General features: G+C 33.5%; 14 protein-coding genes, 1 long non-coding RNA gene and 1 pseudogene across 20 annotated transcripts; 9 read left to right on the forward strand and 7 right to left on the reverse strand.

Annotated features, from left to right (window-relative positions):
• Positions 1 to 3,855: 3,855 nt before the first annotated feature.
• LOC7457787 (rhodanese-like domain-containing protein 11, chloroplastic) lies at positions 3,856 to 8,040 on the reverse strand. 4 transcript variants are annotated; one of them, XM_024586281.2, is made up of 11 exons: positions 7,802 to 8,037; positions 7,585 to 7,680; positions 7,251 to 7,358; positions 6,747 to 6,843; positions 6,478 to 6,517; positions 6,300 to 6,374; positions 5,398 to 5,485; positions 5,203 to 5,270; positions 4,327 to 4,399; positions 4,140 to 4,236; positions 3,856 to 4,101 (listed from the first exon to the last, which is right to left on the reverse strand). In XM_024586281.2, exons 1-10 carry the CDS (start codon positions 7,961 to 7,963, stop codon positions 4,153 to 4,155), a joined length of 891 nt encoding a protein of 296 aa, XP_024442049.1. In that variant the 5' UTR covers positions 7,964 to 8,037; the 3' UTR covers positions 3,856 to 4,101; positions 4,140 to 4,152. The 4 variants fall into 4 exon arrangements, with proteins under 4 accessions (XP_024442049.1, XP_052303360.1, XP_024442050.1 ...); XM_052447400.1 differs by lacking the exon at positions 5,398 to 5,485 and having other exon boundaries at positions 7,802 to 8,040; XM_024586282.2 differs by having other exon boundaries at positions 3,856 to 4,236; positions 7,585 to 7,675; positions 7,802 to 7,951.
• A 3,577-nt stretch (positions 8,041 to 11,617) lies between these two features.
• Positions 11,618 to 16,573, forward strand: LOC7453812 (E3 ubiquitin-protein ligase RGLG2). The gene is given in 14 exon segments (XM_024586850.2): positions 11,618 to 11,772; positions 12,663 to 12,848; positions 12,851 to 12,912; positions 13,337 to 13,421; positions 13,507 to 13,647; positions 13,734 to 13,799; positions 13,802 to 13,846; positions 13,934 to 14,031; positions 14,886 to 14,965; positions 15,043 to 15,148; positions 15,243 to 15,370; positions 15,462 to 15,702; positions 15,878 to 15,934; positions 16,047 to 16,573. Coding segments are annotated over 13 exon segments (1,353 nt in total). The 5' UTR covers positions 11,618 to 11,772; positions 12,663 to 12,685; the 3' UTR covers positions 16,128 to 16,573.
• Positions 16,574 to 22,335: 5,762 nt separating this feature from the next.
• On the forward strand, positions 22,336 to 26,661 carry LOC7457789 (probable galactinol--sucrose galactosyltransferase 2). The gene is made up of 14 exons (XM_002321612.4): positions 22,336 to 22,755; positions 22,949 to 23,214; positions 23,348 to 23,438; positions 23,534 to 23,582; positions 23,660 to 23,751; positions 23,856 to 23,963; positions 24,052 to 24,171; positions 24,282 to 24,692; positions 24,792 to 24,933; positions 25,293 to 25,360; positions 25,481 to 25,615; positions 25,713 to 25,939; positions 26,037 to 26,125; positions 26,218 to 26,661. Exons 1-14 carry the CDS (start codon positions 22,577 to 22,579, stop codon positions 26,497 to 26,499), a joined length of 2,259 nt encoding a protein of 752 aa, XP_002321648.1. The 5' UTR covers positions 22,336 to 22,576; the 3' UTR covers positions 26,500 to 26,661.
• Positions 26,662 to 27,980: 1,319 nt separating this feature from the next.
• LOC7457790 (28 kDa ribonucleoprotein, chloroplastic) lies at positions 27,981 to 31,210 on the forward strand. Its single transcript, XM_024587033.2, has 4 exons — positions 27,981 to 28,900; positions 28,992 to 29,093; positions 30,332 to 30,613; positions 30,914 to 31,210. Exons 1-4 carry the CDS (start codon positions 28,367 to 28,369, stop codon positions 30,977 to 30,979), a joined length of 984 nt encoding a protein of 327 aa, XP_024442801.1. The 5' UTR covers positions 27,981 to 28,366; the 3' UTR covers positions 30,980 to 31,210.
• A 934-nt stretch (positions 31,211 to 32,144) lies between these two features.
• LOC7480579 (protein-L-isoaspartate O-methyltransferase 1) lies at positions 32,145 to 35,989 on the reverse strand. 2 transcript variants are annotated; one of them, XM_024587031.2, is made up of 5 exons: positions 35,698 to 35,987; positions 34,533 to 34,682; positions 33,950 to 34,220; positions 33,120 to 33,284; positions 32,241 to 32,739 (listed from the first exon to the last, which is right to left on the reverse strand). In XM_024587031.2, exons 1-5 carry the CDS (start codon positions 35,956 to 35,958, stop codon positions 32,489 to 32,491), a joined length of 1,098 nt encoding a protein of 365 aa, XP_024442799.1. In that variant the 5' UTR covers positions 35,959 to 35,987; the 3' UTR covers positions 32,241 to 32,488. The 2 variants fall into 2 exon arrangements, with proteins under 2 accessions (XP_024442800.1, XP_024442799.1); XM_024587032.2 differs by lacking the exon at positions 34,533 to 34,682 and having other exon boundaries at positions 32,145 to 32,739; positions 35,698 to 35,989.
• Positions 35,990 to 39,582: 3,593 nt separating this feature from the next.
• LOC7453813 (leucine-rich repeat receptor-like serine/threonine/tyrosine-protein kinase SOBIR1) lies at positions 39,583 to 41,800 on the forward strand. The gene has a single exon (XM_002321614.4). It carries the CDS (start codon positions 39,688 to 39,690, stop codon positions 41,578 to 41,580), a length of 1,893 nt encoding a protein of 630 aa, XP_002321650.1. The 5' UTR covers positions 39,583 to 39,687; the 3' UTR covers positions 41,581 to 41,800.
• A 2,450-nt stretch (positions 41,801 to 44,250) lies between these two features.
• Positions 44,251 to 46,057, reverse strand: LOC7463072 (alkane hydroxylase MAH1). Its single transcript, XM_002322175.4, has one exon. The coding sequence runs from the start codon at positions 45,979 to 45,981 to the stop codon at positions 44,455 to 44,457; it is 1,527 nt and encodes a 508-aa protein (XP_002322211.1). The 5' UTR covers positions 45,982 to 46,057; the 3' UTR covers positions 44,251 to 44,454.
• A 5,028-nt stretch (positions 46,058 to 51,085) lies between these two features.
• Positions 51,086 to 53,437, reverse strand: LOC7453814 (alkane hydroxylase MAH1-like; annotated as a pseudogene).
• A 9,812-nt stretch (positions 53,438 to 63,249) lies between these two features.
• On the forward strand, positions 63,250 to 67,087 carry LOC7453815 (uncharacterized). 2 transcript variants are annotated; one of them, XM_024585968.2, is made up of 6 exons: positions 63,614 to 63,753; positions 64,397 to 64,639; positions 65,099 to 65,135; positions 65,227 to 65,463; positions 65,570 to 65,617; positions 66,403 to 67,087. In XM_024585968.2, the coding sequence occupies exons 2-6, from the start codon at positions 64,536 to 64,538 to the stop codon at positions 66,886 to 66,888; spliced, it is 912 nt and encodes a 303-aa protein (XP_024441736.1). In that variant the 5' UTR covers positions 63,614 to 63,753; positions 64,397 to 64,535; the 3' UTR covers positions 66,889 to 67,087. The 2 variants fall into 2 exon arrangements, with proteins under 2 accessions (XP_002321651.1, XP_024441736.1); XM_002321615.4 differs by lacking the exon at positions 64,397 to 64,639 and having other exon boundaries at positions 63,250 to 63,753.
• Positions 67,088 to 67,622: 535 nt separating this feature from the next.
• LOC7463073 (autophagy-related protein 16) lies at positions 67,623 to 71,227 on the forward strand. Its single transcript, XM_024585927.2, has 5 exons — positions 67,623 to 67,814; positions 67,990 to 68,116; positions 68,319 to 68,500; positions 68,608 to 68,803; positions 70,003 to 71,227. Coding segments are annotated over exons 1-5 (1,530 nt in total). The 5' UTR covers positions 67,623 to 67,812; the 3' UTR covers positions 71,026 to 71,227.
• Positions 71,228 to 72,157: 930 nt separating this feature from the next.
• Positions 72,158 to 74,930, forward strand: LOC7463074 (uncharacterized). The gene is made up of 2 exons (XM_002321617.4): positions 72,158 to 72,362; positions 74,623 to 74,930. The coding sequence occupies exons 1-2, from the start codon at positions 72,258 to 72,260 to the stop codon at positions 74,707 to 74,709; spliced, it is 192 nt and encodes a 63-aa protein (XP_002321653.1). The 5' UTR covers positions 72,158 to 72,257; the 3' UTR covers positions 74,710 to 74,930.
• Positions 74,931 to 76,287: 1,357 nt separating this feature from the next.
• Positions 76,288 to 78,837, forward strand: LOC7463075 (vignain). The gene is made up of 4 exons (XM_002321618.4): positions 76,288 to 77,549; positions 77,777 to 78,012; positions 78,118 to 78,258; positions 78,414 to 78,837. Exons 1-4 carry the CDS (start codon positions 77,102 to 77,104, stop codon positions 78,675 to 78,677), a joined length of 1,089 nt encoding a protein of 362 aa, XP_002321654.1. The 5' UTR covers positions 76,288 to 77,101; the 3' UTR covers positions 78,678 to 78,837.
• Positions 78,617 to 80,697, reverse strand: LOC127904361 (uncharacterized). Its single transcript, XR_008057451.1, has 2 exons — positions 80,554 to 80,697; positions 78,617 to 79,108 (listed from the first exon to the last, which is right to left on the reverse strand). It is a non-coding gene; the product is annotated as an uncharacterized LOC127904361 (long non-coding RNA).
• On the forward strand, positions 79,977 to 81,980 carry LOC7463076 (vignain). The gene is made up of 4 exons (XM_002321619.3): positions 79,977 to 80,725; positions 80,946 to 81,181; positions 81,276 to 81,416; positions 81,555 to 81,980. Exons 1-4 carry the CDS (start codon positions 80,284 to 80,286, stop codon positions 81,816 to 81,818), a joined length of 1,083 nt encoding a protein of 360 aa, XP_002321655.1. The 5' UTR covers positions 79,977 to 80,283; the 3' UTR covers positions 81,819 to 81,980.
• A 17-nt stretch (positions 81,981 to 81,997) lies between these two features.
• Positions 81,998 to 82,959, reverse strand: LOC18105852 (peptide methionine sulfoxide reductase). The gene is made up of 2 exons (XM_024586519.1): positions 82,578 to 82,959; positions 81,998 to 82,511 (listed from the first exon to the last, which is right to left on the reverse strand). Exons 1-2 carry the CDS (start codon positions 82,893 to 82,895, stop codon positions 82,257 to 82,259), a joined length of 573 nt encoding a protein of 190 aa, XP_024442287.1. The 5' UTR covers positions 82,896 to 82,959; the 3' UTR covers positions 81,998 to 82,256.
• A 5,231-nt stretch (positions 82,960 to 88,190) lies between these two features.
• On the reverse strand, positions 88,191 to 91,684 carry LOC7453816 (BTB/POZ and TAZ domain-containing protein 1). The gene is made up of 5 exons (XM_002322178.4): positions 91,484 to 91,684; positions 91,111 to 91,244; positions 90,407 to 90,710; positions 89,985 to 90,301; positions 88,191 to 88,696 (listed from the first exon to the last, which is right to left on the reverse strand). The coding sequence occupies exons 1-5, from the start codon at positions 91,634 to 91,636 to the stop codon at positions 88,522 to 88,524; spliced, it is 1,083 nt and encodes a 360-aa protein (XP_002322214.2). The 5' UTR covers positions 91,637 to 91,684; the 3' UTR covers positions 88,191 to 88,521.
• Between the last annotated feature and the right edge of the window lie 13,597 nt (positions 91,685 to 105,281).

The raw sequence follows: 105,281 nt of genomic DNA on the forward strand, positions 1-105,281 counted from the left end.
GTGAGTGACCTATTACATTTCTATATTCATACCATCCCGATATCATGTTGGTATCAGAGTTTAGAATTTACAATTATGGTTGTTAATGGATGTCACATGCAAAACTTCGAAAGGGACATCCATATTCTTGAAATGGATGAAATAAAAAGGTAAATCCAACAACTCTAGAAGCGTCTTAAATGATATGAGAATTGAGATGATGACGACGACGACGATGATGATGAGAATAACACTGGAATTGGTTCCTTTAGCAATAATAATGAGGATGCTAATCCTTTCGATCGCAGACCACACCATGATGCTAGTGACAATTCTTCTTCACAACATCAAAGAAGAAGGAATAAAAAAACCTTATCAAGATTTTGATATGAGAGTTGATATTCCTGAATTCAAATGGAAAATGTAACCTGAGGATTTCATTGATTGACTTCAAATTGTTAAAAGGATTTCTTATTTCAAAAAGTATCCTGATGATAGAAAAGTGAAGCTAGTGGCTCTTAAACTCAAAAAATATGCTTTCTTATGGTAGGAGAATCTTAAAAAACAAAGGGCTTGTGAGGGTAGAAGAAGATTAAGTCTTAGGAGAGGATGAAAAGAGAGCTTAAAAAAAGATTCTTACCTAAACATTATTGACAAGAGACTTTTCTCAAGTTTTATAATCTGAAGCAATTTGGACTGATAGTTAAAGAGTATACGATGAAATTTGAATTGTTCATGTTTAAATTCAATATTGTTGAGCCTGAAAAGCAAACAATAACCTAATACTTGGGTGGGTTAAGAGAATAAATTTTTAATGTGGTTAAGTAGTAGCCTTATTGGACATTCAATGATGTTAGAAAACTTTATTTGAATGTGAAAAAACAACAGAAAGAGGTTAAAAAGACTAGCTGAAAATCGGTATCTATGAAGAGTTCTTTCAATCGAGAGAGTAATTCATTCTCAAAGAGTACTACAACAATAAAGTCTTTTTTTAAGGCTCCAAATAAGGGAAGTATTAGGGTTGGTCCTAAAGCAAATGGTTCCTCAAGTTATAATTCAAAGAAGTATTTTAAGTGTAGAAAACTTGTCGAATAAATCAAATTAAGAAGATGAAGTGAGTTATGTTGATCAAGGTGAGTTACTTATCATTCAACAAAGTTTGAGTGTTGTTCATGATGAGACTAAAGAATGGGTTTGTTGCAACATTTTTTACATATGTTATAATGCAAATGGGAGAGTTTGTGATGTGATCATTGATAGTGGTGTTTGTGATAATGTTGTATTTAATGATATGGTAAACAAATTACAGCTCAAGATGAAAGCACACCTTTAACCCTACAAATTAAGGTGGGTGGAAAAGAAGCATGAACGGAAGATAATGAATAGATGTTTTGTTTCATTTTCTATTGGGAAAAGGTATTCTGATCAGGTCTGGTGTGATGTATACTAATGAATGCATGTAGTTTTTTACTTATTCATCCATTGAAATATGATAGGAATGTTCAGCATAATGGCTTTAAGAATACCTTTTCTTTTATGAAAGATGGTGTAAAGATTATTTTAGGTTCTTCAAAACATAGAATTACTTCCAAACCTTCTAAATAGACGAAAACATTTTGGTTACTTGTTCTTAGCAAAGAGAGAAAACCTATTGTTTTTTATAGTAAGAAGCTCAATTATTTATAGAGAAAATATTCAGTATATGACAAGGAGTTTTATGTCATTGTTTGCATTTTAGACCATTAGTGTCAATACTTGCACCCAAAACTATTTATGTTATTTCCTTATCATAAGGCTTTGAAGTTTATTAATAGCTAGAGGAAACTTAGTCGAAGACATACCCCATAGGTTGAATTTCTACAAACTTTCATTCTTTTTTAAGCATAAATCTGGAGTTCATAATATTCTTGCTAATGCTTTGAGTCGAGGACATTTGTTATTGATTAATATACAAGTGGAAATGACATATTTTAAAGTGTTGAAAGATCTTTACAAGCATGATGGTGATTTTGGCAAGATATGGGTTGAATACGAAAGTGGTGTTTCCAAGCATTTTGTTGTGCTGAAGGGTTATCTTTTCAAAGAAAACCATTTATATACTCCTCAAGGTTCTTTAAGAGAAGCCATTATGCTTGAAGCTCATAACGATGTATTTGGTAGACACTTTAGGAGAGACAAAACATTTAATGTTATCGAGGACAATTTCTTTTGACCAAAAATGAAGAGAGATGCTACAAGGTTCATACAACGTTGTAGGACATGTCATATGCTAAATCACATGGTCATAATTCAGGTTTACACACTCCACTTCTGGTAGCTAAAGCTTTTTAGAAATATGTCAGCATGGATTTTGTGTTAGGCTTACCTAGAAGTTCAAGGAACAAAGATTCAATTATAATGGTGGTTGATTGTTTATCTAAAATAATGCATTTTGTTTCATGTAGCAAAACACTTGATGCTACTAATATTATTAATTTATACTTTAATGAGATTGTTAGACTTCATGGCATCCCGAAAACAATAACATCATATCGAAATTTCAAGTTCATGAGTCATTTTTTATGTACATTTTAGAGGAAACTTGGAACTCTTCTTCAATTTAACACTACTTGTCATCCACAAATTGATGGGGAAATTGAAGTCATCAATCAATGTTCGAGAAGTATTTTGAGAAGCTCGGTGAAGAAGAATATTTGAGATTGAAATCTTGTATTGCCACAAGATGAATTGGCTTATAACCATTCTACTAGTCAAAGTGCTGGTTGTAGTTCTTTTCAAGTTGTGTATGGTCAGAATCCGTTTAGTCCATTAGACTTAATTTATCTTCCAACAATTTAAAATTTCAGTGGTGATGTCGAAGAAAGAGCCAAACAACTTAAAAAGTTTCATGAACAAGTTTGTGATAAGATTGAAAGGCAAAATCAAAAGTATCAAGCTCAATTAATAAGCATCGTAAGTATTTAGAGTTCAAAGAAGGTGAATTGGTTTGGGTGCATCTCAACAAGGGAAGGTTTCCACAAGGTAAGTTTGTTAAGATTAAACCTAAAGCTAATGATCCATTTAAGGTTCTGAAGTGGATTGGTGAAAACACCTACAAGATTGACCTACCCGCACATCAAGACATTCTAGACAAATTTAACGTGACTAACTTAGCTCCTTATTATGGTGATGATAACACATATGACCTGAAGATGAGTCTTTTTCAACTAAGAAAACATGACACAGGAGTATCCCCTAATAATTCTATTGATGTTGAGTTACTTGAGTTTCGATTGACAATGTAAATGAGTGAAGTTCTTTATATTGTTTACAATCAGTCTATAGGCCAACTTTGAGCCAAGTTTTCATTTCTTCATTAGATGGGAAAATAAGCTTATACCAAATGGTTTTCAAGTTCAAAATATTATCTTTCTAGATTGTCCAACCATGCATCTTTAAATTAATAAATTAATGAATTTGTTCGTTTGATTTTATACCATAGAGTAATGAGCAAAAACTATTATTTATATTAGCGACCGGTTATATTTACATATTTATACATCCCGGTATCACTTAGTCCATGGTGTTGGAAACTAAACACCATAATCAACTGATAAGTTGTGTAACCTTTGAGCTTCAATTAATCACAAAATTGGAAGGATATAATGCTTGTCTCAGTAAATTAGATACATTTCCTCAGGCCACAAAATACTAAATTAAAAAAAAAAAAGATTAAGGGTAAATAGGATTAATACCAAACAAATGACAATGGTGCCACTAGTAAATGCCTGATCTGCTTAGCCTGAGAACTGGATTGACTCTTAACATTTCAAAAAAGAAAGTAAACGACATCCATGACATTGAAAAATAAGCTATGAGAAGAAACTATCAGCTCCATAAATAAGGACTTGAGCAATTCTCTTAGATAATTGAATATAGCGAGACATAATTCAGAGCACATACATCATAGCATATGGAATAAAGCCATGCCTAGATACAACATGATTGAACATTACAGACATGAGATGGAGGTATGTACTTGGCATTCTACACTACTCTTGGCTTCAAAATTGGTATCCCATGCAATCTCAGTCTATGTTGTCACTGGAAATGCAAAAACATGCTGGTGAATCAATCATGTGCCTTCAAGCTCAACTCAATGTGATCTATCAATCATGTGCCTTCAAGCTCAACTCAATGTGATCTTAGATCCTGAATATAGCGACCTACTTGCTGAGCACCAATAAACAAGGCATCCGCAACGAGAAAGATTCCAACCTGTGCCAGAAACAAAGACACTAATTTTCTAATCTAACAACTGGACTTTGCAGATGATTTTAAAGGAGATAAAAATATATATATGATTACCAGACGAGCAGAGAACAATAAGCGATAACCCCAACCTTCTTTGGCAGCAGCAGCCCTTTGCTGATCTGTCCAGCTGAAAGTCATGCGGCAATTAGCAACAAATTCAAAGTATGGAAAGGTCAGATATTATATAACAGTTTCAAATATTATAGGGCCAAAGACATTCATTTGTCAACCTACAGTGCATAATAGGAAATTGTTAACATGAAAAAAAAATCATCAAGAGAGTACCAGAGGTATGATAATATATATATATATATATATATATATATATATATATATATCGCCCTGCATTGAAGCCTCTCTACAAGCAGATATACCCAAAATTACAAGGACACAGTTTAGTCACAGACCATATCTATAACTCATAAATTTCTAAAATTGATTGTGATGCCGATCCACGGGAGACCAGCATTACCATTACATATCGTCCATAATAGCATTGATTTTCCCACCTCATCTCTCTTTTCCTAAAGTATGAATTTTTAAGGTCAGTGAATGCATTATTTAGTCAACATAAGTTAACTGGCATAAAAAATTATAGATGGAGCGTGGGCCAGGAACAGGCACAATGTAAAGCAAGATCCACATACACAAATACACGACTGAATAACACGACCAGCATTACCATTACTTACAACCAGAGTAATCAATGCCAATTTAACTTGCAAGCATTTACAGGAATTCGACCATGCATAATCATGGAAAGGCATAGATATATCTGCTACATATTTGGGCATGAAACCATCATAGACAAAACTTATGTATTGCAGGATAGACATTTTATTCATGTACTGTGTCAGTGATCCATATCTGAGACTGTCAGGTACATTTACAAGGAGAAAAATACTAGAAGGTGGTAAAGATGAGACATACCCCAGGAATTCAGAAACCCCGCCAATTCCAGCAAACTTAAGGGGCTGAGGACCTTCACCGATAAAATCCTACATCAGAATCGTTAAACTTGTTCAATTTCTTTACTTGATTAGCATAAAGTGAAAAAAATAAAATGAGAAGGTGATGCATAAGAATGAAAGGGAGTGTTCAACTTCACATTGGAAATGCATATACCTCTTCTTCAGCAGCCTCAAGACCCCCTTGGACCCAAAAAAGGTTTCTATACCCAGCATTGTTTAGCAGGTCACAAGCAGCTAGAGATCTGCCAGGAAATTATGGTTGAAATGATGCCAGCAAATATATTTCAAATATAATGACAATTACATTGATTTTCCCACCTCATATCTCTTTTCCTTAAGTATGGCATTTTTAAGGTCAGTGAACGCATTATTTAGCCAACTTAAGTTAACCGGCATCAACAAAGAATAGATGGAGCCTGGGCCAAGAATAGGCACAAGGTAAATCAAGATCCACATAAACAAATACACATGACTGAATAACAATAACTTGGCTCTACTTTTACCCCCTGCCCCTTTTTTTCCCTTTTTCATGTTATGTTGACTGACTACACTAAATAAGATTCAAACTGTTCAGCAATTCTCTAAAGCCATCAAGTTTCCACATATATTAGTGTCCGTGTCATGGTCTTCTTACATTGCGTTAGAAAAGAAAGGAATTCTCATCTCCATCATCCAATCAATTGTTTAATGTTGCTTGGGCATCCGAAGAATATCAAATCTCACAATTACCTAAATCAAAAGTTCATTCTTTCAGATGAAATTATTGCAGAACATGCTATCAAGTTCAAGTCCATGACATAAAATCACATTGAAAGATGCGATTGCTATAATATATCCTAGTTTCATCAAATAAAACAGTAGCATGTCTGACTCATGGTGAGAAATCACATGTTGCTGCCCATATATTTCACACAACCTTGCTTGACATGTAACTAAAACAAAATGATTCTTCTGGAATGATAAAAATTATTGCAAACACAAAATGAATTCACTCCTACAAATGCATGTTGATGGATTGATATCTGCAGTTGTGATTGTATTAAACTAAGAGTTCACCTCAATCCTCTCTGGCATGCAACAATAAGGTCTGCATCTTTTGGGAACTTCTCCTCAACCTTTGATAGGAACTGCCTGGTTAAAGAAGAAACAAATGAATATGGAACTGATTTTTTAAGCAGACAAAAAAGTAAAACCAAGTACTTTGGGGAGGAAAATGGCAATATTCAACACATACTTGTCATAAGACAATGTAGGCATACCACTCCACCAACCTCCTACAAAAACACAAACCACTTGAGATGATTCTACTATGCCCAAGTAACATTATTATTATTGTTATTATCTGTGATGCCCAAATAACAATCATATAATATCATCACATTCCTGGTCAGGGGCCCGGTAGATGTGTTGACACATGATGTAAAGCATATGGTCAGCTCATGAGTTTAACAAATATATAATCTACGAAAACTGAAATATATGAGAGAAGGAATTGTGAAATACCCATCACAAAATTTGTGACCTTTCTTGTAACAGTTCCAGCATCAAAATTATCATCAGCTTCAAAGATTGGAATCCAAGTTGAGGCTTTGACCCATGCCTTCAAACAGGCGAAAAGTCATTAACTCAATTATGAAAGAGATGATACCATCCATATAGTTATTGAGCATGATAAAAGTTTCCAACAAATGGAAATGGGATGAGGAAAGAAAAAGGATTCAATTACCAGTTTGTCAAAGAACAAGCAAAACATGAGTTAATTATGGGAGAATATGAGCAGTCATTGAAAACGTAAGACCTCTACATGGCAAAATTACAATATAATGCTTTCAATGATAAAAACAGATAGAGCATGGCTATTGCGAAATTTACCGTTACAAATACTAGCTATTCATCAAATAAAAGTTGGCATAATCTATGTTAATTTGGGTTAAGAACTAGTTAGTAAAGCAAATAGAAATCCCAATTGGATTAAAAAAGCAAGCATCAAGAGAAAAGCTATCCTACCTTTTTCCGTTCCACAGAGGGACGAACATCAAGTAGAGGTTTGTTAGACAGTTGAATTGCATACCCAGCTTCCCTTGGTGTAAGAATCTTTACTTTTCCTTCCCTAATCTACACATAACGAAACAGTCACATTTATCGAACTTAAAAGCATAAAGCACATCACTTGAATTTAGAAGGTCCATCTAAAAATCGAAGCAATAAAATCACTTTTTTTTTCTAAATACTTGAGACAATGATACAAGAATTGAATCCAAGATTCGTGCTTTTCCTTGTCGAAACCAGTAACATTATACTAAGACAACATAAACAACAAACTATGATGCTTAAATAATACCAGAGCATCCCATCTTTTCTTAGCAGCAGCCATGTCTCTCATTTGCTTCAATTCAAAGTCTTCATCACCAGCTTGCATTTGTATCACACTCCTTCGCTAATCAGAGCAAAAAATAAGGGACAATTAATGTACAAACCCATATAAAAATAACAAGAAAAGAAGCAGAACAAAAGGAGTCCATAAACCAGAAATCAAGAAAGATTGAAACTTGACATACTGAACGTTGAGCTCTATAAGTTGGACTGAGTTTCAAAGAGGGTGGTTGCATTGAAGAATTGAAGTGATGCACTTTTGATAACAATCTTGTGCTTTGTTCTTTTGGCAAGTTAAAATGTGAGATTTTGTGAGCATTGAGAGAGGGAAGTTCAAGAGAATCCATTGTTAAGAGCTTTCTGTGAGAGATTCGAGTTTTTAGAGATTTTTTAAAAAAAAATTAGTTTATCCAGTTTGCTTATTCTGGATAGCTATATGCTTGGGACAAACTTGACTGGATTAGTCTTATCCATCACCTGAATTGGGTTTTGTGTATTCTACATTATAGGCTTAAACTGCACAAAGCCCACTAAACTATTGGACATTTTGATGGACATCCAATGACTAATATTTTCTTTATTTTGATGCTTGTTTTTATTTTACACCCTCTCAGTTAAATTTCACTTTAAACAACCCTGATGGATATAGTTCAACTGATCAGGTTCTAGATTTGTTCTTTAATAATCACCAGTTCGAGTCTCACAAACCTCAGGACCACTGGAGACTTACATAATCATTAACTTCAAGGCATGTGAGATTAGTCGAAATACGTGCAAGCTGACCCGGATACTTAAGTTAATAAAAAAAATCTCTTCAAACTCATGAGTTGTTCCCTAAAAACCTGCCATTTTATTTAATTGAAATCCTAAAATCCTTAATTTGATTGAGTTGGACTTATTTTGTTTTCCACATTAAAAGTATTTTTTAATAGTTTTGGTTAGTTACTTTTTCTAAGTTGTTGTAATTTGTTTTTACATTTTACTCTCCAAATTTCATAATATTTACATGTAGGGGGGGTTATGTTAGGTTTCTGTGGTAGTTTTAATTTTTTAGACAATATAACATTGATTAAAGTTTGTGCAAAGATTATCTCAAGATCAATTCTCTTTCCTAGGTTTTAATAAACTCTTCAAAGTTAGTTTGTTGCAAACCATTAGTCGTTATATTATCCTACCACTAACAGTAATTTATACAAGATACTAAATCAAAAATCTCATAAACTATTTTAGAAGGGAATGATTGTTATGCATGAGTCCTAACTCTTTTCTTTTTATTTCTATTATGTTTTTTCAATTAAGAAAAATATAAGGTATGTCATTTTATTTATAGGAAAAACCTGATAATTCTATTAATGGTAAATATCACTTTGTCTCCCTGAAAAATATCACATATTCTCATGTTTACTATGTCAAATCATATATGTCATTAACATCATAGGTATTGATTCTTTAAATAAGGTTTTAAACTCTTTTTAAATTTTATTTCACCTTGCGCAAATATTTTTTAATAATACTATTTTAGAACATATAAAATAGTTTTTTAATTCACTTAGGATGATGAGTCATCTATTGATCACTAAAAATACATTTTTATATAGTTTATGTTATTGCCTTTAGTTAAGGTAACATGTGGTCAAAATCAAAACATGATATTCTCTATATAAAATAATTTTGTAATCTCAAATATAAAATTACTTAAATAACTACTACGTAAATCTTTCTATAGACATTGGTAATATCTCTATATGAAATTCACATGCGGGTTAGTTCAGTGTGCTTGTTATTTAACAAGCATGTACATATTAATTTTAGGTATCTCTTATACATCAACTTATGAGATTAGTTGTTTCATTTCATAAAGGAAAAAAAAATATAATATGTACTAGTCTCAACATTTTTAATAAATGTGTAGTTTTAATATAGTGTTAAACAAGAATAATATTTTGATGCAATAGAATTTCACATGATTATAACCACTTTATAATTTCTTTTTACAGATTATTGTTGTCTTAAGAACTTTATCTTTATTTTATACTCATTAATCAAACTTAATGAATATTAAAGATAGAGAATTTATTATAAATAATAATAAAAATATATATTTTACATGAATAATATTAGTTAAACATGTAACCATCTTATTGTCTACAAGACATATCCACTAACAGGATAATGATGCTTACAAACATTAAAATGATGAAAAAAAGAAAAGAAAAGAAAAGAGGATATCATACCATGAATAACATAGGGAGTTTCTAATGCTCATTAATATTTTAGTTTTTTAAAACATGATTTTCAAATTCAAAGAATTATATTTTTTTTCTTTTACAATTGTAATTTAAATTGAACATGGTCAACATTTTCAATAATAGTAATATAAAAATATATTATAATTATAAAATATTTTTCAAATGAGAAAGGTTGTACATTTTAAAAAAAAATATTGTGATTTTATTTAAGAACTTAATGATAAAGTATATTTCAAATATGAAATTAATTGTTAATGATCTTTCTGAGGTTTATTTTTTTTTGTGATTTTTCTCAAGTCTTTTGTTCACTTTTTGAAGTCAATAAAAGCCTTGATGATGAAAGCCAAGTGTATGGTTATCAACAGGACATGTTCCTTGTCGGAACAGATACTGCATCAATAACTTTTTATATATTATTAACATGGATGTCCGAGTCAATGTATATCGGTCATTCTTATTTGAACAATGACAGAGCGGATCAGAAATCCAGAGGGTGTTCATCAATTTTTTTTTTATATATATATTTTAAATAAAGATGTATTATCATATAACTTTATTCTTGTTAATTACTATAATTAGTATGTGTTACTATGTTAATGCTCATTAATATTTTAGTTTTTTAAAATGAGATTTTTAAATATGAAGAATTGCATTTTTTTTTTTTACTTTTACAATTGTAATTTAATTTGAATACAGTCTACATTTACAATAATGGTAATATAAAATAAAGAGATTATAACTATAAACAATATTACAAATGAGAAAAACTGTACATATACAAAAATTAATTATGAAAGTTTTTTCCGAAGAAAATCAAAAGAGAAGGAAAAAAATATGGATTTAATGATAATTTTTAAATACATGAAGGTTATCATAGAAATTAATTATTGGTAGATGATCTTTCAAATGTGAGCTTATTGGTAAAATAGAACTAACATCGATGCCGACAAAAAAATGATAATTTTTTTCTATTTATTAATATCATTAAGGAGAGGTAATTATTTTCGGTTCGGTTCGGTTTTTATATAAAAAAAAATAATCAAACAGATTTTTTTTAAAAAAAACCGAAACCGGTTTCAAACCGACCGCTTTCAGTTCGGTTCGGTTTTTTAGAACAAAAACCGGTTCAAACCAGTTTGGCTTGGTTTTTTTCCAGTTTTTTTGGGTTTTGGTTCGGTTTGAAGCTTGTAAAACCGAAACCGAACTGAACCGGTCGGTTTTTTTTTAAAATTCTAATCGGTTTAATCGATTTTTTTTCACGGTTCGGTTTTTTCTGTTATTTTTTTTATTTTTTCGGTTTTAATCAGTTTTTCAAGTTTTTTTGTTCACCCCTATTATCAGGGGAACAAAATATTTTTAGATATTAATTTTAATTGTTTATAGTTTCTATGCAATAAACAACATATAAAAAAAGTGCTCACATGAGATGAATGAATATCCTTGAGTGAATTTGTTTCTTAGTTTCTGTTTCAGTTTTTAGTTAATATTAAAATTCTTTTATAATTTATTAGTAAATAAATTTTATAATTTATTTTATTAAATAGAACCATCAATTTTCTAATTCTTAATTAATCTTTTTTACAGTGTCAAAAAATTTAACTTAAAATTTTATCCACAAGCGTAACACCAAGATTGGAATAGGAATACGAAGGGAAAATGAAAGTAGGAGTTGGAGCGTCCCCATACCACGATAACAAGGAACAGTTTGTACACGGAAAGGAAAACTTCCAAGAACCAGCTCTCAATGCGATGCAGTAAACAACAAAACATCACTTTACTTTCTTTCTTCAGTTCAACTTAACCCTACAACCATCTCCACTTTGCTATCTATCTTTGTGGACTTCTCCGCCCCACTGATATCACTCTCACCCTTGTGGAAATGCGGAGGAACCTCAACTCTTGTTAAGGTATCTTTTTTATTTAATTCTTCTAGTATAAAGAATCTTGTTTTCTTTTCTTGAACCATTCTAAAACAAAAATGGTTGATCTGGAATTTGGAAAAAACGAGTTTTTCTTGAATACTGAATGTAGTAGATTGTGACTGTAAATTTGTATGATCACTGGTGTGAATTCTGAAGGAGTACTAGAAAGTATGTTGATGTTTCCGGTTTCAAATTTGCAACCGTGTTTCATGGTTATTGACCAATGAGAAAAAGTCTAGATAGTAGATATATGTGGAAAAAGTAGCGCTTTCAATAATGAAAAACAGGTTGTATAATTGTCTTTTTGAAGAGTTTGGATGGCACTCTTGAGCCATAGAATGTCTTGAGTCTTGACTAAATGGTTTTACATTAGGCAACAACTTGCGGTTTCCTTTCAGGTCCCACATCAGTACCAGATAAGAAAACTTTGAAATGGAAAGAAATTGACCTGTGTTTTTGGCATGTCCTGATTTTTTATCGTTTTCAATTTCATGAACTAAGAATACTTGCTTTCCTTGAACTTTCTTGCCCTATGGCTATTATCAACATTTTCTTCCTCACACAGTATTTTGTTTTTAAACAATGTAGTTGAGGGGGTCGAGGCTGAAAAGGAATCTTTCCCTTTAATTAGGAGTTTATATCAGCTTTACTACGCTATCTTTTGCCAAGTTGTTTCATAGATTTGTGGTAGTATTTATCATTGAGACTTTAAAGAGTGCCACTTTCACTTAAATATTAGAGAAGTATTTTTATCAACCATAAAGAAAGGTTTACCAAAAACAATTCTTAGAAAGACTTAGTTCCCATGATGATGGTTATTTTCCATTTCATCTATTTGGGAGAGTGAATTGTTTTTGAATTCGTTGGAATCGCAGAGAATTGATAGTTTGTAGCATTAATGGGAGGGATACTCTCCACACGTACAAGATCACGCTATCCTTCTAGTTCACATTCATGGAGTCATAACAGCTATCCCCAGTCACCATATGCTCAACCAAGTCAAGAACATACGGCATACCAGCACTATGCACCTCCACCTCAGAGCTATGGTGATCGAGCACCAATTCTAGGAGATTGGAGAGAAAGTATTCAAGGATAGATGATAATTATAATAGCCTGGAGCAGGTGAGTTATGCTTTTTAATTTCTGTATATCAGCATAACCACAGTAAAGTTGTGGAGGAACTAATAAAATGTAGCTGATCTTTGATGCAAAGTGTGGAGATGCTATCTTTGAGAATGTGTTATAGATTTTTATAATAGCCTGGAGCAGGTGAGATATGCCTTTTAATTTCTCTGTATATCAGCATAACCACAGTACAATTGTGGAGGAACTAATTAAATGTAGCTGATCTTTGTTGCAAAGTGTGGGGGATGCTATCTTTGAGAATGTGTTAGATTTGCTTCGCATGGAATAAAATTTTTATACCAGCTTGAATTTTGATGTTTTTAATTTTTGACCATTAAGGGTGGTGAAACTCTAATGAACCAAATATTGATGAAGACAATGTGGTGATGATTGTGCTAAAATAAAATCAACGTATTCACAGGTTACTGATGCCCTGGCACGTGCTGGCTTGGAGTCTTCAAATCTTATTGTCGGTATTGATTTCACAAAAAGCAATGAGTGGACAGGTTTGACCTTAATAGTGCATATTCAAGCTTTTTTTTCTTTTCCTTTTTCCAAGTTGCTTTAATTTGTTAACCTTTTAAATATCAGGTGCAAGGTCATTCAACAGGAGAAGCCTGCATCACATTGGAGATGAGCAAAATCCCTATGAGCAAGCAATATCTATCATTGGAAAAACATTATCTTCCTTTGATGAGGATAACTTAATTCCCTGTTTTGGATTTGGAGATGGTATTTCTCGGAACAAGTGTTGCATTGACTGCTAAAATATTTAATCCTCATGATAACTTATAAATGTAATTCTATAAAACTATCAGCATCAACGCATGATCAAGAATTTTCAGTTTTTTTTCCGGATGAGAGGTTTTGTAATGGATTTGCAGAAGTTTGACACAATATAGAGAATTGGCCCCCCAGCTACGACTTGCAGGTTGCAAATCGAATCCCTTTCTTTAGCTTCTTTCTTGGTTGCTTTCCTGCTTACTGACTTTTTCTCATATTTTTTGTTTTGTGATAGGACCAACATCTTTTGCCCCTATCATTGAAATGGCTATTACAATAGTTGAGCAAAGTGGCGGCCAGTACCATGTTTTACTTATAATAGCTGAGGGGCAGGTACTTTGGGCTGTGTTTGATATTTCATAGAATGTAATGAGTTACCAGCAAAAAGTTGCAACTGATGAATTTTTCACCATTCTAGCCCAATTGGATATATGACATTTTTTAAACCTTCTGTGGCATTTGAAATAATTAGAATGATACTATTTTGTACCAGCATAATTATAACTTTGATGCTGGCCTTGAACTTCCGTTAAACAACTTAGTTTCAGGTGAGAAAGCTGCATTTGAATTTTTTAACGTTCTTGTAACTGAGCAATCTTGCTGCTGAATAAATATACTGAAATAAGTTATGCTCAGGGGAATGTGATCAACAGAAGTATGGTAGGAGTTTCTTTTTGTTATTATTTTTATTTTTGTCTGTTGAATATTTTGCAGTGGGGATGATTTGAAATGGTACTCTAACTGTGAAGTCTCAGCTTTAAGTCCTTGATCACCGGACCAATGTTTCATTGGCATTGATAGAGTTTCTTTTTTATTTGATTTCTGGTTATTTTGTTTGGTGATTTTAGCTGTTTAGCACATCAGGCAGCACCTCAGGGTACATAGCTGGGCTTACGTAACTTTCTAATGAACTAAGCAACTCAGCTGAGTTCCTGAGTAATCAAAGTGGCTAGTATTTTAAAAAAATAAAAATAAATAATAATCAGAAAGCAAGTGAGGTCACTTATTATTACTAGCTTTGGAGCTTGTACAACAAAAAACTAAAATTTTCAATAGCACTGCTTAAAATTTCTTCCATGCTCAATACCTAGCACATGCAGCAACAAAATATGCTGTCCTAACTTCACACATGCTCGCTTTTATCTCATTTATCTAAGATTTATTATATGAACTATGGGTTGCCACAGGTGACAAGAAGTGTTGACACTGAGCGTGGCCAACTAAGCCCGCAGGAAAAGGGAACTGTTGAAGCAATTGTGAAAGCTAGGTAAGATGTTTAGCCTTGTTACATAAGTAGCCTTTTTCTTCCCCGAAAATCCTTTTGATGTCTTTGTTAGTTTGCAGTGAGTACCCCCTGTCCATTATATTAGTTGGGGTTGGAGATGGACCATGGGACATGATGAAGGAATTTGATGATAACATCCCTGCCCGGGCATTTGACAATTTCCAGGCAAGAATTTTTTATCTTCACTTTTATTTTCAAGTTCTGTAGTTCCTCACTTGTTCTTGGTCAGTGCTAAACTGGGAAATGCTACCTTTTGTAGTTTGTGAATTTTACAAAAATAATGTCAAAGAACATGGACCGATCCAGAAAAGAAGCAGAGTTTTCTCTTTCTGCTTTGATGGAAATACCTTCTCAGTATAAAGCAACACTAGAGCTTAATATTTTGGGGTAACTTTTGACTTCTCTACACTACACAGAGGTTTTTACTGCCCTGGAAGTGCTGAATGCAAATTGTTTTTTTATTTCCTTTCTTTATCAGTGCTACTAGAGGGAAGGGCATCGATAGGGTTCCTCTTCCCCCTCCCCAGTATGGTGCTGGTGCAGATTCATTCAGGAAGGGCATCGATAGGGTTCCTCTTCCCTCTCCCCGGTATGGTGCTGGTGCAGATTCATTCAGAAACCCAGAACCTGCTCAATCAAGCAGCACCCGTCCAAGTGCGCCTTCTTCTGAAAGACATGATGGCACAGCATTTCCTGGAAGTTCTGCTTCTGATAATCATGTACTTCACGTATTCATACCTATATGCTATTGAGTTAATATTTAAAGACTCCTTTTGTTTCACATTGTGCTTCTTCATAATAGTCTTACTAGTGCATTTACTCTTATAGAACACGGTTACGATGTTAGATCCAAAGTGAAAGAAATGAATTTAAACTTCTTATTTTCATTAACAGCTTTGTCCCATTTGCCTCACCGACCCTAAGGATATGGCCTTTAGTTGTGGACATCAGGTAAATATAACTCTCTCTCTCTCCACACACACACACACACATCCACACGCAATTCTCCATCTCTAGCATATAAATGGGAATGCATCTTATGTTAAGCTTTATTTAATTGCAGACATGCTGTGACTGTGGTCAAGATCTCCAGTTATGCCCCATCTGTCGAAGCACCATCCACACCAGAATAAAGCTCTATTAAATGGCATCTGCTTGCATTAAAGAAAAACAACCGAGTGAGTGCTTGTCCCAAAATATTGTATTTCTCTATTGTCAGCACTGTAACTCCATGTTATGCTATGTCTATGGATTACTACTTGGTGTGGATGTGCATAACAGATCAGATGGAAGGTTGTTCACAGGATCTTTAGCCTTGTAAATAAAGCAGTTCTGGCTGTTCATTGCCTTTAACTATATATAGTTTGATCAGCTATGGGAAGCCGGGTTCCATAGCTGGCAGCCTTGATTATGTAGTATTATTGTTTGAATTTAAGTTTACCCTGATTAAGGTGGCGGGGACACCGGACCCGGAAATATAGTTCACACCCGTGCTTGATTGTAGATGGAGTATAGCCGAACCTATTATTATTAGGCTTAATTTATATTGTTTTATTACATATTTTATTTAGCAGACCATAAACTTATTTATTGGTTTTTGTTAGTTTCTTTGTTTTGACTATTTATATGCTATTTTCTGCCATATGGAAAAATTATTAATTATGAAATAGGGCTATGGAATGCTATCACTATAATATTGTTGAAATCGTTCTTACCTTACTTGGATATGCTATCTCCCACAAACATTTGGTCTTATATCTTCAAAACTGATTTTTTTTTTTCTCATCAACCAAATGCTTACACTAATTCTTCAACAACAATCTTATCTTTTGAAACTTCTCAAATGATAACCTCACAATGCATTTCAATTTTATTTTTTTTGTTTCTTATGCTTTCCATTTCTACATAAATGTAACAAACATAAACCTTATTTTCACCTTGTCCTGTCTATCTTCCGTGGTTATAGTCTGGATCAACTAGAACTGTTGCATGAATATTTCAACTCGTCATGCCGTTCATCATTGTAAGTTCCATGAGACTTCATTAGTTTCCTCTCCATCATTACAACCTTTGCCTTCCTATCCTCTTGTCGTTGATTTTCCATGGATTAGAATTCTCATGTTTACCCTATTACCTCATCTCATGGTGTCGTCCTTTACCTCACCTCGTTCTACTCTCTCTGTCGATTAGAGAACTCCTTGCACTACTCCATCATCGGTCCCTTGTCTCCCCCTCCATCTAGTTCCTATTCTTCAACTCCAACACAGTCTCGTACTGTCTCTCATCATTTATCCATCTCTAGGACTCTGCCTGCTTATTTTGGTCTAAACATTTTCACAGACACTAGCTCATCCATTTCATCTTCTCCTTCAAATCACCCACCTCCTATCCATACTTACCCTATGACCTTTTGTTCATGCCAGCTCAAACATTATCATGTCCTACATCTTTCCCTAGTCAAGGTTGTTTTACCCTCTTTATCCGAAACTATTTGTTTCACTGAGGCCAAATGACATCCCAGGTGGGAAATCAGTGATGATAAAGGGGAAATTGATGTGTTGATTTGCAAACTCACCTCGTCTTTGGTTTGGTTTTTTTTTTTTTTTTTATCTCTCTATGAATGTTACAAGGCTTGGTTGGTAGCCAAGGGTATTATCAACAAAAGAGTATTGAATTTGACGACACATGAATTCCTAATCATGCAATGCAAGGAGATATACCTTTTCTATTCTGGATTTTTTTATACATTATTACTTCAACATCCACGAAACGCATTCTTTTACTTTTATTTTTTAAGTATTGCTTTTATTCGATCAGGGTTGAGTTGATTTGAAAAAATTCTTGAAAAATGTAAGATTGGAGGAGCCGTGGGATTAATCTAATAATAATTAATTGCGTTAAAGGACTTGATCAGAGCAATTAAGTTCTGATGCAATCATAACTCGAAGAAAATGACTTACATTTGCTATTTTTATTGTCGGTAACAACACTATCTTAACTTTTCTTCTTGATAAATTAATCTACATCTACCGACACTTATGTAGATCTCTCCGAAAAATCTCTTCCTTACTAATTAAAAAAATTAATTAGCATGTCCCAGTCTCACCAGCATATTTCAGCTTCTTGATGCCTTGAATACACTCAACGACTTTCTGTCTCCTGTCACTTTCATTTTAAAGATAACAAGACTATCTAGCTACCGATCTGTCCCTTTAGATAATGGGAAGTAGAACACCACACTCTGATTTCCTTCAAAAACTCTTCTGGGTTCTCTTCAAGTATCATTAATCACATCTCTCTTTGACATGTCATCAGTCAGAAAATATTCTTATTATTACAGACTTGGACACGAAGGTTGGCTCGATGAGGAAGCTGAGGAAGAGAGAGCTTTGAGGAGGGTAAGGAACTTTCCTAGGCTTAAAAAGTTCACCATTACGAAGCGTCTGAGGCTCCGAGTTCCGGGCTTGAGAAGGTTCTTGAGGAAAAGAGCTAGGTTATTCTCTAGGGTTAAAGTTTCCTGGCTCAAGGCATGGAAGAGGCTGAAGAATGGCCAGGCTCATATTAACGACCTTTTTGGTGGAAATTTTCTAGTTATGCAGGTCAACCGTGCACCTTTCAAATGTGGTGAGAGACGTTTTGTATCTCACGGCCTTCATGGCCTGCCTCCAAGATATCCTCCTGGAAAAATTGCATAAAGAGTCTTCTATGCAATCAAATTTGCTTGTGTATAATGTGTAGTTTTTTTTAGCACTCGTATAATGTGTTTGAATAAACTATAGTTTGTCGGTTTATATTTTATTTTATTCGTGAATGGAGGTATTTTATTATATTTAGAATAAACAATTATTGTCAACGTATCTTATTGACATTAATCAATAGATATTTCGAGTTCAAATCTATTCTTTGTAATAAAAAAATCCAAGAAATTATTCATCGACTCAAATTAAAAAACATGTTGAATTCGATGAAAAAAAGGTGCAAGTTAACTTTCAAAAAACGAGTATTTTTTATGATTTTTCAATTCAAACACATCGTATGCAGCAGGTAGGTGTTATTTTCTCATGATTTTTCTTTTAAATCAACAAATTAATTACAACCGATGTCATCATGTGAAGAACATCATTCAGATAAATAGGTTGATGCATGTTTGCAACATATTATGTATCTGCAAAGAAGCTGTTATTTTCTTATGACTGCAGAAGTTGTGATTGCAAACCCAAAGCCACTGAGAAAAAAAAAATGATGTTGAACCAATGCCATAATTTTTTCCCAATTGTAGCTGCCTTTACCTTGAACTGCGAAAATTAGGTACATCTCTTAGCATGCTTAAATTTAAATGAAAGAGTTTACTGCAAAGAAGATTCAATACCCTCTGCCCATGAGATCAATATCATTCAGTACTCGCACTTTCAAGAAATATTGTTTGTTCAACAGTGATAAAGAATATAACACAGAAGAATGTTATGTTTTAAGGAAATGAATTGATAGAATGATAGTTAAAGAACATCTCCACTAATTCTTGAAAAGGGACTCCCATCATGAGTAAAGCAAGGAAGAGCCTGGTCGTAATGAGATGGTTCTTTTAAAATCATAAGAATAGTTAAGACGAACACTTATCATCTATAAGATATAAAAAGAAATAATGTCTCACTTTTAGATCCTTTAATATTGTATCATACTAAATAAGAATGTAAGTTTCTAATTTATGAATATCTTATTCAAAATAATTATGTTTTCATATTCTCCGGCTAATGCCTAAGGACTCAAGGGATGAGTATGTAATCTCCCTGGAGAAATAGCCCCACCACTCCTCAAGGGATATGTATGTGATCTCTCTAAGACAATAGCCCCACAATCTCCAAGGAAAGGTTCTAAAGCCTTTCTAGTGCAATAACATCATGAGAAATTATAAGAGGCAAATTGATACTTGGGATTAGATGAAATCCCTTATAAGGAGATTTGTGCCTAGCCATTATTATAGAGAATTGCATCAAAGGTTGCAGAGTTTGAGTCAAGGTTGATGAGTACTTCAAGGAGATGAAACTTGCTATGATTCGAGCTAATGTTGAGGAGGATATGGAGGCTACTATGACTAGATTCATTAATGGCCTTAATTATGATATAACTCATATTGTGGAGTCGCATAATTATATGGAGTTGGAGGAGATGATGCATATGGCCGTGAAGGTAGATAAACAGCTTAAACAGGAGGGTACCATTCTTATGCATGATGGAGTAACAAATAGGTATTCGTTTGAAATGAATGGAAGACCTATAACTCTTTTATCTTTGACACCTAAGAAAATATAAGCAACTGAAATTGAAGAATGAGAAGATTGTTAAAAAGGAGAGCTTGTATGTCAAAGAGACCTTATTTGCTAATAAAGTTCTTCTTGGTTTTGATGATTATGTTATTCTTCAGTTTTGTACTAATTTTTTTAACCTTATAAGATGTTTTCCATGATAGATTCGAGGTCAAATATTTTTAAAGAAGGGGTGATGATACGAACCAAGTTAGGTTTTACCTTAAAATGTCTGTTGACTAGTTTTGTGAGATCAGACATATGTCTTAAACCGTATATCAGAACGAGCTAAAATATCACAGAAAAATACTAGACACATGTAACTATACTTTGGTAAACTTTCAAGTCAAATGGAGTTTGGGAATATATTATTTCATAAGATCGAAGTTACTAGACAAATCTTGTCAAATCTGTTAGATTAGATCTTTGTACGCTATATGTGCCATATCTAGAGCCACAGATGGAATTTTGTTGCAATTCAAGTTGTTCTAGAGACTAAACATCTCAAGCTTTCTAACCACATACGGTAGACCCAGTAATTCATCCATACGAGAAAGAACGACGTGTTTGAAGTCAGGACTAAAAATCTACAAAAAAAATATATGTGAAATTGAAGATTCGAGCTATATTGAGGAATTTTGACATAAAGACTTTATTGTTATTATCCTATTTTATTATTATTTTTATTTATTTTTGAATAATCATTTTTAATTTGGGTTTGTTTTGGCTCATTAAATATTGTTTAGGGTTTATTTCATTATCGAACTGATGTTAGTTGATTACTAGTTTAGGCCTATTAACTTACAACCCAAAAAGGGCCTATTATGATAAATTAGAGGAGACTATATTATGTTTTTTTAGCTGTAAATTCTAACAGCAAGTTGGAGAATAAACATGAGTTTGTTTTTTATTTGTTTGTAGCAAAACAACCTTTTTTTGTAAGGACAAATATCATACACAGATTTATCGAATATTAACTAGCTTTATAGTGTCATTCACATACTTAGAGTTCTTAAATATAAGATTATCTCTAGATCCAAGTTTTTTTTTTCCAATACATTTAGCTTTTACGTATGGAATTACATTTAAGTCAAAGTTCTATCAAACCTAATTTTCAACATTTCAAGTTATTATCTATTTATTTAAGAATGGCTTAATCACGTGATTAAAAGATACACATCACATCTAAAATATTTGCAATTCCACTGCATTTTAATTAATTAGGAACGACCTACCCCAGATTTTCCTTCCATACTTTATATAAATTCAATTTTGTTTTTTCTTCTATAAATTTTTCTCATACCATCTTATACAAAAGTGAAATAACTAATGACTTGAAGTCATTCACAAAAATATGTAATGTTGTCATCAGAATAGCCCAGCTGGTCTGGCCACCCGTTTCCATCATCAAGAACCAACCTTTTTCAATATTGAAAGACCGAGTCAAAATCAAACTATGACTATAAATCTATAATCCATCTCATTGGCACGTCAGCTGGACTTTCCAGTCTTAACCTATCTTGTTCTTTAGCTTTGACCTCCGCGCATTCCGATCTGCCCTAGTTTTAATAAACTTCAATTAATTAACTCTATGCCACAATTCAGGCATAAGAAAGTATATTATTTCTTCTCTCTTATTTTTATTAAATTATGCGTCGAAAAAAAATTACCAATACCAGTCAAATACAAGACAGTAAATGCAAGACCATTTTGCTGACGAGGATAAAGAGGTTCCAGAAACAATGACTCAGTGCACCGAAAGTTCCATTCTCTGATCTGATCTACAATCTTGTCGACTAACATTTTGTATTTTTGTTCGGAACATTAATCATAAGAAAAGTCGAGAACTTTGAGGATCAGTTATTTTAATGGTAGATAAAGATAATGACATCTTCATGACTTATCTTCTTCTTTCTTTTTCCTCTTTTGTTACCTGAGATTAATGACTCCACGTTTCAGCGGTATTTGAGATTGTGGATTGGCTATATATATATATATATATATATATATATAAATAAAAGTAAAAGCAGGATGTTTCCCCTACAGAAAAAAGAAAAGAAAAAACACAGCAGCCGGAAAAAGACAAGTATAAATAGCTGCCTTGTTTGGTGAACTTAGCAACACTTTGTATTTTTTCCATCATAATCTGTTCGCATTCTTTCATTCCCCACTTTGTCCTAAACAAACTTTGTTAGTCTTCAAAATTGGTCTTATAACTTCCCTCGGGCAAAAGCTTGTACCTGTTTTTTTTAAGAGACATAAAACTAATTGCAGTTTTGTTTCGACTAAAATGACAATCAAAGCCACGCCTATCATCAAAGATGGCTGCCTCATGGTGAGAGGCAAGGTGGTTCTGAGCAGAGTTCCACAAAACATTCTTGTTTCTCCGGCAAGCAATGGCTCTGCTTTCTTTGGTGCTACATCTCCATCTCCTAGTTCTCGCCATGTGTTTAGCCTTGGAGTTCTTGAGTAAGTTTCTGTACCCATTGAAATTTTTGCTTTAATGATATTGGTTTCGTTTTACTTTATCTGCCTTCACATTCTATTTGAAAAAGAAAATGCAAACTTGAGAATTTTACATCAAGAACTAATAAGCCCTCACCTTAATTTTGTTTGCGCCGTGTCACTAGTCGTTTCATTGTGATGTATTTGGTCATTACAGGAAGTACAGGTTCTTGTGCCTTTTTAGAGTCAAAATCTGGTGGATGATACCTCGTGTAGGGAAATCCGGTAGTGAAATTCCCATGGAAACTCAAATGCTTTTGTTGGAAGCAACAGAGGAATCTGCCCTGAATGACGAGGTGAATTCTTCTGAAACATCGACAGATAACACTTTCTACATTCTTTTCTTGCCTGTCTTGGATGGACTATTTCGATCTAGTTTGCAAGGAACTTCGGAAAATGAGCTCCACTTCTGCGTTGAAAGCGGTTAGTTTGAGATATTTTGCCTTCACTGATTTCTATATAATTCAATTAAAGGCTTTATTTTAGTATCAATTCATTTTCATATGTTTTGTGTTTGCTTGTGATATCTTTTCGGTTCTTTGATATGATTTCTTAGGAGATGCTAATGTCCAAACCTCACAAGCACTTGAAGCAGTATTTGTGAACTCAGGGGAGAACCCTTTTGAGCTTATTAAGAATTCTGTCAAGTATGTTTCACATCAACATAAATTTATGATCTTTTACTTAATGAATTTCTTCTTAATGTCATTCCTTTTGTATGTACCATTGATGAATCATACAGGATACTGGAGCAACACAAGGGGACCTTTTGCCACATTGAGAACAAGAAGGTATAATGTTTAGTATTTGTTTAAAATGTAGACGGATGACAGTAAAATCTCATTTCAAATTACTGGTTTTGTGGCAGATTCCTGCACATTTAGACTGGTTTGGCTGGTGTACTTGGGATGCTTTTTACACTCAAGTAAATCCACAAGGAATCAAAGAGGGTCTTCAAAGGTACAATAAGAAAGTAGATAACCCTCTGTATGTGGGAAGAAACCTATTTATTTATCTGATGGAATTTTATTAATGCTGTTTATTTGCACTATGTTTTCTAACAGTTTCTTAGAAGGTGGGTGTTCACCGAAGTTTCTTATTATTGATGATGGATGGCAAGACACAGTGAATGAATTTCGCAAGGAAGGTGAACCTCTTATCGAAGGGACACAGTAAGTTTAATCTTCAATCTGACGAGTATTCCTCTTGTTTTAACCTGAAATGGTAAATAAGCATTTTCACTTCTTCCTATCTACACAGGTTTGCTACTAGATTGGTAGATATAAAAGAAAATGGAAAATTCAGAAGTTCAGGTCCAGATGAAGGCTGCACCGATTTGCATGAATTTATTGATACCATCAAAGAGAAATATGGATTAAAGTAACCATTCTAATCTGGATGTTGAATTTCAATTTTGATTTCCCATAGAGATTCTTCTATTGCTATTGTAATTGTATAGTTAACCATAGAGAAAATCTTGATAAATGCAGATTTGTTTATATGTGGCACGCTTTAGCTGGTTATTGGGGAGGGGTTCTTCCATCATCTGATTCAATGAAAAAGTACAACCCGAAACTTGTATATCCAATTCAGTCACCTGGTAATGTGGGGAACATGAGAGACATTGCAATGGACAGCTTGGAGAAATATGGAGTTGGAGTCATTGATCCCAGTAAGATATTTGATTTCTACAATGATCTTCATAGCTATCTGGCAAGCAATGGTGTAGATGGAGTCAAGGTGGACGTCCAGAATCTGATTGAAACTTTAGGTTCTGGATGTGGAGGTCGAGTGACGTTGACTAGACAGTATCAGGAAGCACTTGAGAGATCTATTTCAAGAAACTTTAAAGAAAATAATCTAATTTGTTGCATGAGTCACAACTCTGACTCAATTTACAGGTTTTCATCTTTCCTGCCTTTTCAATCTTAAAATATGCAACGCCAAGTTATATGCAGAACTGTCTTGTAATTCTGATTAGAGTGAATATTTGTTGACAGTTCGAAGAGAAGTGCAATTGCAAGAGCATCAGAGGATTTCATGCCAAGAGAGCCAACATTTCAGACCTTGCACATTGCGTCTGTAGCTTTCAACAGCTTTCTTCTTGGGGAGATTGTTGTTCCAGACTGGGACATGTTCCATGTAAGATATCTTGCATATTCCGAAAATGATATCTAATAAACATATAGTTGAATATTCTGTATCATGCATGGAACCTGGTATAATTATCAAAATTTCCATGAGTTGCATTAATGAAAAGCTTTGTATTACAGAAACTGTCTGCAGTTGAAACCCAGTGAACAGAATTTTTTAAAAAAATTACAAATAGACATCATTTTTGTATCCAGATATTAAAAAAAATTAAGCATAGGTATTCAAACAATTAATTACAAATAGAAGTGGAAACTTTGTTTTCTTTTCTTTTCTTTTCTTTTTTATGAGAAATAGTACTGAAGCTTAACATTACAGAAACAAAAGTAATATTCATTCTTGGTTTTCAGAGCAAACATGATACCGCTGATTTCCATGGTGCTGCAAGAGCATTGGGTGGATGTGCAGTATATGTAAGGTGAGGCAAAATGATTAAGACCCTTCTCTCTTTTGATTTTTGAATCTCTTCAGGAAAAATCTATGCAATTCTTACATACCTTTCATTGCAAAAATATTTTATTATTTCATATGAATACAGTGACAAGCCAGGCATTCATGACTTCAAAATCCTTAAGAAGCTCGTGTTGCCTGACGGGTCTATCCTGAGAGCTAGACATGCTGGCCGTCCCACAAGAGATTGCTTATTTGAAGATCCTGTCATGGATGCGAAAAGGTGAACATGCTATCCCAGATTACAATCCCAAGTGTGTCAATAATAAACATCTACCTGGCCTTTTACTAATCAGTTTGTGCTTTCAACTCTTTTGTAGTTTGTTGAAGATATGGAACTTGAACAAGTTAACTGGGGTCATCGGTGTTTTTAATTGCCAAGGAGCAGGAAGTTGGCCAATGAAACAAGAAGCTGAAGAAATACCTACTGTGCCTTCCGGGCCTTCATCCCTTTCAGGTCATGTGAGTCCTATTGATGTTGAATTTCTCGACGATATTGCCGGTGAAGATTGGAATGGAGATTGTGCAATCTATGCTTTCAATTCAGGTTAGTTTTCCAATCCGTCATTTTCTTTATCTTATCAGATACTCTGCATCGAAAACCAACTTATCTAGAATTTCTGGTAAATTATTTCCTGTTGCAGGATCTCTTTCCATGCTGCCAAAGAAAGGGATTCTTGAGGTGTCCCTGACCACTCTAAAATACGAGATATATACCATCTCTCCAATTAAGGTCAGTAAATTAACCTCCTTGGCCCTTGCTTTACCATTATGTTATCTTCCTGTAAAGTCTACTCAGAACCAGGCTGATTTATTATGTAACAGGTTTTTGGTCAGAATCTTCAGTTTTCTCCGATAGGATTGCTTGACATGTACAACTCAGGAGGAGCAGTGGAAGCTGTGAACTGCATTATCGATGTTTCATCTTACACAATCAAAGTCAATGGCCGAGGCGGTGGCCGATTTGGAGCCTACTCCAACACTAAACCAACCTTTTGCAGGGTGGACATGAAAGAAGAAGAGTTCACTTACAACGACAAAAATGGATTATTGATAGTCAAACTTGAATGCACAGGCAATTTAAGAGAGATTGAATTCATATATTAGGGTGTTTGTCTTTCCATAGAAATATGCATTCTACAAAAGTTCAAGAGTTCCATTCCAGGATTTGGCTTTAATTGATTCTGTAGACACGATTTTTTAAGCCTTAAATTAAGCAATCACAATTGTATAAATATTTGATTTAATAAAATATATGATTGTGTACCATTTTTTAAAAAAATATTTTTATAAAAAAAAAAAAAAATCATATGATTTTTTTCTTGAATTTGATATACAATGACTTGATTTTTTAGTGAAATCAAGTCAATATTTATGTTTTGTTGGAACAATGTTTATTGCAGAGAATGATTTGATGCTTTAAAAAGTATATTTGATTTGTTTTCAAAGTGTTATTGAAGAACTCTTATCGTAAATAAAATAGGTTTAAGAGTTTTTGTTATATATTATAAAAAGAGCTTGTCTTGAAGAAAATTTTATAACTCCAATAATATTTTTTTTTTACTAAAATGAGAGCTTTTATTTAGAGAGATTTGTAAGGTTTTTCAAGTTCGTTTTCAACATCACATGATATTATTTTATTGGTTAATTTTTATTTATAAAATCTTATATTTATAATAAGATAACCTAAATATCTTATCATATGTGTCAATTTTTCATTGGTAAAAAAACATATAAATAAAGTCTTATTTTTTTTCTTGGGAACCATGCACTCCTCTTGATGTAACTTCTTTCCTTTGCTTGTCAACCGAGAGAGCAAAAAGAATAAATGTGTGACTATAACAAACATGCTCGCTACTTGTAAAAATTCATTTTCAATCTCTAATGCATTTCAGTATACTTTCAAGGATTCAAAATGAACAGAAGATGTTTCGAAATACTATGAGCTGATTCTCAAGAAGATACATATTCAAGATGTTATTTTTTTATGTATTTTTATATATGATTGACAGATAAATGTTATCTGTTTTTTTAAAACTATAGGGATTTTTTATTGACTTTTAGGTCACACATTTATATTTTTATATATTTTGATATTTTTATATATTTTAATGATAATAATAATATGAAAAATAGACTAATAATATGTTTGGTAGGGAATAAGTGTTAAACAAGTTCTATAAAAAAATAATATTAATAAATATGAGAGATTTCATGAAGAAATCAATCAAGAAATCCAAAAAAAAAGGAGTAAAGTGAAGACTTAGAATTTAAGTATTTATTGTAATGTTTTATATAAATATCTACATCTTATCTTGATAGCACAATTAAAATAAACTCACACGCTTCACTATGCATACAATTTAAAGGATTTTTTAGAGTTTTTTTTTTAGTTTTCATGGTTATATTCATTTTGATATGGAATAACTCTTGGTTTTATGAATGTTTTAGAAAATTTAATTTTTTGAAATTTTTAAAGAATTATTAAGAATTTCATATGTAATATTTCATTAAAAATATTCCACTAATATGTAAGAATTATTAAGATCACAATTCATTCTTCTCATTCTGTAGTTAGCATTTTTTTCATTATGAAAATAATATAAAATTATTATTTTCAAATGTTATTGAAAAATTCACGTGACTTAGTTTTTATTCTACTTGATAAACCATACACAAAAGAGATCATGAAAAAGTAGATAAAAAATGGTAGCAACACGACTAGGATTAGAGGTCTTCTCCAACTTAAATGACAAGTCGTCTCTTACGAAAGACACCCTTCATATTCCATAAAAGAATCTTCGAGAAGCCCACTACCAAATCTAAAAGGCCCACGATTGCAGTCCATGAAAATAAATAAATAAATAAAAACTTCTCTAGCTTTAAAAACCATCCTCTCTCTGCAGTCTGCCTCTTATCCTCTACCTTCTAAACCCCTTAACTCTCCTCTCCTCTCCTCTCGTCTCTCGAAAACATGTCTGCCACAGCTGCTTCCACCTTGAAGCCTTTGCTAATGGCAGAAACATGCATATGTTCATTCCCTTCAATTTTCACTTCAAAACCCCCACTAAAACCTCTCCCTATCTCACATAGACCCATCAAGCTCCAACTCTCATACTCTCACTCTTTATCAACGTTATCTGTAAAACCCAAAACCCATTTATCTTTAACAATCCCTTTTGTGGCCCAGACCTCAGATTGGGCTCAACAAGAAGAAGAAAACAACACCACTATCACTTTAACTGAGTCAGAACAAGAAGACTCCATTTTGGAAAATGAAGAAAGTAATGATTTTGAAGGTAGAGTATCCGATTGGGAGGCTGAAGGAGAGGATGCAGCTGCTTCCGAAACCGAAGCTGTTAGAGGTGAAGGAGAGAGAGGTGACGAGGAGGGGTTTGTGGAGCCACCGGAGGAAGCTAAGATTTATGTAGGGAATTTGCCTTATGATGTTACTAGTGAGAAGTTGGCTATGCTATTTGATCAAGCTGGAACTGTTGAGATTTCTGAGGTAAATAAATGTCCTTGCTTTTTTGTTTTGAATATTTGCATTTTAGTGTGTTTCGAGGTTCTTATGGAGGTTTTGTTTTGAGGGGTTGTAGGTTATTTACAACACGGAAACTGATACAAGTCGTGGCTTTGGGTTTGTGACGATGAGTACCGTTGAAGAGTCTGACAAGGCTATAGAAATGTTCAATCGTTATGTAAGTTTCTTCCTTTATTATTATTATTATTATTATTATTATTATGTTTTTTTTGTTGAACTTTTGGTTATGTGTGATTTGGAACGATATAAGACTAGATGTTAACTTTTAATAGATGCTACAAATGATTGAAAGGGAATAGGTAGAGGGGGAGATGTCATATGATGTTTCTATGCCTTTAAGGTTAGAAGAAAGATGCTGGCTTTGTGGAATTTTCCTTGCTCTAATTAATTGAACTTCCTGTTTGGTTCAGATGGCTGAGTATTTTGTATGATATGAGAAGAAAATTATCATTTATGGTTGAGTAACATTACTTTGTTTTTGTTTTGAAGATAACATTCATGTGGGATTCAACTGTAAATGATAATTAGAGTGGCGCATTAGGTCATTTAAATATACAATCAGATAAAATGTGGTGAAACCCCAAAGAAGTGTTGCTAGGGTGAGCGCCTTTTATTTGAATTTAAGGGTGGGGCACATTGCTAATAATGGCCAATTGGTGTAGAGGTAGGACATGATAAATCCTTATTGGAGATTACATGACTCAAGAAAAATGTTGTCAACCATGATTATTTATTTATTTTATTTTGTATTTTTTTTAGGTGACCGTTATCAGCTGGAGCTTATTGTTTTCATAAAGCTATGTTATCATCTTTCTCTTGCATGTGATTTTTACCAACAAGATGCTGTTTAAACTATGTAATTTTACTGGAAAGGATGAAACTTGCTTATCTAGTAAAGCAAGCATGTTATTTATTGAGAAAATATCCTGATCTTGGGATTGGTTGCAGATAATAAAAATTACAATTGTCAATAGTCGAACAACACCAAATCTTTGCATGGAAATTAATGACCATTTCATTTATTTTTCCTGGATGCTGGAAGTTTTTCATATTTTCCATGCTGTACTGGTTTTAATACATGTACCAAGTGCTCTGTTTTGTTTCAGTGCTTTGACTTGATGAGTTAATATTGGCATGCTGGCTAAAATTCAAATGCTAATTTTTACAAGTAGATTAATGCATTGTTCATACAACATTTCTTCAACTTGGCATAGTGGATTATGATTTAACATTCTACTCCATTAGAGTTAATTCTTAAGATTAAGTGATTAATGTTAGTGATAGATGTTCTCCTTGTTAATCAAGTCGTAACAATTAGAAAATCATCAAATCTTGCGATGACTTTGTTTTTTCCAATTAACCAAGCTGTTTTCTGTTTGATATTGTACTGAACAGAACTTAGATGGAAGGCTCTTGACTGTAAACAAGGCTGCTCCTAGAGGATCAAGGCCAGAACGCCCTCCTCGTGTGTCTGAACCCAGCTATAGAATCTATGTGGGCAACCTACCATGGGGAGTGGATAGTGGTCGTCTTGAGGAAGTCTTTAGCGAGCATGGTAAAGTTGTGAGTGCTCAGGTTGTTTCTGACTGGGAGACTGGCCGTTCACGTGGTTTTGGCTTTGTAACTATGTCCTCAGAGAGCGAGTTGAATGATGCCATAGCCGCACTTGATGGACAGGTATGACTTGAGTGCTTACTTTTGAAATTCATAACTTTTGTATGTGGAAAGGCAACTACTCGCACTATAAGTATGGTCAATTCATTAGGAAAAAAGAAAGAAAAAAAGAGGGCTGATAACTTGAGTTCTTCAGAATCCAGATTATCTTCTCAACACTGGCATCAATCTATCAGTAGTAATCTATTCTATAAGGACCAGCAGCATGCCCTTCAAATTTCTGTTTGATGATATGCATGCTTCTGGTTTTGCAGGAACTGTTCAAATTTCTGTTTGATGATATGCATGCTTCTGGTTTTGCAGGAACTGGACGGGAGAGCAATTAGAGTAAATGTTGCTGCGGAAAGACCAAGGCGCAGCTCCTTTTGAACTGATATGAATTGAATAGATATCCTGCCGCCGGTTTTCTTTTTCCTTTATTCTTTTTTTTATCCTTCTGTTTTTTCTCTTATCAGTTTTGTGGTATCAAGTTTTTTGGCCAGTTGAATGGAAGCTCACTAGGAGTTTTGTACACAAATTGTCTTCACAGTTCCATAAAAATTGTTTCTCGAATTCGAGTACATTGTGCTCTACGAGATAATATTAAATTTGTTGGCACAACATCAAGTCTCAGACAATCCAATAATGGAACTTTCAGGATGCTGAAATTTGTCAGGCCGGTGGCTGGTGTCTGGCCGTGCGCACTCAGCTGGCTGGGGACATGGTTTTTATCTGTTTCTGGCCCTCCTGGATGGAAAAACACCAATGTTCATAGATCCTGGTGAGACGACCGGCTGGTGAAATCTCAAAGCAGCAACAGTGCTGTCTTCTACATGCCTGCTTTTCTCTCTGTCCACGCCCCATCTCCTTTGAATTATGCACAGGACTTGAACCCCATATCAGTGATCTACTGTTTCCAATTGAAATATGGATACTGCTTCTGCTCGTGACACAACTCGTGCACCCGGAAAACGAAAAGGCAAACGAATTAAACTTTTTTCTTAGGGTGCTAAGCCAGTGCTCAGCGTACAGTCATGTCCAGGCCTCTGAAAAATTACGACAATTAAGTTTAATGTAGTTGTAGCCTTATTTTTAGATCCATAAAAAGATAATTTCACTACTGACATTATTAGCAAGTTTACAGTCCCTGTTGGCCGGATAAAAAAAATAATAAAGGCAATAAAAAATATTCAAGTTTTAAGAATTATTTAAGATTTTTATTAAACTTGGTCTAATTAGTTAATTTTCAAACCTTTTGAGTTTAGATTTAAAATTAAATTATATAGAAGTTTTTAGTTGATGATTAAGGATAAAATTAAAAAAAAAAAAAACACCAAACAGCAATAAAAAACAACCAGCAAAACATATATTTTAGATAGGTATTTTAGACATTTATTTAAGTGCATGTCTGAATTTTATTATGCATGTTTAATATACGGTTGTTGGTTGAACAAATTTCCCGGTTTAGAACTGGTGTCTTGTGATGCACAGTAATTTTTTTTTTTTAATGGTAATTGTAATGTAGTAATTCCACCATCCACCAACATGCACAAGCTAGAGTTCAAGCTTTTTCTTGCAGCAGATACGCAACTTCTAATGACCGACGACCGGTCAAAATATATGTACAAATAGTTCTTCCTTAACTCCGCTGTAAAGTGAAAATGACACTTTTAAGGAATTGTTGATTAACATGGATTTCAATCAGCTGAAGGTCAGAACAAGCAAAGATATAAACAAGAGATGGAATATATATATTATTTACAACTCGAAAGCACGAGCTTAAGAGGGTTTTGTGAACACCATACTTGGCAGAATCTCATACATCTGCACAACTTCGAAAGTGATGGCATCGGCATTTCTCCGACAACCTCGCACCTCTAGTTAAAAGGCATTCCAGCCCTAATAACCCCGCAATTGGGCATCTCGACTTGTTAAAGGGACATATCGAACAGAAGTTTCACTCCGAACACTGATGGAACCATCCTCCTTCTTGTCAACCACCTTCAAATCCTGAAATATGTTACCAACTGGAATCACCATCCTGCCACCAGGCTTCAACTGATCGAGAAGTGGCTGTGGGATTTCTGGTGCTGCTGCCCCAACATGTATGGCATCATATGGAGCAAACTCTGGCCAGCCTTGTCTTCCATCTACAGATAAAAATAACCATTGAAGCTCAGTTACTAACATTGTTAAAGCTGATTTCTGTTGAAAATTCATCAGCAGAAGATTCAACTTCTTTCAGCAAACACATTAAGTTAGCCAAAGAAAAAACTTGTCATGGAAATCCTTTTTTTATGACCTTTACTTACAGGAGATATGACATTCATAAAAATCAAACAAGAGGACTTCCATATGAAAGCCTACTACGATTTGTCCTTTTTCGAATAATCTTCACCCTAATAAGTAACATATATGGAAATCTCAAGTTATTATACTGTTATGGCAAGTAGATTAGCACCTACACTCTTCCCTTGGGATACAAAAGAACATTCAAGAAAAAATTATTATTTGCAAGGTTGAAACATACCACCAACATGAATTGAGAGGGAACCTTCTTTCAACAATGGGGCAGCTGCGCTTTTCTCAATATTCTTTAAGGAAGAATTAGCCAGCTCTGGAATATGTTCCACACCAACAGCACGACCTTGTGGTCCAACCATCAAAGCAAGGCATGCTGTCAAATACCCAGTCCCTTCAAAAGTAAACAAAGTGAGAAACTCAGGATTTAATTGCATGCAGAGAGAAATGTTCTAGAACTAAAATGCATGAGTTTCGTTATTCTTAAATGAAGTCTACCCACTACAACCAAGCTAAGCAAGCCTTACCTCCCAACCCCTACCATTGTAGAACGAGTTTACCATCAATGATGCCTACACTCACCCAGAAGCTTTGCACAACTAATGACAATCATCAAGACCATTGGCTTCTATTGACTGTGGTCAACAGCCATTGAAACAATTCAGAAAAAAATTGAGCAAATTGAAACAAATTTCTAAAGTTGCTTTGCTTGTTATGGTTCTTAAAACTTTACAAATTGCAGTCCACTTCCTAGTTGAATCAGGATTTGTAAATCATAGTTCCCTTGCGGTTTCAAAACCCTAGTTAGATCCAACCAGGAATATCTGGTCACTGAATAAGATCTCAAACTTGTTCAGCATCACGACCTGCAGCATTGTCCAATGTTTTTATATGCTTAAAGCCTAGTTATTTCACACCTAAAACTATCATGTTTGTTTGTTAACACTAAGTCTTCAAGAGACCTCTACAAGTAGCCCTTAGAATGAAATTGCTACAAGTAATTTATAATGCAGATTTGAAAGGATTAATGGAGATAGGAAGGATGAAAGGGAAAAGCACCTGAGCCAACATCTAGTGCATGCATTCCAGGCTTCAAATTCTCCTCCAACAACTGCAGGCAAGTTGCATGCATATGAGGTGCAGAAATGGTGGCATTGTAACCTATCGCCATGGGACTGTCAACATAAGCTGGAGTACCATCTGGCACAAACAAAGCCCTGTCGATAGTTTCCATTACTTCAGAAACCTTTTTAGAACTGATGACCCCATAATGCTGCAAATGCTCCACCATTGCTTTATTTTTATTGATGCTACTTCCAGAACAGAATCGCTGAAAATTGACAAACAGAATGTTTAAAACAATATTCAAACAAAAAGATGATAACAAAACACGTCTAGCAGGATGCATAAAGAACATAATGACAAGTTATGTGCAATGGGAAAAAACAAATAAAAGCTCAGTTGTTCCTATATAGAGAAAAGGAACACCATATTCTTGAAAAAAAATTGCTGATATCAGTAGCACAACCAGAGAGCATGGAAATAAACACCACAATTTACGATGAAGTCATATGAATGCATTGAAATCAGGTAGATAACAAGGAACTGATATCTCCAAAGGAAATATTTTCTCAAGGGTGACCTCCACATTAGAAATGGCTATGGGCTGACTTTGTAGGTCCAGAGCCCCTGGGCTTGGGAAAAATTGTGTAGCACTACTATGGAAGTAATTGGTCCCACTAATGAAGGCGAGAAGAACATAGCATGTCCACCCAACTTGAAACAGATTTCCCTGAAATCACACGCATCAAACATCCCAAAAAGGATTGCATTATTGAGGGCGCATCTCAACAAGTACTTTCACAGCACAATATTATGAATGCAACCAACCTTTGTAATGATTACTAGCAAGACGCTCATCTAGAATCTGAAGTCACCATACTTTTGCACATAAGCAAATCCATCAATTCCTACTTTCTATAACTTTTGAGGACTATTTTTTGGAGATACTTCAAGGAAAAACTCAAACCCCTTGGATTCTATGGTGAAGTACCTAAAAGTATATTTGTTGATCACTCAAGCAGCTAAAGCTGAAATCAACCTGCGTGGGGGTATATTTTTGTTGGGGGCAATCAAACTTAAAATAGTCATCCTGAACTTACACACTTAACCACTGCATTGCATTTCCACTTGCATTATAAACAAAGTGATCTAGAACAGCTTAGCTTATTATTCACCTGTCAGCGAATGAATTTTACTTCGCACTACAAACTTTGACTGCAAAAACCATCCCGCAGCCAATAACCCAGAAATAGAACTTCAGATCATATGAACTCTATTATAAGCAGCATTCATCACAGGATAAATCAAATGTGAACATAGCAATCAATCAATTCAGTGAAAGGGTTATCCTAAAATCACAGAAAAGAATAAATTTTATGGGAAAAAACCCGCATTAACAAATTCTCAGATTGTAGAGATCAACAAAAAATAGACCACGTAGTTATCTTTTATATATAGATATTCTCAAACCAAGAAAAAAAATCATAAATTTCTCCTTAAACAAAAACACTCATTATTTCACTTTCAAATAACCCACTAATTAACAGTCCAAAAAACAAACACGTTCCGAAAATATCAAACAAAATTCGACAACATAGCTAAAAAAAATAAAAAAAGCTCACGACTTTGCTTTAATCCAACCACAAAAAACACTCATTTCCTTACTTTAGCAGATAACCAATTATTTATGAGCAGTAAGAATACAAAAAGAGAAAAGAGAGAAACCAAAATGGTGTCGGTGTTACCTCCATCCTGAAGAAAAGAGAGTTACCCGCGAGGAGACAATTAAGGTTTGTTGGGAAAAATTTAAAAAAGAAAAGAGAGGTAAGTTGAGATGGAATATTGTTGCAGCTGCTGCGAAGATAAAGATAGCGAAGGAGAGCGGTGTCGTTGTTGTTGTGGGCTAAGAGACGCTTAAGAGGAGGCGAGTAGTTGCGGTAACCATACGCTATGACTCCCGCTGGCAGGGATAGAGAAATAGGCATGAGCAAAAGCAGCCCAGGCATTTTTTTTTTTCCCCTTTTTTCCAATAGTTAAAAAAAGTACACTTGTCAGCTAATTAGCAGGGATGACACGATGGTTGCTTTTGTGACGATAGGAAAGGAAATATGTGGGTTTGTTGCTGGGGTGGTTTTGGGCTTGTTTGAGTGTTTATGGGCTTCATAGGCCTTGTTGGGTCATTGGTGATTACTTTTAGTATTTTTTTTTTTATGATAATGTATTTTCGAATCAGCATATTTTTTTTTTATTATTATTTTAGCATATTTTTTACTTTAACTAAGGTAATTCCTAGTATATGATATTATTAATTTCACTCCATATTTATTACAAGTGGTACCTGAAGCCAGCATTGTCGGCAATAACTCTGAACAAAATAAAGCCAAATTAATGATAAATAAGTAAATGTGTTTTTTTTTTCGGGTTAGTTTTCGAATTATATATTTTATTAAATATGACTTTATTTTTTTATTTTTTTGCACTTTATTATATTAATTGCATGATTTCTTGCATAAATATTCAAGTTTTGAACCTAGAAAATATTTAAAAAGGGAAATTTAAAGGCATTTTTATAACTATTGTCGTTTAATATATAGAAATCTGATTGATGCAGGCTTCTAACATCCTTTTCATTATAAATTGCAAGTATGCATGACCACATAGCAAACCTCCTTATATTCTACAAGCAACAATATTGAATATTCATTGGTGAAATGTGAAGAGAATAGTGGGTGAGGGGCTCTTGTACTTTCACCATATTATATAATACATGTATATATAGAAAAAAATAATTAATCTCAGGAGATAGGTTTGAAAGTGGTTGGCATTTCTCGTTGGTTTTTTTTTCAATTTTAATCTTAATATTAGCATAGAATTTATTTTTTAAAATACATTATAAAGGAGAATTATATTTGCCCCGTGTTTTACCGTGGACCAAATATTTTTTTATATAAAATAAATTATATGTAAATTTTTACGACATATTTTTTTATATAAAAAAATTTAAAACAGGACTCAGGGCATGGACTCAATTGAGTTCAATAAATTTTTTATATATATAATTGTTTTTTTTTATAAAATCAAAAGTTAATAAAATATCAAAGTGATTAGAAAAAAATCAAACAAAAAAATTATGTTGATGCAATTAATAAGTAATGAAATAAAAAAAATACAATTGTCATAGGTAAAAAAAAATTATTCAATCCATAGTTAGGTGAGTCGAATTAACGTGTTAATATTTTTTTTATATTTATTATCATAAATTATTCTTAATTTATTTAATTATATATATATATACTTTTAAATTTCTAATTAAGAATTTTTTAGTAAAAATACATTTAAATAATTATTATTTTTTCATAAAAAATAAATAAATTATTTAACCCAAAAGCAAGAGCGGGTCACATTACCGGTGGATGGTGAAGGGATTTTATTTTATTAATTATACATGAAAGAAATAAACTTATCCATCTAGCAAGGGATGTTGAGAGCCTTAAACGGACGGACGAACTTGAGAAGGAAGGGGCCGTGGGGCCCATGTGGTCTGTGGCTCAAGGCTGCTTAAAGACTTTTCCCACTCTGTGTTTGATTTGACCGGCCGGGAAAGCAAGACCTGTTGACTTGAAGACTTCTGTGAAGCTTCCCCTTTGATTATTGTGGCCCTTAAACGTGTAGAAGAAGCTCACCGTAAAAGAAGAGGGAATGATGGGTGTTTTCTTAAGCATTTAGAAAATTATTAATTTGAGTTTTTTATTATTCTAAAATAACCCTAAAAATATTAAAAAACATTAATTTTTTAAAAAATTAATTATTAATTTTTTAAAAATACAGCGATCGCGTCAACAAACATGCTATAAATCAATTCTTTTTAACATTAAATTAATTGAGAAATTTTTTGAAACGACACGACACGTCCCATAGACAACGACACTATAAATCAAGTTGTTGTGAAATTAAATTAATTGAGAAACAACTTGTCAATGCATGTGGGATAGTAATCTTATCTCTACTGGTGCCCACAGAATTCTAATTATAATAATGTGAGTGCAAATATTATTAGGTTGATGGTAGTATAATTATAACCTGAAATAATAGACTACGTGATTAATGAAATTTATTCCCTTCTTTTATTTTTTAAATCCAAACATTAAAGCGATCAATCCAGAAAATGTTTATATTTTGAATTTATCAAAATTATATGAATAAAGATACTTAAATTTTGTTTATTGACGTGGAATAATTATCCTAGGATTTTATAAATCAAATTAACAAATAAAAACTGTCCAGAAAGATGTTTGAAGAGGCAATCTAACTTGAAACAACAATAACAAAATATTTAATCGTTTAATTAAAATTAAAATTAAAATTTTCCATGAAGATTCCTGAGACTATTTCTTATGAAAGTCATTATGTCGTTCATTTGGATCTCCTAAAATTATGCCTAAAGGTTAGTTATTAAAACTCCTATATAAATAGTTAAGGTGTTTTTTTGTTTATTATGCAAATTATTATTCAGATTTAATAAATATATCAAATAATTGTTTTTAGATTTCTCAATAGTTTATTTTGTAATTTTAGGGCTTGAAAACCTATTTTTATCTTCATGTTGCATAATTTATCTTTGCAGTTGAAAATATTTTTTTTTTATTTTCGCCATAATCTTAAAAGTTATTTGATAATATAAAATATTTATGGAGTTGACCTTGGATTGTTATTAAATTTTTAGTTTGAGAAAGTATTTTTTTATTCGATCCGAACTTATCTTTTTATCTTCAGATTTTACTCTAATCCAACTTGAAACCTGATCGGATCTAAATTTTTTTATTTATCCATGTTGGTTCGGGTTGATATTTATAAAATTCAACTGAAATTATCATTTCTAACTCACTTATACATACAAGCTAAATATTACTATTTATCAAATTTTGTAGGCAAGATTTTTAAATTTATTATTTAATGATTGTAAAAAAAAATAAAGGCATTCCTTAACCATTATATTAAATTTTGAAAATTGTTAAAAACAATATTAACAATATAAGGCTATATTATTTCCAAGGTAATAATTTTGTTTTATTATTATATTGGTTATGTATCAAATTTCCAATGAATAAGTTTGTCTCAAGCATTTACTTGTACGTGGTCTCTCAAATATTTTGAATTAGTTATTTATTCAACAATATATCTAATCAAACACTTTCATAATCTAACCTTTTCAATATAAATATTTTATAAATTCATTTTTTATATATAGCAACTGCAAAAGCCATCAGAAGTCCGAATAAGCTTTAAGCATCGAATGAGAAAAAATTAATATTATTATTAGGTGGCCTTTGTTAGGAGAAAAAAAAAATTTGGAAAGGCAGATGTATTTGAAAGTGTAATTGTAGTTATTTTTTAAAATATTTTTTTATTTAAATTATTTTGTAGCATAAAATTCTTGGCAATAACTTCAAAAACATTTATCTTGATGTTCAAGTTTGAAATTCCATATATTTAATTACTAGGATGTTCTGGTCAATATATTATGGAAAAATGTTTAGTAAAATTCCAGTGAGAACAAGGCACGAAAATCAAATGCCATGGCCCTACTGTCCCAGTTTTTCCACACGGCATGTGCTTATAAAATAAGACATCTACATATTTGTCTCCGGACTAAATATGGAGATTCCAAACAATACTGCCACATCGTGAAATCTCCCAACCCACCACCATTTCCCAGCCTGAAAGCACCACCAGAAATGGCCGTTCCTCACCAGAAACACCACCTCTTCTTCATTCTCTTTCTCCTATCTCTCCTCCTTCCCACTTATGCAAGATTAAACCTTGACCATTCAGACCTCAAAGCCTTCTCAATCATCCAGAAAGACTTGGGTATCAACGGTCAACGCAGCTCCTCCTCTACACCATGCAACACCCCTGGGGTGTTTTGTGAGAGGAGGCTCTCTCCCAACGGCACCTATGTGCTCAAAATCACAAGACTCGTCTTTAAGTCTCAACGGCTCACCGGGTTCTTGTCCCCGGCAATTGGACGGCTGTCCGAGCTCAAAGAGCTCTCATTAACCAACAACCAACTGGTTGACCACCTCCCTGTTCAAATAGTCAACTGCAAGAAACTAGATATTCTTGAGCTTGGAAACAACAAGTTTTCAGGTGAAGTTCCCTCTGAATTATCATCAATTGTTAGTCTTCGAGTTCTTGATCTCTCTAGGAATTTATTTTCTGGGAATTTGAGTTTCTTAAAGCATTTCCCCAACCTGGAAAATCTCTCTCTTGCAAATAATCTCTTCACTGGAAAAGTTCCAAAGTCTATCCGTTCGTTTCGCAATCTCCAGTCCTTCGACTTCTCAGGGAACAGTTTTCTTGAAGGACCTGTGCCAGTGATAAGAAAAGGTGAATCCTCAAGGCCCCAATACCCAAAACGTTATATTTTGGCGGAGAACACGTCAAGTACAAAATCAAGGAATACTTCTTCTGGAAACAAAACTTACAACCTAGCTCCAGCTCCTGGACCATCAGCAGCAGCGCCACACAAGCACAAGAACGGCAAAAGGAAGCTTGCCGGTTGGCTCTTTGGATTTCTTGCCGGGTCAGTAGCTGGGTGTTTATCTGGGCTTGTGTTTTCATTATTGTTTAAGATAGTATTGGCAGCAGTAAAAGGCGGAGGGAGAGATGGAGGGCCTGCAATATTTAGTCCATTGATCAAGAGAGCAGAGGATTTAGCTTTCTTGGAAAAAGATGATGGGCTTGCAAACTTGGAAGTCATTGGGAAAGGTGGATGTGGAGAAGTTTACAAAGCTGAGCTGCCAGGAAGTAATGGCAAAATGATTGCCATAAAAAAGATTATTCAGCCTCCAAAAGATGCTGCCGAGTTGACTGAAGAAGATAGTAAGCTTCTACACAAGAAAATGAGACAAATCCAGTCAGAGATCAATACCGTCGGCCACATTCGGCATCGAAACCTTCTTCCTCTTCTAGCTCATGTGTCTCGTCCTGATTGTCATTATCTTGTCTATGAATTAATGAAAAACGGAAGTCTACAAGATGCGTTGAACCACGTTACTGAAGGGAGAAGAGAATTGGACTGGTTAGCTCGCCACAGAATTGCAGTAGGAGTAGCATCGGGACTTGAGTACCTTCACTTGAGCCATAGTCCACGGATCATTCATAGAGATCTCAAGCCTGCAAATGTACTTCTCGACGACAGCATGGAAGCTAGAATTGCCGATTTTGGACTTGCAAAAGCAATGCCAGATGCCCAAACACATATCACAACTTCTAATGTTGCAGGAACAGTGGGGTACATAGCACCAGAGTACCACCAAACGCTCAAATTTACAGACAAGTGTGACATATACAGTTTTGGAGTGGTGCTTGGGGTATTGGTGATGGGAAAGCTTCCATCTGATGAGTTTTTTCAAAACACACGTGAAATGAGTTTGGTTAAGTGGATGAGAAATATAATGACTTCGGAGAATCCAAGACAAGCTATTGATCCAAAGCTGATGGGCAATGGGCTAGAGGAGCAAATGCTGCTGGTTCTGAAAATTGCTTGCTTCTGCACTATTGATGACCCAAAACAGAGGCCAAATAGTAAGGATGTTAGGTGCATGTTGTCACAAATCAAACACTAGTTGAGCATGGAAGGCAAGGATGTGTAAGAAATCAAGAATAATGCTGTTTAATTATATGTTTCGAACTTGTGTTAAGAATTATCAACAAGTTTATATCCAAGGAAGCCTGTAAAATGTTTTTCCATCTTATAGTTTGTCTACATACACAAATTAAGTGTGTTCAATCTGAATTGCATATAACATAAATGAAAGGCTCTTGCTAGTTCATGCTTATATCAAAGTCTGGCACAAATCCTCTGACTTATCCCAAACAAGACGCTGCCATGGTCAATTCTCTTTAGTATACATAGAAAACGCGTTCACCATACATAGATACCCTTGACGATCAGGGGAGTTTGCTGTGATAAGAAGAGAAACAGGGGAAGGATATGATTTATACACACAAAGCAGAGCTCTAAGGAAAGAAGCGGTAAGCCCTTGATATGAAATTATGAAACGTGAGAGAAAGAAAAAATCTATAAATCTCGATTACAAATTCCGTATAGCATGTAATGCGTCTGCGTAGATTCTGAAGATAGCAAGGACAAGACTGGAACCTGAATCTTTCTCTACTCTCTCTGCTTAGCAGGGAAGAATGATACAAGATTAAGCGTTTTTATAGTGTATGGTTCCATGCTTGATAACTCATTTCATCATTTGAGCCAAAACAGAAGTGATATCTATGCAAATCTATCACAAATATACAGTCAAATTTTCATACAAGGAATTAATCTTGAAGAGCTTCAGGAGTATTCTTAGTTTCAGTGCTAAAAATCGTCCATAGAATAAATAGCAAATAGCTTCACAAAGAACTGACTTGCAAATAAACTGTTCCACTTCCTGCTCTAAAGCACTAAAAGATTTTGTGTAACAAACATTTGGAAGAAGGGCAACCGATCTAGCATAAAATATTGTGCATAAATAAATCCTAAGATGGCCACAGAAACTGCAATCAAGATTTTCTTGCAATAAGCACTTTGAAAAGGAAGGATTTTAGCAGATAGATTTTAAGAATGCAAGTTCCATGACAGCTCCTTCCTCTTCTTCATTGATGGGAGAGTTTCCTCTAAAGCAGCCAATCAGATCCAAAATTTATTTCTACATTTCGCTTGTCATAAAGAAAACAACAGCAAGGAAACATACAAATTAACACTTCCATGACAGCATAATAATTGTCCCCCAACATGTCAAGATAAATGATGCAAGAAATCTTTTTTCAAGACAAAGCAAATGCAAGAAATTGGCCTAGGGGTTCACTCTTTTTCTATGTTCTTCAGCTTGTCAAACATGAAGCACATGGAAAGCTGTTAAATTCCTCGCTCGGAATCCTACATGGTTTTAGTTGCCAGACTTAACAGTTGTAAAATAACATTCTGCAAGCAATTTCTGGCTGGGAAAAATACTCAGAACTGCAATGGCCATAAGTTTTTCTAGACACCAGAAGGATCACTATCAAACGAAGAAACACCAAGGCCTGCAGCTCTTTATCCACCCTAAAGGCCGTAGAAATTGATACAAAGGCACTCCAGAATTGGCCAATTTAAAAACACAATGGAAGATGATGCGATCTAGATTGTGCTTCCACAATGTTCAACGGAGGTGCACATCGAAATACAATTTCTTGTATTTTAAATTGAATGCAGCAAGTAGCACCGTGTATTTGCCTTATTTTTATTATTCCAAATTAAACTCAATTATATTGGCATTTACTCTTAAAAGAAAGTCTAGCATGTGAGAAACAATCATGACTCATATTCAATATAACTTAATTTTGCCGCAGCAAGCTCGGCAAAAAAAAAAAAAAAAAACATGTGCACCAAATTATTGTAAACTCCATTGACATATAAAATCTCATGGAATAAGATAGAAATATTGATATAGACAGAAGCACAAGTAAAGAAAGACAACAAGCAAAAAAAAATAGTTTTTGGCAAATAAGATTTGCAAACAAAGAACCCTAACTTGTAGTTTTTTTTTGAATTATAATCATGATATCATCTTTTTTATAAGAGGTTTATAATTTCTTAAATAGATCGGAAACTAATATTTACAGGATAGAAAAATTAAAATCCTAGAAAAAAAAGAAAATAAAAACATAAAATCTGATATCAATAGAAAATTTAGAAGAGTTAAGGAAAAATAAAATTGGCTCAAATAACATCATCATGGTCTAATTTAGGTATTATGGTGCTCAACTATTTACAATGAGTCGAGCCTCGTATAGAATCGAATTTATAGAATTATTTGATAAAATTTAAATCCAATCCAACAATCAAATTAAAAATTATGATATTTTTGTGTTAAGATATTGATATAGCACGATCAGATCTTTTACTTTATTTAGTAAATGAGTTTGTTAAACTTTTTGTATGATCCATTAATAACAAATTTCAATTCAAAACCTTTAGACTCATCTTCTAACATCAAATGATCTTTGAGTTGATGATTTTATCTAACAATAAAAAATAAGCTACTATTTAAAAATACAAATCTACAACGCAAACAAACAACAATAAAACACATAAATTTTAAATATCATCCTCTTTTATTTGAATTGTTGTAATTTATCTTTATTTTGAACCTTTCATAAATTATATAAATAAGTTTTATTTCCATGATGCATTTACAAAGAAATCCATATGTTCTTGGTTAAAAAAAAACCTCCAAAATAATTTTTTTAAAAAAAAAACATTAAGAATTTGAAAGGGCGTTTATAATATTAACACCTTCTTTTATTATTTTCGGAATTAGTTTGAACTTTTACCCTTTCGACAGGGTGGAAGATCAAACTAGTTATTTTCACAAAGTGAAGGATAAGAAAATTACAATAAACAGGGGCAGTGCTGTCCGGGACATAGATGGCCGTGGCCTGGGTTTGGTATCCTTCCAACTCTTCTAGGAAAGACATCTCTTCAATGCTCTAACCATCAAGCCATGTTTCATATGAAGGACTATAGAATTAGCTGGTAAAATAGGATGATCTTCAACCACTTGCAAGCTATAATTCCATATCACGGCGGCGCCAACAGCTTTCATTTCCACCATGGCCAAGTCCTTGCCTATACAAGTTCTCGGCCCTGCATTAAATGCTATGAACTTGTAAGGCGAAATATGTATGATTTCTCCATTGTTTGAAATCCACCTCTCTGGCTTGAATTCCAGGCAATCTGCACCCCATATCTCTTCCATCCTTCCCATTGAGTAAGGACAATAAATAACCCTTGTATTTTTGCCGATTCGATGCCCGCTTGGAAGAGTGTCCGAGTCAATCGAAACTGTGTGCTCGAAAGGTACGGGTGGATAGAGTCGGAGGGACTCGCATATAGCTGCTTGGAGATAATTTAGCTTAGATAGCTCTCCAAAACTGAAATACCTCCCCTTCTCATCTCCTTTTGCATTTAAATTTGTTTTCATCTCTTCTAAAATACTCTTTTCTACCAGTGGGTGAGTTGCCACAAGCCAAAGAAACCAAGTAAGACTGGAACTTACGGCCTCGCTTCCAGCAGATAAGAGGTTAAACGCCATGTCTCTTGCATATTTGTCCGATTTTTTGAAGGCACTCATTTCCCTTTCTTCTTGATCATTATCTTCAACTAACATGAATGTTAAGAGGTCGAAATCCTCTCTGTCCATTTGGATTTTGCTTCTGTTTAATAAATCTTTTTTTCTTGAAATGCACTGGTACAGTAAACGATCGAAGATCTCCGAACCCTTTTTCATCTTCCTCTCTTCCCCAAATTGAAGCCAGTTTTGTAGCTTCCAAAACCTTTGTGGCTTAAGATGTCGTTGAAGTATAACCTCCTCCATATCATAATAAGCTTGCTTGTATGGAACTTGACGGAATTCAATTGAAAGAGAATTCGGATCAAATCCCAACAACAATAGGCAGCTATAGTCAAACATGAATCGCTTCAACACATCTTGCATGTCTACTTCTTTTCTTTGTTCTGAGAAATGCTCAAGAATTACAAATATTCCATGCAAGACTTTTCGTTGAATGTTTCTCTCTGCAGCTTCCTCAAACTTGCTATTTTTTATAAAAGAGTGAATTGTTCTCCTTTGGGTTTTCCACCGATCTCCATCAGCACAAAAAATTCCATTACCAAAACTTTCAGCAAAAATCTCCTTAAACTCAAGGCCCTTGTGATAATTGAAGGCCTTTTTTCTTAAAATGTGGTGAACATTCGCCGGATTACTGGTCACCAGAAAGTCAAGACCACCAAACCAAGGCCCTTTGAAAACAAATGTGCCGCCACACTGTCGAAGCACATAGGTTACAAACTCGTGGACTCGAGATGAATTGCGAAACAGCCCCGGCAACATTCCAACCACGGGCCAATTGATAATCACAGAGCTTCTATTCCTCCACCACCGAAAGGAAAGCCAAAGAAAGATGATGCATAGAAAAGCCAGTAGTAGCATTTTTAATTCTTTTTTCGATTTTTTGTGTTGTCTTGCAAGTCCTGCAATCTCTTTTATTACATCGATAAATTGCAGAGATCAAAACAAATCTAAATGCAGAAGGAGTGATGCTCGGAAATGCCATTAATTGGGTCAGTACTGACATGTCAACGTCTTCGAGACCATCTCTGTAATTACAACCATACGTGATTGCAATCGTTCAATCATTGCAATGTCTATGGTGCTTCATATTACATTCATATTACACGAGTGTAGTTTATTAGCAAGGATAATTTTAGCTGCATTATCACAATTTTTAATATTTATTATTAAATTACACACTTTATTTTGTATATGATTACACATATGAAAAATATTCTCTTTTTACTAATTAAAATTATTTTTCTTAACTTGAACCTAAATTATACGCCTTATAATCAAGACCCCACCTTTAATTGAATATGCAATCTCCTCACAAGTATAATCCTCTAATAGTACTTCACAAATAAGCAATTCACGCATAGAACTAACAAGAACATATAAAGACTTATACTTTCACGAATATAACATTTTGTCATCAACTCTTCTACCTGTTTTTAAAGCTCCTCTTTTTTCTTGGGATTACTTCAATAGACTAGTTGGTTAGGATTTGATGTGTCAGGTTTAAGATCAATTTGATGTTCGATTCCTTTTATAGGTGACAATTTACTAGCAATCCATGAGGAAACACATCATCAAACTCCCTCAACAAATAAACACAAAAACTAGGAATATAAAGGTCAAGTTTGTTAGTATTAAAATAAACTTTCTTATAAACAAGTATGATTATTGGATAGTTTAAATAATAGGCAGATTTAATTTCACGCCCTCTAACATAAAAAATAGGTTATTTCTTTAGTTTTTCCATACAATTCACACTTTGATCTTTTACTTTCTTCGCTCATCTAGTCTTACCTCCTCTCTCAGCTAAATTTGGGTTTGTTTTAGAAGTGGCTAAATGTTTTAGGTTCTTGGCCAAATGGTTTTGGGTAGTGGGAGTAGTGTTTTGTGTTGTGGATAAATCTGATGGTCTTCTCTCACCTTGTTCCTCATTTTGATTTTCTTTACCCATTTAATCTTGTTCTTTTTTAACTTTATTTAATCATCATACACTTATTTGGGTGTAAGAGATACAAGAGTAATGGTTTTATCATCATAGTATACCTATTTCTAGCCCCATCATATGTTATTTTCCTATTGAATTGGCATGGTCTTCCTAACAAGATATAACTTGCATGTATTCGAATCACATCACACAGAACCTCATCAATATACTTCCCAATAAAAAACAAAATCAAGATCATAATCATTTAACCATTACAATCTATAAGGTCTATAATGCTTATTAGTAAACAAGTTCAGTTTACTAACAATGGTAATACTAGCTATATTAGCATAACTTCAACTATCTATAATCAAACTACACACCTTGTTTTGTACATGACAACATGTATGAAAGATGTTTTTCCTTTGTAGATCAATATCATCTCCTTTGACCTGAACCAGAAGTGTATGCCTTATAACCAAAGCCTCACCTTCAACCAGGTATGCAATCTCCTAATCAATATAATCCTTTAATGCTGGCATGTATTTATAATCATATATGTCGCTTTTAGACCCCACATCTTCATTGTCTCTAATAACTATTATTCTCTTGTTTGGACACTCTGAAGAGTAATGCCTAAGCCTTTAATACCTAAAACATTTAACATCATGAGTACGTTTATGTTGAGTATCATATTTACTTTTGCAACCTGTAATGGCATCAACCTTGGCTTTGAGTAGTTAGACTTTGGTGCTAGTGAAGGGTTTTGGTTGGGCACCCTCTTCTCTCTTGAAATTCAACTTTCATGATGATGAAGAACCCGAATTATAAGTTGGTCATACATTCCCCTTCCTTTTGAGTTGCCTCTCCACTTTCATAGCTATATTGATCGTGTTCTCTAGCTTCATATAGTGTTATAGCTCAATAATATTAGCTATTTTTTTATTCACTAAAGAAAGAGGAGAGATAAAAAAAAATGACACTTAAAGCACACTGAAGCTCTGATAAAGATACCACCAGTACCATTAAAAAGATCTCGACAAGATAAATCCAACATCACTAAAGAAGATTACAAATAGTGAATATAGTGGGTCATACGAGTCGTTCAAAAGCTTGAGACTCACTTGCCTTTGGGCTACTCATGTAGCCCACTCCGATCATCGTTGATGACTTTTCTTGGTATTGTTGGATTTGTCTCGTCAAGATCTTTCCAATGGTACTAGTTATGTCATCATCAAAGTCTTGGTATGCCTCTAAAATCTTTTTTTCTTTCTTTCTTTCTATTTTCTTCTATCTCATGTTTCCTCTTTATTTGTTGAATCTTGTATCCAATAATTTTATAATTTAAAAGAGTCGCAAATGACCCTTGCAACTCGTGAATAACAAATATTATCTGTGACTTTTTAAATTGTGTTGTTTCCTAAATATTTTTTGCATTGTATTATTTTATCCAAAAAAAAATTATCATGTTAGAATACTAAAAAAAAACTCCATTTCTGACATGCCAAAGCCTTGGATACCACATTATCTGTTTAATTAGGTTTACACTTTTTTTAGTTTAATTTTATTGAAATTTAATTTTTAACATAATTTTTTAATATAAAATATTAATATAATTTAAATAAATTACAAATAAAAAATAATTTTAAATAATTCTTGATTAACATGCCATGACCGCTAAGTTTATTTTAATTTTCGTATTAGTGCCTTCTAATATTTCCAATAATCGCTCATTCTCTTGTAAAATATCATATTGCACATATATCACAAAAACCTTTCATTTTAAATTGATTTATAAGTAAAATAAATGTTGAAAATAATAATTTTTAGAATGAAGGTAATAAATTAAATTATAGGAATTTGTTGAGATTTGATAAAGAGTATTTGAATTTTTAGATTACTGACTGATCAAATCATTTAATTATATTTTATTTAGTTAAAATTAAAAAAATACGAAACGCTCAGAAATGCCTAGCTAATGCTACCAATTTTCTACCCACTGCTATCAGATTAATGCTTCAAAAAGTCCTTTAATTCCTGTTTTCACGTTTAAAACATCATTTTATCATCTTTCGTATCAAGGTAAACTCCTGCAATATAATTAATTATTTCTTTAATCTCTGTTACAATCTTGTGCTAGTTAATAAATTAAAAATAACGATGTCAAGTATTACCGTTAACTGCATAAGATGAAGGAATGTCTAAGAAGTTAAAAGTTTAAAATATAAAAATTATTTTGGGAATATAAAATAAAAGAAAAATTCATATGATCCAGACCAGCCCTCCTTCACCAGAAGAGGAGACAAGATTATCCTGGAAGAGGTTACGGACCATAGGGGGCAAGTAAGGCTACCTAGGGCTCCTCAAGATGAGGAGAAAAACACAGTTTCTTATAAACAAACAAGTCTCTTTTGCCAACTCTAAGACAACCACGAGACTCTATGGTATTGATTGACTGAGCCAAGCTCACTTACGGTGAGTCTCGCACTCACCACACCCATAACTGTTTAGGCTCATAGCTGAATTTATAGATATTAAATCTGATAGCTCATTAGATTCATGTTTGTTTAGACTTAGCACGTTGATGAATCCAAAGATATTAAATTTTAATTACAGCTCATCATACTCATATCTGCTTGGAGTCAGTATATAATTAAACCAAATGGTGTTGGGTCTGATAACTTGTCAGACCCGTGTCCACCTAGGCTCAGCATATAGTTGAACCTAAAGGCATTGGAGATTTTTTTCAACTTTTTTTTTTTTGATATTTTTAATTTGACAATTATATATTTTAGTCTAATATTTTATTTTATTTACATTTCAGTACTTAAGTTTGAGAGAGTAAAGAATGTCATTGAAAATAGAGAAGAAAAAATGGTTGCTTAGACATATTTCATGAACAAAAAAATCAAATTTGGTATCAATTTGTTTCTTTAGATGATAGGAGTGTCATTAGAGTTTTTTTTTAGCTTCCATGTTGCCTCAAAAGGTAAATCAGAGTTGATAAAAAAAAAATTATTTAATTTTATGTTTTTTTGAACGAATGTTGGGGTGTTTGAGTTGTGAAATTAGTCTAATAAGACTCTAAGAATATTTATTAAATGTTTTTAAAATAAAATAGGTTAAAAATACATTCTTGGATCCAAAAGAACACAACTCGATTTTTCAGTAACGTCTCCTATGGGCAGAATTTGATCAATCAAATGGCGCGTCATATGCCATAATCAAGTAGACAACACGTCTTTTGACTTTTTTAAAATAAAATAAAATGACACACGATATGTCGTCCGACCTTACTCAAACAGAAAAAATGGTGAAGGACAGGCACACAAGCCTTCTTTCTACTGGGCAGGTGCACAAGCCTCATCTTATTAGCCCAGATACCTAGCCCTTTTATATATATATATATATATATTATTGAACAATATAAAAAAATGCTTGATATTATATTTAAATTATTATTCATTTTTTTTATGGTTCTTAAATAATATTATCGATTTTTGTGGTAAAGTTAACAATTTTTTTTTATATTTACATGGGTGTCCGGGCCAGTTTGCGTGCATCACGACTAATCTCACGGCCCACTGAACATCCTGCAAACCCAGTGAGCATGTAAAGCACCGCAGGGGTGACAGACGTGCACAGTGAGGTTTGAACCCAGGTGCAGAGGAAGGGAACAAGCCCCTACCACCACTAGGCCAAGACCTCAAGTGCAAGTTAACAATTTTTGCTTCAATCATCATGTACTTTATATACAAAAATATGAAATAATAAACTTCTCATGATAATAAAATTCTTGCTCTTTAAAGTTTTTTGATAGATTTCATTTGATCACATATAAAATTGAGGCTCTCATTCTCGATTTATTTATCCAATGGAAAGCATATAACTTTGTTTTTTTATTTCGTCAATGATATCTTGTTTACAGTGATTAATTGAAGAAAGTTCAAACAATCATTGATAGGCTGGCTACTGAATTTAAAATACAAGATTTTAATTAGCATTTACTTGCTTATACATACACAGAGAGGGAGAGAGGGAGAGAGGGAGAGATATGAACCCAATAGCCTGCTCTTCTAAGATTGACGTCTTTTAAGAACTCTAACCTTCAAGCCGTGTTTCATATGAAGCACCATGGACGTAGTTGGATAAATAGGGTGATCTTCAACCACTTGAAATCTATAATTCCAAAACACTGCAGAGGCAATAGCTTTCATTTGCACCAAGGTCAAGTCCTTACCTAAACAAGTCCTCGGTCCTGCATTGAAACTATGAACTTGTAAGGGGAAACAGGTTTGATTTGTCCTTGGTCTGAAATCCACCTTTCCGGCTTGAATTCTAGGCAATCTTCACCCCATATTTCTTTCATCCTTCCCATTGAGTAAAGAGAATATATGATCCTTGTATTTCTACCAATATGATGCCCACTTGGAAGAATCTCTGATTCGATTGAATCTTTGTGTTCGAAAGGAACGGGTGGATACAGCCTAAGGGCCTCACATATAGCTGCATGAAGATAAACTAGTTTACTTAGCTCTTTAAAATTGAAAAACCTCCACTTCTCTTCTCCTTCTACACTTAAATTTGCTTTTATTTCTTCTAAAATCTTCATTTCTACTAATGGGTGTGTCGACACAAGCCACAAAAACCAAACGAGGCCGGAAGCTACAGTATCACTCCCTGCTGCCAAAAGGTAAAAAGCCATGTCTCTCACAAATTTATCTGATTTTCTGAAGACACCCTTTTCTCCTCCTTTATCATCATCTTCGACCAAAATATATGTTAATAAGTCGAAGTGATCTTCTCCTTCTATTTGGATTTTGCTTTCGCTTAATAACTCTCGCTTTCTTGAAATGCGTTGGCACAAGAAATGATCAATGATCTCCCAAGCCTTTTTCATCTTCCTCTCTTGTCCAATTTGAAGCCATTTTTGTAGCTTCCAAAAGCCATGTGGCCATAGGCGGAGGTATGGCAAAGGCTGGGGTGGGCTTTAGCCTAGGTCAAGATTTTATCAATATTTTTTGACTAGTTTTATGTAAAAACAATTCGTAATTTTCAATTAAATTATCAAAAAAAATATGAAAATTTGCGTGGAGCCTTTTAATATGATGCTTTAGCTTGGGTTAAAATTTCATAATTTTTGGAGAAATTTAGAAATTTGATGAAAAATCATAATTTGACCAGTTTTACGTTATTGGACGTAATTTTCAATCCGACCATCAGATCGAGCTGAAATTTTATGAGGGATCTTAAAATATGTTGAATAAAATCTGGTTAAAATTTTAGAATGAATGAAGCTTGGTAGTGCTAACAAAAAAAAAAGAACCGTCAAATAAAAGTAAAATGACTCATTAAGAGTAAAATGATTATTTGCCATTAAAAAATAAAACAAATCAGCTCCTCCTTTCTTTTATATGTTGCCGACTGGGCAGAAGCAGAATAAAAAAAAAAAGGCGAGAGAGAAATAGAAAAAAGTAAGGGAAAAACATAAAAAAAATCTAAGGAAAAAAATAAAAAAAGTGAAAAAATAACCTCGTAAAATTACAAAGTTCAACTTATAAAACACTAATCTAGGGAAGAATTAAGTGAAGGAAGGAGGAAATGAAAAAGGGGAAAAATTTAATTACTTTGTTTTTCAATTGACATGAGATTGTTATTTTATCCTGATTGAAGAGTTGTTATAATATCAATTCAGATTCAATTATAAATTAATTATATTCCATGAAACATTAAATGATATGGCTTAAGATGCCGATGAAACGCAACCTCCTCTATAACATCATAAGCCTTCTCGTATGGAACTTGAGGGAAATCGATTGAAAGACAATTTGGATCAAATCCCAATACCAAGGCGCGGGCGTTGTCGAAAGTTAATCGATGCAACACGTCTTGTAAATCCACTTCAACTCCAAGGACTGAGACATGATCAAGAACCATGAATAGTCCTTGCAAGATTTTTTGTTGAATGATTTTCTCGAGAGCGAGCTCAAATTTTCTATGCTTAAGCGAAGTGTGAATTATTCTTCTTTGGGTTTTCCACCAATCTCCGTCAGAATTGAAAATCCCATCACCCAACGGTTCAAAAATCTGCTTGAACTCGAGGTTTCTGTGGTAGTTGGTGAAGTTTTTGCTCAAAATGTGCTGAACATTCATGGAATTACTGGTGATCATGAAGTCGAAGCCAGCAAACCAAGGTCCTTTGAAAACGAATGTGCCATCATTTTTTTGAAGAAGATCAGTCGCAAACTCGTGGGCTCGAGATGCATTGAGTAAAAGCCCTGGAAACATTCCAATAATAGGCCAGTTGATAAGCACAGAGTTTCTATTCCTCCACCAAAAGAGAAGGCAAAGAAAAAGGATAGTTGAAAATGCTAATAGCATGTATGTAGAAGAAGATAATATTGTTCATAATATATTAAGTTATCCAGCCAAAACTTAATTTAACTAAAAAATATATAAGATAATATTGTTCAATTTTTGGTTTTCCTTTTAAAAAAATTAAGCAATGTTTTTTAGTATAAAAAATTAGGTAGACCATAAAGAAATGTTTAATAGTATCATTAAAATCAGCTTAGTAGATCAACCCTCAAACTCCTGATCTAATTATTTATCTAATCTAAGTTTTAAATTAAATAATATAAGAATTGTCATTATATGCATAAATAATTTAGTGGGTTAAAAAAAAACCCAGATATTTTTTTTTTCAATATTAAAAAGGCAACATATAGAATCACCCTTGATCAACCCGAGTTAAACATTAAATTCGTGATCTAGATTATTGATATGATCACAATGTGGTAACTCAGTTAGTCGGTTGTTTCTTTATTTTCCATTCTCTTCTTCTTTTCTCGGTTGGCTTTCTTTTTAGACGACATATGGTGTTCATAGAGCTTTGATGACCAATTTTTTTTTCTCTCTCTTCTCCCCAAATTTTGTACCTGGAATTTTGTTCTTTCCTTCGAGGGTGAAAAGAGCTTTAATTTTTAAAAAATTTCAATTGTAATCTTTTTAGTTTTGTTCTTTTGACAAACAAAAAATTTGAACAATTTTTCACAAAATTAAATATCAATTCAATCACAGAATATTTTTTGACCGCATAAAAAACTCGCATAAGCTTCTTGAAATAAACTATCAAAGCTAATCTTGAATAAAATCAATTTTAAATAACAAAATTAAAAATAAAGTTATGAATGAAAAAAAAAATTGTACCATACCAATCCAAAATTGAGTGGGGAAAGACAACAATTAAACAATCAATAATTAGTGTTTGTTAATTAATATAACCAAACAAACCCAATTAATTCCAGCCATCTCCATATAAATTTCCTGACGCTTTTAGTGATTTGTTAATTAATATAAACAACAAAACCTAATTAATTCCCGCCATATCCATATAAAAGCCAAGCTTGGAGGATATTCATGACTACACTTAACGTAGTTAATTCTAGCCAAACCTAATTAATTTATTTTTTTTATTTACACAATAATATGCACTGAAATTGTTAAAAAAATACATGAGCTAATAAATTAAAATGATTCTATAAATGGTTCGTTGGCACTTGTAACTCAATTAAAACTCTTATTATAAGTAATTAGAGAGCTTTATTTAATATGAAATAATAATTTATATGTTAATACTTTGGCATGTTTTTCTTAGTTTAAATTTACTAGAGCCAATAGTTTAATTGATTATACACACACACACACACGTTACACCAAGTAAATCAGCCGCAACGTCTAGGAAGAAACAAGCCAATAAAGAATTTAGCCTTGCCGTACAATAACTTGATAATTAAGGGAAATTGTTTCTTGGCAAGAACATGAAGGCGTTGACTTTATTTCAAATTTCTTTTTAAGAAATTTAGGAACAATTGCTCTAAATGTTAAACATATGCGATCCAACTTGAACCGAATACATGTAATATCTCTCGTCCAATTGGAATCGATTGTTCAAATTAATAAGTGGTTTGATACCTTTTGATTTGTACTGAAGGGAAAAAAAATTGGTCTGCTTATAAGTATACAATTTTTTATGCCATTAAAAGAAACAAAATTGTGTGTTTTTTTTATTATTATTAACGTGGGTGTTTGGGTCAGCTTACATGCACCTCGACTAATTCCACGGATTCTAAAGTTAACGATCATGTAAACCACCAGTGGCCCTGAGGTTTGTGAGATTCGAACGGGTGATCTCTAGGGAGCAAATCTAAGATCTGACTAGTGAGCTACACCCCTTAAGGTTTATAGAGATATTTTTAACAATACTAGTAGTGTCCTCGTTATTGGAATACATTTCATAATCAGTAATCTAAACATTACAAGTTTATAATTTTTTATGTGATTGAGAGAAACAAAAATGTGTGCTCAATTTTGTTCATAGTTGGTGTCTTTTATTTTTATTAGATCTTTTCAACAATACTAGTGATGTAAATATTTTTATTAGATCATCAAAATTATTGGAGTACATTTCATGATCACTAATCTAAACATTACAAGTCTATATTTTTTTATGCCACTAAGAGAACAAAAATGCGTGCTCTTATTGTTGGTGAATTTTTTTTCTATCAAGATCTTTTTGACAATACTAATATTATTGTTATCAAAGTTTTAATATGCCTCCAGTTTTTTTTTTTCTTTGTCTCTCTTCTCCTTTTTCTTTCTTTACTTGATAATTTAAAAAGTACCTAAAAAAAACCTGCAATTCATGAGTCATGGATAATATTATCCGCAACAGTTTCTTTCAAAATATTTTATCTAATGTGTTATTATTTTATTTTTTTACTATATTAGAATTAAAAAAAAAACTCCAACTATTCTATCACTAATGGCAACCCAATTTCAAGCACGAGTGACCTACTGGGCCTATGATATCTTTTCAGATAATGGGCTAATTCCTTAAAACTCAAGAACTTCAGAGCATGTGAAAAAGAAAAAGAAAAAAAAAGAGTAGTCTCTCAAGAACTTCGCAGCATGTAGAGCATGCTAGAGGTCCTCTCCTCTCCTTTCCCAAATGAAATGAATCATTTTCAGAATATTTTCAATGGTATTAGAATACGTGACAGCATCTAATTGGTTAGCAATTTATCAACTGATATATTTAGTCTAAAATGCTTCAGCTCATGTAATATAGAGATTAATTTATATCTTCTCTTTTTTTCAATTCTTTCAATTTTTCATGATTTCAATTTTTCTATTATATTTTCTCCCTCTTGGCTATGGCTTTTTGGATCTCTACGTTTTGCTCTCTTTCTCAATATTGAAGGTAATTACAAAATGACCCATCGATTGAGCTTATGGTGCGCTGTATTCGAGCATTATTAAAGTCTATATTCTTTGTACGTGTTTTATTTATCTGGGTTGCAACCATGTTCGGGCTTTATTAATAAAATCTCTACTCTTTGATATTTTGTGGGTTTGGATATTGGATATTGGATGTGGATATTTTTGGATCCGAACCACTAAATCATATGGCCTGGACCATCCAAAGAGGACCATTTAATAAAAAGCAAAACATGAAAAATTATGAAGTTTATTTTCAAAATAAACTTAATATTTAAAATTGAAAAAAAATTAATTTTTTTATAAAAAAAATCCTAGAGAAAACCCTGGTCAACCTGGCCTAACTTGTCAAACTTGCAACATTTATCATGAGATTAGGATAGCCTCGTAGAAAGAAAATGAAGCAGTCTAATTTTCAATAGATTCAATGTTGACAAATGAAATTAAAAAATAAAATCAATATAAAAAAACCTAAAAAATAACATTGTTAACCCAGATTAACTATTCAAACCTGTGACTTGGGTCATGAGATCGGGTTACCTCATTGAAAAAAATCACAAAAGCTAATTCTCAATCAATCTAATGTTGAGGCATTAAATTGAAAATAAAATTCGATTTTTAAAAAGCACCCAAAACAAAACAAAAAATCAAACTCAAAAGAAAAAGGACCAATACTGAAATAAACACAAAATGAGAGGACAACTTTGAATTTTGGATAGAGAAGAGTGAATTCCAAAGAGATGAGAGAGAAAAGAGGGAGGAGAAGAAAGAAAAAATAGACCTTCATGCATAACCAATTGCCACACACGTTGCATCGCCGACAAGGTCTCACCGAGATGTATCCAATGCCATCAATAATGGGGGAGTTCCGACACTAGAGGAAGTTGCACACGCCGCTAGAGCGTGACATCTTCCTCCATGTCATCATATGTTTCTTACCTTTTTTTTCAACATATTTTCAAAACAATTTCCAAAAAATATAATTTTGACATGATTTTTGGTGATTTGTTTTGCTATTTTGTGATTTTTTTTTCTACTTTTTTCTCCCATCATGTCATGTGAGTGTTGATGAATTTTCAAAATCAAGAATTTTCCAAAACAAAATCAACAAAAAATGTTTATCGAGCATAATGTAATTGAAGAATGGGAGGACCAGTATGAACATTACAAACCCTTTTCTAAAACAACTTACAGGATAGGATAAGATAAGATGGAAAAGGGATTGCAATGGGGATATTGGGAGCATAAATAAGAGATTGAATAGTGAGTGTAAGGGGGGAGGTAAAACAAATCATAAAAATAAAAAAGAATGAGAGGGGGAGAGGGAGAGGTAAAGCAAATCATCAAAAAGAAAAAGGGAGGGGGAGGGAGGGATAAAAACATGCAATTAAAAAACACAAAAAAAAAGAGATAGAGGAAAAACAAAATGAGAAAAAAATAGGTCAAATGAACCTTCATATTCAACCTCTCTTTCTAAAATAAGAAAAAAACCTAAACTCACCACTCCCATGTTGCCAACCCAACAAAAAGGAAAGAATAACAAATCAATAATTAAATGGCATAGGGTAAAATGTTTTAAAAAAAATTAAAAAAACTCAAGTCAACCCAGGTTAACTCAACTAATTTGCGATCTAAGATATAAAGCAGAGATAACCCAACAAAAAAGAAAGAATAACAAATCAACAAGCTCGAGGCCCAACAATTCAATATTAAATGAAAAAAATGAAAAAATAATAATTTTTTAAAAAGACCCTAAAAAAGATCGAACTTAAACTGGATTCATCATCGAAACTAGTAGACCGGATTATGAGACTGGGATTACCCTGTAAAAGACAGAAAAATTTCAAACCATAAAAAAATTAAAATTTTAAATAATTAAAATTAAAAAAATGAGGACTAAACAATGCACAAAAATAATTGAAAGAAACTAATAAGGGACTACATTGAAAAACAAAAAAAATGAAGAAAATGATAAAAAATAAAGAGAAATATAAAAAAAAAGACTAAAATTGGAAACCAAATAAAATTAAATAAAACTCCCAAAGATAAAATAAATAAAAAAAAGTAATAATGAAAAGGATAAAAAAAAACAATTAAAAGAATGAAGACCAGATTGGATAAAAAAAATCTAACGAGATTAAATGATTAGGAACGAAATTAAAAACAAAACAAACTTAAAGAAACATCAAATCTAAAAAAATAAAAATCAAAAGAATGAGGACCAAATAAAAAATAAATACAAATTGGAGGACACGATTGAATTTTTCAAACTCTACACGCATACCGAGGCTTGGGAGAGAGAAAAGAATGGGAGGAGAAAAAGGATCAATTATTGTCAAACTGCCGCTCAGATGACAAAACACGCCACCCTTAAAGATGCGCTGCCACCTTCCACATCGGGTGAGCAGGTGATCGACCTTTTTTGGCCACCAGACGTGCCCTCACGCACCACTAGAATGGCGCAGAGGGTGATGACGCGCCTATACGTGTATGGCACGCGTAGACCTACTTTATTGATTTATTAATATTATAATAAAAAAAATTATTGAAAAAGCTCTAAGGGCATACGAATATTACAAAAAAAAAACATGATGCAAATACAAAAATATCCACCCAAGACAACCTTTAATTTTTCGAGGTCAGAGGGCAAACATGATATTTTACTATACATAAAATGTGCAAAGACAACCCCTCCCTTCAAATGACAATATTTTTTAGGCCTGAAAGGCGCAAACGTTATTTAATTGTGCAAATAAACCTGTAAAGACACAAAAGCCCCTAGAATAGAGGCTAATTTTTTGAGCTCCTAAGGGCAATATAGTATTTTTATTGTATATAAAATACACAAAACATCAACTTTACCCCCAATCAATTCTCAAATGATATTTAGATCCCATGAAAAATACGATTTTGCACCCAGTGCAAAGACAATTGTTAAAAGCAATAAAGAGCAAAATTATAATTACATTATTTGAATCCACAATAAATCTACTCACATGCTACAATAATTTATTCGGCCTTTTAGGTTTTTTTTTGTTAATAATATAATATAATATAAATTTTGTAGTCCATCTTTGTCATATTAGTTTGATGCTTCTTTTTAGGTTAGTTTGAAGTTTTAGTTATTTTTTTTTCTATAATTTTTTATATTAAAGTCATAATCCGTAATCCGTGTGCACAAAAACAATAAAATTCAATATTTAGAGGTATAACTTAACTGGTTAAGCTCTAAATTTGCTCTTCAGATGTCACTAGTTCGAGTCCCACAAACTTCAGGGCAACTGAAGGCTTACATGATCATTAACTTCAAGGCCCGTGAAATTAGTCGAAGTGCATGAAAACTGGTTCGGACACCTACGTTAATACAAACAAAATTCTTTGGATCTGTTGGAAGTTTGACACCTCTGGAGGGTTTTATTTTTCCAATTGAAGGAGCTTTCAGGATTCATTATCAAAGAAAAAGAAGAATGAAAATCCCTTCAAGATCATCGAGGGATTTTCCTCGTAGCCAATAACAGTTATCATCTTGCCTAGGAAGACTTGCTAATTAATTAGAAAAGGAATTAATGGGCATAAAGCCAAAAGACTCCAAGCCCAATGGTTGGCCGCCGATAATGGCATTAGGATTTAGACAAGCAGACATGTGGGTATTCTCTCTTTCTCGAGGATATTGTCTCGAGCATCGCCAACATGCTCCTTGCATTCTTGTGGTGGGGGTCTTTGATCTTTGGAATAGTTAGGGCCAAGGAGGCCCGCGGTGGTCTGCTCTAGATTCTGCAGATTTCCCACCCGTCTCCTTCCCTGGGATTCTACATTCTGCACTTTCCTAGAAAAGGCAACGCAATAATATTGTACGCCTCTTTTTAGCTTTATACTGTGTAGGACTATGCCCTTAGTTTTGGGGCCATACGGGTCCATCCCGATGCACGCCGGCCTCCCATGTTTCCCCACCTCCATTCCCAGATATGAACACAAACGTAAATCTTAAATCTTAATTGTTAATAAATCTGTTCTTATTCCTCTAATTGTTTTGTTATAGGCCTCGCTTGATGATGCGCTGGGGAGGATTACTCAGTTTGAATGGAAAATCTTGAGGAAAGGATCGTTAATTGAAGATTAGGCCTCTGTTCAAGATATGAATTTATACAATTAGATTATAAATTTTGGGAGGATTAATGGAGCCATTGTCCCTAAATAATAATAATAATAATAATAATAATAATAGAGGCATGAAAGATTGTAAAGCATTTCTCGCGCTGCCAAAACACATCGAAGTGATTGAAAAGGATCCTATGTCGTCTTTAATACCACACTTTTTTTTCTTAATTCAAATGTTTTTTTTTTTGTAATTTTTTATTTCAGAATATTTTAAAATGTGATAAATATTGTTTTTTAAAATAATTTTTGTTCAGAAATATATTAAAATAATATTTTTTTAAGTTTTTAAAAATTTATTTTTGATATTAATATATCAAAACGATTTAAAAAATTAAAAAAAAATTAATTTGAAATAAATTTAAACCCAAGCTAGATTGATATTGTTGCTGATTAAACATATTGTCTTAGTCATGGGTGACTAATAAATTGATTCACCACCACATAACCATACTTTATGGTTCTTTCTTGCTACTTCAATTATTTTGTGATGGCAGCACTGCAGCATTGTTGTTGACATTTGCTTTTCTCCTCGTCTTAATTATTATTAATAAGTGTATACACACCCACACACGTGTGTTAATTGATTTGGTTGTATATAATTAATTGAAATTAGACCATGGAGTGTTTAATAAATACTAGATAGTCAATGGACTTTTTTTATTTATTATTTTTTTATATTAACATGGGTGTCTGGGTTAGCTTGCGCGTATCTCGACTAATTCCACTGACCCTGAAGTTAACGACCATATAAGCCTCCAGTGACCATCATATTAACAACCACAGAGTTTGAACTTGAGATCACATGAAGAGTAAACATTTTAATCTCAAGTTTTTACTGCTGGATCACCTATTAGATGGTTATATTTTTTTTATATTGAGTGACAATGCATTAGTTGTATTTACAATATTGTTGGAAATGCATGGACGGGAGTGTTGTTCATAAAGAAGTTGGAAGGTAAAAGAGAATTGTTTTTTAAAATATTTTTTATTTAGAAATATATTAAAATAATATTTTTTAAATATTAATATATTAAAATAATTTTTTAAAAAAATTGAGCAAAATTAAATTTAATGTTTTTCAAAAATAATTTTAACCACGAGTACAAACGGTAACTTATTATGGTGTTCAAACAAGATATCAACGACGTGACGGTCCCGATGTGTTGTATTTGGATAACTGCTTCAGTGGATCTAAACGTTGACGAATTTTATTTCCAGTTGGGGATGTAGGACACGTGTAACAAAATGGGACAACCTGGATGCCCTGGTGCAAGTTGCGCAGTTATTTTTTTTTAAAAAAACCTCTCATTGCAATGATGTCCCTGTATTTTGATTTATTGCTATTCTGTCTTCAATACATAGCCAATGTTTACTTTCTTTCCTCTTCTCTTTTATACACAGCTTGTAGAGTGACTTTTAAAACCTGTTTTTTTTTTATTTATTTAATTCTGTAACGATGAGAACTTATATTTCAAAAGAATTCAACGATATTTATTTTATCTAAAAAATAAATATTTGTAAGAACTTTAATAATCTATATTTTAAGAGAAAAGTGTATTTCTTTTATCAAAATTTTTTTGTTATTAATATTTTTTTTGATGGAATAATGATTTTTTTATTAATAAAAACTTGTAGAAAATAAAATAAATATTTTTCAGAACTCAAATGATTTATATTAAATAAGAAAAAATGCATTTCTTTATCCAAAACTTCTTTTTTTCTTATTTGTTAATTTCTTTTTATTTTTGAAGTGAACATAATTTTTCTTATGAAAATACAAATTTTCAGATTAAAACTTATCATTATTTATAAAAATAATAATAAAGCACATAATAAAAAAATCATATTTCAATTCTTTTCAAGGGATTGTATAAAAAAAATAATTAATTGGAGGAAATAATATAAAAATTGATAAAATATAAAAAATAACAATGATAAAATATATTTTCAAGTTTATTTTTCTAAGGAGTAATAAGATAATTTTATAGAATCAGTTGCCAATTAACACAGAAAAACCCAATCAAATATAAAAAAAAATAAGAAAAAAATAGATTATCACATATCTTGTCTCATAAACCCACGATAACATTACTAATAAAGGCTAATTTGAAAAGGAAAAAGTCAAGGGACCGAACTAGAGAAGTTGAAAAATATAGGGATCAAAGTATAAAGAAAACAATAAATAAATAATATTTTGTGAGAGAATGAAATAAATAGTGAAAATCATTGTTCCAAAAAACCATACTATTTTATTTTTTAAATAATAATATAATATAATGTATAATTGGTAAGGTTGTTTTTGTAACTAATTAAAAATTCACAATAAAATTATTGAAAAGAATGATTTGTTTAGCATTGTGGTTGGATTGTTATTTTATTAATTTTTGAATTTTTTTGTTTTAAATTAATTATTTTTGGGTGTTTTTAAATTATTTTGATATATTGATGTTAAAAATAAATTTTAAAAATATTATTTTAATAATTTTTAATAAATCACTTTAAAGAACTGTAATTCAAAAACATTTTTTTTAAAATTAAACGAAAACAAAAAGCCCATGACAGTGGTTCCTAATTTAACCGCTACATGGATTCAAAGTGTCCTGATTCCAAATTGTAGGCAAAAATAAAATAAAATAAAATAAAATAAAAAGTGACACTTGTGCAATAGAGAGCGAAAGACTTGTTAAAATAATATCAGGACAACAGTTTCGCACGTGAGTATGGATGGTATCATAGATATTTGCATGAGCCAAACTGTAATCATATCATGCCCTCTAAGCACATTTCTCCATTGAAGAACACTCTCATATCACTTCACAAACCAACAAAAGAAAATAAAAGAAAAGGAAAGGAGTGTTCTTCTTCTTCCTCTTCTACTACTTCTGCTGTTGCTGCTGCTAAGGTTGTTATTACTGCGAAAGAAAATAAAAGAAAAAACAAGTGTTTTGTCTTTTTTTTTTTTTTTTTGAGATGGGAGGGGTGACTTCATCAATGGCAGCAAAATTAGCATTTTTCCCACCAAACCCACCATCATACAAGCTAATTACAGATGATGCCACTGGTCTCTTACTTCTTGAACACTTTTCTCACCGTGAAAATGTTGATGTTTTGCGTCTCCCAACTCGGCGAGGGACTGAGATTGTTGCTGTTTACGTTAGATATCCAATGGCAACTTCTACTTTGCTTTACTCTCATGGAAATGCAGCTGATATTGGTCAGATGTATGAGCTCTTCATCGAATTGAGTATTCACTTGCGTGTTAATCTCATGGGGTAATTTCTTTTTCACTGTTTTCTCATTTACCCTTTTGTTCAAGTTTAAAGATTTTGTTCATTTGTGTGGTTTTTTTATGGTTTATGAGAGTTTGCATGTGGAGATAGTGTGTGTTTTTGGTGAAAATCAGGTGAATTAGTGAGACCCAGTTGGGATTTCTGAGTGAGTTTTAGTTTGCTTTGTGTAGAAGGAAGGGATTTTTTTGGGGTTATTGGGAAAAGGTTACAAGCAGGTGAAAGGTGTTGTTTTTTTGGTGGGGCTATGAGGTATTTTTCATAAAGCTTGATTGTTTATTTGGTTAAAGTGGGTGGAAGAATTTGAGATCAAGTAATTGATTTGTGTCTGATTCACAGATTAGCTAAACAGAGTTGTTTTATGCAGATCCCTTCCTCTGATATCATGATTGTGTGATGTTATTCTTAGATTGGTTAAGATTCTTGGATTTAGCCAGGAATTATGATAGTTTCAGTGAAAGAATGGAATCTCCTATGAGTTTTGATCTAGGCAATTAGCATAGTGGATCAATTAGGCGATTTAGGGCTAATAGTTGTTAAGGGAGAAAATTGAGACTAGCTTTGCTGCTTTTAACTTTCTGATGTTCTGTGTATACTACTCATGTTTTCATCTTCTTTGTCTTGCAAGGTCTTAACACTAGTCTACTGTTTTCTATTTTCTGCAATTTTATCAAGAAAGTCCAAGTCTTTGTATGGGGTGACTTAAATGAATAAAAAATTTGGCAAGCAAAAATGGGGGCCTGAAAATTGAAGAAGAACAAGCATTTATGCATGAGGGTTGTTTCAGAAATCCAGAAGCATGCTTTTGCAAGCTAGTTTTCTGTCTAGATTTTGACAGAACTCTATGTGGCTGCTTATTTGAAAAAAAATGGTACGGATCTACCTTACTGGCATAAATCTAGACTTGCTAGTGCCAATTTGGATCTTAGGTTGATTGGATCCATCAAATAGAGTTCTTTACTGCATCAAGTTGTTGTTATGCAACTTAATATAGGTGGCCAAGCATGCATCAAACTTGGGAAAACTCTGGTGTGAAATGGAAAAAAAAATTTCACGCCAGAGAACATTTTATAGAGGAGTTGGTTTGGGTATGTTGTCACAGCAATCATATAGACACTGACACCGCCTCATACTGGGAGGCGTCCTGTGCCTTGCTTAAATATTAAGTGGTCAAAGGCAGCATTTTTTTCTTATAGGTGGTTGCCTTTTACAGAGTTCATAGAGGACCGGTCCAATTCTGTGTTTGTTTAAGTTTTTTATGTAGTTTATCCAGCACTCAAGCATCAGATATAGAAAGGGAATTTAAGCATCTTTTTTTCAATTTGTCTAGGTATGACTACTCTGGCTATGGACAATCATCAGGAAAGGTATGCTGTATAGAATCTTCATTAATTTTATGTTCGACTAAAATTATTTTGGCAACCGATCCTCTGAAGGTCGTTCAATTACTTTCTGCAGCCCAGTGAACACAATACATATGCAGATATTGAAGCTGCTTATAAGTGTCTCGAGGAGAGCTATGGTGCCAAGCAGGAAAATATCATCCTTTATGGCCAATCTGTGGGAAGTGGCCCAACCGTGGATCTTGCTGCACGTTTACCTCGACTAAGAGCTGTTGTACTGCATAGTCCTATACTATCAGGGTTAAGAGTGATGTATCCTGTGAAACGCTCATACTGGTTTGACATCTACAAGGTTAATATTTTGTTTCTTGGTCTTCTTAAATATCATGTCATATGTTTTAAAGAGTATTCATGCATCTACTATGCCTCTGAACATGGCTTCGCTTAAATTTGTCCAGAACATAGACAAAATTCCTCTGGTGAAGTGTCCCACGCTGGTAATCCATGTAAGTATCATAGTTCTATATCTAGTGTTTTTAAATTACGAAAACTCATTTCCAGTATTTTCTCCATTCATGAAACTTCCTGAATAGTGTTTGGTCAACCAATGTAATATCATGCAATTATAATTCTCCATGCAAATAAACTGTTGGGGATAGTAAAAACCTCTGTGCAAGTCCTGCAGTAAGTCTTGTATATTATATGAATGCGCAGTATTTGAATAATACAGAACATGAAAATACATTTGAGAAACTAGTGGCAAATGAAATGTTCTTGCGAAAGAGAAGGTTGGTTGAAATGCAGTCAGACGTGGTACTTTCTAGCAATCAGAACAAAACTGTATGAATTCATTGAAATTTAAAGCACCAAGAGGACGGGCTTTTGTTGGATCTAGATACAATGAGTTGTGAAATTGAATGTGTGGTTACATTGAAGTTTAATTATAGGGAGCTTAGGCTAATGCATCTGTGAAAGTACATTTGGTAAATAAAACATCTGAAAATCGAGGACAGCTAATATCAAGTATTGGAAGATCAAACAAATAGCGCCGCCCCCACCTTCATGTCTCCCTAGTTCCTTGGTTAGATTACATCCTGTGTTCCTTGTCGTTTTCACTAACTGATGATAGAGGGGTGATTAAAGGCGACGCATGCTCCTTCTCAGCCAACTCCGTACATCATTGCAAACTCGAAGAATGCAATGAACTTTATTTTCAACATATTATAATTATCTCAGCCACACGGCCATTTCTTGTTGGACCCTTTGAAGAAATCTCAAGTATTTCTTGCAGGGAACTGCTGATGAAGTAGTTGACTGTTCTCATGGCAAGCAACTTTGGGAGCTGTGCCAAGAGAAATATGAACCTCTGTGGCTCAAAGGGGGTAATCACTGTAATTTGGAGATGTATCCGGAGTATCTGAGGCATCTGAGGAAGTTTATATCAACAGTTGAGAAATCAGCATACCGAAGAAATGCCGGGAGGAGAAGTGTAGATGGGTTTGAACAGGCCAGACGAAGTAGTGATTGTTTAGAGGGTCCAAGGAAGAGCACAGATAGGAGGGAGAAACCAAGAAAGAGCACAGATAGGCCAGAAAGACTGAGATTTCACGAATTCAAGTTCACGCACACGGACAAGGCAGAAAAGTTAAAGGTCTCGTTTGAGCACAAGGAGAGGTCACGGAGAAGCGTGGAATACTGCGATAAATCGAGAAAAAGCATGGATTTACAGCTAGAAAAAGCACGGAAGAGTGTGGACTGGGTGGATAGAATTCGATAACAATACCAAAATCATCTGTAAAAGTTGTTGTTTAAATGTGTTGTAGGAGGGGAGGAGATAAGAAAGTAGAAAGGAAAGAGGATAAAGATGGGGAAATTATTTGTGTTTTTCTTTTTCTTTTAACTTCATGGATTTCAGTGTGTGCCTTCTTGTTACGGTTGCATAATGACTGTCATGTAATTGTAGAGTTTCTTTGTTATATCAAGTCTGGTTTTTATTTAGAAATATATTAAAATAATATATATATTTTTAATTTTTTAAAATTTATTTTTAATACTGTATAAAAATAAAAGAAATTAATATAAAATAATCATTTCTTTTAAAAACATCAATTCTTTGCAAAAACAAACGTTCAGGAATTATTTTTTGTATGGTATAGCGTCTTGATGCAGGGAGTGGTCGGTCATGACGTGAATAATTGTCTCTGATCTTTAATCTTTTATTACGGCTTGCTGTATGCTCGGGTCGATTAAGTTTTATTTAATTTAGATTTAAAATTAAATTATATATAAATTAATTTAACATAATATAGTTGACTTGAGTTGATTATTTTATAAGCAACTGCTCTATTAATAAAAAAAAATTAAAATAAAATTGAGAAAATTTAGTTATGACTTATGAGTCTTTTTCTTAAATTAGGAGGTTATAAGCTTCAAACCAATAATTAAAAATATTTATTAAATTATTTTAAGTATATCCTTAAAACATTTGAAAAAAATGAACTTAATCTTTCCTTCCCTTTGGTTTCTTCATCTTCGAAGTTTTATATTTCCAGAAATACCCTTTCGAATTTTCAATCTCTCTTTGCTTGAAAGTTGAAGCAAGAGGCAGCGGTGCTCCTGCTCTCCCTCCTCTCATCGCAAACTCCATAATCCAAAAGAAATTGATTCCACGAAACACCAATTGATCAATTTATCGATCGATATGTAAGTAAATCAAAACAGATTCCTTTATTAATATTCTCTTCTTTGATTTTTATTTTTTTAAAAGAGAAGCAACTCCTACGTTTCCGGATCCTCCTACTTTTTTTAAAAAAAAATAAGAGAAGCAAAAACTCGACTGTTTCGCTTAATTTTGGTTTCCAATATTTTTGTTTTCAAGGTCGCAAGAAGAGATTGGTCTAGAAGCAATAAAGCAGGCGTTGAAAGCTTTGAAGAAGCGGCATTTACTGGAAGAAGGAGCTCATGCTCCTGCCTTTATTGCTCTTTCCAGGCCCATTATTTCTCAGGTCTTCTTTCTTCTTCCTTTTTTCTTTTTGTTAATTTCTTACTTGCTATTCACCGCGAATCATGCTTTCTTTTGGGGAGTAATTTTCTTTCTGGGCTTTATGATTGTATTTTTCTTTAATGAAACTAATAATAATGATGATGAGATTGCAGTTAATTAGTATTAGTGCCGTGTTCAAGTTGGTTTTTTGTATATAATTGAAGGGATCAGAGTGGAAAGAGAAAGCAGAAAATCTAGAAGTAGAACTTCAGCAATGTTACAAAGCTCAATCTCTTTTATCTAACCAACTTGTGGTGGAGGTGGCCGAATCGAGAGCAGCGAAGACTTCACTGCAAGAGAAGGAAGCAGCTATCACTGATTTGCAAAATGAGGCTACTCAAATTAGGTTGTCTTCTTTATCCTGTTACTTATGTTTTTTATCCTGTTAGGAAGATAGATGATTTTAATGTTTTTGGCATTGTGGGGTTATTTAGACTCGTGTTTTTTCGTCAGGGATGAGTGTGGTCAGTTGAGGGAGGATTTTGAGGAAAAGATTAAAGCATTAGAATTGGTTATGAGTGAGAACCAGGCACTTAGAACACAATTGGAAGAGATGACTCTTAAAGCTAAGAATGCTGAGGCTGAAAATAAGATGTTGATTGATCGATGGATGCTACAAAAGATGCAGGATGCCGAACGCCTTAATGAGGTACTTTGTAGTGTTTGATAGGTCCCTGTCAAAGCTGTTGTAATTATATGCAAATAGGATTCTACTTAGGGTGAGAATAAACCACAACAATTTGTTATTGAATCAACTTGTTCCTTTACTGCATATTACTAGAGTTTAAATACATAAGGAAATAACAGACTCTTCCTAAATTTAATAGCACAACTACATGAAATCAAGACTCTACAACTGATTCCAACTAAATAGCTGGCACTTATTCTAATAACAAAACACTAGCTAACCGACTTGACTAATAACATACTCGACTCATTCCTCTGCTTGCCTCCTCTTGTGTGATTATTTGCATGTGTAGCTTAACAGAACATGGCTTATTCATCACGTCAATTAAATGCTCAATAGCTCTACAAGAACTTAGGATTCTTGATAGGCACACTTTGAGATCTTCTTGGCTGCTTATCAGTGTTGCTATAGTTTGATAATGCACAGTGTATGTATTGGATGGGTATCAACTGTTGGGTGAGATTTTGCTAGGCAATCAGTGTTTTGCTGTTTTAGAAGAACATTAGTGGCTTCTGAAATATATGTTTACCTCCTTTTTATATATGAATTTTTGTGGGTTTTTTGTATTTTACAAAAAAATCAATCTGAAGAAGAAATTCTTCTTGATGTTTTTAGAATTGACCAACACTTCTTGAAGTAGTTTCCTCTGGAAGATCCTTTTTGGCAGACATTTGGGAGTATATATATTGTTTTATTTCCATGTCATTTCCTTCATAAAGCCCATGGATGGTTAAGAAATTCTAGAAAATATATGTTTTGTTTGTGATTGGATCTGGTATTGAGTTTGCAGAAGGTTGTTGGCTCCTTTTTTGTGTATGAAATTCCAGATGTTGTATAAAAGTTTTCTTACAGAAGTCTCCCCATTTCTCTGGACTTCTTGTGTATTTTCATGATAGAGAAAGTTGAATATGCAACGTGACACTTGAGAGGTTGTACTCTTTTGTAAGTTGAGTGATTCAGAGTGAACATGCATTGCAAAAGATGCTGAAACCAATCTGCAGAACCAACCTTCATCTAATCTGTTGTGAAATTGTGGAGTTTGCATACAGTGTCTTTAAGTTCTTGCTTTTGCTTCTGAAGAGATGCATGTGGGAATTATTTCCTTCCTGCTTTATTGCTGGTATAAATGCAGTTAACTAAAGATGTCCTTATTAACTTAGGCTAATGCACTTTATGAAGAAATGATTGATCGGCTCAAGGCAAGTGGTTTAGAGAGCCTTGCTAGGCAACAAGTGGATGGAGTTGTCCGGCGAAATGAAGATGGTGCTGAGTACTTTGTTGAATCAACGATCCCTTCTACATGCAAGCACAAGATCACTGCTCATGAGGGTGGCTGTGCTTCTATATTGTTTGAGTACAATTCTGGAAAATTGATTAGTGGGGGACAAGACCGGTCAATCAAGATGTGGGATACAAATACAGGATCATTAAGTCACACTCTTTATGGTTGTCTTGGCTCTGTTCTTGATCTTTCCATTACTCATGACAATAGATCCATCATTGCAGCTAGCAGCTCAAACAACTTGTATGTATGGGATGTTACCACAGGACGAGTACGTCACACTCTCACAGGTCACACTGATAAAGTGTGTGCTGTTGATGTCAGCAAAATTTCAACTCGTCATGTTGTCAGTGCTGCTTATGATCGTACCATAAAAGTGTGGGATCTGCAAAAAGGTTTCTGCACCAACACGATCATTTTCCACAGCAACTGCAATTCTCTTTGCTTCAGCATGGATGGACAGACTATTTGTTCAGGCCATGTTGATGGGAATCTTCGTTTGTGGGATATTCAGACAGGAAAGCTACTTAGTGAAGTAGCTGCACATTCGCTTGCTGTTACATCAATATCTGTGTCTCGAAATGGAAGTGTTGTACTGACAAGTGGGAGAGACAACTTGCATAACTTATTTGATATGCGATCCTTGGAAGTTTGTGGCACTCTAAGAGCAACTGGAAACAGGGTGGCTTCTAATTGGAGTCGCTCCTGTATCAGTCCTGATGACAACTATGTTGCTGCTGGTTCAGCTGATGGATCTGTACATATTTGGTCAATATCTCAAGGTGATATAGTAAGCACCCTGAAGGAACACACAGCTCCAGTTCTTTGTTGTTCATGGAGTGGTCTTGGCAAACCACTAGCCTCTTCTGACAAGAATGGAATTATCTACACCTGGACATGATGGTTTGCGTCTTCACTTGTAAATATGATAGGTTGTCTACACGGAGAATTTCTTCAAACTAGCGTGTAACACTGTAAGCCATTTATGTTGAATAATTTCCACAAAGGAACCCAAAGTTAGCAATATGGCAAAAAATTCTTCTTCTGTACAGACATAGTTGATTAGTTTATTCTTACTGAATGATTCGGTTGGTTGAATTCAATTGCTGAAAGAGCACGACATGTTTTTTTTTAATAACGTTCTTGATTTACTGGTTTTGTGCTTCGTACTGGTTAATGTACTTGTCCTTAGTGTTTCAAGTTTCTAAGATTACAGTACAAGGACATTTATGTTGAATAATTTCCACAAAGAAACCTGTTGGAAATTGATTTGTGCAGAGTTGGAAAGTAAGAGGATGTTCAGGTGGTGACATGCATTAGGTTATTTCCTCTTCTGAATAATGTCTACAGGACAAAGATGCGTTTGCGTTTAGGATCATAAAATTTTATTCATTTTATGTGAAATTTAAGATTGTTTTTTAATGTATGTCAGACACATCCGATAATCTTCATTTTGTATTTGGGTTTTTTTTTTAAAAAATAAGGATGATTTTCATTTTATAAAGCATAATTGAAAAATATATTTTATTTATTCTTGTGATTTTTTCTTAAGTTGGGATCTAGGGTTATTGTCCAAGTCTTTGAACATTGTTTAGGGATTTTGTTTTCATAAAAAAAAAAAAACTTGAAATTTAAGTTAACCCTCTAATTCACTCACTAACTCATCTTGAATCACAATCCAGGTCTTGAATCATGTCAGCTTTAAATCAGGTTTTATAACTATAATCTAAAATCTCTCTCTTTTGTAAAAGAAAAATAAAAAACTAATGAAAATTTGATTTTTCATTTTTGAAGGTCCAAATAAAAATTCTTGTTTTCAAAATTGTTCATTGAGAAAAAAGAATCATACCAAGCAGCACCTTAAAGGCTAGAAGTTCAATTTTATTATTTTCTGTAAAGAGAAAAAAGAAGAAGTTAGATTTGTTTGGAAAAAAAAAAAAAAAAAAGAGAAGGTATTGTGAGATTGGGCCAGAGTTAGAGTATTAGTTAATCACGTGGGCCTTAATCTTGTACAGGGCCATCATTAAGATATAGGCCATTGAATCCAAGCCGCGTCTACCCATCCATCATTAGATCTGATTCCCAAATTTGAGACACTTTGGAGGAAGCGAAGAGAAGCTAAGCTAAGCGAAGATGGTGAAAGTAGCCGGCTTTTTCGCCATGTCAGTGGGAGCCTTTATATTTTGGCAAACTATGGACAAAATCCATGTCTGGAATGCTCTTCGCCAGGATGAGAAGGTTCGTCTCTCATCTCTTCTTCCTTTCTTGTTTTTTCAAGTTTGAATTGAATATTGTTTCTGATCACTTCCTTCGTTCCTTTTCTTTTTCAAAAACAAAAACTAAGTGTGAATTGGAGCTTCCCAATTCATTTCTTAATATGGGTCTTCACCAATTTGTCTAATGATGGTATAAATTTGTGTCTTTGTTCTTGGATAATCTTTATTTCTTACTATGAAAATAGTTTACTTGGTTAAAATGTGGTTGTAATTTGATGTGGGTTTTTTTTTTTTTTTTTGGTAATTTGATGGTACAGTTGAATATGCCCTTAGAAATTGATTGATTTATTTAATGAAATGGGAGAGTGAGAAAGATAATTGAAATCCTTACTAGCTAGCTTAATAGAAAGCATATTATTAAGTTTGGGTTCCTAGAAGAAATCTTGACCTGCTAGGTTAAGTATTAAGTAGAAATTTATTGATTATGAAATATACTAAAGATATGGTCTTGCGTAATTCTTTTTTGGCATTTCTGCAACTCCTTTCTAATAGATTGTGATGTTATTGCTTGCACATCTCGTTATTGAGATTAGTGACTAATAATGAAAAATGTGTTATGGGCATTCTGTAAGTTTTGGTGCTGCATTCCCCGCAAGACAGCCGCTTGGTTTAATTAGTTTTCTTTTACCAGCTACTTTTGTACCATTGATCTGATTAATCTCCATAAGAAAAACATATTCTATGAAAAAGTGGCTCTATCAATCACTGAGCATCTGTTAATTTGTTGTGGTGATAGGGTAACTCTAAATTTTGGGAAATGATTATGGACTTGGTTGCTGTCCCAAATTGCACCGTCTTTCTCCCCTTTATTGTTTTGCAGAGCAGGATGGTGCTACTTTAGTTATAGAGGTTTTAAAAGATGAAAAGCATGTTATGGTTTGATAGATAAGGTACCTGGAAATGTTTCGATTGTAGGTGAAGTTTCTCCTTTTGATCCTTCGTGTCTTTCTATTGCAAAGGTTCTACTGTAATTTTCATGGGCAAAGACTAGCTTTTCGTTCACTTTTTAAGCTGCAATTATACATTCTTGTGTACCACATCCTGTTGCATGAATTTTGATGGATATGTATTCCCACTATGTTTGCTTGGGAGGAAACAGGATGGGTAGGGAGGGAGGGAAACGATTAAAAGGATGAAGTACCCATTCAATAAGATTGAGTGGATATACATCCAAGAAATGGGAGAAGTTCTATGCTCTCCTCCTAGGTTCACATTTTTCCAATCCTTCTAAACTGGAGGGATAGTATGAGGAAGGCATGAGCTTCTGTGTTTTTATCTGTATTTTTTTTTTCTTGTTTCATTGCTCCTCTCAATAACTAAACAACTAGAGGGAAGGATTGCTCTACATCCTTGTGTTTTACTCCTTTGGTGCTCTTTGTTCTTATCCTTCCACCGAAGAAAGCATAGCTGGCTTTGGATTAGGTGGATTACTGGACATCATTGTCGATTCAAGTTTTTTTCCTTACTGTTTAGCCAGCTTTGAAATCATTTAAATGAGATTTTATTTGTGCCATCTGGTTCTTAAATAGGAAATATCTTAAAATAAACGGAAACCGGTAAGGTGATCTTGCTTGGGCCTTGGACAATGTAGATTGTAATAAATCTGGCCATGAACGATTTGGAGGATGAGTTAGTCTCATGGAGGATGTTCCAGAGTTTGATATGCTTCTTAATGATAAGTTAAAAGTTTCTGATTGTTATACATTAGCATGAATGCTAATTATAGTATGTCATTATGGAGGGGCAAGTTTCTGGATGCAAAGCTTGAAACTTTTTCTTGTATCAGTATCGCTGCTTTTAGTAGACATGGGAATTCATTACAACAATGGGTATAGTTAACTATTCTTGTTGTAGACATTACAGACAACTCATGTCCTGTAGCTGATTTTGTCAAGGCAAAAGGTGGCACATGGATGTGCCAAAGCTGTTTATTGAGTTGATTTATTTGCTTGGAGAAGGAATTACAAGTTTGAGCATTGCAGATAGCATTGCAGACACGGAGACCAAATTTTAATTGGAAGTATTTATGAAAAGTATGCAGAGCAATATACATAGTCAGAAAAATAAACTGTGTTGCTGTTTAAAAACATTTTTTATTCATCTTCTTCATCATACTATTGGAGGTGTCTTTTATACCCACTGTTTTATCAATTCTTACTTGAATTTTCAGTTTTTGTGTATAAATACTTGCCATTAATTGGGTTTGTCTATCATCATTTCAGCAAGAAAGATTTGAAAAGGAGATGGAGATCAAGAGGGTTAGAGAAGAGTTATTGCGACAAGCTAAAGATAAGGATGCTCTCGCATGAGTTACTTGTATGGTCAAATTTCAATTTCCCTCGTTTCCCCAAAGTACCATAATTGGTTGGTACTTCGTTTTACAAATGTTGTCACTGAAAATAAATGAATTGGCAAATTAGTTTGCTCATGCCATCTTTTCTTATCTCTTGTTGCTTATTCTTCTTTTTTGATGGACGACATATGGAAATTTTTTAATTGTTTGTTGAAGTAATAGCTGCTATTATTGAAAGAGTTGCCTGCCTTAATTAATCATACCATAAGAGATCATAATTAATAAGGCCGTTTCAGTACTCTTTGGCACTAAAGAGAAAAGATGATTATAGCCTTTGCATTAGCTCGACTGCTTCATGTGATTTCAGCGTCATCATGTCTTTAATTCTTTTGAACCTGCAACTGCAATTACTGTAAAGCACAGATTGCCCGTGCTATATGGACTTAATTGGGAGTTGGGGATATAAGAGCTGAGGTTTCGTAGATATGGTATGCTAAAAACAGCATGACCAATTGTCTTAGATGATTCTGCAAAAGTCAATAGTTGCAGTGAACCGTTGTTAATTATCTTCCTGTAAAGCATTTATATGGCTGATAATTGAAGTCCCACGATAAATTAAAGGAGTTATCATGCTGGTCTGTTGGTGGTCCTGTATTCTGTCATTCTCTTCCTTTACCCGTTTGCAGTCACAAAACCATATTGTTCTTCCTGGAAACAGACCTCCCTTGCCCACCTTGTAGATTGAAGAAGCCCAATGCTGTTATCTAATGAAGTTAATAAGATGACCACAAGCATTTGCATGCTCTCTTTTTTTCCTTCAACTCCAGGCCAAGTTACCAGTATGTTTGTGAACTGGTATTTCTCTCCGGCCAACTTCTAGAGATTGTTCGTTGTTAACTAATTTCTTCTTCCAGTTTGCTTTACCAATGCTTCTATACTTGCTCGGGGTGTACCGGATCAATCAATCAAACAATAATGCTACAAGAAAGGTTTCTTGCTATGGTTCTACTTGTATTACCTGGCCTCATCCCGGCATGCCATGTTAATAGATGGCAGAGAAACTGCCGTGCTTGGATATATTGTTGATAGATGACGAAGGAACAGCCTCGCCTTGGTATTTTGGATTTCCTTACTTATTTACATGTCCTCAAGAATTGAGCCGTACTTTAGGATCATTAATCATTTGAAATGGGGTTCATGCCTGCCATAATTTCTTATAAGATGAACAAGGCACGCAACCCCTTTAGTTCAAGCAGAAAATCATGTCCGTCTTGTAGCTCATAAGTGATAGTATATCAAAATCTTTTGTCATTTCAAGAAGGGATGACTAGCTTTCGAAAAATGCTGAAAATCGAACGACAGCTAAGCTTCATGGATGTTTTCGTGACCGCGGAAGTGATAATGTAACCGTGGAAGGGATAAGTACCCAACACCCTACGCTAGTGTAGTCCTACAAGCAATGCCTTGACAAAAAATCCAGTCATTTTCAGTTTAAAGAAATTGGATTTTTCCATTGATTCATTGTCTTACTACTACATCAGCAAACTACCTGAGGATAATTGACCCTTCAATAAATAATCCCACAAAAAAAAACGCAAAAGGTAGATGCTGAATGGTCACGTTGGTGGTAATTAAAGAACATTTCATCCACTTTTAACCTCAATTTGTGGGAAAGTTTGGCAGTTGCCGGTGGGCACACATGTGCAAAAAACGTGGCTCAGTGCCATAATCTGGAGAGAGTTCTTCGTCCTCATGTTTCGTTGGGTCTGAAAATAGATTTTTCTTGCAGAATTCACTCAATCCCTTTACAGTTTTTTCTACCAAACCATTTCAAAGACTTTATGATCAGTGGATTCAGTTAAAGCCGAAGCAGTTGCAAGCAACTTTATTTCCGAACTTGCAAAACTATCGTGGCTCAAAAGCTTCTATGGACGCAACCATTTTAGTAAATCAGTGGTCACCGCCCCTTTTCTCTTCCCCTCTCTTTCTTATATCATAACATGGTGCGATAGCGTGTTCTGCATGTAAGGATCATCCTGTAAAATGCCCTAAGCCCACAAGTTTTTTATGTTATTAACTGCTCAGGAACTACTTGTATCCTTCCTTCTGATATATACATGTGAACCAAACTCACTTATATTTGGACTTTCTTGTTTAGTTGAAATCACTCCATTTGTACACACACAGTTTGTCTTCCATATTTCTCAAACACTATCTCCATATCCTCCTCCATTATTATACATAAATAGTTGATGCCCATAAGGAACTTGTAACCTCATTAATTAATGATCCTTTGTTCTATTCTACAACTTGATCTACATATCTTCCACTGTTGTTTCATTTCTCTATATAAAGCAACCAATAGTAGTTCCTTGTTCCCCATCTTGTGTTGAGTTCTAGCTTAGCAAATGGAAATGAAGAAATTCTTATTTGTTGCTCTTTCTTTAGCCTTGGTTTTAGGAATCACTGAAAGTTTGGATTTTCATGAAAAAGATTTGGAATCTGAGGAAAGTTTGTGGGATTTGTATGAGAGATGGAGGAGCCATCATACCGTTTCAACAAGTCTTGATGAGAAACACAAACGTTTCAATGTGTTCAAGGAAAATGTTATGCATGTTCACAAAACTAACAAGATGGGTAAGCCCTATAAGTTGAAATTGAACAAGTTTGCAGACATGACTAACCATGAATTCAGGTCTGTATATGCTGGATCAAAGGTTAAACATCATAGGATGTTTCGTGGGACAACACGAGGAAATGGGAGCTTCATGTATGGGAAGGTAGAAAAGGTCCCCACATCTGTTGACTGGAGGAAGAAGGGCGCTGTGACTGCTGTTAAGGACCAAGGTCAATGTGGTAAGGCTCACTTTTCATTTCTTACAATGGGTTTACCTTATTTTTTAAATTCTATAATTCGTTCATTCATCACAAAGCACATGCATGACATTTGATCAAGAAGAAAGAAAGGCTACATCCCATTTGAGCATAGAACTATCAAAAAACAGCACTGCAAATTTTCATCCTTCCTTGCTTGCTTGGATTGCTTGCAATTTATTTCTTATATCCTTTTCAATGTGGTACAGGAAGTTGCTGGGCGTTTTCAACCATAGTTGCAGTTGAGGGTATTAATTATATTAAGACAAATGAGCTAGTATCTTTGTCTGAGCAAGAGTTGGTGGATTGTGACACTACAGAAAATCAAGGATGTAATGGAGGGCTAATGGAATATGCTTTTGAGTTCATTAAGAAAAAGAGAGGCATAACAACAGAGTCTACTTACCCTTATAAAGCTGAAGATGGACATTGTGATGCTGCAAAGGTTTCATTTCTTATTATATTTACATTAAACTAAATTTGATTTATTAACTAATCAATGCTAAATTACGATCAGCATAACATAAAAGTAAAACTCCTTTTTTTACAGGAAAACAACCCGGCAGTGTCTATTGATGGGTATGAGAAAGTTCCTGAAAATGATGAGGATGCATTACTGAAAGCTGCTGCAAACCAACCAGTATCTGTAGCCATAGATGCTGGGGGTTCAGATTTCCAGTTCTACTCCGAGGTAAATTTCAGAAAGTTACTGAAATACTTTGTGAATTTAGCCTCAATCCGAGAATTCCCACATTGCAAAGATGATGAATAGAATGTTCATTTGAGTAGTCTGTCAAACGACTAGCATTTGAAACAAAATATTTAAAAGCTTAATGGGAAATGCAGGGTGTCTTTATTGGAGAGTGCGGAACCGAGCTGGATCATGGAGTGGCAGTTGTGGGCTATGGAACAACTCTTGATGGAACTAAGTACTGGATTGTTAGAAATTCCTGGGGACCTGAATGGGGAGAGAAAGGTTACATCAGGATGCAGCGAGGCATCTCTGACAAGGAAGGACTCTGTGGTATTGCAATGGAGGCTTCATATCCTATCAAAAACTCCTCAACTAATCCTTCAGGAACCAAATCTTCCCCCAAGGATGAACTCTAAACTACATAAGCAATATCATTGGTTTCAGAATTGCTATCCATTTCAGTTGTTTTTCCTGCTGTATCAGATTTGCCTCTTAAAAATAACGTATCCCTAATTTGATCATGATGTAATTTCTTAAAATATTATACTATATATTGAAGAATAAATTTTTGAAAAACTTCACAGTTGCAGAACTTAAGAAACTTGAAACAAAACAAGGAAAGCAAGTCAACCATGTCCTAAACCATCCAAGGCAATGTCAGGGCTATTTGCCTTGTCTTTACAGAACCCAACAAAGCTGTCAACCATTGCATTTGCTTTCTCCCAAATAACAGCTGCCCGCTTTACCAGGCAAAGAATCATGATTTATGATTTCTCTATCGGCAAGTTGCTTCAGGACACGTTGACCGGCCATCATTATTTATCAGCATTGCATAAGGACACGGAATCTGAGATGAAAAATTGAAATTTCAGACTAATTCTTTTCACCTAAAAAGTTGAAATTTCACATTTATGCTAAAAAAGGGCATCATTTCAGTTTACGAGAATGATTTAATTAATTGACAGATAACTACAGTGTTCTGAATCGGCTTATGGATGATGTTAGTTGGGTAACTGTAGGAGGATGTTTATACCATGTACTCTCTATGGCGGAGAAAAAGAGAAATCTGACTTCTGATGCACATAGAAATGACTGGAGCCTAAAGTTACCACTTTCAAATTTCAATCTAACAATGTTCATTCAAAAGAGTTTAGCAGGCTTAGTTTCATGATTGTATGTTTCCCTGGCGAGTCAACGAATGAATTCACTCTAAAACAAACAGAAATGCGAGTTAAAGCCTTTAGAGGAAGAGTAGTGCTCCATGATTGAATTTCTTAATTCCTAATCATATGTTCTCCAGACAGTAAACAAAGGACAGGAATTTTCTGTAATTTCTAATTGGAGATCCAGCATCCCTTTATCCAATCTGCTGCAACTACTCACATGTACAGGAATTGGGCCGAGCTAAGTTCACTCACAATTCATTTACCAGATGGCTGAGACAATGAAATGGCATCCTTGTTCTTCAAGTTTTGAAAATTTCTTCGTGCTTTCAAATGTTAATTTGACTTGATAACTTGTTAGATAAGAAATGAAAGCTGAAAGATTCCTAGGCAAGATACAAGAGGACAAGTCGGTTCTTAAAATGAAGAAATTAAGAGTTACAAGCAACCAGTACTCCTATCAGCTACCGCTTCCCTCATTTAAAGAAAACTTCACTCAATTTCATATCTTTTCAACACTTCAACTTCTCTAAAGAACCCTGATAAAGAAATGGAGAGGGAATGACGTAGCTAGAGATGACACTATCAATATGATGACAAAAACCTGATAAAATTCCTTCAATATCAATGGAAAGAACTGAAACTATATATGGTGATTCTTGTACATTGAGCGATTATTATATACAGATAATTGATGCCCTTAAGGAACTTGTAACTTCTTCATTTTTATTTTTTGTATTCTGGTTTGTTCTACTCATCTTCCACCCTTCCTCTCCTTTCGTTTCTCTATATAAAGCAATCACTAGTTCCTAATTATTTCCCATCTTGTGTTGAGTTCTAGTCTAGCAAATCAACGAAAATGAAGAAACTCTTATTTGTTGCTCTTTATTTAGCTTTGGTTTTAGGATTCACCGAGAGTTTTGATTTCCATGAAAAGGATTTAGAATCCGAGGAAAGTTTGTGGGATTTGTATGAGAAGTGGAGGAGCCACCACACTGTTTCTACGAGTCTTGATGAGAAACGCAAGCGTTTCAATGTGTTCAGGGCTAATGTCTTGCATGTTCATAATACTAACAAGATGGATAAGCCTTATAAGTTGAAGTTGAATAAGTTTGCAGACATGACAAACCATGAATTCAGGACCGCTTATGCTAGCTCTAAAGTTAAGCATCATACTATGTTTCGGGGAGCACCGCTGGGAAATGGAAGCTTCATGTATGGGAACATAGACAAAGTACCAGCCTCTATTGATTGGAGGAAGAAAGGCGCCGTCACTCCTGTTAAGGACCAGGGCAAATGCGGTAAGGCTTATTTTTCATTTCTCACATGAATATAGATTCACCTTAGTATTTCCCTTCTGTAGCTCGTTCAGGCATGCAACAAACATGTACAAGGGAATATACTCGTGCTTTGATTAAGCAAAAATAAAGGTTACCTCCCTTCTGAACATAGCACTGTCAGAAAAGGGGGGTAGAACAATTAATCGCTGTTTAATTGTAAAATGTTTTCAATGTGGTACAGGAAGTTGCTGGGCATTTTCGACAATTGTAGCTGTTGAAGGTATTAACTTTATTAAGACAAATAAGTTGATATCTTTGTCTGAGCAGGAGTTGGTGGACTGTAACACTGGGGAAAACCATGGATGTAATGGAGGGCTAATGGATTATGCTTTTGAGTTCATTACGAAACAGAAAGGCATAACAACAGAAGCTAATTATCCTTACCGTGCTCAAGATGGACACTGTGATGCTAACAAGGTGTTTTTTCACATTCAACTAATATGGTTGATGGAAGTAGTAAATGCTCGAGCATGATCAGCACAAAGTATTACTCTTTTTATGTTTTTTGCAGGCAAACCAGCCAGCAGTGTCTATTGATGGACATGAGGATGTGCTTCATAATAATGAGAATGCATTACTAAAAGCTGTTGCAAACCAACCCGTATCTGTAGCCATAGACGCTGGAGGTTCAGATTTCCAGTTCTACTCAGAGGTAAATTAACTTCGGAAAAGTTCCTGAAAACTTATCAATTTAAAGAAGGAATTGCCACCAGACAAGACAATGAGAAATTCAAAATGCCTAGGCATTTGTGATTAAACATTTACAAATTGAATATCAATATCAACGCAGGGTGTATTTACTGGAGAGTGTGGAAAAGAGCTGGATCATGGAGTTGCAATTGTAGGCTATGGAACAACAGTTGATGGCACCAAGTACTGGATTGTGAGGAATTCCTGGGGACCTGAATGGGGAGAGAGAGGCTACATCAGGATGCAGCGTGGCATCTCTGACAGAAGGGGACTCTGTGGTATCGCAATGGAGGCTTCTTATCCCATCAAGAAATCCTCAACTAATCCTATAGGACCCGCAGATTCTCCCAAGGACGAACTCTAAACTACACATATACCATTGACTTCAGTTTGCTGTCATTTCATGTTGCTTTTACTGTATCAAAGTTTGAAACTTTCAGGTCTCTTGAACAAATACAAACTTTTGTTAACGATGTACCTGCTTCAAATCCATTTACTGGTCAGGGATTAATAAATATTTCCAAAATACCTTGTCTGCATAAATGAAACAAAAAAAAAAGGAAGTTCATTCATTGATACTAGGATGTCTTTAGAATACAATACACAATAAGCTTATTGATACTTGGTGCAAGTGGACAGGACAACCTAGTAAAGTGAAACCAAACTATCAAGACCAGTTTAAAATGTGGAATCCAATTTGAAACAAAAGGAATTTTTCACATTTAAATTAGCCCCAGTAGTGTAATTCCTATATTATTCATCCAAAAAGGATGTTTTATTTTTTTAAAAAAAAGAAAAAGTTTTAACCATAGCATCTAATAGGGTCATTGCAACCTTTTTCAGCAGACTGTTTAACACCTTGACCTCCACCTTTCTCCAGATACTGCTGATGGTACTCTTCAGCTCTGAAAAATCTCTTTGCTGGCAGAATTTCTGTCACAACCTTGCTATCCTTCAATTCCAACTGCTTAGCTTCCTTTGATTCCTGGGCTAACTTAGCTTGGGCCTCATTGTAGTAGTAAATCCCTGATCTATACTGTGTACCAACATCACCACCCTGTAAAATCAAACCAAAACATCAATCCATCGGAAATTTGCCAGCAAAGTCAAGCAAGACGAATACCTGGCGATTGAGGGTGGTAGGATCATGTCGAGACCAGAAAAGAGAGAGGAGGTTGGTATATGGGCAAACTTCCGGGTCAAATTGGACACGAACAACTTCAACGTGGTTGGTGGTGTTGGTGCATACCAGCTTGTAAGTTGGGTCAGGGACGTGACCCTGAGAGTAGCCCACTTCAGTTTTGACCACACCAGGCAGTCTCTGAAAGGCAAGCTCAACCCCCCAGAAACATCCAGCTCCGAATTGAGCGAACTCGTGATTCGGGTTGTCTGGCTGGTCTAGATCCGGATCCAGAGCAGGATTGGTGGTGCTGGTTGCCATTTTCTGTCGTGGACTGTATTAGGCGCTTGAAAATACGAGTGTAAATAAATATTGTGGAGGATGATTATGCAAGCTGGTAGGGAGCCCTTGATTACGTTGGCAATATGGGATTGGGTACTGGGGCATCAATCACCATTCGCCAGCTCATTTGGAGTGCATTTGTTTTTATATTCAAAAAATGATTTTAAAAATCTTTGAATTTATTTTATTGTTTTAAAATAAATTTTTTATTTTTTTATATGCTGAAGTTAAAAATAAATTTTAAAAAATAAAAAAATATTTTTAATAAATTTTTAAATAAAAATACTTTAAAAACCAACCGCGGTAAGAATCTCAAATATTTTTTAAATATCATGACAATTATTATCCTTTTGATGGGTATCCTGATATTAATTCCAACCAATTACTCCTTTAATTAATTAGGTGCCCTCCTTTGAATACTTTTGGAATCTAAAATCATTCTACAGGCGTCGGTATTTGATTTTTTAGAGTTTGGTATACGATTTTTAGACGTTTTGCTATAATATAATTGGTGCAAATGTAATTTATATGAATGTGATTTTTTATATTTGATATATGAATTCTTAAATAATTTCTTTTATATAAATAATTATGTCTATAAACACCTGCATATTATATTAATTATAAGTTTATAACCACCAAGTAAAATAATTTATTTATACTTATGTGTGTTATATACCGGCTCAGATGTTTTTTTATTTGTTTTTTTCATTTCTTATGAGATTTTCCATTCATTTTGAAGAGAGAAAAACACGTATTATTTGGAGGTTTTTTTTGTTAAACTTTGTTCAATTCATTTTTTTTCATGCTTTGTTTCAATTTCTTTTTAAACCTGAGCTGGTCTAAGTCTGGGTTCCCTGACTCATAAGCTAACCTGTCAGGTCAATCATAACTTTAGCCGTAAACCTATTAACCCAAGTTATGGAACGCAATTCCAAATAAAGTCTTAGCTTACCATAAAATTAAAATGTTAATATCCCATGTTGAATCTTGAAACTCGATTATTATTTTTATCATAATTCAAAACCACAAGGGTATCTTGATTTATTATTGAAACAAATTATGTGGGAAAGTAAAGATTTATTCTATTTTATTTTCATTTCATCTCGATCAAGATTGAAGATGTTAAAAAGCAAGAGTCTTGAATTCAATGATCCCTTGCTGCAGGATAGAATGGTTGCTCTCTTCTTTAATAGAAATATATAAGACTATACGAACTTGACAATACCATATCATATTATGACATGTCATGTCATGGAAGTCATTTATATTTAACTAAAAAAAAAAATGCATGTTGCCAGAATTATTATCCATGTCTGGTCCATTTCTCAGTAGCTTGAGCTGTAAGAACAAACGTAAAGTCAGACCAGCAACGCATCATCACCTTATCACCCCTGTGGAGGAGGGCACGCAAATGAAGGTGACATCTCCTTCTAAGGGTAGCCAGGCCCGTTTATACTTCCAAAAAACTTCTTCTTCTTCTTTTGCTACTTGCTAGATGAAGGAGTTTGATCCCTCAAAAGTTTTACAGGATCGTCGTAAAAGTTCTCCAAGGGAAGTCAGTTTCGTTGTGTCTAAATATGAGATTTTAGGAGAGAAAATCTTACCATTTTATATCCTAGCAATCACTCTCTAACTGTGGCTGAATTTTGGTGGCAAATTTTGTCAAATCCATTAAATGCTTGCTGAAACAGTGGAGTTATGGGGATACTGTCAAGTTGAGTTCTGCGGGGAAGAATATGGAAGCAGGGGATGCTGTCATGTTAATTGAAGAAGAAAAGGCACGATAATGAAGCTACCTAGTAATAAAACAATTAATTTCCCCTATAATTCCTCATGAGCTTGAAGGAACTGGTTATCCAGTTTAAATTGTCCTTGTCTCAACCCCGTAGTTATCTAATCAAGACTTTTCAATTTTTTTTGTTTTTTAATATAAGTGTATAACAATTTTAAATATCAACTTCAATATTTTAATTTTAAATATTTGTATAAAAAATATTAATTGACAAATAATTTATCTTCCCCTTGCTGTAATGAATTTCAAATCATAAACTTGTTCATCAATTATTATCGCATTTATATAATCGTTGAACAAATCTATATTTATGATAATAATAAATTTGTAATCAAAATCTTGACATCAATTATGAAAGAAAGTTTTTTAAAATCATGGAGAGGGAATCTTTATCATTTAATATTACACTTACCATAATCTTGATTTCAAACTAGAAGAAACATATTACATGATAGAATAATGTTGATATACTTAATTTATTTACTAAAATTCTTTATTAAGTGTCATGGAATTTCATTGTTATAATTATCTCAGTAAATATGTAATTAAGTTCTATATACCATTATATGATTATTTTTTTCTTGTGACAGATGCTATATCATTTAATTAGTATGTAAAACGTTGTTAAAAAATTAAATATCTCTAGGTATTATGCTTGTCCCAGAGAATAAGTCTAATATTTACGGAAAAAATTACTGATTTTCCCTTATACATCAGAGCGAGGGAGTATATTTCAAGTTTTGTAAAGGTGACAAATTTTTTTTTTTTAATCACAGGTTATGCAATTTCTTTTGTTGGTTTCTTGAAAATGGTGTTGGAAAATTTGTTAAAGTTTGGTTAATGAGTATATTTGATATCAAATTAAAAATTAGAGTTCATTTATTTTTTAGTTAAAATCTTATTGGAATTTAATCTTCAAAATAAATTCTCTAAAATAAAATATTAATATATTTTAAACAAATTATGGATGAATGAAAAATTAATCTAAAATAACTCTTGGTACGTTGACATGTTTTGATGAAACTTAAAACTCTTTAAAATAATTTTATCCAACATAGAAAAGAAGCAAGATTTTCTTGGTGTTTATAAAAAAAAATAGTTGAAAAGTTAAAATTGGATTCAAATATGTTATGAACTATACAAAACCTAATATTATTTACTCAGTTAATAAATCAAGTAGATTTACAAGTAATTTAAATATAGATCATTGGAAAGCAATATGAATGGTACTTAAATATTTGAGGTGCAAATTAGACTATAGCTACACTATATTGGTTACCTAACTATACTTGAAAAGTATAATGGTGTTATTTAGATATCTGACATTAAAAATTTAAAATCCACTTGTAAATATGTGTCTTCATACTTGGTGGAGCAGATGTATCATGAAAATCCTCTAAACAAATGTATATCGCAAGATCCGCTATGAAATTAAAGTTCATTATTTTTTATAAAATTTGAGAGGAAGCCAAATGGCTTTTGAATTTTTTAGAAGATATTCTATATTGACTAAACAAATAGCAGCTATTTATGTGCATTGTGATAGTCAGCAATTGGAAGGGTACATAACATTATGATAGTCAGCAATTGAAAAATATTATAGATTCGCTAACTAAAAGTTTGTCGAGAAAGCTTATATATAATACATCGAGGAAAATAGTCTTAAAGCCTTTAAAGATTTAAAAAAAAAAACAAAAAAAAATGTAATGATGATAATCTTAATTAATTGATTGGAGATATTAAAATCTAGGTTAAAATAGAAAATTAAATTATATAATATTCTCAATATCACTAATAAATTAATATTTCATATTTATTTTTATGATGATAAAATAAATATTGACTGCAACGTGACAAAAAAATGAATTGTTCTTGGTTAATAGCTGAAAAGGCTATGTTGATTTCCCGTTCCAATTTTGCTGCAACTGAACCTCTGTACAGAGGAACTTTAAGGCCGACCTGACCTGGAATTAGAATTTCCTTGCCACCGCACTTCCAAATGAATCAACAACATCACAGCTAAACCCAACTCTCACCCGCCGGTGATTATCCTTTTCCCCATCCCAAATATCGGCTGCAACTGCAACCCGCCCTCTCCTATCCCAAGGGAGTGGAAAGAAAGGTACTTGATACGAGCATTGTGCACCCAATTTGTTCATGAAGTTATACTTGCGCACCAAAATTCTACATCACATTCAATCTTTTCCCATGGGAAGGATTCTACCAGAATCAATAACGCCTTGAACACCTGACAATGGACTGCTGATTGCGTCATAATAATGATCACCCTGACACCTATTTGCAATGAAAAAGAAGAAGCAGCAGCACGTTCTGCTAACAAAACCCTAATTCAATATGTCATTGTGCGCAATGGGGTGAGAGAAAAAACATACGAAGGCCCTCCTAATTCAATATGTTATTGTTTAGGAGGGCCTTCACATGTTGTTTCTCGAGAAGTAGCTTTAAACAGCAAGAGGATCACTGTGATCGAAGCAATGCAATGATGACAAATCCAAGTAGACCCCTGAGTTGATTTCTTGTTGCCCTTCAACAGTACGGTCTCATCATCTCAGCTTCACCTGCATATCATATTCAGAAAACCCATTCTCGGATTTCATTTCATTTTTTGCCATCTCTTATTTACTTGTCGTCAAGATACTAATCTGACTGGATGAGAGGTTAATTTTAACTTTCTCATGCATAGACTGTAAACAACTTCAGTGTTTCTAGTTTTATTAGGAATTTACTCAAGTTAGAAGTCTGTTAGTGGGATAACGCTAATGGGATCAGGTCAATCTATATCGATGTTCGTATGTTTCTGCATCATCTATGTTTGTTCTGAAAAAGAAACTTTTGAGCGTGGAGCGGGGCCTAAAGTTACTCACATCCTATCTGTGCTATGATTCTGAAAGGCATTCCCTTTATTTATTTTATTTATTTTCTTTCTTGGAAACGATCTAAAGCTTATGTTTCATGATCGCATGTTTCCCTGGTGAATTACAGCGTGTAAATTTACCGAGGAACATCACTCCAAAAAGAAAAAGGAAATGCGCAGAATAGTCCGAGAGTGGCCCTTCATGACTGAATAAAACTTCTGTATGTTCCCCGGATAAAAAGCAAAACGTTATCAAACCAGGCTCCAACAATAACCCGGTCAAGATCCAAGTCACGAATTGAATAAGTGTATCCAGATTAATCATTTCAAAAAAAAAAATTAAATAAATCTAACCAAGTCTCGACAGGATAACAGAGTTTGACTAACTTGTTCAATTTAATTTGAACAAGAGTACAGGACTCTTCTATGATTACTAATCGGAAGTCCCCTTACTTCATCTGATCTTTCCTGTAACTTCCCAAATGTGTAGCCTGTTGGAGCTCATCAGTTTCCATGGAGCGAGACAAATCTCAAGAGTTGAAATGGTTGATTAGGAACACGAGGCAGGCATCAAGAGTTAGTTGTGGGCATGTTTCTTCTGGCATTGAAATTTGAAAATCTTGTTTGCATTATATCAAATACTCTTATATTATTTGACAACTTGAACAAAGAAATGAAAGCTAAGGAATGCAAGGCAAGCTACAAAAGAAAGACTTGCTTGCATAACTTAAAGAGGTTTAGATTTTCAAGCAACCATTCCTATCTACTACCACTCTCTCATCATGCAAGTTACAAGCTCTACTCCTTGGGAGACCGGAGGACTAAACTATCACAACATGACACTTCTCTTTTTAACAAAAACCTGAGACAGCTCTTCAATATCAAAAATAAAAAAAAAGAACTGAAGTTATAATGACTCTTGTACAGTTGTCCAATTATAGTCTGAAGTTCCTAATACCATGATCATGCATGGTCTCCCTTGGTTCTTCTCTTTTCCTCTTGGGGAGAGAAAGAGAAGACATGGCCCTGGCAGACGCAACCTTCTTCACCAGTAATCTCCACAGCGTTTCAACTCCTTTTTTCTCTAGTTGCATTTTCAATTTAAATTGCCTGTCACAGGTTAAAAACAAACAGCAATAGCACTAGCTTAGGTATTGGACTGGTACGGTTGCAATAGATTATTAAAAGTCAAAGCCATGATATCATAGCATTACTTCAAATAAAAAACATGCCATAATATGGAACCCCTTATCGCTCTATAAAAGGACACGACAACTTGAAGAACTTCCAAGAAATTTTTGTACAAGACTTTAATCATCTTCAATTATTACTAACAGGACAATAAATTGTTGGTTGTCTTGTAATCAAAGATAGTAGCATTTTCTCCGTTGTTATGCCTAAGCAGAGAGAAGTGATCCACTAGTAGAGGCTCTATGCCTCCCTCGGTCCCTCCCAGTCCATAAACAGTCAAGTTGGGCCATCCCCAGGTACAGCCAAAATACTTAGTCGGCTTAACCATAATCAAGATTAAAAAAAATCTGTTGAAATTTCCATTTTTATCAGTCACATTGAGGTAGCCCTCGCCTGGCCTTGATAGATTGGTTCAATGTTCCTCTTTTTGATTAAACCAGCAGTCATTTCATTGGGAATTTAATGGACATAAATAACTCCTCCCCCGGATTCTTATGCGGAATCCGGAGCAAAAGAATGACCACACAATAGGGTAAACCCTAGAAGGCTCAACAGAGAAAGGCTAAGCAACTGTGATCAGCCACCTACCAGTTTTATTCTTCAAGAGGCAAACAAATTAGCATTGAAAAATCAAAAGCAATCCAAAAGCCGACACTACATGACAACTAACTACTAAAAAGTGGTTCTGTGTCAATTAATTGAAGGTTATTATCATGCGGCGAAATACACTTTGCGAGCCCTACCTACTAAGTGGAAGATTTTTGTTTTTTTTTTAAGATTCGCGGAGTGATAAGAGGCAAAAGGTGGAGGCTGGCATGGGGTCATATCCAGGGCAAGACATTTTGGAACCATTGGGATAGGAAGCAATGATGTAAAACTTGTCAACTTTAGATCCTTAAAAGGGCTTTCTTTCTTTGGTGGGGAATCTCTGAAGAGTTCCAATTCCAAAAAAAAGAAGGCAAGATCCAATCAGAAATGATAAGTTTAACACTGTTTCCACATCCCAGTAGAAAAAATCTCTCTTTCCATGGACCACTAATAGCCAACTAGCAAGTTCAGGTCATGTACATATCAAACACGGATGATTAAGAAACGTGTTAGGCCAATTAGCTGTATAATGCACAATTAAAAACTCTTTTACTAACTACGATCCAACAAGCTAAACTAGACAATAGAGAAACAAAATAAAGGGACTTTAATCAGTTACCTGCAAAGTGGAACCCTGCAAGAATCAGTTTGGTCACAGATTGATGAGTGAAGTCTTAAGAGCTGCCACATCCGTTTACACCTTGAGCATTTTCCATTAACCCGATTCTTACAAATGGCAAAGTGCTTGATCAAAAGCTGGAGACCTTCACATATGGAGAACTTGTCACACGGATCCCGTTTCTTGCTAGGTTCCAAGTCACATGGACCGACAGTTGTGCACCCTTCTGTGCATATGTGCTCTAAGCACTCCATTGCTTCACTTAGCTCCATGTACAATCTCTGCTCCTCTCTATGCCTCCTTGCTCTCATCTTCCTCTGCTCATCATTTCACGATTAAATTAATACCTTTAATAGGTCTCGATCGGGTCAATTGTGTTTGTTATTTAATTATATTCCCATAAATTAACGATTAAAACTTACAGATTCAGCTTCATCAATGAATTGGAGAATCTCAAGCTCGAGAAAAGGGTCATTCTCGTGCATGAACTTCCACCCTTCTGTTTTCTCTACAGCCTTGAAATTACTAGACAACATCCTCATGCACTTGAGATAAAGATCCGGTGAATCACAGAGCCTAGCCAATTGAAGCACATCCACCACATTCTCAATGGTCAACCGTTGCCCAACAGCTTTTGAACATCTGTGCTTCAATTGTGGGACCAAGTAAACGTGTGACAATGCCAGAAGATGGATCCCGTACTTCTCCAACTCCTCCTCGCTACACCTGCACCAGGGCCACTCCCATCATTTCACAGAAACTGAAGACTAATCAAATTTGCCCCTCGGATTTTGGAGAAAATATCCCTATTTTCGCTTACGTAACCGACCAAAATACTAATGCTAAATTAGCCTAAAAAAACATTGTGTGGTAAGGTTTTTTCGGACACCAAGAATTTAAGGAAAAAAAGAGTAAAAAATATCTGATAAGCCGTCAAATTAGACTGAGAGCTCTTGTTAATTTTTAGCCGCTGGAATTGATTTGGATTTCAAAGAATGAAGGGCTCTGATTAACATGACAATTTACTAACCAAAAAAGCATGTAAAATTAAATAAATAATTAATAACCTTATCAATAATAATCAAACAAAAAAATTCAAAAAAATTAATGAAAAGGCAAAACTAACCTTGAGGAGTAAAGGAATTGAATGAAAGCAGAAACAGCTTCGCATGGAACGCCATGGATAGGAATGGTTTTCTCGGAGCTACGGTGTTTAGGAGGCCTTTCTATGACATTCTCCAGCACCGGTGACACCAAGGCCTGCCAAAAAAACAACAGCATATAAAAGACAAGAATTAGAATATAAAACTTCAAAGCAAATCGGCTGGTTGTTAACGTTTCGAGGCCAACTTCGATTGAAAAAAACAAAAACGGGTTTAAAAGATTTGGACCCTTTATAGGTGTTTCCGAAGATTACTCGATCTGAGAATCAATTAACATAAGTGAAAGTGCAAGCCAATAGAAAAGAAAAGAAAAGAAAAGAAAAGGGGACGACGTACCAGAATGCCAGTGTGAGCCGGGATGCGGAGGCCATTGGAAGTGAGGATTTCGACGTCGGGTTTTGGCAATGAATCTTGATCGGAGAACTGGAAATGATCGCTCATGAGGTCGCCGGAGATGGTGGGGAAGGCGGTGCTGTTAAATTCCTCCATGAGATACACGATTTGTTTTTCTATGAGATGTGTAATGCATATGGGGGAGATGGGGTTGGTTGTCTCGGGCTTTATAGACAGCTAATGACAGAGGCAGGTGATTCGGAAAATGGACATTGGGAGTAAAATTACTGAAATATCTAACCCACGCGCTTTTGGCGGTGCGTTTATTATTAAAATATTTTTATCCCTTTTTTTGGTTTAACTTGACAACGCCAGTCAAGTCAGTTACTATTTTGTAAAGACGAACAGGAAGACATTTTTTTTAAAAAAAAAACGTTAACTCATAACTTTAATCGAATTAAATTTTTTCTTGAATTTTCATTAAAATTAAAATTTTTCTTTTCAATTTAATTTTTTTAGTTATGGGATCTTACTCCAAGGGAGATTTTTTATGGGAGGAGGAACATCTATAACGAAAATAAGATCAAGGGATAAAAGAGAAGGTGTTGGATTCGCTGCCATTGAGAATATTTATCTAGAGCTTAGAGTTATAGATGAAAACAAGGCGATTGCCTTCTTCTCCTTTGATAATTGTTTCTTCTGGTTCAATTAACCCAGATTTAAATGGGGGAAACTTGACTGTCTCCTGCTGTAAATGTCAAGTTCATTTTCTTACAGGTGCCAACAATGAAGCTTGCTTTGGGAATCAAAGTTATGGCAGTACTGTCTGCAGAATTGTAACTAATTTTTGTTTGTTCTTGATGATCAATTAGCACAGACACAAAAAAGAATCGTATTTTCATCCTCTTTCAACTGCAAAAGATGGAACATGTTATGAGAATTAATTACATGGCAGGAAACAAGATTATTTCTCTCTTCTTTGCTTTGATTTTGTTTTTTTACTGCAGATTAACCACGGAAAAAGGAATTCTTTTAATGACTTTGGATTTTAGTTTCAGAATTCAGTTGTAGTCATGGATTTAATCCTGTTGAGGGATACTAATATGAAGCCCAAGATCCAATAATTTTCGTTTTTGTCTCCCTATCTCCTGCCTTTCGCCATTAATGGTTTGCTGTTATCTCTGCTGGTCAGATTTGTTGTCTATTTTCTGCATTTTTTACATGACTGCCCAACCCGTCAGGCTGGGCCGGGTTTCAAAACTATGATATTTACTATTAATTTGGTGCTAAAATTGCTTCTTCTTTTTTTCCTATAGATTTTATTGTCCTACTACTTATTTGTTCTTGATGCCCTTTTATGCCTATTGCAATTAAGTTTCTTGACCAAGATTAAGGAAGCTCTAATTTGATTTATTCTTTTTTTATTATTTTTTAAAATATCTTGCTTGATTTTTATGATTTATCCAAGAATTTAATTTCTTAGGATTTTATGTTTTTACAAATTCATTTGTCACAATATTGACAACAATTTTAACCTTTATCGGAAAAGAGAAAGAGTTTCTAAAACAAAAATGTTAAGAGAGCTACAGTTGTTGGGCCGTCAATAAAAACATTTGACAAGGTTTCTCCTTTTTTATCTCTCATTTTAATTAGGTGGATTTTATTAAGATTTTATATTATTATATTACACTTAAAGTATCATTAAGTTTTCTAATTTAAACACGTTTTATAATAACAAATTTGATAATATAAAATATCTTTAATTTATGGTAAATATTGATTTTAAATGCAGATTTATAAAAAAGACATATCTTACCATTAAAATGATTGATTAATATGTTTAATTATTGAAATTAGAGTTTATGTGAAGAGATAAAGAAATGGCTAGACTTAGAGAATAAATCTTAGTTGGGCTAGTTCTATTGAAACTCAAATACCATTTGGTTTTTAGGTTATAACTTGAGATATTGACCTCGGATTCAGGTTCGGTTTAGTTTGATGGAAATATAAGATGTAGACCTAAAACATTTATGAAGAGCCTAAGACTCAATACTGTTGTTTTAAGTTTAAATATTAGCAATAAAAAAGAAATTTGAATATATCTTGTAGTCCAAACCTTGTTCGATGTTCAATTCATATATGGAGTTTTAGAAACCTAAATAATCCCATTCATTTTGGGTTGAAAAGATGAAATAATTATCTATAACTTTCATAAAAACTATCTATTTAGATTACGATGTTATCAATAACTTTTTGTTTAGCTATCATTTTAATAATTCTAAATTTTAGCTATGATTTTATTTTGTTTATTTATGTTTTTCTTATTAATTATATTTAGTTAAGTTTATTTAGTTAATTTATATCATAACTATGATTTTATTTTGTTTCTTTATGCTATTTTCAAAAAAAAATTGACATGTGTTACTTAAAAAACAATCCTGAAATTTATTTTTATTTTATATATAATTTATTTGAAGTGTTTACTCAATCACTTTGTTTTTCACCTCGGGCCTCCAACCATTTCTAATCTCCGGCAAACCAATCCAAAACCAACCAAATTAGGTCCCATCTTTGTAGGCAAGTTGAGATTAGATTTTCTTTCCCTTTGTTTAACCACCAACCAATGCGATTCTTCGATAAGGCTGCAATATTTATCCATGGGCGCGTGGTAAACACGCGTCACGCTAAGCATGTACCTCCTGCTTCCATGTCACTTTGCACATAAATGAATACCCCCATACATTTTAATATTTTATTTCACCTCTAGCTCTTTTCCGTCCACGTGTCCCATGTATAATATCTGAAAAATGGCCGCCACGGAAAAAGAAAGAAACACCAGAACGTGACCTGGAAGGGATAAACCAGCTTGGAAGAAGGGTTAAGGCCGGAAATATCACAAACGTCTCTTGGATAACCAGAAGGGTCTCAGCTCAGTCTGACCTGTTACTCGTTCTCATCCACTCCTACTCCACTTGTACCTCCAACAAGATGACACGTCTTGTAAATGACACGTGGCAGAGACCCAGTTGCTCGTCAAGACAAAAACATCCCAGGTTGTGCAAGTGCAGTGAACTTCCTTCCTAGGGTTGCCAGTAAAGTTCCCACACGTGGCACATAATCTCGACCTTAATCATTATTTTGATGTTAATGGACGATTGCAGCTGGCCGGGTGACCCACTCAGGGCAAAAGAAAACCAGGTGGCCGGTTGCCAGGAAGGCCTCATCTCCGGTATTCTTTATTGATATTGTTTATAAAGACTGGTGATAGCTAGTTTAATGGAAGTGGAAGATTTTGCATAGAAGTTGTGGCCTCGTGGACTGCCCCACCGGAAAAGAAATAATCTTGAATGGAGAAAAAGTGACGGGTGAATTGACGGGGAGGATTTGTTTATGGAACCACTTGGAGAAGAACGTTAAGGTAGTTTTAATTCAAGTGGGAAGATCGTTGGTATCTTTGAAGGATAAAGATAGAGCTCTGTACGAGGTCCTTTTCATGGAATATTCTTCCTTGTTCAGGCGGCTCTTTTCGTTTCTATGAGATACTTGATGGGCATAGTATTCTGAAAATAGCCTCCTCTGGGTAGATCATGAACAATATTCGTATTAATTTGAATTTTTTTGTTTCTTGGTTTTTTAAAATTAGAAATTTAATTTTCTATTGGTGCTCTAAGAGACATTTTTATTTAAAAAAAATTAACAAAATAGCATTTAAGAGAAAATATACTGCTACACTTTTTGTATCTATAGTAGCTATGGAGCCCGCACAGCACCATATACAACACTCAAAATTGTTTTTTGCACTAAAAAATCTCAAAGTGACGAGATTTTTATTTTATTTTCTGTGGCCAATGGATCAATACTAAAAAAAATTTACTTTTCTTCTTCTTGTTTAGCAGCCTGTATTCAAAATTAAATTATTTTGAAGTTATTTTAATACGAAATAGTTAATTTAATAAATTCAAAAAAAAGCTAAAAAATCAGTAAATATATATGGTCTGGTTTAAATATAAATCCCAAGGTGACATAATTTTTTAAAAAATATCATGATATAGATCTATTGAATCGATTCGGGTTTCGCGGCCTAACATGCCGAACAAGCGATTTGAGTTATGAATTTTATCAGGTTTTAATTTTTTATATTATTTCTTATTTAATCATATAATAAAAAGATTGTTGCTTGTAAAACCGAGCATCAACTCAATACTGAAGAATTTATTTGAGACTTCAATAACTCAATAAAAAACAAATTAAAATAAATTATGAAGCTTGATTCCTAATCAACTAAAGTTAACCATAAAAACTCGTGACTCGGGTGATAGACTTGACATGGTTCAACAATTTATTTTATGACTTTCTTATCTAATTATATAATAATAAAAATATACATTTATAAAATCGAGAACTAACTCAATATATAGACATTTACTTAAGATTGCAATAAATCTACGAATATAAAACTAAAATAAATTAAGTTGCCCATTAAAAATCATTAAAGTTAACCATAAGGTGCTGGAAAGTTGGCCATGAGTTTTTACACTTAAAAAATTGTTTTTTAACTATTGTTTATACAAAAATAGCTAAGAAACACTCTAGAGACCTAAATAAATATATTCATGCCTTTAGATAACCCAAAAAAGTTGCAAAACAAAAATTTAACCCAAAATTTTTGGAGGTTAAATCTGATTTTTCAAGCAATGTAAAAGTAAAAGAATATCTTACTCGTCGAATGTAACCCACCAAGATCGATTATTTTGATAGTTGGGTCAACAAATATGTTATTTCTCTACTACTAGAATCGAGTAAATTTCTCTCTCTTGCTTTGAATTGGTCTCTTTTTTTTAATTCTATAACTTCTTAATAAAATAGAAGAAATTGATATTTAATTTGATCATGAATGTGTCCAATTGCAAGTTTGATGAATAAAATATATATAAGAAATCATCTATGGAGTTCATAAAGAATTGTAAAAGTGTGAATAGTGGCATGGATATGCACCTCTTAGATTATTCGCAAATTGACCTAGATTTTCCATATGTGTTTGAGTGGATTTAACCTATAGTGCCTTTTCCCTTTTCATTTATCTAAGTAAAGAAAAGTTTCGGCTCCACCATTTCACTCACAGCTAGCTAGATGAACTAGTTATTATTAATCACTAGTTATTTGCATCATTCTATTAATTATATCAAGTTATTAAATTTGAAATGGTTGGTCCAATCAGGTTTCCTATCAACCAACTCATTTGAATTAATGCAAAAGGATTGAATATGTAAAGGATTCAGTCAGGTCTCGACTAGTTAAATCATTCGAGTTAAGTTACCTTAAAAAAACAAAAAAACAAAAGACAAAAAGAAAATATGTTACTTGTAAGAGCATCTCCAATGAAAAATATTATATTGAAGAGCCAAATGAAGAAAATAGCTTTTTGAATAGTGTAAATATAGCTTTTCTTGATTATGTTCATTCAAATGGTAAAAAGCTATTTAGAAAAGTCATTTATATTTTAATATATTTCATGTTAAATTAATTTTAATATAATTATATAACTAATTTAGATATTTTATATATAATATAATTATGATGTTATTAATACAAAGTAAGCATGTACGCAAGCCCAGAACTGTTTTGTTTGTTATTCAACTCCTGTAATTGGATCCTTGCTTGTATTTAGCCATGCAGAGACAAGTAAACAATTCTCCTATGGTGAGAAATTTTTACTTCTTTGTGATTTTTTTGCCGAATGGACATTTAAATTCGAGCATGTTAAGTCATCAATTAATTTATTAGAATCACTTGGTTGAGAGAGAATAACTTCTGACTCACTCATAAGAAAGTTGGTAAAAGAGCTTGGAAAATTTGAATTCATCTACATTAAAAAAAAAAAAAAAAACTCAAGTTAAGACCTTATAAGAGAGTGTAAAAGAAGCATTCAATGTCTAGCAATTTTGTAGTTTTCATACATGTGAATTAATAATAAGCATTGCCTCCTACTTGTTCTAACATAACAATTTGACCATTTTTTGGAATTAAAAGAGAATCGATATACTGGTTTAATTGCATTTTCAACAAGACAAAATATAATTGACCTCAAATTAAAACAGACAATCAAAAATAAATTTTAAATATGTCACTCTATCTTTTTATCAATATCAACTACCATTATTAATTCCTCTCAATTTTATCAAAGATAACAACATAAATAAAAATTGTCTTCCTTAACTCATATTAAAAATATAAAATAATAAAGAAATAAAAATCATCACAAATATTAAATTAACAACAAAAGATCTAAAAAATCAAGAGATAGAAAATAGAAAATAGAAAAAGCTTTTTAACAAGCATACCTTTTAATTTCAGCTAATTAACACAATCGATGTTAATAATTAACCGGAAAATAATTGATTCTTGTTTTTCTAAATTTGAGAGAAGGGTGAGGCACAATACAAAATTTTAAAACTACAAGTTTTTTCTTTATGCATTTAAAGAAAATTTCTTTTATATTTAAAGAAAAAAAAAAAGAGTTGTTGGCCAACGGCTATAAAAATAGCCGTTGGCCAATAGTTACAGTGAAATATAAAAATGGCTGTCAAGTAAACAAATAGCCAAAATGGCTATTTGTTTAGCTGCTTCGTTGGAATGGAAAAAGTGAAAGAATAAAAGCTAAAGTATATTTGCCTTCTCATTTAGCTCGTGGGTTGGAATTGCTCTAAGGTACAAGCTTGGTACCTCACCTTTGAAAATTACATACATGCCACTTCACATTTTTATTTTTGTTGTGTTTCATAAATTGGAAAATATATTTGTATTATGATGCAATTATTAAGAGATTCTTTAAACCTTCCATCAAATTGAATTTGTTTTTTTTTTAAACCCTTAATAAATTGTTCGGGTTTTATTTTTTGGTATAATTTTTATTTTTTGTGTTTTAAAATGAATTTGAAAGGAAAATAGAAAAAAAATATTTTTTTTATTTTTCATTTAAAAGAACGATAATTGATTGTCCAGATTTTTTAAAATTCTTCAAAAATTATAGTAGACGTTGATGATTTTACTTGTTTTTTTGTATCTATAGCAGCTATGGAGCCCGCACAACACCACAGGCTACACTCAATATTGTTTTTTGCACTAAAAAAAATCAAGGTCACGAGATTTTTTCTCTGGAGCCATGGGTCACTACTGGAAATTTATTTACTTGTCTTCTTGTCTATCACATGTTTTAAATTAAATTATTTTCAAGTTATTTTAACATAATATAGTCAATTTAACAAATTTAAAAACAACCTAAAAACTGATAAAAATACGATTTAATTTAAATATAAATCCCAAGGTGATATGATTTTTTTTTTAAATACTGAGATAATGATCTATTGGATCAATCCGGGTTTTGTAGCCTAACTTGCCGAATGAGCAATTTGAGTCAAGAACTGTATTGGGTTTTACTTTTTTAAACTATTTTTTATTTAATTATATGGTAAAAAACTAATTGTTTGTAAAACCAAGCACCAACTCAGTATCAGAAAATTTATCTGAGACCTCAATAACCATATAAAAAACAAATCAAAATAAACTATGAAATTTACTTCCTAATCAACCAAAGTTAACCATAAAAACTCGTGATTTGGATGATAAACTTAACATGATTCAACAATTTCTATAATGATTTTCTTATCTAATTATATGATAATAAAAATATATGCTTACAAAATAAAAAACTAACTAAATATCTAGATATTTGTTTAAGATTATGATAAATTTATAAATATGAAACTAAAATAAATTATGTTGCCCATTAAAAATTATTAAAATATTAAATGAGGGAACTGATTAAAAAAAATGAAGTAAGAGAAACCAATAAAAATCTAATTTTAAAATATCAAAGTGGGGAAGAAAACCAATAAAAATAAAAAAGACATGAGCTTTCAAAAATAAAAACCCAGGCTCACGGGACTAGATTAGCCCATGAGTTTAGGCTTGCTAATTTTATTTTATTTTTTCTATGAGTCCACCCTTTTTTTCTTGTATATTAATTCTTTCACTAGAAACCATAAGTTGGGGTTTCTACACTCAAAAACAAAATTTTAACAGTTGTTTATATAAAAACAACGGAAAAAAACTCTAAAAACTTAAATAAACATTTAAATAACCTAAAAAAGTTGCAAAATAAAAATTTAATCTAAAACCCAAAAAATTTTAAGATTAGAATTGATTTATCAAACAATGTAAAGGTAAATAAAAAAACATGAGAAAAACCCTTAATACATTGCTCGGGTTCGGGCACATGTGACCAAACTAGAATAAACATATCATTTGGTATCATTTTTATTTTTAAAATTGAATTTGAAAAGAAAACTAGAAAAAATGTTTTTTTATTTAAAAAAAACAATAATTGAATGTCCAGATTTCTTAAACTTTTTCAAAAATTACATTAGACGTTGATGATTTTACGTTTTTTTTTTTTCAAGGAAATTCAAAACGAACAAGTTTTCAATTTATATTTAAAATAAATAGAGAAAAATCGTAAATGATTCCAATAAATATACACATTCAATTCTGAAAAATATAAAATGATTATGAAATCCACTAGACTCGTATTAAACTAGGCTCATACAATAATTTCTTTTATTTGATGGATAAATCTAAAGGGGAGACATGCCATCAATCTCTCTCTACATTCGATTTAGTTTTGGATTAGACCTGATCTCAAGGTCCCGAATATAATTGGGCTTCACTAGGCTTAGACAGACCCATTGAGGGATCTTAAGTAATGGGCCTTATCCTTATTTTCATTATTTTAAAAATGCAGTCAGGCCCATAGGATTCCTTCCAAGTTCCATCACTTGAAAGCTTTGTCTTTGTTGGAGAGCGTAATTCTAATTGTATTAATGAAAGAAAGGGAAAAGGCTTTGACGTTGTTTTTTATTTATTATTATTGGAAATAATTTTTATTATTTAATGGATGAAAATTATTTAATGTTATGTTACTATTTGCTCTGCTGACTGCTGGAAAAGCATAATCGAATTGAGTAAATTGGCTATTCCACTTCTTCTCTGTAAATTGGCTATTCCAGTTGTGTTCAAACAGGGGTTCGCTCTCCCTCTGATCTCAAATTCGAGTCATGTAGTTGCTAATATGATGGTTATTAAAGGTTTATATAGTCGTTAACTTCAGGGTTCGTGGAATTAGTTAAGATGCGCGCAAGCTGACTCGGACACTCACATTAATAATAATAATAAAAAATTTCTTCCCTTGCCATCAAACAAACAGGTATTAATTGATGTGTCAACTAGCGTCTCTTCTCCTGGCATCTTTTACCATTCTAACATAGTTTTGTAAATAACACGAGTTGGAAAAGTTTTGGAAAAATAATTTAGTTTGAACACAACTGTGTTGTTTTCAAATATTGATTTTGCACCCAGCTGCATGTTTAGTCAGAAGTTAATATATATATATTTTATAAATTAATTCACAGATATAAAAGTCAATTCAAAATATCATGAGAATTCAATGATCAAATGATAAAATTTAAAATTCAATAGCCAAGAAAGAGAAATGTGATAAACTGGTGTGGCAGGAGAGAGAAATAGAGGGAAAGAAAAAAAGAATGGATCACCAGAGATATGCTAGGGCTCTTTTTTCAACACACCCGGTATCGTTAAAAAAGTTTCGACGAGATGATTCTAACTATACCTTGAAAGTGCATCAAATAACGTCATAATTTGTTAGGGGTTAATTTAATATTAAGGTAGTTTAAGGTTAATCTAGGGTTAGAATCATTTAGTAGTCTTTTAAGGTGCGGTTTGAATCGTCTCTTTGACATCTTTTTAACGATGTCGAGCGTGTTAAAAACAGAGTCTTGATATGCTTCAAACGACCTGGTCTTTCTTTTTTTCTTTTTTCTCCTTACATTTCTCTTCCCCGCCATATTAATTTATCTCATTTCTCTTTCTTGATCATTGAATCTATAATATCATCTCTCGGCAAATGAATTTTCATAAAAATCTTGATTGAATTTTATACATGTAGTTTACAAAGTACATGCATTTGGACTTTTCACTTAACAACTCGATATTTCCTTGCATACAAAACTATATATTTAAAAACATGTTATATTCAAATTACACTATTTTCTTAAATCTTTTTCTAACCTATATCATTTTTCTTCTAAACTCTACACAAAGCGTGTCAATTTTTTTTTAAAAAAGGCTACTTCCTCCGTGACTAATATATACTTGGGGAAATATTTGTAGAGAGTCTACTAGACCTAGCATGGAGAAAGGCAAAACGAGTTTCCTCAAGCCCATGATGGAGGTTTTGAATGAACAATATCTTGAATTCAAAGTCGAAGCCTTCATAATTGGGCAGGCCTTGAATGTCGAAAGATTCATCTTAGATCACCACCACCACCTCCACCTAGCTCGATGGTGGCTGTGGGGGCATGCACTCAATTGGGTGAGATTTGAATGAACAATATCTTGAGTTCAAAGCCTAAGCCTTCATAATTGGGCAGGCCTTGAATGTCGAAAGATTCATCTTAGATTACCACCACCACCTCCACCTAGCTCGATGGTGGTTGTGGGGGCATGCGCACTCAATTGGGTGAGATTTGATCAGGATGTAGACAATAATGAGGCTATCAAGAATCAAATGTTAGGTCTAGAAAAGCCATTAAATTTCGAAAGTCATAAATCATGGCAATGCATTTCCCAATCAACGAAGAACCTGTCTCACCCAATTAGCCAATTAAGCATTAAGCATTCTTAATTGTTTTAGGCCCATGTAGCTGTAGCTGTGGCTGTGGCTGTCCAAGGCACATGCTGCTGCTCTGCTTTTTGGAAAATTGCTCAACTTGTCTTCGTTGTTAGTCGCCCTCCATAATTAAGCCAGTTTCCACTGCTTGTCTGCCACATGCTCGGGCCCTTCCATAGACACTATCAACGGGTTCCTTTAAGGTGCGTTTGTTCTTGTAGTAGTCGATCTCTCCTTTTTTTTTTTTTTTTTTTTATAAAAGTGGTTTTTATTTTTTTTATCGAAAATATATTAAATTAATAATATATTGATTTTAATTTTTTTTAAATATAAAAATATTATTTTAATATATTTTTAATAAAAAGTTATTTATACAACATTATCTTACCTTTTAGGTTAGATTTGTTTTCACGTTCTTTTTCAAATTTTTAAATTTTTTTATTTTAAATTATTTTTTATGATTTTGGATTTTTTTAATGTCATGATGTGATAAAAAAATATTTTAATGTATTTTTAAATAAAAAACACTTTAAAAAACAATCACTACTACAATATTACTATCTCAAGCGTTATTTTAGAGTCTATTTATTTTTGTGTTTAAAAATTGTTTTTCAAAAAAAAATATTTTTTATTTTTTATTTTAAATTAATATTTTTTTATTTTTTTAGATTATTTTAATGTACTGATATTAAAAATAAATTTGAAAATACAAAAAAAACATTTTAATATATTGTTAAATAAGCTCTTAGTTTTTAGTAACTCGACAAATCCAATAACATCCAAACTATGGTATATACTGTCGTAGAGGATCAGAACTGTACTGGGTGTTTTTGGTTTCCCTGGCAAGGCAAAACCTAAAATAAAATAAGAAGAAGAAGGCCCAAATTAATTATATTTTGCCAAGCGACGACGAGGACTCAAACAAAATTTATATTAACGAATCCATCTTATCTACAAATAAACAACAAATTATAAGTTGGTGAGGCCAAGGGATCTTCTTAGCTATTAATTTAAAAACAAATAATTGGTCCATCTTATCACTAACAAAATCTAAGGCTATTATAGTACGACGATAAATAAGGTAATCAAATTAATTATATTATAATCTTTATTTGTGATTCTCCATCAATTAATTCATTTATTGATGAGTTAAACAGGATTAATTCATCTATATAAAAAATTTTGTTCACTATAATCTATATGGACTGACATAGCTCGACATGATTTTAATATGTTAAAAATATTATTTTAATATATTTTTAAATAAAAATTATTTTAAAAATTAACCGCTGCCTGTATTTTCAAACACTATTTTAAACTAAAAAAAATCTTAAAACACATTAAATATAATTTTAAATGCAAAAACAAATATCTTATAAATAATAATGTGACATTTTATCCAAACTCTAAAAACAACGTAATGTGCCCTTTTCTTTTCTGTCTTTTTTTTTGTTTTAGTTTAATGATAATTTGTCACTTTCATTGGTAAGGATAGATGGCGTCCCCCTGCTACTAAATTAAAACGTATATAAATTTCAAACGCAACCGTGTCATTTGCAATATCTAGAAAACAAGAAGATAGGATTGATATGGCCATGTTCAAGAACAAATCATGGAGTCAGTTTAAGTAATCACATGCCATGTTTGTCGGCTAATGGAAGAAAACCCACTGTTATAGCTACACCTTAACGGCTTCATGGGCCATACAGTCGGAAGGGATAGGTGGGGATGAGGATCCGACTTGTTTGGACGTGCTGTTATTAATGTCAAACGTACAAAAGGACTTTCTAGCCAGGCTTGAATTCTGAGTTTTTCTTTCTTTCTCGCTAGAGCATGTGCCTTGAGTACTCAGGAGGAGAGTGGGCTCCTTCGAGGAGAAAATGGCGAGCCCCTGTTCTCCTCAAGCTTGTGTCCCGTGACCACTGGAACAGCATCTGTACTGTGTATGTGGGTTACTTCTGGGAACCGAAGGGCCCATTTTGGGGTACCCTCAGGGTTTAAACTCAAAGTGAGGGCCAGTCTCATGCTCTCTGCTTCGACAGATTCAAGATTAAACTTGAATGGGTTCAGTTTTGGTCACCATTGAACCATGTAAGCTCTGTTGTCTGCCATCCACAGACTTGCTTCTGCGGAACCATATGAACCAGGCTCGGATAAATTTCCCCTCGACAGGGCCATCTTGGTGGTGGGTGAGAATGAGGTCTCGGGCTTTGAATATTGGTGCATGTATCTAAGGAAAGGTTAATTGACTTTGAGGTCGATCAACTAACACCTGTTTTCCTCCCTCCCAATAAATCTTGAGTTAAATGTAATCCAAAATAATTAATATCCTTTTGTCGTCATTCAGATATTGTTTTCTAAGAACAATACTACTAAATCTAATTTAATAGTATTTTATTTTCATTTATTTAATGAACAATGATATCTTCAAATCAGAAATGCACCGCTATCTCATCTTAGTGTTTTTTTTTCCTTTTAATAAAGGTTTAAATCTTTTATCCCATAGCTTCTTCCATGCATGATTCCATCACTTCTAGCAGGCAACCCAGCAACCCCCATCTTTACATCGATGGCTTGGGCAACCTTTTACTCTTTTTTAAGGCTTTGAAGATATACGATGCTATTAATAAACGTCTTCTGTAACTCTCAATTTTATCTTTTTTAATTTGTTTTTGGATAGAATGAGAACCTCAGCTGGGGTCACCTGACTGTTATAAAAAAACAGAGAGAGAGAGGGAGAGAGACGAGAGAGAATTGAGAAATCTGGGTCACCTGCTGGCGGCTATCTTCTAATCTAATGAAGTCGCAAATGACAAAGGCCTTTAATTATTAGTTTTTATTTTCAGAAAACGACCCGATATAGTTAACGTCTCACCCTATATGCCTGGAGGTGGAGGGCAGGGAGCTCGATACACCCACATGAGAGAATCATTGAAATCTCTCATTCTGATTTGCATGTGCACCACTGCTGCTATCTACTAAATGGGTTTTCTCTGGTAGCCATTGATAAAGAAAGCGATTGTGTGAGAACATATTTTAGACCGCAGAAAAGACCAA

This window comes from Populus trichocarpa, chromosome 15 (genome assembly GCF_000002775.5).
Source record: "Populus trichocarpa isolate Nisqually-1 chromosome 15, P.trichocarpa_v4.1, whole genome shotgun sequence".
In the NCBI taxonomy this organism is placed as follows: domain Eukaryota; kingdom Viridiplantae; phylum Streptophyta; class Magnoliopsida; order Malpighiales; family Salicaceae; genus Populus; species Populus trichocarpa.

What these genes read in the sequence shown, in the direction of transcription:
- LOC7457787 (XM_024586281.2), bottom strand. Translation starts at nt 7,963, where the DNA reads ATGGATTCTCTTGAACTTCCCTCTCTCAATGCTCACAAAATCTCACAT. An exon ending in TTGAGGCTGCTGAAGAAGAG is followed by an intron (nt 5,271 to 5,397) that starts GTATATGCATTT and finishes ATTCTGATGTAG; the next exon opens with GATTTTATCGGTGAAGGTCC. An exon ending in GGGGTTTCTGAATTCCTGGG is followed by an intron (nt 4,400 to 5,202) that starts GTATGTCTCATC and finishes CATGACTTTCAG; the next exon opens with CTGGACAGATCAGCAAAGGG.
- LOC7457789 (XM_002321612.4), top strand. Translation starts at nt 22,577, where the DNA reads ATGACAATCAAAGCCACGCCTATCATCAAAGATGGCTGCCTCATGGTG. An exon ending in ATCAAAGAGGGTCTTCAAAG is followed by an intron (nt 23,752 to 23,855) that starts GTACAATAAGAA and finishes GTTTTCTAACAG; the next exon opens with TTTCTTAGAAGGTGGGTGTT. An exon ending in CCTGTCATGGATGCGAAAAG is followed by an intron (nt 25,616 to 25,712) that starts GTGAACATGCTA and finishes ACTCTTTTGTAG; the next exon opens with TTTGTTGAAGATATGGAACT.
- LOC7457790 (XM_024587033.2), top strand. Translation starts at nt 28,367, where the DNA reads ATGTCTGCCACAGCTGCTTCCACCTTGAAGCCTTTGCTAATGGCAGAA. An exon ending in TAGAAATGTTCAATCGTTAT is followed by an intron (nt 29,094 to 30,331) that starts GTAAGTTTCTTC and finishes TGTACTGAACAG; the next exon opens with AACTTAGATGGAAGGCTCTT. An exon ending in TAGCCGCACTTGATGGACAG is followed by an intron (nt 30,614 to 30,913) that starts GTATGACTTGAG and finishes CTGGTTTTGCAG; the next exon opens with GAACTGGACGGGAGAGCAAT.
- LOC7480579 (XM_024587031.2), bottom strand. Translation starts at nt 35,958, where the DNA reads ATGCCTGGGCTGCTTTTGCTCATGCCTATTTCTCTATCCCTGCCAGCG. An exon ending in TGCACTAGATGTTGGCTCAG is followed by an intron (nt 33,285 to 33,949) that starts GTGCTTTTCCCT and finishes TTACTTTTGAAG; the next exon opens with GGACTGGGTATTTGACAGCA. An exon ending in CCTCTCAATTCATGTTGGTG is followed by an intron (nt 32,740 to 33,119) that starts GTATGTTTCAAC and finishes TTTTATCTGTAG; the next exon opens with ATGGAAGACAAGGCTGGCCA.
- LOC7453813 (XM_002321614.4), top strand. Translation starts at nt 39,688, where the DNA reads ATGGCCGTTCCTCACCAGAAACACCACCTCTTCTTCATTCTCTTTCTC.
- LOC7463072 (XM_002322175.4), bottom strand. Translation starts at nt 45,981, where the DNA reads ATGCTACTACTGGCTTTTCTATGCATCATCTTTCTTTGGCTTTCCTTT.
- LOC7453815 (XM_002321615.4), top strand. Translation starts at nt 63,452, where the DNA reads ATGGGAGGGGTGACTTCATCAATGGCAGCAAAATTAGCATTTTTCCCA. An exon ending in TTGCGTGTTAATCTCATGGG is followed by an intron (nt 63,754 to 65,098) that starts GTAATTTCTTTT and finishes CAATTTGTCTAG; the next exon opens with GTATGACTACTCTGGCTATG. An exon ending in ATGGACAATCATCAGGAAAG is followed by an intron (nt 65,136 to 65,226) that starts GTATGCTGTATA and finishes TACTTTCTGCAG; the next exon opens with CCCAGTGAACACAATACATA.
- LOC7463073 (XM_024585927.2), top strand. An exon ending in CCAGGCCCATTATTTCTCAG is followed by an intron (nt 68,117 to 68,318) that starts GTCTTCTTTCTT and finishes ATATAATTGAAG; the next exon opens with GGATCAGAGTGGAAAGAGAA. An exon ending in AATGAGGCTACTCAAATTAG is followed by an intron (nt 68,501 to 68,607) that starts GTTGTCTTCTTT and finishes TTTTTTCGTCAG; the next exon opens with GGATGAGTGTGGTCAGTTGA.
- LOC7463074 (XM_002321617.4), top strand. Translation starts at nt 72,258, where the DNA reads ATGGTGAAAGTAGCCGGCTTTTTCGCCATGTCAGTGGGAGCCTTTATA. An exon ending in CTCTTCGCCAGGATGAGAAG is followed by an intron (nt 72,363 to 74,622) that starts GTTCGTCTCTCA and finishes TCATCATTTCAG; the next exon opens with CAAGAAAGATTTGAAAAGGA.
- LOC7463075 (XM_002321618.4), top strand. Translation starts at nt 77,102, where the DNA reads ATGGAAATGAAGAAATTCTTATTTGTTGCTCTTTCTTTAGCCTTGGTT. An exon ending in TAAGGACCAAGGTCAATGTG is followed by an intron (nt 77,550 to 77,776) that starts GTAAGGCTCACT and finishes AATGTGGTACAG; the next exon opens with GAAGTTGCTGGGCGTTTTCA. An exon ending in GACATTGTGATGCTGCAAAG is followed by an intron (nt 78,013 to 78,117) that starts GTTTCATTTCTT and finishes CTTTTTTTACAG; the next exon opens with GAAAACAACCCGGCAGTGTC.
- LOC7463076 (XM_002321619.3), top strand. Translation starts at nt 80,284, where the DNA reads ATGAAGAAACTCTTATTTGTTGCTCTTTATTTAGCTTTGGTTTTAGGA. An exon ending in GACACTGTGATGCTAACAAG is followed by an intron (nt 81,182 to 81,275) that starts GTGTTTTTTCAC and finishes TGTTTTTTGCAG; the next exon opens with GCAAACCAGCCAGCAGTGTC. An exon ending in ATTTCCAGTTCTACTCAGAG is followed by an intron (nt 81,417 to 81,554) that starts GTAAATTAACTT and finishes ATATCAACGCAG; the next exon opens with GGTGTATTTACTGGAGAGTG.
- LOC18105852 (XM_024586519.1), bottom strand. Translation starts at nt 82,895, where the DNA reads ATGGCAACCAGCACCACCAATCCTGCTCTGGATCCGGATCTAGACCAG. An exon ending in CTACCACCCTCAATCGCCAG is followed by an intron (nt 82,512 to 82,577) that starts GTATTCGTCTTG and finishes TTGATTTTACAG; the next exon opens with GGTGGTGATGTTGGTACACA.
- LOC7453816 (XM_002322178.4), bottom strand. Translation starts at nt 91,636, where the DNA reads ATGGAGGAATTTAACAGCACCGCCTTCCCCACCATCTCCGGCGACCTC. An exon ending in CGGCTCACACTGGCATTCTG is followed by an intron (nt 91,245 to 91,483) that starts GTACGTCGTCCC and finishes TTTTTTTGGCAG; the next exon opens with GCCTTGGTGTCACCGGTGCT. An exon ending in TGCAGGGTTCCACTTTGCAG is followed by an intron (nt 88,697 to 89,984) that starts GTAACTGATTAA and finishes AACCTGTGACAG; the next exon opens with GCAATTTAAATTGAAAATGC.